Source organism: Rhinolophus ferrumequinum, chromosome 27 (assembly GCF_004115265.2).
Source record: "Rhinolophus ferrumequinum isolate MPI-CBG mRhiFer1 chromosome 27, mRhiFer1_v1.p, whole genome shotgun sequence".
Classification (NCBI taxonomy): domain Eukaryota; kingdom Metazoa; phylum Chordata; class Mammalia; order Chiroptera; family Rhinolophidae; genus Rhinolophus; species Rhinolophus ferrumequinum.
The window spans coordinates 4,877,372-5,001,852 of NC_046310.1; the positions used below are offsets into that span (position 1 = coordinate 4,877,372).

Below are 124,481 nucleotides of genomic sequence, written 5' to 3' on the forward strand. Positions count from 1 at the left end.
AAAGGATGCCCCCTCCTCCCTTCCTCTTGCCTCATTCCCACTAGTGGCTGGAATGTAGACAAAGTGATGAAACCACCTTGGACCTCGCGAGTGAGAACAAAAGCCTACGGGTGGCAGAGCAAGAAGATCAAAGAAGAGTGACCCCCGATGAGTGTTCCATGAGACATAAAATTCACTCTTTCACGGCACTGTTCATTCACGTCTCTGTTGCAAGCAGTCAAAAACAACAACTGAACGAATACAACTGATGGTGATATAATACCAATTTCATGGTACATTCATACAGCGCATTTTAGTTTTTCGGACATTCCTCAGTGTGCTGTTCACAACAAGTCCATCAGGGTCACTAGAACAGATATTGTCGTCCTGATTGTATAGACGGGGAAAGCAAGGCTTAAGGAGTCTTCGAGACCTGTCAAAGGATTGGATGGCTGGAAAGCCACACGCCTGGAAGGGCTGCTGGGTCTTGGGACTTCAACATGCTGTATCCAGTGGCAAGAAGAGGGGGTCCCGCCAACAACAACCGGGCATTGCACATTTGATCCAGCCTCTTACAAATGAAGATAAGAAATGTTTTCCAGAAAATGATTCTGACTTTCTGTACCCAGGATCTTTAACACTGGGGAACATGAGAGCAAAGTTTTCCATAACTCGTGATTTTCTTGGCACCCTGTCATGTGTCATGTCAGGGCATGGTTCAGAGGGATCTCAGGGACAAATTAAGGATGAAAAGTGACGTGTCACAGATAGAAAAAGCAGAAAACGGATGACATAGAATAAAAACAACATGAAATTAAAACACAACCAGCTGCAGGATTTAAAGCTGAGGAAAAAAATTACATTTCTTTTCAATGATATTATACTAAAGGGATATAATCACTGAAACCCAGAACAAAGGTGACAGCTGTCTTCAAATTTAGCTCTTTTCTTTTTCCATACACAAGTGTACTATAATTTAAAAAGAGAATGGAAAGACAAAGAGAGTAACCATAATTAAATGGGACTCTAGGAATCTTTGCAACACATATCATTTCTTATTAACCTGAATTTCAGTGAGGTCCCAGATGTAGTCTGATGCTGTAAAAACAAAATCCTCCTTCCAACAATAGAGGAAGTAGAAGTTCTGCTTAAGTTTCTCCAGCTGGATCCAAACCCATGCTCAGGGGAAAATCAGTGGTTGAGTTTCTATGCATTCACCTCCAGCCCTAATTGCTAACTGCCAGTAAGATAGTTATTGCAGTAGCAATTTAGGGGATGAAGGCTTTGGTCTATAACAAACTGCACTGAGAGCAATTCATTTTACACAATATCCAGCCATCAAGTGACATAATTCAATCTCTATCAAGCCATGACGAAATTGAAATGTGTGAATGCCCATAGGAATAGAAATGTATTCCTTTCTCATGTACTTGTTTTTTAACGTGAACACTTTTTTAAGTGGAATATTATTAATGAGTACACTTAAAACCATGTTAGGGAGGATATATATATATATATATTTTATAAGCTTAAGTTTACAGCAATCAGGTTTTTGTAAAGAGTGTATGCAGATGACTATACCTTGTTTTAGTGACTTTCTAAAATCATTACTTTCTTAAATTCAAAGTTCTGAACTCAAGCTGAGTCTGAACTCAAGACACTTCCACAAACAGTTTCCAAGGGACTAAAACCATAATGGCTTACTGGTGAATTAAATACCACTTTCCACATTAAACAACTCAAAAAATCTGGCAAGATTGACATCTGCCTTCCTTTCATCCCCTATATCCAATCAATAACTAAGTTGTGACAAAGCTCCTAAAAGCTTTAGTCCCCTTTCTCCATTTCTCCCCCACCTACTCCTGCCTCCCTTCCATTTCATTCTACCCAAGAAGCTATAATAGCCTTTTAAAAACATTAACTATAATCAGCCAAAATCTATATACATACTACATTTACCAAAAGACATGGACGAGACTATTCCTTTCAGCTTTATTAGTACCAAACTCTGTACCACCCCAATGTCCCCCAATGCTTCCTCCAGCAGCTGACCTGCCTGTATGGTAAGCGGCTTCCACAATGGCTCCCAATAAACCCTGCCTCCCTCCTGGTACCCACTGTCTTGTGTAGTCCCCCCACCATTTTTGCAGAATTAGTCCATGTGACCAATACCATACGTCACTTCCAAGATTAGGTTATAAAAAAGACTGTGCCGTCTTCATTGGGCCCTCACTCCCCCTTCCCTCTCTCGCATGGGTCACTCGGGGAAAGGAGGCTGCGCTGTTGTGAGCAGCCTATGCGGACCTTACAGGGTGAGGAGCTGAGGCCTCCAGCCAACAGCCACAGAAGAGCGGAGAGAGGCCAGTCGATCTCCACACGAGTCAGCCTGGGAGCAGATTCCCTAGGTAAGCAGTGTTGACTGTCAGATCTAACCCAGCAGCTCTCAGTGATACTATTACCTAATACTTCCTGAGATTATCTTGTATTTCCCAGAAGTCTGAAGCTTCTCGTGAGAGTATCATAGAACTTTTCTGATACCTCTGAAATAGCACAGTGCCACAATGCACGGCAAGCAATCTATAAATACTCTCTGAATTACTTTTTTAAAGTACATTTCAATAGAGCATACTACTGCATGTTTGTTCACCTCGATGCAGTTAGAAAACTACTCAAGTACTTTGAACTAAGTAAAAAAGGATACGATACACAAAGAAAAGACTTCTCTCTGAAGAACTGATTCTAAACACCATTTCTATAATTTGGTACAAGGGACACAGCTATTAAATAAGACCTCTGACAAGGCTCTCTGATCTCTGTAACTTTCTCTTTCTTGTAGCTCAAGTTGACAGAAAAACATGTTAAGAGAAGCATGATCGTGAAATAAAAAGGGACAGATAAAAGAATTTGACAAGTAACATGAATTACTGATGTTGAGTTAGTTATAGAAATGTATCAAGAAATCTCAAATACCTTTCTTCAAGTGTCCTAATAAGACACAAGAATAATAAAGTGTAAACTCTTCTGTGTTGAGACCTAGTACTTAGTACCCCTTTTGAGAGAGGCTATCTCCAAAGTTTTGTTTATTTAATGACATTTCTATGAAGGTTGTTTAAAAATAGGCACACACACACACAAAGTGGGTCTCACACACACACACACAAAGAAAAACTTCTAGCATTACAAAGCAAGGATTTATTAAAATACTTTCTATGATATCTAGCTGATTTTTTTTTAGTCAATTGCTACAAGTTTGATGTGGCGACAATAGATTTTTCAGATGATTGTGCTGGGTGGCTCAGTGTGGGCAGCTCTTGAATAACTGTCATCACTAGATGGGAACAAAATGATTAGCTTTTACACGGGGTTTATGACATTGCATGATTCGGATGATCCAGTCTAAATCTCTAAATCTTGCCAGACTTATCATGCCAGAAACTAAGAAAATGCTCAAAAATATGACTGGGCGGGGCAGGGGGGGAAGGGGGTGTCCCAAGGATACAGGAAATAGCCTGAAGGAACGCCACAGGCCAAATGAAAGAGAGACAAAACAAATGTTAGCATCAAACTGTTAACCATGTTAAACGACATTAAGTAAATCTGGGCAGAGGGCACCTGGGTTTCCATTAGTGCTTTTCTGGCACCTGTTCTGTAAATTTGAAATTACTTCCAGATAAAAATTTTAAAACACTTCATTTAAAATCCAAATATATAGAAAAAAGACAGTAAGGCAGCAAACTTCTAAATCCTTAAAAAAACGCACATTTGGGGCATGCTGACTTCTCTCAGCCTGGGTACCCTAGAGTAAGGCGCGGAGCGCACCAGCGTTCACGTACCACCTCAGCAGAAACTATTCCAGTGTGTGCGCCCCCTCTGCTTCATGATCTGTGGGATCACTCCCACGCTGACACGCGTTGCAGGTTCACCAGCTTCAAAGCTCGGCATGAACCTGAGGATTTCGGCATTACGTGCAGCCTTCGATCCTCTAATACAGCACTTAGCCCCATTTTCTGTATCACTTGTTCCCATCGGACGTATTTATTCATTTACTTATCATCTCCCTCTTCCCACTCCAGGAGGACACGGCCCAACACTTGGATCACTCCGTATTTCCAGCGATTCAAAGAGCGCTGGTCCCTCACAGGAAGTAGGTAACAAATATCTGAATGAAACGTCTGCCTACTTACCCTTTTTCCTCCTTGTGTTCCCATTTTGGAAACTGTTCACGGTGCTCGCCCTCAGTGGGAAGATGGGACACACAACTAGCAGGAGTGGTGGCTTCAGTCAGAAGAGTGCAGAGCTCGGAGATTTCACCCACCCCCAGGGTCACCCACCGGGCTACAGAAGAACCACAGAGCTAGCCTCCCACAGGAGCAAATGGGGGAAGACAAGGAGAAGTTAGGAAGGCCGTCAGGAGGAACGCACGCTCTGTAAGGCAGTGTCCTCATAATCCGTGCAAATGGGACACCCGCATTCATTTGGTTAAAGCAAGTTGGGGGGCGGGGGGGCATTGAAGCGATCTGCACCTTTTTAAAAAAAAAATCTTCAACTATCCAAATGGACAGTCACTGATCTCTTGCTATAAAGCCAAAGCTTTTTGTTTGGAGCATGGATCCTTTCGGTCTCCTGCTTGTTGCCATCAGTCTCTGGCTTGTGGCCGGCTTCCCTGTCACCCCCGTCATTCTCACTTTATTTCAACACTCACATGAAGGGCCGGAGCCTCACAAATCCTTGACTTCTCAGCTAGGACCTCGTCCTCCTATCCCAGCCACTGCCAAGGTCTTAACTTGTTCTCATCACTATCCTAGCACTGAAATCGTGATTTCATACATGCCCCCTCCCCACCTTCTTGTCTTTCAGGTTCATCTTCAGCCTCATTGTTGGAAGCTTTCAGCTCCCGAGTCATCCACTTTCTCACAGTCTAGCACCTCGGTGCTCTCACGCCTTGAACAGCTCAGAGACCGTACTGTGGTATCATAACCATCACCTTGCGATTATCTTCAACTCCCGGCCTGCTTCTGTTTCTACCAAAAGTTAAAAATCTAGCTATTTGCTTTCTCTACAACTGCAACCAATGCAAATGAAGCTGGAGAAAGACCACACCATAGGCCTGCCTAGTGTGTTCAAGGATATATCGCTGCCCAGATCCTACTGTATTTTCCCACCGAGTTGGAGTTCCCATATAATTCCTTCTTCCTCCTCAGAATTCCTACATCAACTCGCTTTCAACTGCATTAATGCTCAAGTTATGTCGTCTCCAGTAACCCTTACACTTCCTTTTTGTACTCCATGGTGCATTATAAAGACACATAACTAAGACACATACATACTTTAAAATTGTTTTACAGTCTAAGCTGCAATAAACGTTAGTGATGCCCAACTACGCAAAAATAACAGAGATGTAAGCAAGCTCATCGGCTCTCCCTTAACCATTGCACACACTGACCTGATAAACTTTCAAACTATTTCAAAGGAAAACACATTGATATTACTTCACAATTTTAAAGAAAAAATAGATGTCATCGCCATATTTACATTTTTAACGCTAAACTCCATGAAGGCAGTCTTGTGTGTTCACATTACCGTATTTTATCACAAGTGAATGTTGTATAACTCAAGTGTTTCCACTTGCAATCTTTTTGGCAAATGAAGCGCAGCCCACCAAAACATCCCAATGTGATAAACAGAATCTCTCAGATGTCTTCTGTTTCATATGGCCTCAGCCCTATTCATATTCGTCATGTAATATGTCAGCATTCTCTGGATGACAGACAGGGAATTGTAAACCGCAAATCCTTCCGTGCCAAAGGACCTGCAAATAATCAGGAGACAGACGACAACAGACCCTTCTCACAATTGAGAGCAAAAGTCTTCCCAGTCACCATAAATGCTGATCATTATACAATTAAATATAAATGCAAAGTGTTTTTCAAAAACGAGAGGAAAACAGCGTAGCTGGCAACGGGCTGTTATTTACATTCTAGCACCTCTGAGCCTTAAAGAAAAATTCAACAGCATTTACCACTCATGCTGTATCTATTTTAGCTAGGCGGTGCTCCCGGGAGAGCAGATGAGCAAAGGAACAGAGCAGAATAAAATACATTTAGTGGGCACTTACGAACTAAATGGAAATTAAGTTCCAATATGGCCCATTAAGCTCTCTTCATTAAAGAAACGCGGTTGCAGAATATTCACACATTATTACTAATATGATGACGCTGTTAATGATTTGATTACATGGGAGTACAGTTTGTTTTCGAACTGTGAAACGTTCAAGTCAGGACGTTCCAACTGTAAAGATAATGGAGCGTACCAAGATGCTCTCTTAATTCTGTTACGAGGAGGACACAGGCAATTCAACCAGAACGGAACCAAGCTCCGCAGAGCACGAAGCTTCTCACCTTCATGGAGAACTAAGATTCTCCACACTGTTTAAGTGACAGACAGGGAGACTAACCGTCCTTCACTCACTGGTTTGCACAGTGAACTTACACTGCATTCAGCTGGCCCCTGAACAACGCGAGTACGAACTGCACTGGTCCAAGTGGATTTTCTTCAGTCACAGCCCTTCGTCTCCCCAGGTTTCACGGGTACCGCATTCGCAGATTCAACCAACCCCAACCCCCCCCCCCCCCCCCCCCCGTGAAAAACTATTTTTGCTTTCTCAACCGCGGCTTTTCCCCTAATCTCCACTCTGTTCAAGGGTCAACTGTATTTCCACAACAGAGAACTACTATGCTTGAAAAATCTTAGAAATCACTTTATGTAAAGACTTTCATCATCCATATCCTACCCCACAATAGTTTGTGTTCTGGGCAAAAAAAAAGTCATTTTTTTTTTTTTTGCTTGGGAGGTTTGCGGGGCAAGGGTACAGGTAGGGATGGGAATTGTCCAAGACTCTTAATATAATGTGCTAAAGAATGTTTTATTTATTTACAATTAAACCTGAAATGTAAAAGTCCACTGAAACGGAATCAGAATGAATAGAACATTTTATCAGGTCACAAGGCCCAAATTTAAGCTCCATTCGAGAATCACTTTTCTTGAGAAACAGTACAAATTGGTGGCTAAACAATCACTTATAGTGCTCGCATCATGTACAGGAACTGCATTCCATATTAAGCACTATAATCAAACTTGGAGGTTAAGTAGCTTTTAGTAAATTTTAAATGGATAAAAATGTAATTCAATGAAAAAAAATTCTCAGACAGATCATTTACTTAAATTTGACATAGAATCCCCACTTTTTAAATTTAGGTAATAAAATTAGTTTATTTCATTAGCTTTATTCACTTAAATGGCACACATTTATAACTCCCAAGATACTCTTATAAACACTACCTAAAATAATACATATAACCCCAAACAGATCAATAACCTGAAAGTATTACCTATTATGCATTTACTAAGTATAATTCTTTATACATCTATTATACATTTTCAATTTTTCCTTAGTTCTTATCCCAACATATTAATATAGATACCATCTGGGGTCAACGTACATCCAAATGTGGTCAGGACATATGTGACAAGGCATTTCAAAACTTCTAATCCAATTCTGAAGTCAAATTTGGTCATTTCTCCCTTTTTATTTCTAAAGTTAATATACTATGGTTAGAGACCAGCTGAATATCAATTCTGAGTGAATAAAAATTCTTTCAAGTAATATTAAGGCTAATGTAATTAAATTTTTTATTTTCTTTCATTTTAAGCAGCTTTTGTAATTGTTGAATTTTACCGTTGGTCACAAAGAATTTTATGAACTAAGTAGCTCAATAAGGAAGACCTAGGTAACAGGCATCTGGCAAAGCTGGCATTATTTCTGGCCACACCCGTATGTCCTATCAGTTTCTATTGTTGACACTGATAAAATGGAATTGTTGTATTATATAGTAAGAAATATAGCAACTAAATACCCCCACCCCATCCTCCAAAAAAGAACAATGTCATCGCTTTAATTTTGTTAGGAGTCACAAAAATTTTTATTTAGGAAAAATATTTCCTTCATTGTTTATTAGATAATGAATTTTATTTAAATGAATAATTTACTTTTACTTTTCTGTGTAGACCAATTAAAAAGTATGCTTCTTTCCTTTCATAAGCAAACTGTCTAATTCTGCATGGCAGATAAGAAATTAATACTTCCTTCTACCTTAAAAATTATGAAATTTTCCTCATGAATTATTTCTGTATGGATTGTTGTCATGCTGCTGTTAAAAAAAAGTCAGTAAAGGATATGGACACATGGGAAACAAATCATAAACTGTATTACTACTTTATAATGAAATATATTAAACATTGTTTAAATATTAAACAGCAAAATAGTCCTATATTAAATAAATAAAACTTGAAATTTGTCACGTGGAACTATAGACCGACACCACCAATAAAGGGGTGGTCTAGTGCAAAGGGTGGCCACAAAAAAAAAAAAAAAAGGAGGAAAAAACACATTTAATACTGGTATTGCCTTCAATAACAAATTAAACCAGTCATTCTCAATCCTTTCTGAACATAAAATTATCTGAAGAACTTTCAAAAAATACTGATGACCAGGTCTCGTCCCAGACAAACTAAATCAGAATCAGGATTCAGGCAATGGTGTTTTTATAAAGTCCCAAATGATTCTAATGTGCAGTCAGGGTCGAGAGCTACTGACTGAAACCTACAAGCTTCTCACTATTACCCGACTCAGACGAGTGTCCTATGAATAAAAAGACGGAGTTTTCTTTTACTGGGGGGACAAGACAAGGAGGTCTCCCGTTACTAGCAACTTAGGGGTAAGACAAGTTTATCAATGTGCACTTCATTTCTATTAAAATATCTGCATATGCCTATTAATTTCCTTTAACTCTGAATTTTCAAAATCCAAGACCATGTAGTCAAAGTACTCTGTAATAAATCAGTTAACATTGAAAATACATCATTCATTCATTCATTCATGTAGATAAATATTTACTGCATGCCTACTATGTGCAAGGCACTGTGACAGGTGCTACTGTAGGACTTGGAGTCATGAGAGAATGAATAGTGATTGCCTGAAAATCTTTTTTTAATTAATGGCTATTAAATTATTTGCATGGACCTAAGGGACTGAACTGCCATAAAAAAAAAAGAGAGAGAATACATACAAAGGATCTGATCTGAAATTACATGGCACAGCATATTTGTACTTTTCCTAATGTTCCTTACAGCATTTCAAGAAGCCTTTGAAAATATATAAGGCAAATTCAAGATAGAAAAATAAACCCTGTTTAAAGTAAATTTTCCCAATTTTAACCACACTTTGTATCAAGTAAGTTTCATACATGACATAAGTATAAATACTAAAAATCTTTATAGAAAGGTAGTTCGTGTCCACTTGTAGTAGTCTTAACAAGTAATCTCACATTAAAATATTACAGATTCTAGTCCTTGACTATTTCATCACGGAGAAAGTTTATACAATACATAATTTATTTTGAGAACTGATTTATATGCTGAGATATTCTAATGTGAACATAATTTGAGTTTTCCTTTATTTTCAAGAGAGGATACAGAGAAGAAAGGGGAGTCAGAATCTGTTCAAACCTTATAAATATCCTAAACTCTAATAACTTTAAATGCTGACTATCTTCTGAAAAACCTAGTGAATTCCATATGAATAAATACTTTTGTTTATTCCCCACTAATATGGACTTTTTGTTTAAAAATAAATAGTAAGTGCTTCTCATTTTTATGATAGCATTAAATTTCAAAATGAGGCTGGGAAATGTTAACATAGAAGAAGCTAAATGTTTACAAAAAAAAAAAAGTTAACCTAAGAGAAATCACTGCAGGGTAAAAATGGGGAAGAAATGACTTAAGGTGAATGATCAGCAACAATCCTAATGGCAAAAACTCTTTAGGGCAGTGAAGGTTCCAAGTTGCTTTTAGGTAATAAAAGGTGAAATTAAGACTCAAGGAAAATGCTCATTCATTGTACCTTGGATGCAACACTTTGTCTAAAGTAGAGAAGTAGTAAAATATTTTACTAAGTTAAAATATAGGTTTTATATTTCATACGATATTGAATATGCACATAAAAATACCAGTGTTTTTATCTTGTTTCTGTTCAGAGAACTAAGCAAATGTGTTCTTTGGTGCCTGGGAGAGTTTAGCAATACTTAAGAGATAATGGAAGATAAGGACTCCCATCAACATGCCTAGAAACAGAAGACTCCAAATCCCATACCTGTGAGCTAAGAATGAAAGGTGGACTTAGGACAAAAGGTAAGGAAGCTCAAGTTACCCTGCAGGAGGACTAATACATTTCCTTCCCACACATCATACTCTAGCTCCCAAAATAAAAAGTACTATACCCTATTCATTTTTTAATCTGAGTTTTGAGATTTTTCAAGTGGAAAGATATCACAGATAGAAATATATCATTCTAAGTTTTAAAATCACCAAAGTCAGTGAGAAGAATGTACATTCATTAAATGTATTCAATATAAGTAAAGAAGTCTTGAAAAGGCTGAACGGTTCAACCAAAGCTGAAGAATTGTTCTTGATTTTTCATTATTCCTTTTTAAATAAAAAGTATAGATATAGTATATTAATACATACAGATTGACATTTTGATTCATTCAAAATAGTCACATCCCTTTGCTTGGTTTTGCAAGTTCCAGAAACCAAAAATTGAATACCATACATAACACAGTATTTTCAATAAAGGAATTATAGAGCAATGAAAAATCAGAAGCAAGATGGCTTAGAGAGCCTTATGACCTCTAAATATACACACATTTATAACCTGTATTTATTTTCTAAAGAAACAAATTTTAAGTAATGCTAGTTTAACCAATGGAGAAAAAACTTCTATCAAAATATACAATTTCCATTACAGACTAGAAGGCAAGTATTAAAAAAATAGTTGTAAGCCAAAAAGTTTGCTCATATGAATGACAGGCATCATCCCTGTGAAGCATAAAGCATCAAATGAGGTCTTTTGATCGATCTGTGACCTTCTTCATTTGTAAGTTTCTGATAAATTCATAAAGCTTGACTCTCAGTCTTTAGATCAAGGCATATCCATGCTTCTTAATCCAGATTTCCAGAAGAAGGGGAAACCAAGTAACTCAGAATCTCAAGTGGGATTTATGTTTTACCATGTACCTGAAAAATAGTATTATAATAGGTTATAATGATTATACAAATTTTAGATACTACACGTAAAAATAAGTGGACTTTTAACTTAAAATCAACAGTGAAACAATGTTTTGTTTTCTAAAAAACTGGAAACCTGCTACTGTAACCTTTGGGAATATAACGTCTTCTAAAGTAAGCTAGAAGAAACATTCCACTTACTAAATTCTATAATCTAAGAGCTTCTCAGTAGAACAATAAATGTTTCTCTTTAATACGTTATCAATTAGAATCACTGGTCATAATCACCTCTGACTTTGAGGAAACCCATAACATTCAGTAAGGGACTTAGACCATGAAAGTTACACATTTTAGAGGGCGCCTCACGAGAAGACCAGATGCAGTGGGATTTACTGCGATCATGTGCTGCTCTGAATGTTTCCAATTACAAAACTGGTGTTGTTTTAAGGACTGCAAGAACTCTCTACTAGGAATTAAAATAAATTCCAAAACTCAGGTCCTTTCATCAGCTACCCGCAACTCAAATCCAGCGTCAGAGAGCTTTTTGTGCTGACCGAAAACACCGGACTCCCGGGGTCCCAGCCCTCCGGTGGGGAGAACACAAGGTTCTGAGAGCTCGCACAGGCCTTGACAGCAGGTCAGAGTCAGAACTGAAACGCCCGTCTTCTGACTCAGAGTTTAGGATGTTTCCTATCAAGAAACCCTTTCTCCTTCTCTTTCTAAAATCAACAGAACACAGATAGTTGGTAAATTATCGACTGTAAATCAGCATCAAATTAGAAAACGTTCAAAAAAGGGAACTGGGGGATACGGTTCACCAGTTTGGGGAACTTAAACCTAACTGAAAAAAGCAGAAGTGCACGCATCTGAGCATGAGCATTACCTGTCCAGCGTCTCCCAGAACCGTAAGAAAACCGGTCTATCCAGGTGGCGTTTGTGATAGCTGAGTTCTAACACTGTCACATCCCATTTCTGAACGTTTGGATCTAGACGAACTTCATCATATTTGAGATGGAAGGCTTTAACTACATGGGGGTGGGGGGGAGGGAGAGAGAATATTTTTTATTCAAACTGCAGTCAAAATTTTAAAAAAATTTTCTAAAAAAATAAAAATACCCAATACAAACATTAGCTAAAATTTTTTTTTTAATTATTTTTCTTCCACCAATTAAAGCTATATTATAACCAAAGTGATCTTTGAGATAGATGCTACAAACTGCAGCATCCTCAGAAACATTTAATTTAACAAACATTTATGGAGGGTTTATACATGCCAGCTACTGGGGACTGACCTGAGGAATAAGGTAGGATAAAATGCACATGGTCTGGTGAAAAAGAATAATAAGGAAAAGACTATTCAAATACAGTATGATAAAGGTTCCTTACCCAGACCATGGAATTCCAAAAAGGCTTGCATAGGCAGTGATGTCTAATCTAAGACCTAAAAGTGGAGTAAGAATTAGGCTGACACAGAACAAAAGTGACCCAGTTAGTCAGAAGAGCACACTCAAAGAGAAAATGGTTTAGTGTAGGAACTAACGAAATTAAATGGAACTACACTGTGCAAAGTAATGGAGGGGCTGCATAGGAGGTAAGACCACAGACGTCTGAGCAACTTTGGCTTCTGGGCCATATGAAGAAGTCTGGGCTTTTATCTGAGAGACATGGAGAATCACTTCAACATGTTCAGCAGAGACAACTGATAGAATTCCGGAATCTAGAGGAGAAAGAGAGAGATTTGATCAACTGGGGAGAAGATATATGTATGGCAAGAAAACCATTCAAGAGATAAGTAGGGAGTGAGAACTAATGGGCCATGGAAAGAAATGATGAAAAGGAAAAAGAAAAAATTGGCACTTCTCTCGAGAAGTTCATAGACGTAGATAACTAAACGCTATAAAAAGTAAGTCCGACAAAGTTCTAGGAGAAAGATCTCAGGCAGAGGGGATAGCTGGTAGAGAGGCTGAGCTGGAAGCGAGCTGGGTGCCCTCCCAACAAGCCTAACTTCTCTTGTGGGTGATGTCCCACACGTAGAACCTTACGGCTATGGCAAAAAAACCCTGAATTTCATTCCAAATGGGACAATAAGCCACCAGAAAATGTAAAGCACAACTACACGATAACTCTAGGTGCTGGGCAAATACAAGACTCCAGGGCAAAACTTCCCCAAGTCCTGTGTGTGCTGCAAACAGTTAGGAGGTGGGCCTTTTAGTTCTCCTCTCTCCCTGACCATCCCAGCTGGCTTGTTATTGTATTTGCAATCAGTTCACCTTCCGTGGAACTTGTTTTATATGTGCACGTGTAAGGTGTGTGGCTTTTCTGCCCATTTTTAACTTTTTTCCCTAAGATTCAAACTATGACAGCTACTGTCACCATTATCATCAAGTATTAAGGTTTTCAAAGAAATGATTAATTTTGTTCATTTTTTGATAGCCACCTTACGAGCAGGTTACCTTGTTCCACTATTACCTGCTGGCTTATTTTTGATGTTAAAAATAAATCAAGGTCTAATTCTTGATGGAAATCCAAAATGAATCAATTGTGCCCACCAAAGAACAAAAGAAAATAAAACAAAACAAAACACTCATAAGCATTATTTCTAAATGATTTCCTTTTTAAAGTACAGGTCCCCTCATCAGACACATTACTCATTTTGAAACTAATTCAATTTAATGAATTTAAGCCAATTTATTAAAGGGCTTAATGTTACACTTTGAGAGAAGACTTTCAAAATATTTGTAAAAATATTTTTTAATTTTTTAAACTTTTAAAATTAAATATATCAACATTTCAACACCTCCTATTCTGCTTACATTTCACACTTCTAATTTTCTCAATATGCCTGCTTTAAATCATTCTTAAAAATACATTATTAGTTATATTTTAAAAAATGATTTATCTAAAGCCATAAAGGCATGTAGTTCCCCTTAACAATTTCAGTAAATTTAGTTTATACAGTATTTTTCCAACACAATAGAGAACGTTTTAAATTAAAAAGGGAATATCAGAATCCAAAAAGTTTAACTTACAAATGAAGAAACATAAGGTTTCTCTCATCATATAAAACATTTCATCATTTAACATGGAACGATGGTGACAAGCAAACCACGACATCACTCTAAAATACCTTTCTTATTCAGAAAAAGACTTCAAGGTTTTAAGCCTCAGCAAAAAGTAAAAGAAACAAAGTTCATTTATAAGAAGCCAGTTATCTGGTGGCACAATGAATACAGAAGCAAAATACTTCAAACAGCTCAGAACTGTTCATTTTCCGCAAACTGCATGAAGCTTGTCAACAATTTTTTGTGGGAACAAAGCAGCAAAAAAATTAAAACGGTGCTCTTGAATAATATTTAGTAGATACAATGATGGCATGTCAAATGATAAAGAAACAACATAATGTAAGGATATTATTAAGTGAAATTTTCTCAATGATACCTAGCAAAATTTTGAAGAAATTTAAAAATCTTGATCACCGACGTATGTAGCCATCTCAAGCATAAAAAATCGTATTTTCTAAAAGCTATATCTAGTCATAAGCTCAAATTTCTCATAATTTTGAAAACTTTATTTGCAATTTTATACAACTCAATATTTACTATCTTCTCTAAAGTTTTGTATTTTATTATGCAATATAAAGAAAACATAATTTTTTTTACCAAGGCCCACAGAGACGCTCCAAACGCCCTCCGTCTTCTCCCCGAATGCTACACAGATACTACTGTTTTCAGTGTGTGTATGGGGGAAAGGTTGGGAAGCTAGAAGAGGCAAGAGGGAAGTCAGCAAAGAGACCAATTAAAAGCAAAGAGATAATATAGTCCTGAACTTCTGGCTTAGATAAATTACTACGAAAAACTAACTGAGGAAAAGAAACAGTTTGGGGATGAGGGAGAATATAAGACCATCGATTTCACGGGGAAGAGGGTGAGCGTGATGCACTGATGGGAACATTAGAGGCCTTCCTGGGGAAGCATGACCCGCGTAGGCCCCGGGTATCGGCTAGAGACGTGACTTTTCAAACAAGAGGGCACAGATGGTAACTGAAGGCTATCAGATCTTCTTCAGAGGGTATTTCTCATTAAAGGAGAAGAGAAACAGGAACAGAAAAACGTAGCTGAAAGCCAGAGGAAAAGTAGCAAGGAAGTCTGAGAAAGTATAACACACCACAGAGAAGAACATTTTTAAAAGGAGGAAGTGGGTCAAAAGAGTCAAAGTCTGATAAAGAGGTCAAAAATATCCTGTATTTGGGTCACTGGTGAGCTTGGTGAGAATAGTTTAGTGGAAAGAAGACGGTCAGACTACAGCAGACTGAGAATTAGGAGAGAGTGAGCAGAGACAATTCTTTCAAAAGCTTATCTGTAAAAGGAAAAGGAAAAGGCGATAGGAGGCAGGGTGAGGTCAAGAGAAAGGGTTTGTTTTATCTGTTTTAAGATGGAAGGGGAAGAGTCCTTTCATCTTAAATGCTAACAGAGGGGCGGTGGGGGAAAAACGAAAAACAAAAAATAAAATAAATAAGTAAATGCTGACCCAAAGGAATCAATAAAGAAGGAAGGCTGAAGAGGAAGAAAATAATCCATGGAAGAAAATCATTACTAATAACTCTTTTTTTTAAAAGCCTCTAAGTTCTTATCGAAATTTCAGAAGACTTAACAATCTGAACAAAATAACAATTAAAATGTCGTTTATAATTAATTCAATTTAGACAGCATTTACATCTTCAAGACATTCTTATCATTTTTTATTACAATACTACCACCAAGGAAAGCAAGCAGGTAGAATACAACATTTGTGTTTAGTGACTGTATTTTCATAAAAATTCCCATTCTCTCTGCATCTTTAACTTTCTACTTACCAACTCTGTGCATCACTCAAGTTTCAGAAATAACATAATATTAGCATTATGAAAACTTTTTAAAAAACGAATGAAGGTAGGACAAGATTACATCTTTCAAGCGCCAGTTTCTAGCCTGGAAGAATAGTAGTACCACTAACAAAAACGGAAGTTGCTAAAAATCAGCTGGATTTCACAGTAGCACAATCTACGTTTATAATAACTAAAGTTGTCATTTGTAATAAACATATTTGTTTCATGAGAATGCTTTTTATAAAGTGATTCCACTAATGTTACTAATTTAACTGGGTACTCAAATTAAATAATAATTGAACTACCCCAAACAGCAAAAAAAGCAGGTTAAATTCCTCTGCTTTTTATTGACTAATATATGGTGGAGAAAGGCTATAACCACATGAAATCCACTCCTTTAACGGGTTATCTACCGAATGCTTCCCCTGCGCCACACACTCTTCTGTGCTGATGAGACAAGAGCGAAGAAGGCAGGTAAACCTCCTCCTATCATGGAACTTGCAGAGAGAGACGACGACGATACAAAAATAAGAAAATATCAAGAACAGTTAAGTGCTATCATAGAAATAAAACAGCGTAGAGAGTAACTGAGAGGAGGGAATGCCTATTTCCAGGGCGGTCAGAGAAGGATACTCTAAAGGGAAGAATACTTGAGCTGAGACCTGAATGAAAAGAAGCCAGTCATGCTACAACCACTCCAGACAAAGGGAACAGCTGGCAAAAGCGACACAGGCACTTTAAGTTACAGCTACACATCACTGTTCATCAAAAGTCAACCCCCTGACAACAATTCTAATAAAAATGTATGGGCATGCAACAATACTAACGATTTTAAAGCAACCTAAAAAAGTAATTATTAATGTTCGGGGATAGGCAATAATTCACTGTTAGATATTAAGTTCATAGAAAACATTAACGGTCACAAAAAAGGCTAAAAAATATTTCACAGGTGCTTAAAAATAACATTATATAGAGGGTACCAAAAAAATGTATACACATTTTAAGAAAGGAAAAAACGATTAAAATTGTAATACTCAATACATACTGACAACAGAAGATAAATACACGTCATGTTTGCCTTCTACAATTACAAGGGGTGCTCAAAGTGGTTACCATCAGCGTAATTTTAATATACTTTTTCTCCTCCCCCCACTTCTCCCACCTCCCCCACGCCCCCACTCCGGTTCAAGCTGTTGTTTCTCAGTCTGGTTGTGTAGGCCACAGCTCGCTGGCCCATGCGGGTATTAGGAGCCTGGCGCTCCCCCGGCTGAGGCAGTCGGTCGCAGGCCGGCTGCTCACAGCAGCTCGCCGCAGCTCTCACCGGCTGCCGGCGGCTCCCGGCCACCCAGCTCCAGGTAGAGCCGTTGTTCACAATCTTAGCTGTACAGGGCGCAGCTCACTGGCCCATGCGGGAATCCAGCATGGCGCTCCCACCACCTCAGCCACCAGGCCAGCCCCCGTTTTTTCCTTTCTTAAATGTGTATACATTTTTTTTGGCACCGTCTGTATATGTTACTTAGTAGGAATCCTCTGATATACACATCATATATGCAGAGACATAGACGACTCTTTCTCTTAAATAAAGTAAGAGTACTTCCATATTAGGCAAGCAGTAAAAAGTAATAAAGAAAATCTTACTTTTAGCAAATATGTCAACTGGTGACCCATCAGGCAAAAGCCATGGCCAACCTTTGAACTGCCACGCGGGACCTTGCACAAAAACTGCTACAACCCGGTCCCTATAAACAGAAAAGGGGGAGGGGGAGAGTGGAGAGAGAAAATACACAAACGTGAGTTTCGGTTATTGTAAATCCTGAAGAAAAGTCTCGTAATTAGTCTTGCAATCTAGTCTCCTGTCAACAGTTCTAGGAGGCAAGCCAAGCACATCACCGTAACTTCTCATCACGACGTTTCCATCAGATTACGACAACGCTTGCTACACTCCCATGTGGCTGTATTTTGTGCCTGAGTCTTTTTAAGCACAAGCGTAATCCTTCTCTGTGATCTCTTTTTAGCCTCTTATGTCTCTGCCCTTTTATTAACTACAGTGAGGGCCCACTTCTCCAATGCAACAGGGAACAGTAGTTGATCTAGTAATTGAAAAAGTTGGTTTCAAAATTCAAACACATCCTAAATATTTTACCTTAATTAAAGGTAAAATATTATAAATTATAATTAAAAACATTATAAATTATAGTAATTCACCAACCATTTTATGAAGCTCTAAGGCTTTATTCTGAGTTCTGATTATTTGGAAAGTAATTTGAATACAGAATCCATCTAGACTTTTTAAAGTTTTTCAACTGTTTTTCAATTTTTCACTCACCCTACATGCTATAAGTATTGCTTAAAGCAGCTTCTTTTTCCAACCATTTAACTTTGTTTTCCTAAAAAGAACAAATCTCTTTCTAGGCCCTCACATTTCACTGGTTTACAAAATATTTAATTGAACTGAGAAATCGCAGTAAGTACAACCGCCATAAACAGTCTACAAGTAAAAATGTGGGAACAAAACCCAACATCAACAACAGTTAACGTCAGTGAGATGGACTCCAGCATTTACGATGTGCCCACGCTGGGCTAAGCACCTTACAACGTGACTCTATGCACACATTTCATCTTCAAAAGAATCCAGGGAGGCGAGTACTATCATTATCCCCATTTTACAGACGAGGAACCAGAAGTGCATGGGCATGCTAGAGAAAAGAGGGAGGGAGGAAGACGACGCGTAAGGAGAGAGAAAGGAGGCGGGGAGAGAGAGGGAAATAAGGGCCTGATCTTGGACACTGGTGGTGCTACTGTCCCGTGTGGGGGCTGAAAAACCACGAGAAGAGCCACTCCACTCAAAACCACGGAAGCAGTTCTGACCTTCCAACTCCCTGACAGGGTCTTAGCAATGCCCGGGAGTCCACGGACAACCAGTACATTAGATGAAGAAGACTCGGTCCATCCAACAAAACATTAAACCAGGGTTGCCTTCTACTCAAGTAAAAAAGACCTACAGTAATAATCGGTTACCGTGACAAACCACAGCTTAAAATTCTTAACTTGTTCAAAAACCTGTTCTAAGGCTAAAATTAAATCTTAAATAAAAGATTTCTTCCTTTCAAGGGGTATATGCCTCATCCCACCAAAACCGTCCTTGGGAATGGAGCACATTATTAAATGGCTTCTTAATTTTATGATGTAACTTGTATCATATTAAAAGCTCAAGGTGCCTGCCTGCCAAGAAAAGGGAATTTGCTGGAGAGAGGTCACCTGCATCCTTCCAGGTCTCAATGGGTTAGCTGGGGAGCAGCAAAATATAAATATGACTCCCGGTGGATTGATGAAAGGACAATTAACACAGAAGAAAAGAAGAAAGAAAGGGAAAACATCCCTAGGTTATGACACCAATGGCTAGGGACCTAGTGAACACACACAAGCCATGTTCTGTGTACAGTGAGGCCACTCGTAATAATGCATGCTGCCTGCATTATCATTTTCTGCCAATAGCTCCAAACATATACAATACAAATGGTACAACACTCCTCCTTCCTACAAGTTTTCAACCTGACATCTGAGATTCTCATTTTATTCACTTCATGTATTACTCAATGTATCTTGGTTAGGTATCAGGGGGGAATTATAATACAAGAACCCTTTATTCTTTAGTGAATTAACATACCAATATCGTCAACGGCTTGACTTCCTAATGTCTGAAGACTAGTGAGTGCTGCAAAGGGAAATGCCATCTCATGCGTCAATGTGTGGCATTCTCTGTATCACAGAGATGCGCTCAGACTGTGTTTTCATTCCAGCTTACATCAGTGAAACAATTTAAGGTAATTCATGTATATGAATTTTATATATATAAGTATTTTATATTACAAAAAGCTTAATATTTTATTAAAGGACATTTTAATGTAGTAACAGCCCTAAAACATGGTGATTATGTTCTTTTTATTAAAGTATTCCCTTACACTTAAAAGTAACAATGCCTTCACTGACCGTTTCTTACCAGAAAATCTGAATTGTCCAAATCAAAACACTAAATAAACTATAAACCCTCAAAACATTAGTCTATTTGAAAGTTTTCCTCTAAAAGCTGATCCAGAACAAATGAAAAAAAATTTTACTAAGGTTTCTAGAAGTTAGTGTTTCTTCTTATAAGTAAAATAAAGTTTAGCTATTCAAAATATAAATTTATTTATGTATTACTAATCTGTATTATTGATGACCAAATTAGACAATAACACAGGTTTCAAAGATAGGTTCTATTTATAACTCATGATAAAATATGATATGTGTTCATTATACTAAAAATTATAGATTATCTTACCAGTCTTGAGGCATAAGTTTAAGGGGCTGGTCTACTACTCTATATGGAACTGTGACACTAATTGCAGTGCCCCCTGGTTGCATCTGGTCTTTTCTTCTCTGTATTAGAGTTTCATTTTCTCGTTGGCAGCCTTGTTTCTTCTTTTCATCTGATGGGACAAATCTTTGAAAACACAGACATGAGAAAACGTCAAATGATTCAATGTGATGCAAACAGTAAAATACATTATATTTTGAAATTACTTTTTTAAATACTGAGTTTTTAAAAACATTTATTTTTAAAATAAACCTGTTTTGCACGTACAGGTCATAATGCTTCAAGAGTATGGGTCTTCCCTTGCATGTCCAACAGAACACAAGCTCACTTGGGCCATAAGGATGTGTGTGGGTGTCTCACACAGACACACACAGTTTATGTTTGTTTATCTAGCACTTAGCATTCTCCAAGGTTACACAAAAGACCACACTAATCCTTGACTTCTCAGATGCTATTAGAGGGAAATTTTATTATAAATCGAAAGGCAACTTGAAATAAAGACGTGGCTGGCTAGGCTTCTTCCTGGACAGGGGACTGAGCCTATCCAGGAACTTCACAACACACCTCTTTTCACATTTTATGCCTCAGCAAAATTAGAAAAATGCCATCAAATTTCAGGGTTGTTTTGCAATTTCTAACGTAAGGAAATTTAACTGGTGTATGCCAACTGTCTGATTCAGTAAATACTGCTAGTAATTTAGTCAACTGCCAAATCTATGTGGCTCAATTCTCTACTGTACCATCAACAGATATTCTCAAAAATAATTCAGCAATCTGCAGAGCTGTTAACCAGGTCTAGATTTGTTAAGTGTTCACAAAGTATTTTAAAAGTCTTTTTTTTTTTTTAAATATACACACCCCTAATACAGCCTATTAGCTATTTTATTAGCGATAGTCTGGGCCCTCCAATTAAATGGGGGCAATGCAATCACTGTGTTGAGTAGCGTTTTGCTTCTAAAATTTAGGAGAGATAAAAGGGGAAGGGGATGCATGAGAGACTGCACTTGGTAGAATCCTTTGAAAATTTTCAATACCACGTGCTGGTATTGAAATATGATACAGTCATATTAACTCTGTAGTCATGAAAGTTGTTAGGATATGGTGATTGTGGTAAGACTGAACTTCACTTTTGAGCTGAATGCTTTCACATCCATATCACATCTAATAGAAAAGACTGTCGTGTCATTTTAAAAGTTCTCCCAGATAATCACTTTACTCCCTATGGATTCCTTTACGAAGTCATCTACAAGAAAAGATGGGTGTGAGGTCATTCCTCCAAGGGGGAACACACGCACAAGCCTCCCAAGTACCACACACATGCCCCACGGCTTCATGTCAGTGTTAAGTCTGCACACGCAAGGCTACTGCCACACAATTTACATACAGTGACGTTCAGAAGGGTATCTTTTCGTGAATGTACACTCAGTGTAAGCAGCACTCCAATCAAAACAAAACATCTGCATCAAACCAGAAACGCACCTAGGGAATATTCCAGTAAATCCCCATCCTCCCTCCCGCCACAGGCAGCCGCTATTCTGCAATCCTTCACCCAAGACTAGCTTTGCCTGTTCTAGGAATGCACACATCTGGAATCGTACAGAAGCACTCTTTTAGGTGCCTGGCTTCTTTCACCCAGGTGAACATTTCCAGCGGTCATCCATGTCGTGGGCATATAGTGGTTCATTCTTCTTGACAGCTGAGTAGAATTCTAGTGTACAAATATGCCACATCTGTTTATACATTCTCCTGTGGTGGACACTTGGGTAGTTCCAAAATTGGGGTTATTACAAATAAAGCTACTATAAACGTTCTTGTGTAACTCTTTTTGTGACACATGCTTTCATTTCTTATGTAAACACCTATGCGTGGAACTATTGGATCACAGGGTATGTTTAACTGTGTAAGAAATTGTTGGGAAGTTTTCCAAAGTAGGACAAGGTTTAAAGAGCATCTTAAAGGTATCTCCGAGCTAGCTAGTAAGAAGGAAAGATTCTGGGCCAAGGACTAAGTGGAGCTGGGAACCAAAAGAAGTCAGAATAACAGTGCAGGCTTCTACCCATGGAAGGCACTGGCAAACTAATTGAACTTAGGCTTTGGTTTTTACAGTATTTCACAAGGCTATTGGAACAGGAAACAAAGCCACAATTCTGCTCCAGGTAGGGAATCTAATAGGAGTTCCTTCTTTCATAAAGCTAGAACTCTCCAGAAATAAGTTCAATGTAATGGCAAACTAGGAATAAACCCACTGTCCATCTTCTTCCCTGCCCCTCACCCCCTACCCTAACCAACACCATGGCAACTGCAAGGAAAATCAAATCTCAGAACTGTAAACTGGACCTCACTGAGACTTGAAGCAAGAATTAACAACCCTGACCACCGTGAGTGGTTCAGGATGAACACGTTATCCAAGACAGGCCAGAGACGTAATCCTGGGGTTTCTGCTGGAATTACTGGGAAGCAGGCACTATCTTAGTACAGTGATTGCTAACCTGGACGTTCTGGTCATCGTCTTTATGGATGATTACGGAGATGGAGACAGCAGCCCCTGATTCCATCATTTTAGCATTGCGTCCGGCTGTGTCGAAAGCCAGAACTTTTAGGTCATATTGAGACAATAAATTATTTTTTATAAAGGTACTATCAGTTGGTTTTTATCACTTAAAAGTATTCTAACAAGTACAACCAGAACTGCACAACTGATACGGTGGGTGGTATGTGATCTGGATAAGTATTTTGATGTCCACTGACTCACCCAACATTTGCAAATTTCTGTATTCCACTTTATACTCCATAGTGTGAAAGGGTGTGGGGGGCACAATTAAAGTCATTACTGTTTCAACACATGTAGTTCTACTGAAATACTTTCACTAGTACTGTCAAAGAATAAAATACAAATGAAATGACAAAGCTAGATACGTTCCGGACTTTTAATTTTGTTATTTTGAAAACTGAACAAGTTTATGGATGTTTTCCACGTTAAAAATATAAATTAAAAAAAAAAAACTGAAATAAAAAACATAGTATCTGGATGTGGAATAATATCTTTAGTGCAATGAGAAAATAACAAGCAGCTCCTATATTGTTTCCCAAGTGGCCGAGTGTCTGCAGTGCACTGGGAGCATGAATGATCCGCAGCACCATCGTGAACCCCAGGAACTGTTCTGCCCGCTTCTTCCCCAGGCTCTACGCAGCGCCTTACACGCTTGTGCTCTGAAAGCTGCCTGCCTGAAGCAAGGGGCCCTCTTTGCAACGCTGCCCATGGAGGCTACTACCCTCATGGCCGGACTCACAAGTGCCATCCAATCAGTTTATTTTCAATAAACTTACAGTCCCACTGAAACATCTCTCCAGATCATGTTCATGAATGCAAAATGTGTTTTTTAACACTGCCATAATGTAACCTCAATTTTGTTTTTCAGGATGTTAAAGGTTATGGTGGGGTTTATTTTTGTTCTGTTTCATTCACTTACTGAAGCGCTAGAAAATGGAAGAATCCCCAGTTTCACGTGAAACCAAGTAAACTCCATGCTACCAGGCATATGGGTCCCAGCCAGTGCTCTCATTGTGAGGAGGAGGTTTCAATTATGCATTAATTACACAGCAAGGCCTCCAGCTGACTCAAACTGTAGGGGATGTGTCAGCTGCAATGAGGTGTTAAACAATGAAGGGAGTGTTTTCAACTTAGAAGAAAAATGAGGTAAGGTCGGTCTTAAGAATGTGGTCTGTAGTAAGGCTAAGGAAAAAGACACTGAAATGTACTTTTTGATTTCTTTGCACATTTGCTATCTTCTGTTATAAAACAATATTTTAGATTTGTAATACATTCGGATGAGCACTGCAAAGGTTTCAATGGAATAAAAAAATTAAAGACAGGATTTCTTTTTTAACATTTCAAAAACTTACTGTGAATTTTCTGCAACCATTCAGACATATTTATGAAACACATAGTTGCCAATTACTAAAAAAAAATGAAAACTGAAAATATCAAATTCACAGATCATAAAAACCCAAGAGCGACAAAAGGCCACAAAGATCACCTGATCCACATACAGTAAGTGCAAAAAACCCAATGCCAAGTACAATGACACTTCGTGGGAACCAGTCACAGGTACAGATATGACTACCATATAGCAAAAAACGAATTGAAAATTAGAGATAAATGCACTAAATGAATTCACAGCTTGCACAAACACACACAAAAGCAAATTCTGAATTTCAGGTATACACGAGTACCACTCTCCAATTTTCTCAATGTATTCCCCTCTCCTTTTCCGTTTCCTTCCTGAACATTGACTTAATACCTATTACTTGGCAAACAATGGAAATACAAACAACAGGAGAATAACAAGTCCTTTTCCTTGAGGAATTCACAATTTAGTTGTAAAGTGTGGTGGACTGCAAGACACAGACAGAGCCATCACAAAACAAAAACCAAAAAATACATGCATGTCATATTTCACAGATTATAAATGATTAAAAAATCTACTTATGTATATTGATTAGAAGATGCAAAGGAGATAAATAAATACTCAAGGAAAAGCACAGCATTTTAAAAAAGTTAATAAAACTTATTTGTGTGTGGGTCTGACAGTCTCAGCTGTAGGAGCGTCCGATCTATTTCAGAAAGTGGGCCAAGTGATTCCATTCCTTTTCACCCCCGACTGTAGGAACTGAGCCAGTAACCCACAACACGATCACAACACTCAACTTCACGACAAAAGCCTGATAAAAGCTACAACCAGAAAACAAACATTTCTTCTCTCCATACTTTGAATGGAAAGAGCTTCACTGAAAATTTCATTCAAAGGTACTAAAAAAAAACATAAGAATAATAAAACACAGATAAACTTGTATGTACCAGGTTACATAAATTTTTATACAGCTATTTAAGTCATAGGTACTTCTTAAAATTCAGTTCTACATTTGGTAAAACCTAAAATCAGCAAGTATTACAACTTATTTTGCTTCTCATTTTTAATTAGTCATAAGTTATTTAGAAGCAGTATGAATTCCTTTTTGGAGGTGAGGGTTTTGGGGTTGTTTTATTCCTTCTTCAAGAACTGTCATTGTTATTTTACTAAGAAGGTAGATCATTCACTCACATTCTTCTTTTAGATACTAATTACGTTATTGAGTGAATGTATTTTCTTAGTTATCACTAAACATATTTAACAAGAATTTTTACTGTCAGACAATTCAAATTATAAAATACTATTCTAACAGTGAATGAAGAGTTTTTGTTCTTGAGTTGTCCCATGACTATCAGGTCCAGAAAAAAAACCCTCATTTCTTAACCTGAATGTTTAAGACTCTCCACTGTCTCAAGGTTAAAACAACTAAACTGGTCACTGGACGATCCTGACCTGCAACTAACGAAATTCCAGGGTCGCCTTTAAAGTTATGTCTCAGCATTTTCACTGAGTGTAAGAATGGGTCAAGCTAAATGCATTCTATAATCCTTTCAGATCTCAAATTCTAGAAAATAATTAATTTCAAGTATTTCTTTAGATTACAAAAAAAATCACTGTGGTTCTGTATGTTCTCACTAATACCACAAAATTTGTCAGAAATGTAGGTTAAGTTTTTATTGACTAATATATTACAGTGGAAGTTTAATTTGATTTTGAACCAATCTTCTAGATGGGATTTCAGTTTATAGCGTATCAAAGGAAATTATGTTTTCGACATACTTTGAACAATGCACATTAAAACTGGGAACACTGGGTTTTACACTAAATGCTGGAACATATTCTATTTCTCATCAACTGCTATTAGTTCCTCCTCATACACTATAACCACTATCCTGGCGTTCCTCAGAGGCTGGACTTGTGGTGTATTTATCTACTTAGCACTGTGCTTTTTAGTTATGGCTCAGTAGACACAGCAATCTCCCTAACTGGGTGTTATGACTAAGTCCATCTGTATTTCTCATAACAGACAAAACAGCATGATGTACAACGTAAAAATGAAAACTCACTTCTAATGTAGGGTGTATTCCAAACCAAAACAAACTTTTTATAGCTAAATGGGCAAATATTTTATTAAATATATTTTTTAAAATTTCTCCTCAGATATAACTCAATCAAGAAATGGGAATTAAAAATTTGCTGGCGTCTTAAGAGATTAACATACATTTAGCAAACTGAGTTACTACTAAGATAGATTAAATATACCTAATAAGCTTTATTAATTTATCATATTAATATAATACAAATAAAAATGCTGTTGGAAAATATGTGAACTACTTAAATTTTAAGTCTAAGTCTGAGGCTGGTTGGGTAGGGGAGACATTTATTTCGTGCCCATTGCCCTGATGCACATTCATTAGAATAAATTGAATACAACTGCAACTATACTCATTTTAAACAGGAAATTAGGAAAGAGACATTAAAAATTTCAGGTACAAAATTCCAGTTATAAAATGAAAATGTATAAATATCCACTTATAAAATAAGTAAGTCACAGGCATAAGGATGTAATCATGTACACCATGGTCAATAATAGTATACTGCATATTTGAAAGTAGCTAGGAAAGTGGATCTTTAAAGTTCTATTCACAAGGAAAAAAATCTGTGTGTAGTGGTGGATGTTCACTAGCCTTACTTTGCGATTATTTTGCAATATATACAAATACCGAATCATTACATTGTACACCTCAAACTAATACAATGTTATGTCAATTATACCTCAATTTTTAAAACTCAGAAAGTTAAGCATCTGGAAAATTTAACATAGAATATAGGGTTCATTTCCATTTTAACTAATTTTTTTTAAAATGTATAGGTTAAAAAACCATGGTTCTACCTTCCTCCCCCTAGGGAACTTCTTATCTAATACCCAGAAGTTCCTATTACTTCTTCCATTCTGAGGGTGAAAGAGGGAGAGAACCTGAATTTGTTTTGGAACATCCTCAAGCTCTTCAGGGGGGGGAAAAAAATCAACAAAACAATTCATATTAAAAATAAATACAATAGTATCCTTTTCATTATGACTTAGCCAAAAGTCTGTGTAATTTTCCCTAAAAAACCCAGACATTAAAAATACATACTCTACTTTGAAAATTGTATTTCAGACTATCTATAAAGCCTATAGCACAGAAACACAAATTTTGTTTTCGCCAGATAAGGAGTACAGATCATTACTGTCAACCCTCTCTCTCTGTGCTTTGAAAAGAACAGGTTAACAAATGACTCACTTCAGGTCCTGTAGAAGGTCCTTAGCATTAAGCATGGTTATTAACGAGGTGGTAGCTGCAGGAATGATGATAATGGGTGTTCGAGATCCTGTACAGACAAAATTTTAAAGGTAGCAAATCTGTTATTACCAAAAGGAATTATAGTTACTCTCCCAATTAAAAGTTAAAAGTTTGTAAATATGTAATTATAACTCTGTGAGCCAAAAACTATTTTAAGTCAACAGTGATACTCAAAATGCTTAATCATCAGTAGGGCCCAGGCACTCACGTATCAGAATAGGTAATACGCACACACGTTTCATATAACCGCACAAGCATAGTACCCGCCCTGGTCTGGAAATCTAGTTTAGTCACAGCTACTTTTTAAAGTACGTTTAGAAGCATATGCACAACCTCACCTTTCTTCTGATTTGGGGGAGGTCTTGCTTGAGAAACTGCAAGAGAGGGGAAAAAAAAAACTCAAACCTTTTAGTATTAAAAAAATCTCATTCTTATTAAAGATAAGAAACTTAAAAAACTTAAAAAGCAAGTAAGGTCTAAAAATTATCTGTATTTACATATGACTAGCTATAAAATTTTAAAATGCATTGCAATCTTCTCAAATAATGAGTTATTTCTCTGCTTCACAAAAACATTAAAATGATTCAGCATTATTCAACAATCTGTAGTTGCATCAGTCCTTACTTACCAAGGAACTATCTACTATATTCTTTTGTAGTTATTTTCCTCTGAACAAGGAAAGTGGACATACTACGGAGTGGGCACTGAGTATCTATGTCCATGGATGTTAAGGTCTACCCAAGGAAGCAAATAAACAATTTCTTAATTCACTGATCACCACAGTAGTAAATGCAGAAACAGAGTATTACAAGAGCATACGTACAACACTGGGGGAAGGACGAGGAGGGGGACGTGTGCTTAACCCTTGTGGAGAAAAATGAAAGGCATTATCGGGAGCCAACACCTAAGATATTTATTACTTTTTTTTCTCTCTCTCTTTTTAAAATTGTTTTTCCTTTTTTATTAGAAGAAGAAGAGAACAGTACAGGCCATGAGTCATGTGAAGGTCTGTATTATCTGGAATTGTCCATATATATTATTAATAATTGTAAACATATGTTATAAAAAACACAGATAGTCATCCTTTCATTATTTGTATACAACAGACTTTATAATGCACAGAGATATTTGTTGGCATGATGGTAATACCAGCCTAGTTCAAAATTAATATATTTTAGGATAAAGTGCTGTATGTTCAATTTTCAGCATTTATTCAACAATTAAAATTTATTGACTGCCCTCTATGTTCCATGTGCTGTGGTACTACAATGTGCTTTTTAGTCATATAAACAAATAAAAATTTAGGAGAGTTAAAATTCTAATTAAACATCAGTTCTTAGAAACAGATACTACTTTTAAAGGAAAGCACACACATTTTCGGAATATGTTCCATTTTAAATGCAGTAAAATTGGACACTGCACAACAGTGTACACTCCTATGTAGAGTAAGTCATCGTGTTAAGTATTATCCAGTCCAGTAGTATGATTCTTCCAGCCACATAAAGCAGAAGAAGACACACACAAATGGAAGTTCTCACACGTATGCATTTGCTATAGTGTTGTCATTTTTATTAATGCTGAGAAAAAATACTAAAACTTTATTAGGTCATTTTTAGAAACAGGACTTCTGGATCCATCTTACTAACTAGACAGCATCACCTGGGCTATAACACAGTCTCCATAACGATTTGGTATTTGGTAGAGGGATAAAGCAGTGACAGGATGGACAGGGATGGGGGTACACAGGAGACAGCAGCTGCTATGAGAATGACTAAGGAGAAAAAAAAAAAAAGACGTCTTTGAATGAAATGCCACTGATGTGGTAGAGAGCCCAAAATGGACTCAGGAATTTAGGAAAAGTGTCACTAAAACTCAAGGCTAAAAGGACCCAATGTAAGAAAATGATAAAATATGAAAGCTCACATATTAAAAATAAAGTTTAGAGGTTTAGTAGAAAACAACTACAAAAGAGCGAGGACGAAGGCAGGGCCCCTGAGGAGCTCGCTAAGGATGAGCCTCCAAGAGGGCGGAACAGGAATCCACTCAGCAGAGTCGAGTGTCCTCAGATCTCCACTCCAACCCCCTTTGGCCACTCCCCATGCGAGGAGAAGGGACTGACTGCTCCATCTCAGGTGGCCCCACCCAGAAAACAGGTAATAGTTTCTATCACTGATGCTGCTGTAAGACTCGAAACAACGACACGCGGTTGGTCCTTCGACACGTGGTCGGTCCTTCGCCAGCTCTGGGCGCCCATCTAGCACTTCCTGCACCGGGGCCACCGCCGACACTGACCGCTACAGCCCCTGGTCCCACCCACCTCCAGTCCAGCAAATGCAGTGACTGATGATTTACAGGCTGAGAATTAGCAAGTTTTGTGGCTATGTCTGATTTCAATTATAATTATATTCATTACTTAAATATTTACTTGGAGCCAATGTACAAGAACTCTGCTAGGCTCTTATTATTGTAATGATAAAGAAAGCAGAAGTAATCCCTGCCCTCCAAGACCTCTCAGTGAAGTAGAGGGGCCACAACCCAACTAAGCAAACGAACACACAGAAGTAAATACATGTGACTACGTAATATTAAGGAATAACAGGAGTGTACACTGAGAGGAAGGTGAGCTTCAGGTAGACTGCTTAGGAAAAGCCTCTCAAAGGAAGTGGCATTTAAGCAGAGATTTGAAGGATGAAAAGGAGCCAACCTGCCAAGAACAAGTCCAGATAAGAAGCAGGAACATGGGCAAATGGGAGAAGCAGGAAGAAACTACTGTGCCTGTGGATCTGCAGATGTGCCGGCCAAGGAGACAGAAGGAAAAGTGGCAGGAGATGACCTTAAAAAATATATGCGGAAACCAATTCACACAGGGCTTTCCAAGCAGCGTGAGTCTGTACTGAGGCATCACTGGAAAAGCCTGCAACTTGTAAGCCAGAGAGTGACATAATGTGGTTTTCACATCACATCTTCGGTAAGGAAAACCCAATGGGTTTCAATAACTGGTTCAAAGGGGGGCGAGCAGGAAAGCAGAAGGCTCAGTCAGGACTACAAACAGCACCGCAGCTCACCCTGCTGCTATACTGAAAGTGTGTGTGCTTGAGCAGGAGGCGTTTTGTTTTCCAGATTCCCAATCCAAGGCCCACTGAACGAAATGCAGTCACAGTGCGCTGCTCGAGAATGGCCAGGCCCTGGGGTGCTGTGACGGTATTGTACTCTCCATCGCTGGGTGTGCCTTGTTGGGGACTGGAAATGAATGGGTCATGGAATAAGATTTTAAGATGCACTGATCTAAAGAAATAATGATGGTTTAGACTTAGTTGGGGTAGTAGAGAAAAAGAGAACATCGATGAATCTCTAACACAAAAAAGGTGAATCTGACAGAACTTGCCAACATTAGATGAGAGGAATAAGCAAATGTGAAGAATGAAAAACAACTCCTAAGCTTGTGGCTTAAGAAACAAAGTGAATGGTGGTGCCTTTTACTCATGAAGAAGCTGAAAAGTGTGAAGACATCTTGGGGAAAATATCAGGGAGCCAAGTTTTTAAATCAGTATTAAGATGCCCATGGCATATCCAAATGTTAGACAATTAATATAAATACCAGAGATAAGGAGGCACATCTAAATTGGAAATAAAAATTTGAGAATCATCAGCACATAGATTTAAAAGTATGGAATGAGGTACTCCAACACGCACCTAGGTTATAAAGTGGATGACTGAATAGAAATCTGTTTAAAATACAGAGGGCTAACTCACTCAATCTTACATGAGTGATAAGCAGATAAACTAGAGCTATGGGCCACCCATCTATTTCAGACGATCTATAAAGTAGAAGATTTAAAGCTGGAGAAGTGAAGTATATGCATTCTGTGTGCACCAGAAAGAGGTGGGAGAGTAGTGGTATGTGTGAGAGGCTGAACCTGGCTCTAAAAAGCAAGTGACACAAAGGGCCAGGGCTGTGGCTTTTCAAAAGCTGTGCTTTTTAATACATTGGAAAATATGTCTGTTAGTTATAATCCCTAAAGGAATGTTTAGAAGTTAGGGATAACTGCAAACACTTTAAAATATTAAATCACCTGGCACAAGTGGTGCTAAATAAATTATTTGATGAATGGATAAAGAAGAAAACAATCAAAAATGGAAGTCCATCTTTGAGTTCCTTCCCTGGAGGAAAAGAGAATAGATGGCTCAGTGCCCCATTTCCAAAAGGTTCGCTCTGCCTAACAAATAATATAGGTCTATAATCTCTCATCTACAACATATTACATTGCCAGATCCTTTGTACATTCGTATTTTTTCCAATTTTAAAAAGATAGTACAAATGAACACATTTCTGCTGCAAAACAGAAATTCATTAATCTGACAAATAAAGATGACAAACTGTTAACACCCACTCAAATCAGGTTTTAGTGACAAATGAGTGCTGAAAACTTATAAAACAATCTTTGCTTTTAGAAAAGTGGGTAGGGATTGTGGGCCTAGGAGAGTAGTTAAGTGGCAGAGGAGGAGACCACACACGAATGGGCATCAGAATATTTGTTATGAGACATTAGCTCAGATTAATTTCAATCAGTTTAATTGTCAGTGCATCCTGGTAGAAGGACTGAACAAGAATGACAGAATATTAAGAGCTGAAAAGACCCAGAGTTCCTTCTGTCATGTGATCTCCGGCAGATCAGCTCCCATAATTTCATTTCATCACAGGGCACAGTGGAACAACCTGGTTTATATCAGTGTTCGTGCCTCCGCCACCCCGTTCCTTTGTGTGACCAATGACTCTGAGAAAATGTGAGACAACACAATTTTACATCACACAACACAAAACTGGGTTAGAATCTTCGGGTGGCGATTTCTCCTTTTTTATACTGTTTCTGAATTTCTCACTCGATCTTCGTTAGACTGGACAACTATTACCTCCTGTCCCTCCCTTCCAAGAATCACATACAACTGGGGGTCCCTGTGCTCCAGCGGCCAGCACTACAGCCCCTCTACTCTGTAGGCTGTGTTCTTTGGGCTCAACTCAGCCCACCCATCCCGACTTCCTTCCTGCAACGAGCTCCTGGAGCTTCTCCGAGTGCCTGGCACTGAGAGCATGGACGCCATTCAAATAATATTTACTGAAGTTAATTGCTCTTCCTTATACTCTCATTATTGCTTTGGCATGATGCTCTCTCCTTAAAATAGTCCACGGTCCTGTCATCCGAAATCAATTATATCCGACGTGCTCCCAATTTAAGATGGCTAATGGAGCACTCCTCCTCAAAAACAGCAATGGCAACGACTTCCAACAAACCCACTGTCATTTTAAAAAAGGTATGTCAAGATCCAGGTGTACGGATCCAGGGCATAGTGAAACAGCCGATTCAAAACCATTCCAATAAAAGCCCTTTATAATCTTAATACCATACTTTTAAAGTGCTTCCAGAAATATTTAATATGCATAATCTGCATAATTTTAGAATTAGCCTGTGTGTGACCATACTATGAATAAAAGAAGCCCAAATATGCACTCCTGATCAAGCCAAGTTGAAGAGGTCACCCAGTTACCTGTGTCTTTCCAATACTTCTTACCTGTGCCCTTCCAATACTTTTCGTTTCCTTCGTAGTTACTTTGAACAACAATGACGTAAAAAAGACACACAGTACAGCCTAGCCCTGAAATTATGCTAAATGCAAAATTAAAACAAACACCAAAATCAAACCTTAAAAAACCTAAAATGAATTTAGCATTGGTATCTACACGCACTAATAAACATCAATCTTTTCAGGTACTAGGAAGAGGGAAGAAAAATATTTCTAAAATAACTTCAATATTACCTTTGCTTAACGCATTTTTAAAAAAAGGATTACAGAACCTTACACACTAAAGAACACAGGCACCTGAAATTCTAAGCATAAAGGCTGCCTATCAGTCTATTAAAATGATGGTTCTCTGATTCTACAGGGGAACAAAAATCACATCCTCACGTACCATCGTGGATTTTATCAAGGAATTGGTGAGGGGGATGGTACACATAACCAGCTTTTTAAAACATTTTTCTAAATATCTGAAAAATATTTTCTTAAAAATTTTCTTCAACTACACCTCCTTTCAAGTAATTGTTCTTATGATATTACTTTAGAAGTACTTTAAGCACTTTAATTCCTTCAAAGCAAAATAAAGTATCAAAAAAAACCTCTCACTGTTGCATCATTTAGAAAGAAAACAAAAAGCCAAAGTTTGTATTTTTACCTGGTCTTGGTACTGGCTGTGCTGCAGGAGTCTGAGTCTTTCGGGCCGATGCACCCTCCTTTTGAGAATAAAAAGTGATACATGGCATGAAAATCCTTTTACATGATGAACACTTTCATTACTGCCAACAAATTCCGTATCTATTTTTTTCTCAGTCACTCCACAAACTTAAGAGTTTAAAAAAAAAAAACTTTCCGTATCTTTTATGCTATTGGTCGTAAGGTAGAAATTGGAATCTTCAGTGGAAAATAAATGTAAATTGTTACCGTACTGTAGTTATTGTAAGCATGTAATATTTTTCAAATATTCAATGATTTGCCTAATTGCTAACAATTTTAACATCTCAGAAATGTCATTACCAGCTTTTAAATCAAGTCAATCTTTCTTCTCTTAAACAGTCTGAAAATAAATAAATAATACAGAACTTCATGTTAGAAAGATGTAAACAATGTTACTTTGGAAGGCATTAAAAAACCACAAACAGTTCATATTAAATGCCTTTAAAATATTCAGGGAAAATAATCCCATTTATAAAGATGAGATTTGTTACAGTTAAGAGTGGTTGAAAATATTTTAAAAACTGAATGACAAATCTCAACTAATTACTAAGCAGGTGAATATATACAAGGAAATATGCTAAGTGTGGAAGTATATCAATTATATACTCAGGATTAGATGCCTCTGAAATGTTTAAGACACTTAAAAGGTTGTCTATTTCTGGTGCAATACTTTCAATCATATTCACACTAAATTTTTTATTAAAACTTTTTTTCTTTATAGAAAGAAATTTATAACAATATGTATTTCAATATGTACGTCTCAGACCTGATTACACCGGGAAGACTCACTGAAGTAATCAGATACTAGTACCTATACCTAAAATCACAGTGAACGTAACAATTACAAATGCCCACAGCCTGTATATTGTACTGGTGATTCAATTACCATAAGCATCACTGCAACAGCAACATGATTTTTCAAAATGGTGTAATACTGGCAAAATTCAGAACAAATATAAGCACAACCTTCCCTTCAGATATACTATAAATTCCTAGGAAAATTCAGTGCATATTTAAAACTTTACAAAACATACTTTGTATTCCAATTATGTTTTAGCTTCATTTAATTATAAAAGAGCGCTTTTACCCATACACAAATATCCAATGGGACAGTCAGAAGTCCCGAAAAACACAGAACTACCCTTCACTGATTTCAAAAGTTGTTCCAAACACTACAGGCTACCTTCCCTGGTCCCACTGACTAAATGACCTTCAGTAATTTTGTCAACCAAAGCTTCCTTCATAAACTTCTAAAACACCTCGTAAAAAGGAGTGTTACCTGCAGCACCACCCCTCTAATTGCTTTGTAGGCAGAAAGAATAGGGCTGCAGGGGGAGAGTGGGGAGAAAAGTAAGGAGGATATGAGGGAGACAAAGGAAAGAAAGGAGATGAGATCACTCTGAAGAAAAGGTGCAGCTACAAGACTGGCCAGAGCTCGACTTTGGTGACTCAGGACGCCACCTTTCTCCTCAAGGTGAACTGTAGCTGTTAACAGATTATAATACTACTAGCATCGTGGGCAGGCTATACTCCCCATCCCTCTGACGCCATGCCAGTTCAGACAAGGGCCAAATAAAGGGAATGCCACCCAACCAGAAGGAATGGTGAGCGAGGACCCACCTGGGAATGCCTGCAACTCCACCCCTAAAACTTGGGTATTTTGCACCCCCATTCTAATAAAATCCTAAACCTAAATTAATTCACTGCTTCCTTGGCTTATTTAGTGTGTCTTTGAATTCTTCATGTGATGACACCAATAACCGGTTCTCCAGCAACATAACCAAGAGTATCTACCCCCTGCATATATACCAAGTAACAACTGAAAGAGTCCAGTTGATTTGTGCTCAACTAAAATAGCTAATGTTGCTGAGAAACCAAAGAATATATCATACTATTAAAGTATTTGTGAAATTACTGCTGATTTTAAATGCTTACATTTTCCTTTAGGATCACTCATAGTTTGTGTGAATTAAAACAGATAAAGATGTCTACCATTAGTTCTGAAAGAGACTTAAATTTAGCTCTGCTTTCAAGTCAAAAGAAATTCTTAAACAATAGCTGTTGCACAGGTTGGTGAAAACTGAAGGAGAAAAAATAAGGCAGGCAAACACTGACACTTGTGGTCGTTCTGAGATTGCTAATTTGTAATCAGGCTAATTCCTAATTCCGGCTTTATGAGTTTAAATAAAAGTACAACTGGTTCATAAATCATCTATTGACTTTATAGGAAATTTCTAAACTCTTAATAAACAATAAATTTTTTTCCTTCAAAAAGGGAAAACCATTCACTAAAATTAAATAGCTAAACATATGCTATTTGTCCAAATCTTTTATGCAATACAAAAGATTTCACCTAATTTTAAGTCCAAATAGTTAAGAGATAAAAACTCCAAGCAAACATTACTATGTAAAATTGTTGATTGAGCTCAATAAAACTAAAATTGGTCTCTAAGTAACTGTGTCCAATGGCATTTTCAGAGTACTGTGGTGGAAATTACATCTGATCCAAAACCTTATTAATATTTTTCTCCAGCATTGCAAAGGAAGCTAGCTCTTCAGGTGAGCACTGGCTGAAATGCCTGCCTGCCATGGGGCCCACTACTCACACCAAAGCCCAGACAGGCATGAAGAGCTGGAGGGAAACCAGCTGACCGGCTCCCTGCTCACAGCCTCAGGGCTTCCCCTCATTCTCAGTGGACAGAAGTCACCCGTCGGCGTGGCTGCAGTGTTCCCCTCACACCCTCTCTCCCTCAATCATTTTTACCAAGGATTTTTAGTTGAATTTATCTAGATAAACAGATTAATGTAAAGTCCATGAAATGACTTATCCTTACTATTAGATAATGAGCAAATCTATACCTGATTCATCATGTAATAATCACTGCAAAACTATTAACTACATGAATAAAATAATTACTTCTGTACCCAGTAGAAACTTAAGAGTTTGGAAGGTGTGAAAAAGAACAAAGGAAACCTCATTTAAAGTGGAGGTCCGAAAGCCCTGAAGGGGGCGGCTCTCACCCCCCCCCCCCGCCCCCCACCCCCTCTGCCAGCAGACCCCACCCAGCAGGAAGACGCCTGCCTTCTATTCCCCAACTGGAGGAAGCTAACTTTACCTCTCAGCAGGAGGAGGGGAGATTTTCTCGCAGACCAGCAACAACCCAGCCAATGAGAAACCGTGGCCACCCTGTGCACTTTTGTTCGAAGCACACCCTCGCCACTTCCTTTTTCTCTATAATGTTCTTCTCCTTCATCTCGGTCTTGCCTATGGTTTCTTATAACTTGCTTGTCTCAAATTGCAATTTCTCTGCCATTTCTCAATAAACTCATTTTTTTTACTGGTAAAATAACTGGCTATTTTTTTTAACTTTTTTTTATTTCAGAGTGTTTTTCTAGGACCCATCAGCTCCAAGTCAAGTAGCTGTTTCGATCTAGTTGTGGAGAGCGCAGCTCACAGTGGCCCATGTAGGGATCGAACTGGCAACCTTATTGTTAAGAGCACCGCGCTCTGACCAACTGAGCTAACCAGCCGCCCCCAGCTATTTTATTTTTAAGGTTGACAGTGGCATTGTACATCCTGTCTTTAAATTCTGACTCCTTGAGGTTTATTCTAGACAGGCCCAGGAAAATCCTGAAACCAATCTGGGCAGTTGTGGTCATAACACACTTAGTAATAACTACCTATTTTCTTTCTTTTTTTTTTTCCAGAGACCACAGCTCACAGTGGCCCATGCAGGGATCAAACTGGCAACCTTGAAGCTACCAGCGCCATGCTCTAACCAACTGAGATAACCAGCCACCCTATGACTCCTATTTTCTGATCAGGGACATGTTATAGATTAAAAAGTAGACCTATGCAAGTAAAAATTACAAGACAGTTATAACACTTAACAAAATAGCTGGCAGTCTGCTGAGTCTGACAAAGAAACTTGTCACATTTACTGAGAAAGTTTAACCATAGAATTCAGATTTTAAAAGAAACCAGACTAAAGGAAGAACTTCTACAAGCTTGCCTGTCATAAGATTTTTACAGTTTCTCTTGGATGGAAACATGAAGGTTGCTAGAAAAAGTCACTACAGGAACTTTTATCTCATGCCTGCTCTGTTTTTCTGCACTTTATGTGAAGTTCTTAACCAGCTTAACTTAAACAGAATGCAGGTGTACCTAAAGGTTTAAAATAAATTCTGATTAAGGACACAGGCCTCTTTTTATTAGTCTTCAGGAATCTCGTTTGCTGCAGAAACACTTGTCCCATAGCAAGTATCTTTGAGACAAGAGTCCACTAGGAATTCAGGGGCTCCAGACAACACTGAAGGTTCGCAACCAGCCAGCAGGTTACCGTGGAGCGCTCTTAATAATCCAGACCCACGCCTACATCCCCTGTGCCACCTGCTTTTTCTGACCAATCCCGATCCATCTTTACCTGCCCAGACCGCCCCTGCAGCAGGGTCTCAGTCCCTTTCCTGTGGGGCGGTGGCAAAGACCACATCTTCGGCAGGTGACCACAACGCATGCTCTCTGGCCCTGTCCCTGGGGCGCTCCACCCTGGGGGAGGGAACCACCTGCCTATGTGACGCCAAGCAGCCTTCTGCACTGGCCACCCTGCAGCAGCAAAGGGTAAGGAGGCGGAGCTCCTTCTCCTCCGGCTCCTGTTCTAGGAACTCAGAGGGCTCTCTTTACCTTCCCATTCAACCTGAGCAAGCACTGAAGAGGGTTCCTAGTCGGCCCCAACCCCAAAGGAGGCTGTTTTAAAGGGACGTCCTCAGGGGCCAACAGCAGCCAGGCCAAAAGGCTGGAGCAGTTCCTGCTACTCCACTTCCACTTCCTCTTCCTCGTCTTCCTCTTCTGCTTCCTCCCTATCCCAAGCTTGACCCTCAGGCCTTGCCCAAACCTGCAAGCCCCAAGAAGCCAGCCCCTGGAGAGTAGAGGTCCCGCAGCCCCAGGAAACCACTAGACTCTTGGCCCCTCAGCGCCAATGCCCCTCCCTCAGCCCTCACATGGGACCAGCAGAGCAGAGGAGCGGGATTCCCAGAGAGGCTAGCGTGGGGACAGCTGTTCCCCAGGACACAAGTGCAGGATGTACACGCCTGGGTCCCACCTCCGCGCGGCACGGTTCATCCAGGTCTCCATGAATGTTTTGGGGAGAATCCCACCGCACCCCAAGTTCTGGAGCCACAAGGAATGCCTCCTTTCTCCCCAACAGCTGCAGGAGGGGTGCTTGTCTGTCCCCCGTCACCCTAAACCCTGACAGCACCTTGCAGGGAGGGCGCCCTTCTTTCCTCCCCACCTATTTTTCTTTGTTCCTATGAAATGTAATCTGTTTTTCCTGGTTCACATGTTTTGGGGGGCTTGGGGTTGGGGGGATGAAAATGGGAGTTGCTGGAGGGGAGGATACAGTTCAAGACTTCCCAGTCTTGAGTCAGAAAGAGACTGGAAGGCACTGTCCCCCCTGTACCCCTGAATTCTGGGGGGATGATGGTTTGGGGCTAGAGAACTTGTGTGAGGTGTTCTGGAAAGATGGGGCAGGAATTAAAATCAGTTGGCTCCTACTGCCTCCCAGTGAGATGTGGTCCCCTACCCCCAACTTTTCTTCACCTTTCTTAAAAGCATTTGGTTTTTTAAAATCTGTACAGCTAGAACAACTTTTTCTGTCAAATAAAAATGAGAAATGAAAAAAAAAAAAGAAAAAAACCAAGATCCATAATAAATCCAGTAGACCATCAAAAAAAGAGTCCACTCAAACGAACTGGTAAAAATAATTCCTTTATCCTTCCTAGACAATGGGCAGGAAGGTGGCTAAACCATCTTTGTACCCCTAACCTTTAATAAGCTGTGCCCAACTGCAAATGTTGGCACACAGTAGTTGATCAATATATATTTGCTGAACAGATGAATAAAGTAAAAATGTGACAGCCATTTATACTTCTGTGAATGATTTCTGGGTATGGTGTGCCAGCACTAGAAAAAAATTCCCACAATTTCCGCAGCAGCGCCATGTAGCATAATGGTTAAGAAAAGAATGTAAGGACAAAAATATCTTGTTTTAATTCCCAGGTGGACTCTTTCTCATCAATAGTTAGCTAATATTTGGGATAATTAGTTTATAACTCTAAGCACTAGTTCCTCATCTTTAAATGAGTATTACAATAATAAAACCATTACAAGGGAAAAAGCCATTTGTATAACAACTCTGGCAGGCGTAGTATCCATTCTGACTTTGGGTTAATAATAAATGGCCACTGCTGCTAGCTTAGCCACACAGTGAAATCCTATGTAAGGGATTATGGGTAAATACTGATCTACTATAATCAACTTCTACTCTTGTAAGATAAGGTATTTTAAGTAGGCACTAAGCATTACTCTGCTACCTAAATTAAACAAACAAACAAAATGACTGGTGAGCATGTATGGTATGGGTGGGCAAGAGGACTAAATACCAAGAAACCTGGGTTTTAGTGTCTTCTTCACACTGAACTACTCAAACTCAAAAGCTCTAGGCTTTAGATTTCACACTTACAAAATTCTTAATGTTCCTTCTAAATTTCTAGGAAAGTCATATACACTGCTAAAAAACAGTCGTAGGATTCCTAAAACTACAAAGCACATTTCATCAGCTACACTAAAAATAAATGAGGACAAAAAAATTTCAGGTACTACAGGAAATGCACATCTATATTCGAAATAAGAGACATCACTGACTGGGGAAGAAAGGTGGGATGAAACATATACAAATATATAGAGCTTAAGTCCCAAAACTATAAATTTCTAGGAGTTAATGTCCCTAAAGCCTCAGAGGAAAAACTGGTAATTCAAGCTAGTAAAAAAAAAAAAAAGAAAAAAAAGAAAAGACAATGCCCCAGTTTAAAAACAAAAAAAAAAGAAAAGGAAGCAAAGAACCCAGGATACTAAATGTACAAATACTGGCGTGAGTATTTAGAGCTTACTAAAAAGTCTGCTTGACAGCAAGTTACTAACCCATCCTGAAATAAATATCAGAACAAGTAAATATGACCAGTGAAACCTCATTACCCACCAAGAGGATCCTGAACACGTGTGCTGTATCTACTAGCTCATTTTGCTGGATTCTATCATAAATGTAATTTTAAACAAAAGGAAAAATTAAAAAATGCTGACATTAAAAAGTGATTAAAAGTTTTGCTGCCTTGTAGAACACTCGAAACCACATAAGAGAAAAAAGATGTAGGCTGTATCACATCACATGTCAGTAAAGCAAAGCATGGCACTGATTTACATAAACCCCAGAAAGTGGGGGGGAAGGCAAGGGGCGGGGGTTTAAGTTCCAGATAAAAGAAAAGGGTCTGTGAGTCTTAAATAGATACTAGTAAAATCGCGACAATGTGAGGAAGAAACAAAAACTTCAAGGGAAGGAGTGCACTGCAAGGGTTAAATTTCACCAAGTTACACATAAAAGCTAATATTGCTTATGCCCAGTGAAACCATGGAAGAAACATGAAAACCAACATCGAACACTGACAACAGTAAGAAAGCATGTTCTTCACCATCGTTTTTTTTAAAAAAGGAAATAAAATGGAAAAAAATAAAATTATAACCATTTCATAATCATCCATTTTCATATTAAACACTCATCACTACACTTGTACTGAATATATATAATTTATCACATAGAAGCAAAATCCCCAAGCCTTTCCCTACCTTAGGTTTTTAGTCCAAATTAATGCAAACAATCACGTGGGATTCAGCCAAGCAGTGACGTTCAATTCTGCTCTGTCAGAGAGAGCATCTGTCAAGCCCACATTTAAACTGCTGCCTGCCTGTGCAGCAGCTGAGGAAACGTGGGTTTCATATTATAGACTAAAACCCCAGGAAAACTGATCAAAATCCTTCCTGCAGCTGCCAGGCAACAACGAGAGAGAGTTAAAGCCTGGTCTTTTCCAACACAAGCGAAGAACTCCATTCTAGCTCTGGCTGCTTTACACTGCAGCTCCGTGGTATTACTAGAAATATGGATACTGAGAAGAGAATACAGCACTGCATTGTCCGGCCAGCAAAACAGCAGATGTAAAAAGCTTCAATGTATCGACTGTCGGGAAGGGTCCACAGTGTTCCAAACAGAACGGACAACTACAGCTCTTTTGTTTAAAGAAAGAGAAAATGAAAGACAGGAAAAGCCGCAGAAGAGCAGGACCCCTATGAAGAAGGAGGGTGCCTGGAGGCCAGGCAGACAGACGGACACTTTGCAGGCTGTGAAAAGCAATCGCAGGCGGCAGACTGCTGGGGGATGTACGCATGTTCCATAGCATCTTTCTGCTGAAGTGATGGCGTGCCCAAAGTACGTTCAGTGGGTTTAGTCCTCTCCACACAAATGGCCTGACCAAGGAAGGTATGTCAGTATCTTATGTGTGCTATTCATGTAAATGTCTGCTGCCTTTTTTTTAGCCCTGCAGGCAATAATATCTGATTAAAGAGTTCGGACAGTTCACTGCCCTTGAAACTATGAAAGGGTTTCTAAATATATGATTTCTAAAACGTGTCATTATTTGGAAGACAAGCTGTCACTGCTTTATTCAAGTCACTATGTAGCTTGGAGTAAATACGGATTATAGGCATATAAGAGAGAAAAAGCAAATAATAATAAGATGTGCGTGAAGGATTCTCTGAGAAATTAAACTTAAAAAAAAAAAAATCTGTAGCCCTCTAAAGAAAACAGCAATCCTCTACCAAATTAGGTCAAATTGAATCCTTATCTAGTAAATTACAGTGCTCCCTTAAAAATGGCTATCAGGAGAGACAATGAAATTACATTAAATAGTACCAAAGAGGATCTTAACATGAAGAGCTGTTTTCAAAGTCCTTTTACAACAGGATCTCAATATATAGCAGCTTTTGGCAACACAATCTTCCCTCCAATATTCACCTCCCCAAATAGAGATAAGGAACACCACCTAAGAGAGTATCAACAAATTTTAAGTGTTACCGGGCAGTGAGACACTACACAGAAAGCATTTGCAGAGGGTCACAGGCAGGGGGTTCACGCACAGAACACCACCACGGTGGATTTCATGTTATTACGGTGTCCGTGAATACAACTTTAAACAAAGAAATATCAATAGTTGCTAAAAATTCCCCTACCTGAAACAGTGAGCTTTAATTTTAAGCAACAGACTGATTCTAAATGATTACATATAAGGTTGTTGGTGATCATTTTTAACGTGAAATTCCAAAACATAGTATGAAAATACTATGATATAAAAACATCCACGGGTAGCAATATAAGGCCAAAAAATTAAATATAAATGTAGCTACTGTGCTTTCAGGCTATACGAATATGTAGTAACGAACTAACTGTCACGGTTATGTGTGTGCAGGGCAGAAATTAATAAACTATCTTAGCAACAATCATAGAATAGCAGCTCATGGTTCAGGAACTCAAAGATATTTCTACAATTTTTTACATATCTATCAAAGATCCCAATTTTTGCTCCATGTCACAAGACAACTCAGTAACCTATTATTCACTATTCATAAAAGACAAACATTTGCAAGACATATGTCAGCATTCCATTCTAAAATTAAGATTAAACAAGTTTTAGCAGGCCCTACTATTATTACATCTCAACACCAACTCTCATTCAAACCATGAATTTTTTATTCCACGTAAGAATAAAATCAGATGGTATTAAAAAAATATGGTTGTAAAAACCTCAAGTCTCTTTTAGAGCCTGTATCTCTTAATGTTAAAGTCACCAATTAAACATTTTTATAGGCTCCGTATTTCCAAACAAAAGTGTAGCATTTTTTTCATTTAAGCACCACTTAAATTTACAACTGTTCCAATACACTAAAGATATCAACACTTTTAAAAGCCAAATGATAAAGACGGTGAATGGCTATGTGTGTGTGTAACTGACTGAACATTTTACAGTAATATTCCATAAACTTCAATCCATAAGACGTAAACACACATCATAACTTGAAAATACTATCATAAAAACCCGTAAGAGATAAATCAAAGCTATTTCTGTGCCAAAAATGTAAAAGTACAAAAATATTTAGAATGCCACAATATTTTTAACTTTCTTGTCTTGTTCCTACTTTTTGAGAATTAAAATACAACAGGCAGTAACTGGAGAATGATTTTTATCGTGTAATAAAAGGTTGTAATTTTACTTTAGTTTCTTTTTAACAGAAAAATTATAATACCTGATAAACTTATAATAAAAAGTTTTAAGGCTGGACACATGCATTTTTATCAATGGGAGGTTAACATATGAGTATATATGATTTCAAGCCTCAGCAGCTGAATATTTACAAACATACAAATACATGAATTTAAATTAAGATGTATTTCCATCACCCATTGCTACAAAATCATATGGAACCATAAACTATGTATTTATGCTGGATTAGGAAGAAATATCATTTCAGGTGTATTGTTTTAATAAAAATACCAACATTTATTACCATGATAATTACCTTCATTCACTTCTTCAGTCCTTTATTTAAACATTCATTCAAAAATCTGACCTTGTATTTACTGCTTTTTAATCAGTCAAAATTTACACTTTTAAAAAATCTAAATAATTGGGACTTCAACCAGATTGCAAGCAGCATTATTTTATGAACAGAAAGCTGATACATTTAATTTAGCTTTGGAATGTTTAAATCAGATGATGAAATTAAATTTTAAAAGCCACTTTTGTATTTTTAAAGTATATACACATAACCCGAACATCTACTGGCTTCTTTATGTGGTGGAGAAAGTATCATTACTATTTATTAAATGTTTCATTTGAAAATAAAAGCTTAAAAAAAGTTTCCCAGTCTAAACAGACTGGCCAACTATTTACATGTACAAAAGGGGAAAAGTGAGTTTCTAAATCATAATACTCATCTCAACTATTTTCAGCTTAGTTCACTGCAGAACTGTGTTTTACTGGTACAGTGAATAGCCTTGGTCTTCATTATAGTAATGTAACATTAAAATTCATGTAAATGAACTTCAATAAATAGCAAATTAGATCCTACATGTTTAAAACCACAAACTTAAAAATAAATCACTGTTCCTATCTCACAAAATGATTAATTTTCTACACGCGAGAAATGCCATAACTTCTTAAAGTACTACAAAATTTCAGATACTAGAAATTATAAAAAGCCGGCGCCTGTACTATGACAGTTTAGAAATTTGTTCAAATTCCCACCTACTTGCTCCCCCTAGTGGTTATTACTAGAAGTACTTTCATTCATATGTCTCAACACTTTCAGTCAATAGTTTCAAAGTTCTTCACATTATATATGGATTTTACTCTATAATTATTCAGTTACATGAGGACTGGCATTATTTCCCAAAAATAATAAAATTTCACGTCAAGGTTAAACAAATCTGGTATTAACCATGAATCTCTCAATATCACAGGCTAAGTGAACACATACGTATGGATGTATAGATTATAATTTCAAATAAATGTTCCCACATTAAATTTTTTATTGACTAGTTTTCTTTTGCTTAAAGAAATAGTTTTCATAATAGAAAGTTGGAAAATTAAAATTGCACATTTATTAGTCCCCTTCCCAAAGTTTTTTCTTTTACTAGAATTCAAGCTACAGCTCCTTTATCCAACTCCACCCCCATGGCTTGATCCAGAGAAACAAACCAGAAACCGTGAACAAATCTGTGCTATGCTCTGAAAAACCTGCTTCAAAGATAACAGCCAATTCTTAATATGCGGTACCATGAACTTCTCATACTGGTATCTCATAATCTTTTTTAAAATCTAGGGCTCTAAATGCCATGCTAGCAAAAGTCCTAAAAATGTAACAAATTTTCTACATACGTACAAATTTAGAACACAGCATAACTTAAGACTCTTTAAAAATGCATTTTGTGAAATTTAAAATGTTATACAGTTGGCTATGACAGTAATTAGTGCCCATATTTTGTACGAAATCTGAAAAGACTGTTCAAAGTAGTTCTTTGTTTAATTCTAACACGCAGAGTCTACTGGGATATGTGACAGTGCTCTGCCAAGGCCACAGACAATTAAAGATAATTAGCTGCTATATATTTTTTTAAAAATCAATCTTCAGTCTGCGTGAAGATAATGACCTCCTGAATCCCTCGTACTTGGAGTGGAAGGTTAGGATTAGCAAAGAATGCCTGGAAATGCTCGTCATTTATTACTGTCTGAAAATCTGCACTGAAGTTACTGGACCCTGAAAATTAATTTTGACAGGTGCATCTTCTCACTCACTTTCTCAGCACAGCAGGGGCCAATGGAAACATGCCAAGCAGTGTACTGTGACTAACAGAACTCTGCCATAATCAACCTTGCGCCGTCTGTCCCACAACTGATACATGGCCACTGTACAAAAAGGGCCGCTGACTGAGCGCCACCCCACCAATGGCATGTCAAATCAATTTTAATTAATGCCAATAAATTTCCCATCTGCTCTCAGGCCTTCTTGCGTGGCCTCTGTCAGGAAACCACTGGCGTTTTCCACACAACTTGTACATGTTTAACTTAGGTCCAGGGTACAAATGACCAGACCTATGGAGACAACAAAGTAAGTGGAAGAAACGAAATCCATCCCCCTCACTAAAGTGCTCACTGTGCTACAAAAAGGTATATTTTTAAAGAAACTAATCCTGCTTGGTGATGTTATGTTTCCAAAGGAAAAGGAGTTATAAACTTTGTTCCTGGGTTACCATATGTTCACAGCTTCAAAATTCCTATTTGCCCTAATTTCCTGAGCGCTCCAAGTCTCTTTCAGACAGTTCTGTAATAGTTAGCATCGTGTAAACTTTCGTGCTTTCTCTTTACAGAATGACTGCAAGGGAGACAATGTGACCGAATGAGAAAATGATCACCAAAGAACAGTACTGATTCAGCAGAAGAAAACCTTCTCAGCCACCAGTGTCTCACCCCCCGTTCCTGGATACTTACAACATGCTGCAGTGGAGGAGAAGGCACTGCTGCTTTGCCAAGATGAGCTGGAATGCCAAGAGGTCGCTATTCCGCACCCACCTCATCGGCGTACTTTCCCTAGTGTTCCTTTTTGCCATGTTCTTGTTTTTCAATCATCACGACTGGCTGCCAGGCAGAGGTGGATTCAAAGAAAACCCTGTGACCTACACTTTCCGAGGATTTCGTTCCACAAAAAGTGAGACAAACCACAGCTCTCTTCGGAACATTTGGAAAGAAACGGTCCCTCAAACTCTGAGGCCTCAAACAGCAACCAACTCCAATAACACCGACCTTTCACCCCAAGGAGTTACAGGGCTAGAGAATACACTCAGTGCCAACGGAAGTATTTACAACGAAAAAGGTACCGGACATCCCAATGCTTACCATTTCAAATATATTATCAATGAACCTGGAAAATGCCAAGAGAAAAGCCCGTTTTTAATACTACTAATAGCTGCAGAACCTGGACAAATAGAAGCTAGAAGAGCTATCCGGCAAACTTGGGGCAATGAAAGTCTAGCAGCTGGTATCCAAATCACGCGAATTTTTTTGTTGGGTGTCAGTATTAAGTTAAACGGCTACCTGCAACGTGCCATACTGGAAGAAAGCAGACAGTATCATGATATCATTCAACAAGAATATTTAGATACATACTATAATCTGACCATTAAAACACTAATGGGCATGAACTGGGTTGCAACATACTGTCCACATATCCCTTATGTTATGAAAACGGACAGTGACATGTTTGTCAACACTGAGTATCTGCTACACAAATTACTGAAGCCAGACTTGCCTCCCAGACGGAACTATTTCACTGGTTACCTAATGAGAGGATACGCACCCAACCGAAACAAAGACAGCAAATGGTACATGCCACCAGACCTTTACCCAAGCGAGCGCTACCCGGTCTTCTGCTCTGGGACCGGGTATGTTTTCTCGGGAGACCTGGCCGAGAAGATATTTAAGGTTTCTTTAAGTATCCGCCGTCTGCACTTGGAAGATGTATATGTAGGGATCTGTCTCGCCAAGCTGAGAATTGACCCTGTGCCTCCGCCCAATGAGTTTGTGTTCAATCACTGGCGAGTTTCTTACTCAAGCTGTAAATACAGCCACCTAATTACCTCTCATCAGTTCCAGCCTAGTGAACTGATAAAATACTGGAACCATTTACAACAAAATAAGCACAACGCTTGTGCCAACGCAGCAAAAGAAAAGGCAGGCAGGTATCGCCACCGTAAACTACACTAGAAGACAACTTTTCTTTTCCCACGTGCAATCTGTAAAATATTGCTAAAAGCATGTATAGTTAAAACTGAGTACACCCATAGGACAGGTTTTAGTTAAAATTCACCACATGAAAGAATTCCAAAAATATTTCTTTTAATTTCTGAAGAAGGTAATTCTTAAAAATACATTATATAACAGAAAGGTATCCTGAAAGAATCTATACAAAAACTGTTTAAGGGGATTCTGTGTATTAACATGCAATAACAAGCATGCAGACATCAATGGTTCAAGTCTTATGTTAGGGGCCATTAAGATGTATTTGCATATATTTCCCACATCAATTTTAATTTAAGAAATGGGGGCAGTCAAAAGACCCCTCATTTTAGATTCAGTTTTTCATTTCAGTATATAATCACATGTAAATAAAACATTACTGTCAATTTTAAGGAAACTTTGTAATTGTGCAAAGGACAAATTTTCTGACCTGACTATTTTGGGGTTCTAAAAACCGTATTCCATGCAATAAGAGTTAGCTGAGTTATTCCAGAAACGCATTTACAAAGTTCAGATGTTTCATCAATGCAGTTCTCATCTTAAGTATTTACTTTTTAAAAGCGACTGAGAGATTCATTTCCTTTTATTAATACATATAATTGGGGGAAATTATTTTGACGTGATAAAATGTGAAAAATCGATGTGTCTCAGGCTCAAGTTTTTATAAAAGCAAAAAATTAAATGTTTCAAAGTAGACAAATGTGTTTCCTCGTTGGTGTTAAAGGGCCAAGCTAGTATTTCAACGCATTATTCAACTTGATCAGTTATTGCAGTCTTAAGGAACACCACCACTTAACTTCAAGACGCTCTGTAAAAATACACCTTGTTTCTCTAACTGAAGCAGAAGTGACGACTTACAGGCACAAAGAGAATGTGCTGTTGAAAAATGATAAAGGATAAAGAGTACAGCAGCAGTTTCATTCAATCCATTTTTAAGATGCATGGCTGCCAAATGCAACATACGGGAAGTTTATTTCCTGACAGCAGGTGTACACATGCCAATACTTAATCATCTTATGGCACCTACTTCTTTCTCTGAGTGCCAAGTTTACAAACCTGCAGTTTTTAATTTGGTAGGTGACAAATATTCTGCATCACCAATTAAAAACCTTTTTGGGGGGACTGGGGGGAAACTACAAATGCTGATGAACACTAAATTCTAGGATGAACAATGTATACAATGCACTTTTATCAAATTTTTAATAAAAAAGGTAAAGAAAAATATCACTGAGTGTTATGGTACAAATATTTCACAGTAACTTTGTTTGGCTCCATTACAAATTTAAAAATCAGGAAATACTATATCCACTAACTTTAAAATAACGTTTTTATTTCATACAAGTATGTAAATTTATCAATCTTAATTTAATCAGGATGTTACTTATTCTAATTCTAATACAATTATTTTTATCCTTAATTGCGAAGAGATGTTGCATCAAAACAGACCTGTCGCATTTGATAAAGTTCAGAATCACAGGGATTGCTCAAGTACTTATTATTTCATACACTGAATTCTATTTATACTCAGTTTATCTCCCATTTTCAATTTCTTAGTCTAAGTGTCCTATTCTACATAGAGTAATTCTGAGAGCTGAGCTATACAACACCTCCAGCTCTTGTTAGGTCTGGTTTTCACTTAATTTATTCCATGATTACAAAAAGACTAAAATTAGACACCAAAATTACTAAACAAGTCACACATAACAGGACAATACCAAATTACGTAAGTTTGAGGATAGACAAAAAGAATCCGCCCCTCGGTGTAATTCTCTCATTTATACCTCTAAAGTCGAGGGGGAAAGGTGTGTATGTTGATCCCTGCGTATGTGCACAGCTATGTGCACAGCTATGCACACAGAACCACGCCCAGCACTGTTTGTCCAGGATGTTCTATGGGAGTACTTTCCTTCTGGAAAAATTCAAGTGTAAAAAGTTGACTTATGAAAGCACCAATTTAAAATCACTTTTATATCCCTGATAATATTATCTTGAAAACCAATGGTAATCTAATGATAGACTCTGATGCGTTCTCAAAGAGCACTGGACCAAACGATAGTTTCTTAGCACAGCTGAAAATTCTTATTTTAAAATAAATATTCTACTATTAATTGATATTTGACTTTCTAGTAGTCAACAATATGCAAGCTGATTTCTTCAGCAAAATATGAATTTTTATATTGCATTTTAAAATATGGTATGTAAACATTTCACCAAGTATTAATTGTGCCTTATTCATGCCTATGGTATTTTTATCATACATGAAAATATAATTTTAAATGACAGCACTGCTTTCATCAAAGAAAATATTACAGAATAATCTTTATACTTAAAGTGTTAATAGATATTTCAGAAGATAAAAATAACTGTCAATACTTATACGATTTTGATCAAGATTATAAGTGATGAAATTCTAACTCCGTAAGTAATTAAAATTTTCACCTCCTAATATACAGCATAATCATATATAATCTCAACTGGAGTATTAATATCCATTACCAAAAACCCCTATAAAAATACTAACAACGGCAACAGGAATTGTTCACTGATGGCGCACACACCGTGTGCCTGGCACTGTGTTAAATTTAAAGCACCTTACATGCGTCTCACATAATCCTTATAAATAACCTGAAGAGATAGGAAAGCCTCATTCCTGCGAGAGGCTGAGTGAGGACGTAGGACCACACAGCTGGCGAAGCAACAGGGTTCCCTTGTGAAAACCACGTACTATTCTGCTGTGTATTTCACATAATGACACCTGGTACAAGGTATAAAAAGCTAAGCAAAAAAGACCTGTCTTCTATTCTCCGCTTGCCCTTCACCTTTTGCCAGGGCCTCCAGGCTTTTCAACATTTTCTTGTACTGGAGGGGTACCTCATGTTAAGTGCAACTAAAGAGAAGGGAAACATGAGGAATCCTGAGCCCTCGGTTCCTTTTTCTTCTCCTTTTCAGTAGTTGATGTCTGGTGGCCAGAACCTTAGAAAACCATTAAGCACCCAGACACATCTGTAAACAATCGGCAGGTGACACTTAAAAATTACAAACGGTGCTTCTTTTGAAGCACAACTGATCATCTTTATTAGACAAAAGTATTTATTTACCCACGCTACTAGTTAGTCACTACTGTTTTGTGACAAGGTGGTAAAATCCTCTGATCCGGCTGATTTCGGTATTTTTTCCCCAAGATTTTACCGCTTAACTACAAAATTTGACTATTAAATTAGCACAGATTTAAGAATAATAATATCCCTACTATACATTTAACAATACACCAAATAATACATCAAATAATATCCCTACTATACATTTCTAATATGCCTCACAGAATATCAATGTATTACTTAAACATGACTCTAAGAAGGCAGGTTAATATATCCAATACTGAAAAGGGGACATTTTGAGTTTCAGGAAGAAACCTATCACTGAACTCCATCAACACAGATGCACACACCCTCGTCCCAGCATAATGTAATTATAAACCTCACAATTAGCCAGAGGCGGAAGAAAACCTTCCTATATGTGTAGGAATTGTTTCCTCTCCCTTCATACAGCACGGCTACGCTACACAGAGCTAAAGCAACTGCCTCAGTCTGTTATTAATCTAATTATTTCAATTTTCAACTGAATCCTACAGATTCTAAATTTGAATCTCACTTTAGTGTCCTAAACACTGCAAAAAAATGAAAACAGATCAACAGCATCATAAAAAATATCATATGATTCAAGTTCAATGATTCCTGAACTGAAATATAACTACGAAAAAAGGGAAAAGTACGTATTTACTTATATAACATCCAACCAATCAACTGTCTCAAAGAATAAAAAGAACTCACAAAATCAGTCAAAAGCAAGACTATAATACAAAAACAAGAGTCTTTCTAAATTTTTTTTAAAAGTTTTTAGTGTGTGTGGAAAGCACAACGCGATTATAAAGTTAATATGGAAAAAAGGCATCAGTTGCTAAGAAAATACTATTGAAAATGATGATAAAGAATTTACTATGAAGCAACAACAATTTTGGTTTGTAGCAACACAAAAACTAGGTTGGCACTTATATCAAGGAAAAAAAAGTCAGACCTGAAAGAGACCCTAAAATTTATGATAACCTGGTATCATGAACAAATTAAAATGTAATATTCCATTATTCAATATAAAAGCTGGCTAATCTCTAGGATGTAATGTTTAGGATTCAGGTTAAGTCCTCACACTACGAAACTCATACTATTACAAAAATAAATTCCAGTAGAGCAAACTAAGTACAATACTGTACTAATAATTATCAAACCTATTATATGCCAGGTACTGTGAAGCCTGTTAATGAAGGGGTAGGAGGACTATTTTATTGATCACAGAGAGGGAAAAAAAAATCAAACAGAAATAAATCAAGCAGAAAAAGATAAACAAAATACTAACTTCTACATAAAATTAACTACCATAAACAAAATTAAAAGGCAAAATAGAAATTGAGAAAATATTTACAATAATTGACAGTAGGTGACAGTCTTGATATATAAAAAAACTGTTACAAGTCAGTAAGAAAACAAATATTCCAAAAGAAATTTGACCATAAGCCATAAATAAATCAAACAATGAAATCATCCAATAAATAAAAACATTCAGCCTCACTCGCAGTCAATAAATGCACTTAGAAACTAGGTCCCATCTTTTATCTAGCCACCTGGAAGATATTAAAATAATGGTAAGGGTATGAGAAAGTCCTCCACAGGCAGTGTAAGCTGGCAGAGCCTTTCTGAAAAACAACTTTAAAATATTTAACAAAAGCCTTTGAACCATTAGCTCACAATTAAAAATCTATAAGAAAGTAAACCAGAAAAAAATTTAAAAGTCCAAAACAGAGATTAAATAAACTATGGTAGTTATATAATAGAATATTATAGTCCTTTAAAACTTGGATTCAAAGACAATTTAGTAACACAGAAAACCACTCACTCTATTAAGCCAAAACAACAAAAAAATCAGGATATAAAACAATGTAGTATGGTTCATATTCCACTAACATATGTATTTTTTTAATGAAAATGAATATGTAAAAAAAAAAATGGTGGTGATTTCTGGAAAATGGAATAATGACTGTTTTCTTCTTATTTTTCTGTATTTTTTCAATTTTTCCAGGTTTAAAATCAGTGAAAAATAAAGTCATGAACAAGCAAAAGAGTATCATATCAAGGTTTGTACTATATCTTGTATGATTAGCACATATTCACTGTGTTCACTAAATCTACTCTAATAAATTTCAAACATTTTTAAAGAACTTCCTAGAGTTATAGATGATAATCAAAATTTGAATAAAGTGACCGGATTTAGCTCTTTAAGGGATAAATGACCAAACATTTTCACATTTTCAGAGCACCTACAATTTGCCAGGTACTGACACTATGATAACTAGACAAGATACGGTATATTTTTTCATAAATGTCTGGGTAACTGGACAGCCATAAGGAAAAAGAATTAGAGCTGTTAGTCAACCCTATATGAGAATAATTTTCAAAGAGATCAAATATCTTAATGTAAATAACAAAACAAACCAGTTCTAGAGGTGAAGAAAACGTGAATTCCTTTATAAATTAGGCGAAGTAGTAACTTTCCTAAATATGGCAAAACCCAGAAGCAATGAGATTTGTAACTGTGATTACGTAAAATTTAGGGGGAAAAAACTCTTGCATGCCAATAAAAACATCAACAAAATCAGAAGGAAAATGACAAACTGGGAAAGGATATTTGCAACCGATCAAGGTTTATATCCCCAATTTACCAGAGAGAGAGACAGAGGAGGACGAGGAGACCAATATTCTGATAGAAAAATGGAGAAAAATATTAATAGTTTGCAGAGAAAGAACTGATGTGAGCCTAAACATGGTCAACCTTGAACTGAAGAGGAATCAAATAAAAACTTCATTGAGAAACCGTTCTCCACCTATTAGAGTAACAAAAGATTAAGAGATACACATCAGACTCTTTGGACAGACCTGTGAGAAAACAGGCAAACTCATACATACTAGTGGAAATGCAAATGGCACAATGCTGAATGCAGGGAAACTGATAACATCCTGCAAAATTACACGAGCATTTACCCTTTACTTATCAATTCTGCATGTAGGAAGCTCTTCGCAAAATACATTAACAATATGAAATAAAGTTGGCACAACACTATCATGAGGCATGATTTGTAACAGCACAGTAAACAGAAAGCAACCTAAACGTCCACCCAGAAGGGACTGGTTAAATAGACCAAGACTATATCCCAGTAGGAAAAATAATTGCATTCACCTATGTTGTAATAAACAGCAGTATTATTAATGTTATTTTGAAGTTACTATTGAAATATCAGATAGAACAAACAAGAAATCATGTTAATATGGTTAGGAAATGCTATGAACTAAATTGTTTAAGAAAATACTTTCTTTCTACTGATTATCCACTAGAACCAGTATGGAAAAGCAAAGGTAATGAAAAAGAACAGGTATTATTACTTATTCTCAAGGATACCACCATGTAACCATTAAAGGGATAAAGAAAAGAATGAATGCAGGCTGACTGGTTACTTATACACACATATTTGGCAGGGAGAGAGGGAAAATAGGAGGATGAGTGAAAGAATTATGGGGAACTTTGAGTATCAGAAAAGGAAAAACAACAGATCAAATCGGAAAATCACTATGCCTCAACAAGGAGAAAGTAGAAGACCATATTCAAGAGCAGCAAGCTTACAAAGCTTAGGATGGGTGGAAGCTTAGGATGGGTGGAAAAAACACAAGGCACAGAATTACTACAGAGCTACTTATTAGGCCATTAAAAAGAAAAAGGTTGAAACTGAGAATACCAGGTCTGTTACAACCATGTATAGTGAGTCTCAAACTTTTGTGCTACAGAAAACTGTGGAGTTCCGTCAACTGGAGATGGCATACTCCCAAAAAATGAACCATGATCTTTTAAATATTCTAGACAGTACCCAGCATGGGCAGACTCCCTTTGGGAAGCTGTTCCATCCTCAATGAACTGGGCAAAAAAGACAAACTTAATTTTTACAAAAATAAAGTTCTTAATCAAAGTTCAGAAACATAACCCCAAATGTAACCTATTTGTACGTCTATGTGAATGTCTATGAGTACACACACATTTAACAGTACATTTAAACCCAGGTTATCTTCTCTCATCTCCAAAGACAACACCTTCTCATCATTTCATGTCTCAGTGAATGGCTATCTCCAGTCAGTGGCCACGTATGAATGAATGAATGAATGAATGAATGAATGAATGAATCTATCTAATCTATCTATCTATCTACCTAATCTATCTAGTCTATCTTTCTATCCGTCCACCCACCTACCCACCCAAAAACCTGGCTTCCCAGTGGAATCCATGTACTTAAAGATCTTACCCTCTACGAATTCCAACGAACATCTCTCACTTGAACTTCTGCAACACCTTTACAACTGGTTTCCTCATCTTCATTAAATCTATTTTCCAGACTACAGCCACAATGGTACTTTCAAAACACAAAGCTATTCACGTCATCCCACTGCTTTAATGGCTTCCCAATGTTCTTAGGATAAACACCAAAATCCCTAAAATCCTTGGCTAGCTAGAAGGCCCACGAATGATTCCCTTCCTTGCTAAGGCTAATCTCCCCATCCAATCTTTTGATCCCACCCCTGCCTTCCTCTTCATTCTATAAATTACCCTCACTTCCTCAAGACTGATTTTAAAATCAATAAACAAAAAATCCTAGGTTAGAAACAGAAAATTGAAATTTCACTCAATAAAATAGTCTCACATTTCTGGGTTAAAGCATTTTCGTTGTATCTGAAAGGAAATTTTTTAAGGTACTTAAATCACTTTTTCTCTACAGGGACAAGACTCATCCACTAATTTGGGACAAGACTCATCCACTAATTTAGACATGGGTTCATTCACACTGAAAATAAAGCAACATTAAAGTAAATACATGTTGACAAAAAGTACAGGTATTCTGGAAATAATAACTATAATCAGTTACACAAACTAAATCCCTCTCAGTCATCTTGGACAACACAAAATGGATTTACAGACAGCCTATCAGAATTGAATCGTGAATAGGGAAGTAACCGTGAAGTGCTGATTATCAAACTTAACGAAGCCACACATGTCCAGGGCCTCCAAACCACAGCGCATTTCTAAGCAGGATTATAATGCTTAAGACCAAAATGTGAAGGGTTCGCTGTCCTCAGTATGACCTCAATACAGATGAAACAGCTCGGCATCGTTTTTCAAAAAGACCAGTCTTACCATGCTAAATTCTAAAACCTAACATTAGACCGGAATGCGTGGAAAGTAACTAAAAACATAATGTGTAATACGAGCTTAAGAACCATCCATTTGAGAAATACTTTTCAAGCAACACCTATTTGCCAAGTACTTACTCTGTTCTCAGCACTGGAGACACAGAGGAGGGCATGAGGTGGTTCCTACCTTCAGGTCCTCATATTCAAAGCAGACTGTCACAGTAAACAAATAAACAACGAGATTACTAGAAGAAAAAACTGGGAAGTCTTCCTGAGAACATGACCTTTGCACTGAGATATGAATTAAGAGGAGGCACCAGTCTTACTTAGAGCAAAAGGAAGAATGATCCAGGCAAAAGAAAAGAACAGCTAAGACAACGGCTAGGAAGTGGAGAACTGCTTGACAAGCTGGTGGGAAACAGCCAAAGGCAGTGAAACAGAAGCGCAGCCAGGACCTTTCTTAGTACATTTACTCCAGAGCAGGAGGTTTGGAGTAGGATTCAGAGGGTTCCAAATCTGGATGGGAAAAATACTGAACAATTTTACTGTCACCAACCTCTAACAGAAGTTAACATTTCCTACCTGCGTGAACAGGCAAGAAGCCACAGCACTATTAACAATGGCTGTGACTTTGTCACCAACAGAAGTCAGACATTGTCATGTCATATTAAAACTTAACTGCCTTAAACTATTATATATACTCATACTCTAAATTCTGGTATTTATTAATTTTGTCACTGAATTTTGTTATAAAATACATAAGTACAAACTACTATTTCATAAATTCGCACTTTTAAAATATGGTAATTTCATTTCATCACAATTGGTTTTGTCATCATTTGTACTTTATTGTATGCATTAAAAACATTATTCAGGGTCCGGCGCAGTGGCTCAGGTGGTTGGAGCACCGTGCTCCTAACGCCGAGATCACCGGTTCGATTCCCACGTGGGCCAGTGAGTTGCGCCCTCTACAGCGAAGATTGTGAACAAGGGCTCTCTCCCTGGAGCTGGGCAGCGTGAGCTGCCGTGAGCTCCTGTGAGCGGCCGCCCAGCGACTGACTGCCTCAGCCGGGGGAGCGCAAGGCTCCTAATGCCCACATGGGCCAGCGAGCTGTGGCCTACACAACCAGACTGAGAAACAACAGCTTGAACCGGAGTGCAGGGAGAGGAGAGAGGAAGAAGGTGGGGAAAAAAAACAAAAATAAAAAACATCATTCAGAGGACTCACTAGGCCACCAAATGGGTCAATGGCACAAAAAAAAGATTATGAACCTTTAACCTACAATAAAAGAAACTTAAGATTTCCAATAACTAAATGCAACTTCTGGTGCTTGTTTGGATCCTATTTCCAAGAAATGAACTACAAAAAGACGCTGTTCAGAAAAATCAAAGAAACTAGAAAATGAACTGGGTATTAGCTGACACCACCAAATTATTACTTATTTTATTATGTGCGATAACGTTAGCCTCTGTGGCTGGGTAAAAAATAAAAACAAAAAAAGTCCATATTGTTTGGAAGTGCAAAGTACATGTATACACAAAGCGTCCGTGTCAGATTCTGCGTTACAATACTTCAGAAAACCAGAGAGACGTGGAGCAGGTGGAGGAAGAGCAGTCAAGAAGGATAATTACAGAATCCGTGTGATGGGCATAGGAGATCATATGCTACTTTCTCTAATTATGTTTGAAATTTTTCAAAATTAAGAAAAAGGGGGATGGTAAAGGCATTCAGCAGTCACTTTTGCAAAAAGGAGCCCCTTAGATGGAAAAAAAAAAAAAAGATATCACAAAGAGGCACTGTCAGCTGGAGCACAAATGAGAGGAAGACGCCCCTTCCTCCAGGCTGACGTCCTGGGCCAGGCTGCCTGACTTGCCGAGGTGCAGGCTAACCAGGATTTTCCTCTTTCTTCTCCCATTCCACTCAGAGAAGACAGGAGGCATCATTAAAGCCTGCTCTGCTATTATTCATACCTTGCTGAGTACGCAACCCCTGTCTAACAGCACTCAGTGCAAAGACAAAAGAAACTACTTCTCATTATTCAGCTGTCTGGGCCTAGGAAATTAGTCTCTGATCAAACTAGCACCTCTCGGCGTTAGAAACAGCGATGGTTCAGGAGAAATAAGTTACAGTCATAAGCTAATGAGCACTGACTGAATTTAGGCTTTATATGTAGGAGACCCTGACACCTGTGGGGTGGGGGGCGAGGGACACTAGGTAGTTGCAGATACACGTAAACGATGCAGGACCGGGTCACTTAGTCTTCACACCTGGCAGAACACACACACACAAAAAACAAATGAGGGGGTGAGGGAATGCCATATTTAGACAACTGGACCATATAAGACGGTTCCCAGCTTGTCAAAAAATGACTGTCACTGGAGAGGAAGCCTTTCCCCTGGCGTAAGTGGAGCGGACTGCCAGGTGGGAACACTGCCATGGCTCCGCAAACTGCGGGAAGGTGGGCTCGCTAATCCCCTCTTCTTTCCAGGCCCTGTACACTGGCCTGCTCGCCTCATCTGCTCACCTGTCCGCTAACTCAACAGACTCTCAACTGCTCCTGTCTCCGCGTAAGTGTTTTCTCAGCTTGGCTGACAGACAGAAAGTCTTAGAACTTTCTTCCCTAAATATCTTATGTTACCACAAATCAGGAGGATGTCTTAGCAAAAATTGGCACATTCTTTCATTCATTATGAGAAATTTTCTTTTAAAAAAAAAAAAGGCACCAAAATCCATTTCCCCCATTTGGCTTTAAGCAATTAGAAATTCCTGATTAGGGGCCGGCCCAGTGGCTCAGGCGGTTAGAGCTCCATGCTCCTAACTCCGAAGGCTGCCGGTTCGATTCCCACATGGGCCAGTGGGCTCTCAACCACAAGAGAAGAGTGCGGTTCCACTCCTCCAGTCCCGCAAGGGAATGGTGGGCTCTGCCCCCTGCAACTAAAATTGAACACGACACCTTGAGCTGAGCTGCCACTGAGCTCCCGGATGACCCAGTTGGTTGGAGTGTGTCCTCTCAACCACAAAGTTGCCAGTTCGCCCCCTGCCCCTAGCAATGGCACCAACGGCAACTGGATCTGGAGATGAGCTGCGCCCTCCACAACTAAGATTGAAAGGACAACAACTTGACTTGGAAAAAAGGCATGGAAGTACACACTGTTCCCCAATAAAGTCCTGTTCCCCTTCCCCAATAAAATCTTTAAAAAAAAAAAAATTCCTGATTAAAAAAAAAAGTGATGAAATTTTAATTCTTTCAGTACTGAGAAATACATCTTCTAACATAGTATTTCCCTGCTCTTAGTCTGAAATCCAAATCCATCATTAACAATTTTTATTTATTTTTGCATTTCCTAAGATAAATAAAGTTGCAACTCCAGTACACAAGCAATAGCCATTATGCAAATGCCTCCACTCGTACAAATTTAACGTTAAGTTGGTATTTTTATTTAATGAGCATTCCAGGTGCATTTAAATAGCATCCTTCCTAAATTCATCTAAATATCAATTCCTTAGGATAGTAAATTCTACTCAATTATGGATTGTTTGGCTTAGTAGATAAATTATTGCCTTCTATATCAGTTGGTAAAATTTAAGTCAAGCGTTAGCAAACTTAGAGTTGTTGGGACAAATCCAGGCTACTGCCTGTACTGATGTATGCCATGGGCCAAGAGACTGGTTAGTACATTTTTAAGGTTGGGGAAAAAAATCAACATGATCTTAGTTATAAATGCCCCAATGGAAACCTCAAGCACATTTTTATTAGTATTCTTTATGCACGTGTGAGAGGGAAAGGAGTACTGCATTTACGTGTGAGACAGAAACACTTTCCTTCTCCTATTACTGAAAATGTTTCTGGTAATTTCACTAACTGAATTTTACATAAGTACAACCAACTGAGTAAAATGTGAACTAAAATCAGGAAAACTTTCCATATAATAATCCATTAATTACCCTTATTTAAAAATCCTTCATACTTTGCATTGTACTACATATATATTCACACCTTCCAAGTAAACACGCCAAGGTAGCATTAAGTTGTGTACAATGTTCACCCCAAGACAGAATGATTACATTCCTCATTACACATAAAGTGTTCAACAATGGTACTCACTCATACTAGGACTTCTCCATTTGTACTTTATATTTGTTTTTGTACTCATTCTGACAGCATTCTAAATCTTAAATTCTTTCCTACAATGCCAAGAAAACACTTAAATTTTAATGTTTTTGTAGCAATTAAATTATTGCATTAATCGGAAGGATGGAGTTTAAGTAATTTCCTTAATCTGATTATAGACCTGTGAGAATACATGAAAGATAGAAATAAGTGGTTTCCAGAATCCAGTGAGAAATCCTTGCCCCTCGTCTCCCCACCCGAAACACTGAGGCTACGTGAGACTAATGCTGGCCCTGCAGCTCAGAGTTCTAGCCAGGTTGTCAACCACTCTACTCTCTCGAGGGGCAAAGGAGATCCTTTGGACATTTACGTAATGAATTTTAAATGCAAAAGAGGTTAATTCCCTCACCAACACTTTCTAGTCAATCAAATGGAATCAGATGGTAGTCCTAAAGCTAAATCAGTAACCAATACAACTAAAGAAATACATCATATCCACTTGGAGAGAGATTAGTTAGAACACAAATGAGGAACACAAGTCACAAATGGCAAATGATGACAAAGCCTATCCAAGCAGTGACCAAGGCAGGAGGGTGCCTGGCCTTGCAATAGGTCTGTTTTTATTGAAGAGATGGAAATACCAAGCCATCTTACTCTCGGTCCACTCTACGTTTGAAGGATCTCATTAAATATGTGCTCCCTGTACCATCATATCATTACACCATGATTTCCCACGTAGCTTTTTTACACAGACAGCATGTTTGTGCTACACAGGACTGGAGTCCAGTGGCCCGGGTAATCCTATTTCTCACTGTAATTAATGCATTGACATTTAGCACTTGCAACACTACTCTCAGAAGCTTCCACAAGGAACCAGTATCTCATAGTATTTCCTCAGCCTTTCTTTAGGACATTGCAAATTACTAAGGAAATGCTACCCTGTGAAGCGACTTGGGGTCCATGCAGGTGATCTTCCCCGGGCACACAACCTCCTCACCTGCGGTTATTTATGCTCTGACCTGTGCTGGAACAAAGATGGTGATGAAAATTCTCTAGGCAGTCAGAACCAGACTGTATGACTATGAATTAGTCCTCGGTGATCTACAAGAGGGTCACAATATAAAATGTAAATGCCCTGTTACCAGCGTGCCATACTGAGGCCAGCTTTTGTAACATCTGTTGTACTGTAATCTACGCAAACTTGCCAAAAATACTCATGACTACAAGTTAAGAAATAAACCAAATGTATCAGAGGTCTCTCAAAAATTGATGTCTATCAATTTATTAGAAGGTATTCGATCAATTACATCTACTACGTTTAATCCAGATAAAGAAAAAAAATGGTCCCTAACTCAATTTATTTGAATAGTTAAATTTTTAATGTTTATTTTTTCCTGTTCTAGTGACTTTTTTTAAAACTAACTTTTGTAGGGAAAAAATGTGATGATATAGTCCAAAGTTCTTGATAAATTATAACGTACCCACAAATTTAGTATCAGAATGGTTGGTTATTATGATGTAGCTCTTTCTATGTTAAAACTCAACATTTCCTAAGGACGCTATGAAGTATTTTTTATAGCCTTTTATGACCAACTATAATATTCTAATCATATCAGAAACTGAATTTGGGGGGTTTTTAATAATAAAAAACTATAAGCCTTCTGAATAATAGAAGTTAAAATTCTTGGAAAGATCCCTTAAAGACCTGCTTAATTTTAGTTCTCAAGTTTGGTATATTAAAATACACAAGCAATTTAATTACAGAATGTTTATGGCAACAATGTAAGATAGGAATGACAAAAATACACTGTAAGACGACTGAATGAAGCATATATCTAAAAATACCGAATGTAGGGAGGTAAGTAATTAGATTGATAGTGTCCAAAATTCACTGTTTGTAGATGATGATAAAATACTGAAACCAATTCTTTCTGACTTAAATTGTAATTTGTAAAAATGTCCAATTGACTTGATTTCAAAATAGTTCTGTTTGATCATTTACTACTGCAAAAATCTAAATGTAAAGAACAAATGCCATTTCAATGACAACCTAACATTGACAACCACGACAGTGAGAGAATTACGTGAGTTTTGTGGTACAACCTTTGTCTCCAATTAAAACAAAAATAAAAAAAATTGTAAAGCTTTAATTCCTCAGCGTTACAAATGAATGCCTTCAACTTATTCACAGTAAAGTACCATTCTAAAATTTCAAATAAGAACTTAAGTTTCGTCCAGACCAGAAGCAATAAGAGTTTAAATACAGATATTTAAAATAAAAGTGGGAACAGTCACTCACAGAGGAACATGAGAAGCAGGAAAGACAAGAAGAACAACACTAAAAGAAACATCCATCAAGAAAAAGACCTGGAAAAGAAACCAAAACTTAGAATTAAAGATCAAATGAAGCTTGGCACAGTAGGGGAAGGGGCAGGGGACGGAATGAACTAACTAGACAATCCAACGAATAAGACAGAAATACTAAGAAAAGTAAGAAAATAAAACCTGAACGCAGAATTTATATAAAAGATAGGAAATCCATTGAAGATTTTAAATCAGTTTATGAAGACCTACAAATTGATACAGCAAACTGAAACTCTGCCAACCACAGCCAACAGAAAAGTACCTATCAAAGAAATAGTTATTTCTAACACTAATTATGGCATGTTATTAAATATATTAGGTTTTCTTCTTATGAATGGATTCAAATCATGTCATGAAATTAAAGGAAATATTAATCCTTTTCCTCAAAATAATGGAGAGACATATATAAAGTAAAATTCAAGTCTATATTAAAGAACAGCAAGCAGTTAGTCTAAAAACACGCTGAGAAAAAAATAAAATAAAGTAAAAAATTTAAAAATAGTAAAAAAATTAATAGAAATAAAAATAAAAATACAGTGAGCAATTCGAATTTAAAATGATGAAATACATTCATTAATAATAGTTCTGTTAAAATGGAATGGATTCAAGTTGTATTGATGAAAGCAAATAGAAATTATAATAAAAAGTTATATTGTATGTACTATGTCCGAGAGAATATTAAACTTAAAGAAAATTAAGTTTGCTTTATCTTAGTTAAATGTAACTGTAACATTACACATGGAATGACAACTGAAAGTGTATATACAGTAAAACTGAAATTGTGTAATAAATTTTTGTGTAATAAAAATTGTGTATAAATTTTTATCAAGCTGCTAACAAAAAACATATTTGCGAACTATTTTCTCCCATTCTTAAAATGATCAATATGAAAACACTATGAAACAAGATGTTAACATTATCACTAAAAATTACACAAATACAGGCATTTCTGAATTTCAGATACTTCTGTCATATGCACTGACAGTAGCTCTGCCTATGTTTCTTTCGAAAATAAGTCTCAGCAGTTTCGTAATCATACCATTGGCTATATGGTCACTGGCAGATTAATTTTAAAGATTATGTTATAGATATTAAAATTGCTAAGATATTTTAGATAAACTCTTTAATGAAATACAAAGATAAATTAATGGAGTTTAATTTATAGGCTTACATCAAAAGTACCATCCATTGTACAATCGATTTTCAATAAATCTCAGTAGGATACATAAACTTTTACTTAATATACATTAAAATATCAGTATGTTCCGCTGCCATAATACATTTTTCTTGAAGTATATTAGCATCAAAATGCTGATTATGGTGACAAAATATTCAGATACAATGAGATTTTAATATCTTTCACCCCAAAGAAAGTTATCAATGTAAGACCAATACACACTCATCTAAGTACATGTTCACACTCAGTACTGCCCAACTTTAAAAAAAAAAGTGTTTTCTGTACTATTCAGCATTAAAAGTTTACAAAATATTACGTGTTTAATATAAAAATTTCTGTAATAACTACAATTAATTCAGTGCTACAATTCAACAGTACTGAACGGAACAATGCTAAACAAGGTAAGCCTGTATACATTTAAACCTCTAAACAAATCCCAGAAGAAGTTATTATAATACATTTTTTCAGATGTGAACATTGTCTTTACTATAAAGTAAGAACAAGCCCACTGACAGAAAGGTTAAATAACCTGCTCAACTTCATTAGCTGCAGAATGAGTGGAAGAGCCGAGATTCAAAGCCAGGACTGACTTCCAAGCCTGAAATCCGTAGTGCTTCCAACTGTTTAACTTCTAACAAGGTCGCACTCTCTGTTTTAGAGCAGGAATTTCAAACCCGAAGGCCACTAGCGTCTAAGAAGGGAGAATAAAGAGGTGAAGAAAGCCAGCTAAAAGGGACAGAAACATGAGGCCTGTGGCGACCTAGAGAAACCCCCGATCTCAAGAAGGCAGCTGCGGCTCAGATGGAAGTGGCTGCTGAGAAGCTAGAACAAGGACCCAATTCTGCCCGAGAGCCCCGGGAGCAGGGAAAACCCAGACTGTTTATGAGACACACTCTTGTTTTTAAATGTTGGTGAGTAAAATAAAATTTTAAATTACAGTGGTGCCTAGTAAGACATGCCTGGGGCCCCACTGACATGGGCCGAGTGAATGACTGCAGACGTAACAAATGCCGAGGGGGGCAGAGCATGGCCGCGCACGGGCATCTGGGAGCAGGCGGGCCGCGTCTGACTCTGGGCAGAGACTGTCTCGCAGGCACCTTACCAACCACACAATAACCAGCCTTCTTTCAAATCTTTCTGCCGCCAGGGCCCTGACGCCTGCTTCTTCACTCCTCCCAAAATGTGCTGCCCTGCGATCTTCAAGGTAACTGCCGCTCAAACCACGACCCCACTCCAAGCCGGATTACCTCCTCCCTGAACGACTCTGACTGTCCCCAAACAAGCCCCATGTAAGGCGCCTCTCCTGCGACAAGGGAAAGACAGCCCTTGAGAACCGTCTGGGTTTGCTCACCTAGCACAGCACACGCACATCCCCAGCCCTGAAGGAGTATTTGCTGAGGAGGAGGAGGAAGAGGAGGAGGAGGAGGGCGGGGAGTCTTCACCTCCCCTGGCCTGGTCCACACCCGACTCCGGCCTTCGGGTCCCAGAGCACCCCGTACGCGTCAGGCAGAGGCGAACATGCTCATCCACACTGAATGGGGATGAAAAAGGCTCCACAAAACAGGGAGCGGGGAGGTTACGAACGTACGCATTCCTGCTTAAGAGAAGTTCCTGAAGAGGCTGAGATTCCAGATCCTTCCAAAACATGACAGTTGAGGGTGATATCATTATACCTTTAATGCAGATACTGAAAATCCACGCAAGTTTCCTTACTATCCGAAAAATGGTTCCCCAAACACTTGTTCTAAGAACTACGGCTGTCAGAGTCAATTCAAATAACGATCTTAAAGGAAAGCTTTTGATCTGTACAATTTCAGAGTGCAAACTGTTTCCTCAAACATGTTAAGACAGCAAGTAACCCAGAGTCAGCGCCACTCAGTGAGAACAGAGAGGACTGAGGAGGGGCTACCGTACGTGACCCTTCACCTGAACACGAACAAACTCGATGGGGACGTGAAAATGAAGCAGTGCTAAATTCATTCACCAAATCCTTATACGTAACAAGAGGGAATTCTGATCCTGTTTTCTTATTCCCTCTCCAGCGGGAGCATACGTTCTTTGCTAGTACCTAACTAACAAAGAAAGGTCATCATCTTATTTACTACAGAATGAAAGGCATTGTCGAGTGGCATTTTCTTAGTCTAAGATGACCCTTTTCACAAAAGGAATCCCTGAAAATATATCCTGGTGTTCTCCATGCTAAATGGTTTCTAGTCCCCCCCACCCCGTAACTCCCAAGATGCTTCACCTAAACCGAGTCTGTGCAGCTCTAGCTCTCCCCAGAGCTCTCAACAGCAGGGAGCAAAGGGGCAAAGTGGAGACACACGAGCTTGGGAGAGAGTTGGGCTCTTGATTCACACACTAAACATGAAGAGATTCCTTCCTGGACCACGAAACACTTCATCTAGTATTTCTGAAACACTACAGAACCCAAGTAACACATTTTGGCGAAAGGCTTCCAACTCAGAAAAGCCCTCTAACAACTCTTCAATATTCATGTCTATGTCTTGTGTCCCTGGAACCTTTACCATGAAGTGTATTTCTTAGCCTAAGTCAAAATTTAACCAGCAAGCCAACAACACAAACTTAGTAACTTTAAAGATACCTGGACTTCTGCTCCTGTACTAAATTTCAATAAATTATTACTTTTACGAAATATTACCAACTATTACCAAAATATCCTGGTTAGGCATTAATTCCCATACGTCTCAATAACTTATGACTCTTACAAAATATTATCAAAGCACATCCCTCTTTTCTGTAACACATATAGGAAAAAATTCATTTGTATAAAAATTTTCTAACCATCTGCAGAAGCTGATTTACCAACACATTCTTACATCTAACAGAAGTCTGGTGTCTTGAACTTCAAAGTTATGTAGATCAACTGTAAAGTGAACTGATCCTATTTCAGTAAGTGTATCAACGAGGCCTAGCTAAACCCTGAGGACCATGGCGGCGAGGAGCTCTCAGCAGCGAGAGGAAGTCACCCCTGGGCCTCTGTTACAGGCAGCACTCACTCAAGTGCTCTGTACGTCCGGCGGGTATCGGATAGCGTAGGAGAAACGGTCTTAATCGAACAAGGTAGAAAGTTGGTGAAACTCATAAGCTCACAAATTGGGATTAACTCCAAAAGGGGCGGGGGGAATACAAGTAAAAGCATAAGTTTGAGATTCAACTTTTAAAAAGAAACAATTATCAAAGTAATTTCAAAGCTTTCAAGTGTCAAACGTCTGTCTATATTCTTTCTAAACACTGCTAGAATGAATCAGGTCATAAGCAGCAGAAATTCAAACTGGGAATTAACATATTAAAGGTACTAGAAATCTGGGCACTGTTAGTCTTTCTGTTGCATTCCTACACATAGTCTTCTTGAGATTCTTTCTTTCTGTAAAATCAGAAAGATTAAATTCAGCATAAATTCATTTAAAATGACCTCTATTACTAGTATATTCAGGAACAAAGTCTCTGATGAGGACGCAGAGCCATTATCATTCTCACAGTGCCTAATTAAGACGCTGTCCTTGGATTTTAGCAAAACTGTTTTGTAAAAAAAGAATCACTATAAAAACTATCACTGATTTTACTATTTGCATAGAAGCTCAGTAATGAAACCAACTGAATGGCATTTCAGATGAGACAAAAGTAAAAAGGACAACAATAATCACAAAAAAGTTACTTTGACAACTACCAAAGGGTAACTTCAGTTGCCCAGTTAATTCACCTGGGGAATGGCTAGTGGGCAAGCTCTGTCCCCAAGAAAACATCAATAAATGAATCTTGTAAGAAGTTAAGTTAAATCTTACAACCACGAGTTTCCTTTTGAAGTCAGGAAGAAGTAGGCAGATGCTAGAATGCTCCACTGCCAGGTCTCCGCTCGACTGTCACCTCCGCAGAGGCCTCTGTCACTGCTCACTCGTAAGAAGCCCTCCCTGTCTTACTCACGGCTGCAGACCCCGCACCCAGTACCGGTTCTGATCCAAGCCCTCAGGAAGTACTCGCAGAATGAATGAACGAGTCCACATACAATTTCAAAACTACAAAAATAAATCTGATGACAATTTAAAAACATGTATACTATTAGCAAAATGTCTAATCCTCCATTCCAATTTGAAGTCCCGAAAAAGAAAAAAAGTCAACTTTTAATATCAGACCCTCCACATTTATTTGCTGTCTGTTTCTGGAAATGAGTGAAGCATGGCGAGACGTATCTTAATTCTGAGAAATCACAGCAAATGCAGAATGACTCCTATGCTGAGTCCTCAAAGCCATGATGACTCACGAAGACACAGTAAGCGCGGCAGTGGTGTTTTAAACATATAGGCACTCCAATTGATGCATATACAAAGTATTTTAAAGTGTTCAAGGTACAATGAGCTATAATATAAATACGCAAATGAGGTTAATACAATTCCTGCTCCACGTCACCCTGTCCTATCACTGAGTAAAAATGAAAAGTGTTAACTTTGGCTTAGTCAGAACATCGAGAAATAACCATCTTTAGGGGGTTGAAGAGTAAGTTTGCTACAAGTGAGCCAAAGGCTTATAGTCGTGTATACCCAAGTATTTGGTTCTGTCAAGTGTGCACTTCGTAAGCATTACATCAACCACTGTTGTCGGTCATTTTAAAGAGTGTAAAAGATTAAAGAACCAAGCCATTATGGCAGAAAACTCTCCAAACTGGACCTTGCTACTCCTCACTGGCTTTAAATACTCTAACCAGGTAGCATCCACCCTATTTGCAGTTAATCAAAACAGATTTTATTTACACAAACTCAACTCACATAAATAAATAAATAAATAAATAAATAAATAAATAAATAAATAAAAATAACTAAAGGACACCCATGAATCAAATAATCATGACAAAGATCTATGGACACAATCGGTCATTAAAGATAAATGTTTGAAATAGAAAATACTGGAGCATAATAAAGATTTTCTTCAACATCTGCTACTCACATAAAATGCCTGGAACAAAAGACCCTGTGCAGTCAAAGGAACTTACCGTTACAGATTTCAGTGTCATACCGTGGTAGGTGCCCATTGTGTCGATTTTGAAGCCTTCCGTTTCTATAAAGAAAAAGGGTTCACTATTAGCATTTATGTATTTCATGATCAATTAACAAATCTAAATTGGTAATCTACATAGTCTCTTAACAGTTCAACAGTATAACAAAACCTTGAATTCTACTATACATACAAAGTTTAAGTTAAATGACGTATTTGTGAAGATAAAAAGTTCAATAGGGACACTAGTCTCAAAAATATATTCAACACGCACCAACGAGCCCATTGGGTAGATGCTGGTTAAGACTACCTCTGTACTTTTGTTCAACAGTCATGTATGTAGTTGTTTGGGAATATCAAAAATTTGAGTGAATAACATTTTTTATAACCCCCCAATTATCTATTACAGTACCACTAAACGCATCTATTATCATGAGAAGTCCTTAACTTATAAAAAGTTGTGTTCCATGATAGGCATGTAATATAACCTGTATAAAGGCCACATTGTAAGGAGGAATAAGGTTCCAGGACAAAGTCCCAATATGCCTTTCTGTAGAGCGTCACATGAAAAACATTTTACACCCTGCAAACTACACAGTCTCTGTCACAACTACTGAACTACGCACTAGTGGTGCAAAAGCAGGATAAACAATATATGTAAACAAATGGCATAGCCTGATGCTGCCCGGGAAGGGTGGGATTTGGTCTGTGGGCTGTGACTGTCCAAGTCCTACTTTCCACAATTCATTCCACAGGAAACAGTGCAGTGAATAAAGAATGGACCACTCTCTTCTATGGCATGAATTCAGTACATGCTTTTGTCCAGTGAATGAAGTCAACACACAGAATTCATTGCACCAAGGCAATATAGCCTTAATGAAAGTGAAATGGAGATTTCATATTACACAGGAAAAGAATCACAAATGTTAGACTTGCATTTGCTTCTTTCTCATTTTTTCACGAATCAAGTCAAGATACATAAAGATCTCAAGAGAAGTTACAATGACAGCAGTCCCACCTCACTAAGCGCCTCACTGACATGGAACCAATTCATGACTGCGTTAGCCAGTCTACCACGTGGGCATTCACAGCGTGCCACCTGATGACCCTGAGACTAAAACGTGTACTCCCCACATTCTCATGGACACCGTTATAATTTGGGAGACATAACTGGATAGAGTCTCCACTCTTGAAATTTGAGACACAGAATATTAATAATAGCAAATATATATATAAATATAGTACACATATATACATATACGTACACACTATATATAAAAATATATGTAATAGCTTAGTATATACCACCCACTATTCCAGGGCCTTTACATTTACTAACTAGTTTAATCCCCACAATACTGTACTATTTATTACGTTGGTGCAAAAGTAATTGCAGTTTAAAAGGTTAAAAACAATTGCAAACACCTCAATTCCTTTTGCTCCAACCGAATACTGCTATTATTAGTACTATAATGTTAGAAAGGAGGAAACTGAGACAGAATGCAGTTAAAGTAACTTATCAAAGTTCACGGAAAAAGTAACTGTGACACAGGCAATCTGGGTTCAGAATCCATGCAGTTAACCAAGGGCAGGCAAATTTGTTCTGTAAAAGACCAGATAGAATTTTAAGGCTTTGCAGACCATACAGTCTGGTCACAACTCCGTAAGGCTGTCACAGCACCAAAGGAGCCACAGATAACATGAATGAATGAGTGTGGCCGTGTTCCAACACTGTACTACAGTAACACGTGGAGGGCCAGATCTGGCCTGCGGATGTTGGTTTGTCAACCTCTGCTCTTAAGCATCAGGCTCTACTGCCTCTCAGGTTGAGCACAACCACAGTAAAAGGAAAATAAAAACTAAGTAACTTGCCTTCTTTTCCTTTGAATCGTTCCTGGTCATATCTGTTGTACGCAGCTGGGATGGGCTGTTTGGTACGCAATGTGGGATCCTGTAGAAAAATTAATTATGAGTCACATTTTAATATTTTAAATTGTTACTTAACACTCATAATAAAAACCTAATAAGGGTATTGTTTTCTAAACTTTTTGCTTACTGTAGCCAATAAGACAAAAGTGGGGAGTCATCACATGCTTATTTCCAAGATACTGTGGAACCATATGAAACTAAATAACTAGATTTCAACCAAATTGGAAGGCACGTTTGAGTTAAAATACAGGCAATATGTCATACATGGAATTTACTTTAGGGGTTCTGTGTGGGACCTCAAAGAGTGAGGAACCTTCCAAACAGCTAAAGCTAAGGCCCAATGAAAGGACCAAATGACCTATGAGGAGGAGAAACACAACACATTCACTCAGAAGTCATAGATACCGATGATTTAAAAGAGCCCCAAAGTGGACTCTAGTAGGATTTCTATTTCTAACAGTGGTCAGAGATTGTCCCAAGCCACCACAAGAAGGCCAGCTCCAGTTTACCCAACTCCTCAGAGGGTGTTTCCTAATTAACCCCTTTCAGATTTAAGACCCAGGAATGTCTCCAGGTAAGAACTGCTGCTGAAGCAACTTTTAATGATGAGGAGGGTTTTCACATCCTTCAGCTATACTGAAGCACCAAAAGGTTTAGAATATACTGATTGAAGAACTGATTCAGATGAGATGTCTTCAAAATTACAACACTGAAAAACAAGTGTCATTTTCCATAAAATTACTATGTAAGTAGTAAAACATCCTTACCACGGGCGGTGCGTTTGGGGCCGGCCGCTGCTCAGGTGCACGCCCTTCTTCTCTGGCTTTTACAGACTGAAGAATTGCGAATATATTCTTGGAAAAATTCTGAAATATAAATGGATTTTCATTAAGCCTGGTTAAACATTCAAAGACAGTAACTTTACTTAATAGACAATTTCAGATTTTTTCTTCCTCTCAATTCTTCCCTACTATATCATGAGGTATTATGGTTACACACATTAAGTAAAAAATCAACTAACTGCAGGGAAATGGATCCAAAGACCAATGATTCTAAATCCAGTCTTATTCATTTATTTCATTTTACTTAAATTGTATAATTGGCTACAAATTTATTCATATGCTGCATCTATTCAAATTGGAACCAGGAAATAAGTTGCATTTAAATAAAATATGACAAATTTGTTGCCAAGAGAGGATTCCTAATTCTGAATCAACTACTCCAGTCGTGGCCCCGTTATTCATAGGGGACAGGTTCCAAGATCCCAGTGGATTCCTAAAACCTCAAATAGTACCACCAAACCATAATCACTCCTTCAAAATCTGCCACAAATGTGGTGGCAGCTGCTTCATCAACAGATGCAGCTTCTCCAGTAATTCTTGTATTTTTCAGTGTAAACCTATTCCTGAATCTATGGGACCACCCCTTACTTGTAGTAAATAGCTTGGCGTCACTCATTTCAGGGGGGTCCCTTGCTGAAGTCTTCCTATAAGCTCAATGATTTCAGGCACTAATACGTTTTTTAAAACTAGTTTCCAAAATGCACAAAAAGTGATGACAAGAAAGAATGGCAGTATTTTAAGTTTTTGCAAATCTCCTTAATGTCTGGCTTAATATAAAATAGCTGTATTCTCAAATCTACTTCTACACTCAATATTTCTTGTGACATCTTGTTTTGTTCTGATCAGAGCGTATAAAAGAAAACCTAGTCTCACACAGATACTTGAAAAGGAGAAGTATTATAATCACTTTCAGATGACTGGATATTCTTCTCTGATATCATACCAAAACTCAGTAAGTGATAGTTTCCTAAAGGTTTACTGCAATATGGAAACCACACCCATAAACATTTTGTATTATTCCTTTAAAATCCACTGGTCTCTTTTGTACATTAAATGGACTTTTTTGTTTACTCACACAATAGTTTGCACTGGTCATCTGGAAAATATTGATCACTGCAGATTTATCAAATATTAACAAGTTGTATAATATTACACACTAGCAATAAATTACATTTGTTAGTATCATCATGGACCTCATCAGAAGAGTCTAGAATTAGGAAGCTGTTAAGGTCACAGTAGCAAAAAGAAACTTCCCAAAACATTGTCTTATGAAAGCTCACATTTCAATTATTGACAACAAATATTATCGATTGCGTCCCTTGAAGGAAAAGATTTCCTTCATTTTCAAAAAAAAAAAGTGTGCCAAACATGAGTCTAAGTAGCATAATTAAGCAAATAAAAAATGGTTTTCTTGAAAAAGCAGCTGGGTCGGCACACAAACAATGGCACAAGTGTTTTTCATGGAGACAGCCCTTGTATTTCGGCGTACAAAAGTGCTGTAGATATTCAGATTTCATCACCCAAAATCCTGGAAAGGTGTTATTCAAAAGTCAAGAGTTAATAAAATTAGTCTATTTTAAAATTTCACCGAGGACATTATGAGTGAAGAATCCAATGGATTCTAGTACAGTTGGGTGTCAACGCCCTGATTCATGCCAAGATGCCAGTGGTGAACCAACCACTGCTTTTGTACCAGGAGTACTAAGATCAAAGCAGTGACAGAGGCAAACAAAGTCTTAATCCTATTAAGAGAATTGATAAAAATCAAGTCTCATTACTTTAAAAATAATACAGTATTGTGTGAGAGATACAAACTCTAGAAAAATCAATCAAAATGCCATCACTATTTTTTTGTGGTAGAATTACAGGTGATTTTTGTTGTCCTTTTAGCAATGTCTTTTTATCAACTTTTCAACACTAGACAATACTAATATATGTTTAAAAATGTGTTCTTAATGGCTTTACAAAATCAGATTGCTTTATGTGGGAATCTTCAACCTGTCTTTTATTCCAGAAATCCATAAAATAAGGCCCTGATTCCTGATAATAATGAAGATCTGTCTAAAATCTTGGGGCCTTTGGAGTTACGAGTACCTACGAAGTTTTTAGAGTTGAGCAGATAAAACAGTATACAGAGAGAATACCAAAGTAACATTTTTATTTTTAAAAATGTTAAGACTCACAGAAGCAAACCTAGCTGCGAAACAATTCTTAAATTAACCTATTTTTAAATTATACAGTGGGGCCAACAACACTAAATTAAATTAGAACACTAAATTTTGAAATGATGGTACAATCCTGCCACCTAGAGCTCAATAAAAATTGTTCATCTCAGTTATTTGAAAGCTTGTCAGTCTACAAGTTGGAGCATATCAGCTATGCTTTATTTCACTACTATGAAATTCAGATTTTTCAACAATTATAATAAACACTAGTAGAACAATGTAAGTCACAATATTCAACTATGAGCCCCATATTAGGCTGTAAAAATGTGTATGAACAGATCGCTGTATTGCAAATACAAAAATGGAAGTTAATTCGTTTTCTCAGATATCTCTAGAATTCTGAACTCTAGAGAATGATTCTTAATCTTGAGCTCAAGTACTTTGTAAAACAAGTCAAAGTACCCAAGAAAAATAATTCCTTCCTTCACATACTCTTTTCTAGTAGTTTTGTTCCTACTAAAATGGCACAGTCAATTTGAGGTCCGAATCCAAACTGTGCAAACGAAGCCTGCCTGCCAAGACCGATGCTGAAGCTCCCTCACATCAGTAATTCACACACTTGTACAAACCTCTGACCAAATCCTCACTAGGAACAACTGGGCATCAGTGCAGAATTAACAGGAGAAAACTGGGAGGCGCGAGAGGGAAAGACAGATGAAAATATGTAAGTGAAACAAATCCATGTAACCTTTTTGGAGATCCAGTGAGATACTGACATTCAGTATCTTTCCAGTATTTAAAGTACACACCTCCTTTAGTAGCAAGTTGCTTCTAGGAATTAATCCTTTTGCTATATACAAATAAATGCACAAAGGTGGATGTACAAGGATGCTTTCTAATGCATTATGTGTAATACTGAATTAGGAAGGCAGAAAGGAGGAGAAAGGGAAGGGGAAAAAAATCCCTGAATCCTATAGCCCCCCCCCAAAAAAAAAAACTGACTCCTTTAATAAGGAATAAGTAAATATTGCTACATCTACATAACAGAATATATACATACAGTAAATGTTTGCTAATTTTCGTTCAAGTTCTCTACTTTGTGGAGATAAAATATTAATAATATTAACAACCAGAGAGCTTGCCATCAATAATCCCTATTCATTAGGTTTAAGCAAAACTCTACTCCACAAGAACACTGGGCCACTCCTTAGATTTACGAATGAGGTGTGAAGCAAGGGGCTTGCACTTGGATTCAGACGTTTCCATCAGCTTCTTTGGGGACCAACACCAGCCACATGGTAGAACAGAATGGCAAACATGGCCACTTGGAAATGGACATTATTACCAATCTTTCAGGAATAAACTTGAAACCTCCTCCTACTAGCCAATGTTAGCCAATTCTATAAGCAGTCACAGGCTCAGCTCATACGCTACCGAGTGGGTGAAACACGCAGGTTACCTTCCCCGTGCTCTGTAAGATAGTCGTCCGCGTCCTCCACACTCGCTCTCTGCTGACAATATCTCGGGTCACATCTACCTCTGCGTCCACAAAACTCCTCTGCTTCAGAGCAGTTATATCGTCGTCTAAGTCAGTCTTGATAGTAGATCTTTTCTTAGCCATAATTTTGGCTTTGATTGCAGCAATTTTTTCCACTGACATAGCTTCAGACAAGGACCTGAAAGCAATTTCCTTTTTAAATTTTCACAAGCAAGGATCTCAAAATATAAATACATTTTGTTACACTCGTTAAGTTCCTGGTAAAAATACTTTAAGTGGCAATAATTAAGATTTTCTTCTTACATGTAAAAATGACATACTTGACATTTTGTGATCATATAGAGCCCATGCAGAAATATTACTCTACGAGCAAATTAGTAATGTCTTAGACGAATCAATGCAACAAAAATCTTCACATTTTTTCCACGTCTCCCATCACCCAACAGTAAAACTCATTAATATGGGTGCTTTTTCTTTATATTTTCTGATTCTTTTATTTGCTAATGGCCCCATCCATGTAAATTCTGCACGCACACACCACCTTGAAGAGGGGAGTGAGAATTCATTCTGTAAAGAATTCAAAGCTTACGTTGTCCTTGAAATTTATTTCAAGATTTCAAACCTATGTCATAATGTACAACATACCAAATTTACAGTTGATGCAGGCTTTTATATGCCACATAAACATATACTCCTTTATATGTCTGGAAGAGAAAACCATGTTTTGAAGTTTCCTTTTCTTTACTTGATTTCCAAATAATAGGCAAAATAGCAAGGAGAGGCTATGCTTTCAGAATAAAAAAAGACAACACTGAAAGTATAGATTTCATTAAGATAACAATCTTAAACTTAAGTGTCATTTTTCACAATGTAAAATGAGAAAGAGTTAGAAAGTGTTCGGGTACCTTAACAGTTGACAAAATTATTACTCTAATCACAAGAAGACAATCTTGAAATAGGTTTAAACAACATCTGGAAAAAGGACAGGAGTTCCTGCAGGTTTAAATATGGTAACATTATACAGTATACTAGCTTATATTAGGCATAAAGGTGCTTTATAGCAGACGCTCAGTATGTACCTAGTATTTGACTCATTTTATACAATACTGTGCAATTTTCCCTCAAAATCGAAAGCATACAAGCATACCTTGAGCCAAATTCAAATACTTTTCTAAATTATAATGAAATGTGCATTAGGCTTTTACCTCCAGCCGAGGAGAGTAACGGAGACTGGATTAACCCTCCTTCTTTGCAACGACCAGTCAAATGACATGAAACGGTAGTCTACTAGATACTTTGATATCAAACAATGAAAGACAGTGACCTCTAACAAATGAAAACCAAGTGAGGCGAGCCCTGGGGATGCTGCTGTCTCCTGCCCTGAAAGTTTTCAACATGGCGTAAGGAGGAGAACCCATGCAGAACATCACAGGGACTCCCTGGACCAGTAAAACCAAGGGGGCTGGAATTCACAAGGCCAGAGGACCTGAGAAGAGAGAGCTGCACAGAAGGTCCCCCTTGCATATTCCAGCAGGGTGCTGATGAGCACATGACTGTGAGAAAACTAAGCAAAGCTGGGTCTAGAATCATCCACGAGGACAGAGAGATCAATGCCCAGTGCTCACCAGGGAGAAGAACACACCTGTGCCCGCCAGCCAGACCGAGAACCTCGCATTCATGGGACATTAGGTACTCAGAATGGTTTTGTTCCACTAATGGGTGGGGCATAGAATAATTACCCTAACTGAACACTGTTCAAATAACAGATCTTAAAATCAAGACCCAAAGAAACAAACTTTCCAAGCAATTTAACTAAGTCCCAAAATAAAACTAAAAAAAGGTAGAGAAATACAAAAATATCTAGTACTCAGAAAGGTAAAGTGCAAAATGTCTAGTATCCAAAGATTACAAAGCATGTTAAAGGTGCAGAAAAACAGAAGCCAAAATGAGGACAAATATAATGAAAACCAACTGTAAACTGACATAGATGTAGGATTAGCAAACAAAGGCATTAAAATAATGATAACTCTATTCCGCATGTTCAACAAGTGCAGTAGAGACATGGAGTATATATTTAACCAATTTATAGAGATTTACACACAACTTTGGAGACAACAAATGTATTGCAAATATTAAGTAGAGAAGAAAATATTAACGAACTACAGAAACTATCTGAAACGAATAGAAAAAAGAATCCAAAAAATAGAGTCCAAAAATAAAAAAAAAGATAAAGAAAGAGTATTAAATAAGCTGTTGGACAACTTCAAGGGGAGTTTGAGGAATTGGGAGTCCAGAAAGAGGAAAAACAAACAAAATAATTGAAGAAACAACACCAAAAATTTTCCAAACTCAATAAAAATTAAGACACCCAAAATTCCCTCAAGAAGCTCAATGGACCTCAAGCACAAGAACCATGAAGAAAACACCCCCAAATCGAGTGATAATTAAATGGCTCAAAATCAACAATTGGAAAAAAATCTTAAAGTAGCCAGAGGGAAAAAAAGACACATTTCATAAAAAGAAACAAAAATAAATACAACAGACTTCTCATAAACAATGCAATTGAGGCTGTGGTATAACACAAGATTTTTAAAGTACTTTTTAAAAGAGGTTAGAAAGCTATATACAGTGAAAAAAATTTTTCAAAAAAAAAAACAAAATAAAGACTTTTTCAGAAATAAAAAGAGCTGAAAGAATTAATCACCAGCAGACCTGAACAAAAATAAATGTTAAGAGAAGTCTTTCAGACACAAGGAAAAAAATGGATAGGCGGAGCTACACAAAGGAATGATGAGCCGTGCAAATGGTACCTGTAAATATATAGGACTTTTTCTTATTTAAATGTCTTTAAAAGATAACTGTTTAAACAAGAACGAGAACAACGCATATTGGTGTTTACAATGTATGTGTAGAGAAACATGACAATAGTTTCCCAATGACCAGAAGGAGAGAAATGCAGGTCTCCTATTGTAAGGTCCCTATACTATATGTGAGGGGGTGCGATACTTGAAGAAGACAGGCTGTGAGGCTATAAACCACGCAAACTAGAAACCCTAAAGCAAACACATGTACAAAACAGTTGTAACTAATAGGCCAACAAAAAGACCAAATGGAGTTACAACAAATATTCATTCAATCTAAAAGAAGTCCAAAAAAAGGAGCAATGAACAGAAGAGACAAATATAAAACAACAGCAAAATGACCAACTGAAACTAACCCCAGGAATAATCACCAGTGTAAAGGTCTAAATATATAAGAAAAGCACTTACGCTACAAAGGTGCACAGGTTAAAAGTACCAGGACGTGTTTAAAGGTGAATGAAATTCTGGAGATGGTTGCACGACGATGTCAAAGTACTTACCACTATTAAATTGTACACTTAAAAATGGTTAAGATAGCAAATTTTATTTTATGTGTCTTTTACCACAATTTTTTAAAGTAAACGTGTAAAAAAGATATACTACTAAACTAACATACGCCAAAAGAAAGCTGAAAGAATGACTACGTTAGCATTAGAAAAAGCAGATTTTTTTTAACAAACAATATTGCCAGGGATAAATAAGGTCATTCCATAATGAGAAAAAGATTCATTCATCAAAAGAACATAGTCCCAAACATTTACAACTAACAAGAGCTTCAAAGTAGGTAGAACAAAATCTGATAAACCACAAGAAGGCAAAAATTCATAGTCGGGGATTTCAATAATCTTATCTCAATAATTAATAAAACAAGTAAGGCAGAAGAAAACTAATATGGGGAAAAAAGACTTGACTGACACGATAGACCAACTTGACCTTACTGACCTTTATAAAACCTCCAAAATAATAGCAAAATACACATCTTCAAGTGCACATGCACATAGAACATTTATCAAGACAGACCATATCTGAGGCCAAAAAACGAATTTCAATACATTTCAAAGGATTCAAGTCATACAGAATATAACCATACTTTAGAATAAATTGGATCATCAGTAACAAAAAGATCTCCAGAAAATCCCAAAATATTTGGAAACAAAGTAACTCACTTGCAAACTACAAAGTAATATTGAACTGAACGAAAATGAAAACACAATCCATCAAATGAGATATTAAAGCAGTACTTAGAAACTGATGACTTCAGCTTCAACTGTAAGAAACTATAAAGAAGAGTGTATCAAACACAGGATGAGTAGAAGAGATCATGACGATCAGAGCAGAAATCAAAGAATCAAAAGAGGGGAAAAAAAGACAAAAACCCCAATCTGGTTTTTAGAAGATCAAGAAAATCAATCAATTTTGGCCAAACTAATAAAGAAACTAGCAGAGAAGACACAAATTATGAACATCAAGAACGAAAGAGGAAATTTGGGGGATTATTTTGTAGTTTTTTTGTACATTTGCAACAGTGAGCCCCATTTTAAATAAATGAGCCCCCTTTTAAAATATTCAAGAATGAAAAGAGGGGACATCACTACTGATTCTAGACATAATAAAAGGATATTATGAACAACATTATGACAATAAATTTTGACAACTTACATGAAATGGACAAATTCTTTCAAAGAAACACTCCATAAATAGAGACTAGCCTTATAACTGTTAAAAGAAATTAAATTTGTAATTAAAAACTTTAGGGGCGGCCAGATGGCTCAGTTGGTTAGAGCATGAGCTCTTAACAAGGTTGCCAGTTCAATTCCCAACTGGGATGGTGGGCTGCGCCCCCTGCAACTAAGATTGAAAACGGCGACTGGACTTGGAGCGGAGCTGTGCCCTCCACAAATAGACTGAAGGACAACGACTTGGAGCTGATGAGCCCTGGAGAAACACACTGTTCCCCAATATTTCCCAATTAAAAACAAAAAAATCAGTCTTAAAAAAAAAACAACTTTATTTGAAATAAATATATAAAAACAACTAAAATAAAACTATAGAACAGATGGCTTCATTAGTAAATTCTCCCAAATGTTGGAGGAAATAATATCAATTCTAAATAAACTCTTCCAGAAAACTGAAGGAAATATTTTCCAACTCATTCTGAGACCACAATTATCTTGATATGAATGAAACAAGACAAAGACATGACAAGAAAACTACAGACCTCATAAACTTAGGTATAAAAATTCTATATAAAGTTTTAAAAATCTAATTCAATAATATGTAAGAAGGATAATATATGAGAGCTGTGGTACGCGGCTTCTGAAATTACTATTACTGATATCCAACTCCTGGCATTCACACCCACTTTTAATCCCCTCACTGTGGGGGTGTGTAGAATGCTGTACAAGAGACAGGGGGTCACTAAAGGTTTGGCTATAAAAAAACCACAATTTCTATCTTGTCTTGCCCTCTTGTTTGCTCACTCTGACGAAGCAAGCTGCTATACTGTGAAACATTCTATGGATAGATCACACATGGCAAAGAACCAAGAGAGTCGTCTAAAGAACAGCTGAGGAACTGAAGAGTGTCTAAGAACCTACAAGGAACTAAACTCTGTTAACACAATAGTCACATGAGCCCGGAAGCAGGTCCTCCCCCAATCAGGCCGCCATGAGACCCCGGTGCTGCCAACACCTAACGCCACATTCGCTGTGAGAGACTCCGAAGTCGGGAAGCCTCCAAAGTCACCCCAAGACTCGACCACAGAAATTGTGAGGTAACAAATGTGTGCTATGTATTTAAGCCACTAAGTTTTGGGTTAACTTGTTATGCATCAATAGATAACAACTAAAATAACCAAGGAGAGTTTATCCATGGAACATAAACATTCAAAGAAATAACTTAATTCACCATATTAACAAAAAAGAAAAACTATGTGATTATTTCAACAGAATCAGAAAAAGCATTTGAGCATAGCCAGCATTCCTTTCTGATAAAATCTCAGCAAACTAGGGAATAAAAAGGATATTTCCTCAACTTGTTAAAAGATTACCTACAAAAAAAACCTAAGCTAACTTGCTTATATGGTGAAAGACTGTTTTCCCCTAAAATGAGGAACAAGACAAGTTCTAATCTCAGTGTTCCTATTCAACATCGGGTTAGCAAGTCTAGCCAGTGCAATAAGGCAAGAAACAAAAGGCATCCAATTCGGAAAGAAAGAAGTGAAGGTGGACTTTGTGTAGACAACAGGATTGTCTACAGAAAAGACAATAAAATCTACAAGAAAAAGTTACAAAGGCATGATGTAAGGATGCAAAGTCCATACCCTAAACGCAACTGTATTTCTAAAGCAGCAATGAACAATCAAGAATTGAAAATAAATTTTAAAAAAAACACAATAGCATCAAAAAGTATGAACTACTTATGAAAAATATGACAAAAAGACATATAAGCCCAGTACACTGAAAATTATAAACTGTTAAAAGACACTAAAGAATACCTAAATATTTCTCCATTAATAAAGAAATACACTATATTCATGAGTCAGAAGGTTCAGTGTTTTTAAGATGTCAATTCTCCCCAAAACTGGTCTACAGATTCAATGCAATCCTAATCAAAATCCCAGCCAGCTTTTCTGTAGAAACTGACACATTAATTCCAAAACTCATATGGAAATGCAAAGGACCAAAAAATAACAAAACATCCTTGAAACAGAAGAACACAGTTGGAAAGCTAACACTACCCGATTTCAACTTATTATAGAGTCATGTAAACAGTGTGGCACCAGCAAAAAGACAAACAAACCAATGGTATAGAATAGGTCCAGAAACAGACCTACACGTGAAGGAACAACTGGTTTTTCACCCAAGTACAAAGACAATTTATTGGAGAGCAACAGTGCTGAAACAACTGGCTCTCCACATGCACAGTATTGAACTTCAATCCTTATCTCATTAAAAAAAGTGCATTTTTATCCATACCACATATCATATACTAAAAGTTTAACTGAAAGTAAATGAGACTTAAATGTAAAACCATCTATAAAACTTCTACAAGAAAATATAAGAGACAATGTTCGTTGGCCTTGCCCAAAGATTTTGTATATACACCGAAACACAATTCACGCAAAAACACACTGATAAATTAGACTCCATAAAAATTAATACATTCAGCTCTTCAAAAAGCAGCTAGGAGAACGAAAAGGTAAGTCGGATTGGGGAAAATATTTGCAAAGCATGTGTCTGAAAAAGGACTTGTATCTAGAACTTGTATCCAGAGAAGAACTTGTAACAAACTTTCATTAACTCAGTAATAAGAAAACAATCCAGTAAAAAAATGGATAAAAAATGACACTTCACCAGATACACGATGGCAAATAAGCACATGAAAGGAAGCTTGTAACATTTTCATTTTAGAATGGCTAAAATTAAAAAGCCTGGCTATACCAAGTGTTGACAAGGATGTGAAGAAACTAGAACTCTTATACACTGCTGGTAGAAATGTAAAACAGCGCGACCACTTTGAAAAAGTTTAACAATTTTTCAAAAACTTAAATTTACAATAGTTTTTGATCTAATCATTGCTCACCTAGGTATTTACTCAAGAGAAATAAAAACATACAGCCATGCAAAAAGTTGTACACAGATATTCATAGCTTTAGTTGTAATAGTCAAAAACAGCAACCAACGAAATGTCCATCAACAGCTGACTGGGACCACAAACTGTTACATCCATACAATGGAATAGTCCTCAGCAATAAAAAGGAATGATGTGTTGATACATCCAACAACATGAGTCAATCTCAGAAATATGCTAAATCAAAGAAACCAGACCAAAAATATAGTACATACTACATAATTCCATTTATCTAACTCTAGGAGAAAAAAAAAACTATAGTAACAAGCATGTCACTGTTTGCCAGGGAGGGAAAGGTGTCGGGATAGGTAGAGCATGGAATTATAAAGGTACACACAGGAAATTTATGGGGGTGACAGTAATGTCTTATTGTCTTGATTATGATGATGGTTTCACAGATGCATACATACGTGAAAATTTATCAACTTATACACTTTAAATACATGCAATTTATTGTATGTCAATTATCTTTTTAAATCTGCATTAATTTTTTAAGTTAAACTTCCAAAAACATTATATTGTGCCAAGGAAAACTTATGAAGTGCTTCTAATTATAGTAAAAATCAGGGCTCAACAAAATAAGACCACAGGCCGAAACCTGCCTGTGTCCATTCATTTACGAATGTCCATTCACTTACGAACAAAAGCAGTATACAAGTATGGCTGTTTCACTACCACAAAGAGTCGACTAGTTGCAAAAAGACCTATGACCTGCACAAAGTCAAAATATTGAATAAGTGGCACTTTACAGAACAAATTTGCTGACCTCTACTATAAATCAACAAGAGATTAACTTCCCTTACATAAATGAGTGGCTTGGACTATAGAGTAATTTTAAAAAAGATCAACATGGCAACAGAATACAGAAGGTGGCTTTCCAGAAAGCATCATTAGCACCATGGCTTCCACACACACACATTGTCTTTGCAACTTAGGGCACAGAGGCACATCATGAATGCAAGAGGTAAATGCGGAGAACATACTAATATCCCCTTTTCTGTATGTGCTTACATACGCCTAAACCACCTGCTGTCTACTAAGCAGAGTCTTACCTAATCTGTTCAGTTTGTACAATCCCTTCTTTGTGGCCCTCCAAGCGAGCAGCCAATCTCTCTTTATCCAGGCGCACACACTCTTCATCCTGAAAACAATCACAGATTAGCAAACACCTTAAATTTTTATCTAACTTTTAGAACAACAAAAAAAACACTACGTGTAACTTTTCCTTACATAAATTCCTGCCTCTAAAGTTCCCGGCACCACTGGCCTTACGTCAACTTTAAGATTACTTAAGTTACATGAAGACAATAATATGTTGGATAACATAAGAATGGAACTGACCCAAAAACTTCAGTAACTTTATGATTAAGTGGTCTTCCTGTAACATATCATAGCTACCTCTATTCAAAAAGATATCATGCAACAAAGAAATTCCTACTCTTCAGGAAAGCTTTTATGAAAAAGCTTCACCACAGTCAAAAATTTCATTTGGACCTAGATTTTTTTCATCTGTTGCCCAGGCCTTGAATCCACCAGTACAGATCCAAACACTAGAAGTGACACTTAAAACGTTTTTCAAAGCATGCTCCTCCAAACATCAGGAGTTCCCTACAAAGGGCCCCACGGGCCACTTTTGTCTGAATTCAACCTTGGTAGCTCAGCTTTTTACCTAATTGGTAAATTAAAATTTCAAGTAAAATTTAGTCTCAAAAGTGTTTGGTTAATAACAAAACTTAGTAACTCTGATCTAGGTTAATCGCCACATTTACAAATGAGAACACTGAGGACCAGAGTTAGTGTCTGACTAACGGAGTATGAACCTGTATAAAAAGCATCATCAGTATATTCGAGAACTAAAAGGATGCTGTGTTTCCAGTCATGCTCTAACGTTAATCTATCACGGAAAACTCTCAAAGCACAACATACTGCTGACATGAATGAATACAAGGATAACAGTTTAGGAAATGCGATACATGTTTGCCATTTGTAATAAAGGTGTAATACATATTACTCAAGTTCCTTAAGAGGCTGCTGATTTTAAAAACTGCAGCCTAGATTTTAATCAGATCAGAATCCCTACCCTCAAGGTTTCTTTCTCCCTCCTAACGTAGTGTCTTGCAGGTTCTCAATACGTATCTGCTGAACTGGAAATGGTTTATGTACCATGGCTGTTTAAATAACTCTAACTCTAAATGCTCTGGAAAGAATTTTATTATTTATGCTGTTTCCTGCTGATTTTTCAAATTACTGGAATCCTAGCAAATTAACATTTCTGACATGTTCAATGTTTTTCAATAATTAAACTGTGTTCAATAAATAAACTGTGAATTTTGTTTTTCAAAATAAATGGTATCTTTCAATTCACTTATTTTGTACAGTGAGTTACAATCTCCTTTCACAAAGACAGAGTTGGGGGAAATTTCAGGTTTACTGCCCCAAAAAGTGTAGCCGGTATAGAGGAATGACGGGCAGCCAGACCGCCTGGGCTGTACTCCCGGTGAGCCTCACACGCCACTTATTCTCTCTGAGCGCGTTTGCTGGTGGATGACACGCCCAGTACTGCCAACTTCAGGAGCTTATGATGAGGGTTCCAAGACTTCATAGACACAAAGTACACGGAATAGCACCTAACACCGAGCAATAACAATGAGCTGTCACTGTCACTACCTGAAATACATCAGGCCCGTGTCTCAAAGCACGCTAAACACCCTTTTAGCATCAAATTCTGTCCATGATTCTAGTGTATGTACTTACCAACCAACCCTGTCCCTGTAACAGCTCCCTTTATCTTTAATTGTGGATGCTTTACTGTTTATGTAGCAGGCAAATGGTACAACTGTTTGATTTTTATACAAGTGTGAAATGCACAGATTGATGTTTTCTAGCCATGTTAACACTAGTGATGACTACAAGTGTTATTCCTACATTGGGAATTGATATATGACAATTTTGGTCATTTCTCAGGTCTTAAGTGTGCCTCTAGTACGTAATTCTCCATTTTCAGGGGCTTTTATATGTAACTAATCTGGGGCTTGTTACAAATTTCAATAAATAGTATCATCAAATTCCTAAGGTTTAATCGTCTCATGCAGTATACCAGCTAATCAACAAATTTTATCTCCAAAGGTAACTCTCTCTTTTTGGCTTCTATGTCAGATGAACTATCCTTATTCACCAATATTAATATTCCACTTGCTGGCTATAAAATGCTACAAGAAACATGTACCCTGATGAGTCAGTATTTTAAGAAGTAACTGTAATAAGCACTTCATGTTCACAGCACTTCGGGTGAAGCAAATTTCCACACTACCTTATTCCAGGATTAGGCAAACTACAACCCAAAGGCCGAATCTGGCGCGCCATCTGTTTTGTAAAATTTGCCTGGAACACAGCCCCACCTGCTCATTTACGTATCGTCTATCCCGCACTATTGTCTGTATCCCGTATTGTCTGTCTGCACTACAACAGCAGAAGAGTGGACAGAAACTAAATGGCCCAAAAAGCCTAAAATACTTACTGTCCGGCTCTTTATAGAAAGTTTTCCAATCCCTGATCTAGTCCAACACTTTCATCAATAAGGAAAATAAAGTGCTTTGTCCATCATATAGCTTATATATGACAGATCTTAAACTACAAGAGCTCAGGCTACTTACTAATCATCTATTTACTCTACAACAATTCTTCCAGAAAAAAAGTTCCTAGGACAACTATGAGCAAAGAATTCTTATTGCTACACAATTCCAATTTCTGCAACAATATGATTCACCTTTAAACTAGAGTTCCATTACCTCAATTCGTGGTTTCTTTGCTTCTGCTAAAACTTCATCTGCAGCTCGCTTGACTAAAAAAAACAGAAGTAAATAAATGTATAGTTTTGGGACAGGTTTTTGAAAGTTCAATATAAACATTAAAGAAGACATACCTTGAGTAGATCGCTGAAGACCTATTTCTAGAGGAGCACTTCTGTCTATACTTCCAGACGTTGCTGAAGATTTAAAAAGATTTATGTGAGATCTTTTTTGAACATATATATTGGATATTATTACAGGTGAAATGCTCAAGATTTGATATATTACTTTATATACAGTGATTTCCCTAGGTGAAAAGTAAGTTTTAAAGCAGCTTTGTAAATACATTTTATCATAAAAGATTAATGTGCATTTAAAGTCTACTAGGAGGACAGACTATTTTCAACAATTTAGACTACAAATTATTGAGATAATCTTACTGAAATCAATTGGTTACTTCAAAGAACATACTCCAATACACATGCACATGGAAAGGTATCAAAACATAAATACATAGACATACGCGCGTGTACATGCATGTGAAGGAAAGGTTATTTTTCAAGTTAGCATTCACTTTACAATACAATTTTTATCCATAACTGGTTTTAAAATTGTAATTATTTTTTAAAGAATGGTTCAAAATAATGGAAAGATAAGAACAGGCTATATCTATCCCATCCACCGAGTTGCCACCACCTTATGTAACTACTGTTAGTCTCTTACATATCTTTCTAGTTTCTTTCTGTAGATACAAGAACTACAAAACTATACTTTTATTTTTCCTCCTTTTTTACGCAAAGGATAGTATACTATACACACTGTTCTGAACCTTCCTTTTTTTCCTAACAATTTATCTCCAACATCCCTCCATATCGGTACATGAAGTCTTTTCTAACTCTTTTTTTATAGCTACACGGGCTTCTATTAATAACTAGGCACTGATTCTGGTAAGCACCTCGTAACCACTGTTCTAAATGATGGGTATTTACAACTGTCTGCCCCCTTAGTTTATCCTCCAGTCAGGGAGACAATCTATAAGTAAACAAATACAGAATTCAGGTCAACATAAGGGACTTGATCAAAGTAAATCAAACGGTGCTATACACGGACAGGCCCATGAAGGAAAGCCATGCTGTCAGCTAAAGAAAGGTGGTCAGCTAAGTTCTCTGAGAGACCACCACGTGGGCACAGAGCTGAGTGAGGTGGTAAGAAGTGAGCCACGTACCACTGTAGAGAAACAGAACTGGACACAGGGAGGGAAGCCACTGCAAAGGCTCTGAGGGTAAGAACCGTTAAAAGGACTAGTTGTACTGGCGTGCTGTGAGCAAAGGAAGGCTGGGAGAGGACGCGGTCAGAGGGTGAGAAGCAAGATCATGCAGGTCAGGATAAGGTGTATGAACATCATTCTAAATGTGACGGAAGCCACAGGGGGGCCCTGGGCAGGTGAGCGACACAATATAGTTGACATGCTTTCAAAAGCAGGTCACTAATGGTAGGGGGACACTAAGCTGCAGAAAATAAAGGCTGCAGTGGGGACCTGTGAGAGGGTTACACGGTAGAGGAAGCCTGGAGCAGGGTGGGCATAGAATGGTAAGTTGTCAGAATTTTAAAGATGGAAGATGGAATAGATGGGAGACGTGAGAGGAGAGAAATCAAAGGTTTCTCCAGGGTTTTTGGCCTAAGTAGCTACGTGAAGGGGAGTCCATTCACTGAGATGGGAACGCTGATGAATAGATTTGCTGTTTTACTTTTGTTTCCAGGAGAACGGAAGGAGGGTCGGCATTGTTTTTCGATATGTTAAATTCCAGATGCCTGTAAAATATCCAAGGGAAGATGCTGAGAGTGAATTCTTAAACCTGGAGCTCAGGAATAGGTCAGCATTGGAGGTAAGGAAGTATGCAAAATAAAATGAAAGGTGGACAAGGTGTAGAAAGACAATCAAAAGTGCCTGATGGCCCAAATGCCGAATGAAGAAAAGGCTCTCCAAGAGGGAGCAGTCAATAGAACCAAGTGCTGCTAAAAGGTCAAATAGGCCGTGGATAAGAGACGCAAGGGCACGCAATCCTCAAGCCACCTCACCGGGGTGATTTTTGTGAGATGTGAGGAAGAAAGCAAGACTGGAGGAGTCAAGAGAGAAGCAGAGGTAAAGAAGAAGCAGTGATACCATGCAATCCTTGCAAAGAACTCTGCAATAAAAAGAAGACAAATGGAGCAGTAGATAGTAGGAATGTGGGGTCAAAATATTTTCTTTAATAAGAGGTCTTACTGTGTGTATTCTAAAGGGAATGATGCAGAAGAAACAAGATGATGCAAGAGGAAATCAACAATTTTCCCAGGCAAAGTCTTTGAAAGTGTGAAAGGAGATGGAACCCACACACAAGGAAGGGGTGACTGGCCTTAGGAGCAAAAGCTGTGCATTCACTCTAACAGGAAAGAAAGAAGAGGACTGGACACAGCTGCACGTACGTCCATTTTTCAGTGGGGATACAGATTCTCTTCCCACTGCTTATTTCATAGAAAACACACACGCAGACACACACACTTTCCACTTAAGAGTGAGAGCAATTTCAAGATTCAAAGCAAGAGAAAATTCTCCATGGCTGGTTCTGAAGATGGAGAAAGACACATAACAAGGAATGTCGGCAACTTTTAGTTGCTGAGGGCAACCCCCATTCCACAGCCAGCAAGAAAATGGAGCCAATACTACAACTCCAAGCAGCTGAGCTCTGCCAAGAACGGGAAGGAACTTCGAAGAGGACTCCAACATATTGATTTCAACCTGTGACGCTCTGAACAGAGAACCCGGTTATGCCATGGTGGACTTCTGACCTACCAAAACTATGAGATAATAAATTCTATTGTTTTAAGCCTTAAAAAAAAAAAAAAAAAAGAGCGAGGGCAATTTAAAATTGACTCACATGCTTCGCCATTGAGATATCCAAGTAGATCTTTTCGGTCAGGTCTTCTAACCACAGGAATATTTTCTGTCTGAAATAAAAATTTTAAATTAGATACCAAATCAAAAACAATTATAGACAATTGGTAAAGATAAAAATCATGTAATGTCTGAATTTTAGTCCAACATATCTTCATAACATTATTTAGAACTGTATTTTTAGGAAATTACTAGGTTAAAAGAACCTAATAAAAATCTTTAAAAGTACTAAGCATGTTAATTTTTGGTAACAGAAATGAAACAATGACCCTTTCCCTCTTCAAAATGTCAATTTGAGTCTGTTTTGTTCCCTTCGCTTACTCTACGTACTTAGTTTTTAATTTTACTCATGATGGTTTGCGTTATTTAGGGCAAGTATCTTTTTAGTCTCATTGCTTGCTAATTTTATGCAATGTTTCCAAAGTGCTTTCTTTTATCACATCTAAACCAGACTTCCTCAAAATATACTTGCACTCTTTCAAATAAACCAGCTTAGCCACTAAAACTAAATTTTTATAATTAATACTAGGTATGTGGGAAATTTTAGATTATACAGGGAAATGTTAATGGTGGTTGTATACTTTCTACATTGCATATTTCTTTTTTATCCTCAAGTGTGTATACATTCTGTAAGATTAAAGAATTAAATCTGGAGAAATGTATATACTTTGGTAAAACAGGTAATTTTCCTTTAAGTTCCTACATGAGCAATTTGTAGAGGTGAGCAAAACAAATAGAACGGTATACTTTAGGCAAAAAGTTATCTCTGGGCTATGAATGCAATGAATCCTGCAATTACAATTGTCCGTATCATTTTTATAATGCAAACAAAAAACAGAGTACAGGAAAAACTAGTGGCTGCAGGATGACATAGTGCAAATCCTTTCAGGCAGTCTCCATAAGCCAACAGTGAAGTAAGCAGAACCCTTAGCACCCTAGCTGATGACTTTATGTTGACGACTTGATTTCACTGCACCAAACATTCTGCATGCAGTCCTCCATCGTAGAGATACACTGTATTTAATCACTTAAGATTAATGTATGTTTTCAAAAGAGTACGCTAAACTTTCATTGCTGCTTACAAATACAGACATTTAAGGGCCCACAGGTTTTTCTGTGATCTCGCCTACAAGGAATATCATAAACAGTTAAAAAAGATTTGGATGAATTTTCCTTACACTACTGTTTTTAAGTCTGAGAACACACTTCAGGGTTTGGTCACTAGTGAATGATACACACGTTACAGGCAACTTGAAAAGATGGGAGTCCACTCAACGGAACTAGGAGCTACAACTCAGGCAAACCGATTTCAGAAATGGTCTGTTCCAAGGGGCGAGAAGGTAACACAGAGTGAGGAGAATAAAACTGTAGAACCTAGAATTTTAGAATCCTGCCCTTTCAATCTTTCAAGCAGTTAAGAAAAACGAAGCGTTAAATGCTGTGTGACCTGGGTCCTCAGGGCCACAGTAACGACCAGTGCTAGTTTGTGCTACACCCATCCCCAAGAAGAGACTCTCTAAATCTCAATCAAGTGTCGGGACCACCCATATTACCCCAAAAGGAATGCATACAACCAGCAAAACATTCTAATTACTGCCTAATACAGTTTTTAAGATCTGAGTTAACATGGCTTTACAGAGATGCTGCTGTGTTATCCCACTAGTTCCCTAGATTCCAAGTCGTTTCACCTTACGCATTATTTCTTTCAATACATATCTGACGCTAAACATGTATTTCCTGTTCACAAAAGCAGTGTTCAAACACTGAGGTGCAGAAAGCAGGCAAAACTGAAAACAGATGAATTTATCAATAAAATCTGAAAAAAGTTTATTGCTTAAAAATTAATTTTAAAAAGTTGTTAATCTTGATTCTTTCTGATGTCAAAAAACTTTTGAGATTAAACTAAAGTTCTGAATTTTAGGGTCCTTGCACAGACTCATAAATTATTTAAAACATCCCTATAAACGTCTTTAAAACTTCTGTCGTTGTAAACATTACCCACATTTTACATGCAAAATAATCCGCATAAACCACAATAATCTAATCACAACCCTCCAGGAAACTTTCATACAAATCTTTCATGCTTTTCATCGGAAATCCATGAGGGACATCATCCATGTCAAATGCTACCTACCATCAATTAAATCAATAAAGTTTTAAAATAAATTCTACTTACGGCTGCACGTCGGACATAAACAGGATGAGAAAGATGCACATTATTAAGTAAAAATAAAATAGAATCCAATGTGTAGTACTCTCTGGGCTGGCCTTCTTTTCCAGTCCTGAAAGAATCATGGCAAGAGTTTTACTCACAATTCTATTTCAACTCGTAGGGCTTACTTATGTGTCTTAATTTACCTACACCCACTTTGCTATCCAACAATAGAATGGAATTAAGATGGCTAACAAAAATACAAAGTATGAAATCTAGAAAGTGGAATCGTCGTTAGGTTAGGTAGGGCAAAAGGAACACAAAGGTAGACAATGGCAAAAAGCAAGAAGGAAAGCACACACATTCCTACTCTAAGACATTATATATACTTTTTAATATTTGGCCCAAATTAGGTTCTGGACTTTGTCAATAGAGAAACCTAATCGGTAACACACTAGAGAGGATTCATAGAAAAATAGACTGAAAAGAAGAAAAGAAGCACAACTGTTACTGGTGCTAAACTTACAAGAAATTTATCCTATGTCTACGTCTCCTAAGTAATGAACACAACAATTAATTTCTGAGGTATAAGTCTTAATCACATGCTTCAAATTAAACCAATGACCCAAAACCAAAATGAATTCTACCTGCGATAAAACAACGTAGTCTAGGGGTGCAAGATACTTACCACAGGAACGTACTACTACTTGCTCAACAAACATTAGTGTCCAACCCCACCCCTCCTACAACCTTCTCCCCGTCTAGAAATGTCCAAGCATTTGAATTCACTTGAACATGGCCCAGTGTAATCAGCCCCAAACCTCATTGTCCAGCCTCTATTTCCACTTGTCCTCTAAATCTATGTATTTCAAACCACACACCACTGTCAATTATTGCACTATGAAATCTAAAATATGGGTAACAACCAGGGGTTTTTTATGATATAGAAAAGCAAAATAACAAACAGAATGTACTGTATGCGATAAAGTATTGTTCAATGTCATGAACGTGTACAGATTTACATACGCACCCAAACATTAATAATGAAAGAAGACATATTTATTGGTGTGATTCACTGCTGTAAAAGTTTGAAATCTACTGTTCTAAGCACTCCTTTTTCACTAAATTGCTCTCAAAACATTTCCTTTCCAGCATGCGTGCCTTTTAATACAGTTCTCTTGTCTTTAAAGACCTAATCCACCATTTCACCTCAGAATTCCTACCCATTCTTTAAAGCTTATTTACCTGTTCATTCATTTATGCAAGAAAAATCGGTCGCATGTCTACATGCCAAATATACGTCCATGAAAACTTTCCCGATACCCCAAGCTAGAAGGGGTATTGGGGGTCTTGTCCTAAGACCTAGAGCAGGTTTCATCTCCTCTTTTCTGATTAGCTGACCCTCCTTTGAGGCAGGGACCAGCGTCCTAAGAAGTTTCCATTTCTCAGGTTGGACTGCCCAACACCCTGAGTACTCCTGAACCACTGAAGGAAAAAAAAAATACACAGTTAAAACTCCAGTTTAAAAGTGTAATCCAGTCTGCAAATCCTTCTGAATGGACAAAACAGGAAAATCGGAATGATGTCATTTTTAACATTCCATAAAGCTAATTAAATCCCAAGCCCTCAAGCCAGAAAAACAAAAAACAAAGAACAACCAACCACCTGAATTTCCCCTAGTTTTTCTTCAACCCTTCATAAAGCGCACTACTTCCATGCAATCAAACAAAAAGAGTATGGACGTTCTGGCCCAAGGTCCTATGTATCCCCACAAAACACCACCAATGAGAGACCCATCACTAAAAAGGCCCAAACGATGATCAGACCTCTGGCTCGATGTTTTCTTAATGACTTAAATTCAGGGCACCGCACGTGGATCAAGGTCCCCAAACATTTCTCTTGAAAACACATTTCCCCAAATCACAGACCCCATCCATTTCTAACTCAGACCTGCAAACCTCACTCTATCTCCCCAGCGGCTTCGTCCCTGAGGAAACTCCTGCCTTCACTTCCAACGTATTTGGATCACTCGTCCAAAGGGACCAAACCTCTTTCCCGTCCTAACTCCACAGAGTTGGTGCCCTTCTATCTTCTCGAGGGAATCGCAAAAGGAGAAGAAACAGACCAGGAGCTGCAAGGGTCAGCGGAGCTAGTTAGCAACACAGGGCAGCCTTGGCCAGAGAAAGAGACAAAACAAAAAACAAAACAAAACAAACAACAAAAAAAACCCTCAAGAACAAAAAGACACGTCTCCGGGGACGGACGGGACGCTCCTCCTTCACGCACCTATACGCGGTGCTAGCCCTCCGTCCACATCGCGACAAACGAACCGGGCGACTCACAAACTGCCCCAGGACCTTTCCCTTCAGCTCCCCCAAGACTTCATGGGATGGACCACTCCAGACGCAGCTCCCACCTCTCCCTCCTCACCTACAAGTGTAACTTCCACTCCAGAGAGAAACTTTTCCCCGAGCCCCCGTTTTCCCCATCCCCGAAGGGACCGGGGGGAGGGGCCGGGAAAGAGGTCGCCTGGGGGCGCCCGACTCTGCCCGGCCACAGCCCTGCCGGACTCACCCCCAAACTACATAGTTGGTCTTCACATTCTTGGGCCAGGAGAACTCGCCGAAGATCACTTCGTCTCCCTTCACCACAATCTCCTTCTTCTGGATGTTGTACTGTCGCAGGACACTGAGCACGTCCGCCATCTTCACCCCCCTCTCCGCCGCCGGCCCCGGACGCCGCCGCCGCCGCCGCCGCGCCTGCCTCCTTCTTCCCCTGTCGCCTGGTTCTCCTCCTCCTCCGCTGCCGCCGTCGCCGCCGCCGCGAACCAACTGCAGCCGCACTCGCAGCCGTCCTCGCCTACGCCAGCAGCAGGGGCAGTAGCCACCCAGGCCGCCGAGGACCCCGCGCTAGGAAGCAAGGCCCCACCGCAGGCTGCCCGCGGAGATCGCCTGACTGCGTGCCTCCCGCGCTGCGCGGCCGCCGCCAGGGGGCGTCGCCACCGCCCAGGAAAACGCCCCTCCCAGACTCCCAGCCGGCCCGGGCCCGACTCCCGGCCCGCACCTCGGAGCGCAGGGACGCGGCCACCACGTACGACGCACGTACGGGAAACATCGCCGGGCGCAGGCGCGCGGAGCAAGTGCTTCATCCCCCGCCCCGCCGCCCCTCCCACCGCTGCCTGGGGCTCCGCGAGCGACAGGTGCGCGCGCACCTGCGTAGAGGTTCCGCGCTTCCTTTCCTGGAGCGCGCGCGGAGGGACCCGTCGCCCGTTTTGAGTGCGGCCGAAAGCTCGCCGTCCCTGCTTTGGGGATGGAACTTGGCAAAAGGTTTGCAGGACGCTAGGATTACCTTCCCACCTAGGTCGAACCAGGCCTAGCGAATGGCCTCTGGAAGAGCGAGGTTTCGGGTTGTTTTTGGTGTGAGGCTGATTAGCATCTTGGAAAAGACCGAGTCCAGCGGAGAGCAATCCCGGACTTGGTCAAGCTATGTACCTTCTCACAGCATCAATTGGGTCTTGGAGAACATGGAGTTCGTATGAGAATTAGGTGAAAGGGTCCAGCAAATCATCAAAATGTCATAAATGTGGGCCCTTCCCCTTCAATTCCTTACATGGTGACTTTTTCCGTCCTGCGTCCTGTTTCTCCCCCACAGGCACCAAAGGGCTACATTTAAATGGTTCTGTTCCAATATGCCAATAGGAAATTTAGAGAACTCGAACCCCAAACTGTCTGAATCAGAACACTTTTGGATTACTTTTTTTTTTTTTTTTTGGCATCCATAAGGCTCCAGGGTATCCTTGCTGTCCTGGAAACAGTGCTATAAATTCAATATACAACAGGTGTAATGCAGGGACCCTGGTCCCGCTCCCTGCACGAGAACGCAGGACATGGTGAGGCCAAAATGGAACACCAATGGAGCCATAGAGAGGGGAGTCATCCCACTATATTCTTGCTGGCGGCTGGGTTGGAGACACAGGAAGCAGGAGCCACACGATCTGCAACCTGCCGTCCGCTTCTCTGCCAACCAGCCCACCCGCTTGCCAGCGTAGCCATGGCAGTTATATCGGTGGCTAATGGCTAACTGGTTACAGCCAATGGCCAACCAGTCACAGCTGATGACCATCTACTACCCGAGCCACCACCTTTCCACGCGAGGCTGAGAGCCTGGAAACTGCTCTCTGGGACTCTGTCCCCACAGCAGGTCCTCAACTTTTTTTTTCAACGTTGTTTTCTTACAATGTTGATGAGAGGAAAAATAAAAAATTGGAGTCCAATCAGGCCATTGTGATATTTGCAGCTCATCCCCATGTCTGCATGAGTTTTCCCCAGGGAATCTGTCGACTCTTGTTTCCTCCCATGTCCCAAAGGTATGCTGGTGGAGTTCACTGATGAGTATACACTGTACCAGTGTGAGTGTGGGTAGATGCAAGTATGGGCCCTCTGACAGAAGACTGCCCTACCCACCGGGTCCTCAGAGTTAGCTGCAGGGATGGCTTCCACCACACACGCCCTGAACTGATATCAAGGAGTGGGGAAATGTTTGCCATACTTTTGTTCATGTTTCTTAACACAGGTATATCTCACATTTGTTACTCAGACTGGGGCAATGAAGACAAGCCAGCTATACTCTCCTGCATGTCTTTGGGCTGTGGGAGGAAGTACACACTCCGCCCGGACAGTGGCCCTCACCGAAATACATTTTTTTTCTCATCAACGTTATAACCAAAAGGCCCTGAAGGAAACGATGTCATTTGAGGACCTGCTGTATTATGGGTAGTTTCCTAAGGAGGTAATCAGAGATGGGGTTATCCTTCTATTTGGTAAGGGAATGAGAGTGACTGGGTTTAATGTTGTGGTAATGGACAGTAGTGTGCAAGGGAAATAACCGTATTTTATAGGAGGTTAGGCGGCCAGCTGAGAAGTGTGGAGTCTTTCTTGTCAATAAAAACCTCTGCGTGGTTTGGGGAACAATTAGTTTCAGCGGAGACTCTAGAACAGTCAGTGGAAGCTTTCAAATGTTTTGCCACTGTTTGTTACAGCTCTTAGATGAGATGGGTGCACTTTGGCTATTGGATCTAATGAAAGACTTAACTAAGTAATAAACCTCTGAAGAATCAGTACATGTCTTCAGACCTTTCATGAACAAAAACAAAACAGGATTTTTGAATCTAGAATCCTGGAAACAAAATATTTTGATAGACTGGCTTCTTTTTAACTTGAAAAGTATACTACAATCATTGAAAGATTTATATTAACACATTTTGTTTATGTATAATTTACCTGTCTTTTTGCATTGTTAGTTTTTTCCTACATCTTGTAAATAATGATTTCTCATAATAATTTTTTTAAAATTTGAGGAATTATGAAAAAAATCTAATTATGTTTCTTGACCTTTCATGTGTAAAGGAGCAATTCTTTTTTTCCTCAATGGCCATTTTGGGAGAGCTGATGAGCATTTAGGCATTATTCTGAATCTGGGTCCTAAACTGAGAAAAAACAAAATTAAGAGTAGTTGTTAGAGTAAACGAATATTAAGTTATAAGTATCCAAAGACAAGAAATATTTTTAGGCAATACTGTAAAAGCATAGCGAGATACAGCAATGGTATTAGAAAATAAATCTTTTCAAAAGTAGGAAGGAATTTTTTCAAAGTCATTTAAGAATATGTTAGCACTGACAATTACCAAATATTTTGGTGACATAAAGGAACCTCTACTAATTTGGGCACATAATAATTGAATTCTTCTACAGAAAACAAGACTCAAATTCTAATTTTACTCTTTTGTACATTATTCACATAACTACCTACTATATAAAATTTATGAGTATACCTTTATATGCATGTGTATTTAGGCATGAATGAATACATAAATATACAAATAATATATTTAAAGTATTTAAACTATAGCCTTAACATATACACATTAAATAAAACAATGTAGATATCATATTAAATTTAACATCTTCATAAATAATAACAACTCTTAATAAACAGAAAATTATATCGATTGTCTTCCATACAATCTTGTATTTCTCTGTAATTATTGTCACCTAATATAGTCAACCAGTCATATAAATAATCATATTAACCAAGTAACCATCTTCTTCTCCAAACAAAAGAGAATATCAGAAGACAGAAAACTATAATTGCTTAGCGATTTTGTTCTATTAATGTGCGTTTTATATTATTTTAACAATTTTGAGGTTGTAAAAATAAGCACACATATAAGGTTTGATTAAAAAATACAGTGAATGCTGCTGCCGAGTGCCATTCAACAGAAAGGCAGGGATCTCCAATAAGGGAAGCGGTGCGTGGAACCTTAGTAACAGTGTGTGACAAGTTTCAACTTGTTCGGTGCAGTCAATCAGGTGTGAGCTACGGTTGAGAGAAGGTGTGTTTTAAAGTGTGCTATAAATCATGGATCACAAACAATGTATTAACATGAAGTGGACAAACGGTTTCATCCTCCATTATGACAACGCTCCATGTCACACATTGCTGTTGGCACGGCAATTTCTGTCAAAAACATTACAGTGTGTCCTCATCCACCTTATTCACCAGATCTGGCACTATGTGACTTCTGGCTCTTCCCCAGAGTCAAAATGACCAAGAAAGGTAAACTTTTTGAATCGATTCAGGACATCGAGGCAGCCACGACTGCCAGAGGACTTCTAGCACAGCTTGAGAAAGTGGCAAGAATGATGGCATAAGTGTGTTCGAAGCAAGAGGGAGTGTTTTGAAGGGGATTAATGGCAATGTGTCTTTTACTTTAATCATTTTTTTATGTAAACATTCACCATGTTTTTGATCATACCTCATATATATATATGTGTATATATATATATATATATATCATATAACCAAGAGACATTTGTATATTTTGTTAATCCATTGCCATTGTAATAAATAACAAATTATATTTAGTAACCAATGTGGTTTTCTTATCTGCTTTTTACTTAGAAATTGTCCAAGCATCAAAAGATTAGTTATTTGTTAACTTATTCGTTTGCCTAGTCTTAAAGTTAATTAAGGATCGGTAATTTACAATTTTAGCAAGCACATTAAATTGTTATTTGTAGCACTGTAAGAATTTCAGAAAGTTGTCCCTTCAAAAAGATATCTGTTGGGCCGGCCCGGTGGCTCAGGCGGTTAGAGCTCCATGCTCCTATTGTTGGTTGGAGCACATCCTCTCAACCACAAAGGTTGCCAGTTCAATTCCTCGACTCCCGCAAGGGATGGTAGGCAGCGCCCCCTGCAACTAAAATTGAACAGGGCATCTTGAGCTGAATTGCCGCTGAGCTCCTGGATGGCTCAGTTGGTTGGAGCGTGTCCTCTCAACCACAAGGTTGCTGGTTCGACTCCGGAAAGGGATGGTGGGCTTCACCCCTTGCATCTAGCAATGGCAACTGGACCTGGAGCTGAGCTGCACCTTCTACAACTAAGACTGAAAAGACAACTTGAAGCTGAATGGCACCCTCCACAACTAAGATTGAAAGGACAACAACTTGACTTCGAAAAAAGGCCTGTTCCCCTTCCCCAATAAAATCTTTAAAAAAAAGTGAGTGACTGTGTGAAGGGTGCAGCCATTTAAAAAAAAAAAGATATCTGTTATTACCATTTCATTTTGTTGAATACAATTCATATATTTTACTTATAGATATATATATATCATGTTATACAAACAATGATAATTTATTTAATTCAAAAACCAAACATAGGAAATTTTGGAAGTACAAATCATGAGAAACTAAACACTAGTTTAGTTATGTACAAAATATTATGTTGACATTGTTTTTACATGGTAAATTAAAATTTACAAACTCTGAATCATGCCCAAAGTTCTTCTTTTCTTGTATTGTGCCTATGTGACCAGGGCTATTCAGTAAGTATAATTTTCAGAGTTCACAAAATAAACACTAAGTTTGACAACTGTCTTTTAGAATGAGCACCTAACTGAATGTTTTTGTTTGTTTGATCCATTGGTTAATGTTTAGATTTTTTAAGAGAGAGAAAATGAAAAGCAGGCAGCTTCAGACAAATATGAAATGACCACTGTAAAAGGATAATTATATTTTCTATGTGAAGAGAGAAGAGAAAATTTAGACATAGAAATACCCATTTTAAACATGTACACAGACAAAAGAGTATTATTATAGCTGATTTAAAGAATAACTCGGACCCTTGACAAGTTTATCTAGTAATACAATTAAAAAGCAGCCCTTATCAATCTTCAAAGTACGAACATGAAAGAGGGGGTGTCTCCTACCTTAAATTTAAAAAATTATCTTTCCTTTACACTAACAAGACAATTTCATCATATGACTTTCTTTTTTGTTGTTGTTCTAAAGCACCTCCTAAATGACTGATCTTGTTCTTCTCAAAAGTAACCAAAGTGGCTTGTGTAGTTCCAAATTGTCTCTCGTATAATTCTGCCAGTTAGAGAGTTCAGCGTACCAGTTAAAATAGTTTTTGATCAAGAAGCCCCTGTGAAAACTGCAGTGTTCCCTAAAGATGCTACTGTGTTTCCCCAAAAATAAGACCGGGTCTTATATTAATGTTTGCATCAAAAGACGTATTAGGGCTTATGTTCAGGGGATGTCATCCTGAAAAATCACGCTAGGGCTTATTTTCCAGTTAGGTCTTATTTTAGAGGAAATACACAATACTTGTGAAACCTCATGTCTCCGGAAGTTAGCCAAAAGCTAATCATCCCCAAACATGGGTGGGACAAGCTTCCTGCTTTTAAAGCAGATAAAATTAAACAGAGCAGGAACACAAAGACAAGACTAAGGAGGGAGTCTTTGTATCATTTGTAAATGGAAACGAGGCAAAGTTGGTTCACAGACAATGGTCTGAGGAGACCTGTGGCGCCAGCTCAAGGATAGACTTATAGGGCCTCTGCCTCTCCTCTTCCGATGGACTTTTCCTCTCATAGACAACCTCACAGCAGACAGGAGAAAAAGACAACCACAGGAGAAAAAGTCAGAAGGCTAGAAAACAGTTTCGCTAAGGAATAATACAAATCTGGTCAGATCGCAGTACGTTCTCAGGAGACTTTTTCCCAGGGAAGAAAATAAAACCCAGTGTAAAGTACTTCAACACAATGTCGGAGCTCAATTCAGCCTAAATTTACCTCCTCACTCCAGGTATGGTGGCCTTGGCCAGGAGACACAAGAGATTTCCGATGTCCAAACCAGAGGGTCAAGGGGCCCAGTCTGTGGCGGTGAGGGTCTCAGCTGAATCTTTAATGAAAATTTCATTTTTGTCAATGACCTTCAAGCATAGACCACCAGGAACACACTGTAGAGAGGGGCGTACCAATAATCACATCATAAAGAGTTAGAGATTCAGGGGAATACGACCACCATTGTCCCTTTTTTTTGAAATGCCACTGAAATTTCTCAGTATGCAATAGATAATTTACTAAATTATGAACATGAATTTACTTACACTCACTATATGCCTCTATAAAATTTTGCAAGACACATGTTTCACTGTGGACGAAAAAGGGACCCCATACTAAACCTGACAAGCTCAGGGGAGGCCTGCCAACAGGTCCTGCAAACTCAAGAGACCGAAATTAACCACACAGGATGGTCTGAACATAAAAATTCCCAACTAAACTCAGGTCATGGCAGGTAGTCACATCCTTGGCCTGCAGGTTCCTTAACAAAGGTATATCTTTACCTTAAGTGAGCCTATTGTCTCTTTGCATCTAAGATAACATACCCTTGGAATGTCAGAGTAATCCCTTTTTCCAGACCCCTCCAGTCATAACCTGCCAGAGCAGGAGACCACAGAACCCTCATTGTTATCTCGTTCCCTGAATACCATCTCTAAGTGCCCTAAATGTTTACCCACCAATGTAAAAAGGTACCCACTCGTGTAAAAGAAGTGTCTCTCCATTTTGCTTTTTACCCAATCCCAGAGATTTCCCCACTTTGCTTTCTCCCACCCCCTTAATCTACCACCAATGGATTTCATGTAACCCTCCTTATGTCTCCTCCTTTGATTCTAATGTATAAAATAAGCTGCAAAACAGCCATTTTCCAGAGCATTTTCTTTTTCTTTTCTTTTTTTAAGGTTTTATTGGGGAAGGGGAACAGGACTTTATTGGGGAACAGTGTGTACTTCCAGGATTTTTTCCAAGTCAAGTTGTTGTCCTTTCAATTTTAGTTGTGGAGGGTGCCGTTCAGCTTCAAGTTGTTGTCTTTTCAGTCTTAGTTGTGGAGGGCGCAGGTCAGCTCCAGGTCCAGTTGCCCATTTTTTTTAGTTGCAGGGGCCGGAGCCCACCATCCCTTGCAGGAGTTGAGGAATTGAACTGGCAACCTGTGGTTGAGAGCCCACTGGCCCATGTGAGAATCGAACCGGCAGCCTTCGTCGTTAGGAGCATGGAGCTCCAACTGCCTGAGTCACCGAGCGGGCCCCTCCAGAGCATTTTCTTTTTTTTTTCTTTTTTTTTCCCCCATCAATATTTTAATATGAAAAATTTCAAACATATGGAAGACTTGAATGATTTATACATAAAGTCTAAAATTAACATGCTGCCATATTTACTTTGTCACATGTCCATCCCTCCATCCACCCATCAATCCATTTTGTTTTTCTTTTGCAGAATTTCAAAATAAATTGCAAATATTGCTGCACTTTGTCCCTAAATGCTTTAGCATGGATATCATTACCTTGAGTTCAATGTTTGTTTATGGTTCTTTCAAATGTTTGAAGTAAAATTGTCATACAGGGAAATGCACGAATCTTAAGTGTGACATTGGATAAATTTTGACAAATGTATATGTCGGTGTAATCTAAATTTCTATCAAGATACACAACATTATCTTCACTCTAGAAATTTCTCTCCTGTTCCTTTCTAGTTAAGCCCTGTCCACGTGCCTTCCCACCCAGAGGTAGCCACTGGATTCATTTTGCCTGTTGTAGAACTTCAAAAGACAAAGTAGACTTCAGAGCAAGGACAGTGTCTCTGAAAAACATACCCATTCGCGTACCTAATGGTATTTTAGAGTCACCTGCTTTTGTTCTGGTGGGTGCAAATAAGGTCACCTGTATTTCCTTCTCAACTACTATTAATTATGCTTCCCTCTTTCCAGAAGCTTGGGCAACTACAAGGTGTCCTGTGGAATTCACAAGGATGTCTTGTTGCAGTCCAGTATCAATTAATTCACACACCCTGCTCACGGTTGGTGTCCCTGACACTAATAGTTGGACTGTGGCCCATGTCCCTGATTTCACATGCCACTGGCCTACCTCATGTTCTTTCTACTATCCTGCTCTGAAAACTTGGCCAGTTGCCTCAGGCAGTCACCAACAGAATCTTGCTTGCCGTGCTCTCTAGCTCATGTCAAGTACTCACCTGAATATGGAGAGACCAGGAAATGACTTCTCTTCAGAGTCAGGTTCAAGTGGAGGGGGTCTCATAGCAAGGTAGCTTCGTGCCACAGTTCTGGAGTTACACACCTTCTCCAGTGTAGGGTGCTGAGTAGAGGTGGGTTCAAGTGACAGCTGCCCTGCTGTACCTGAAACCATTTCTCCCCTCTCACCTCAGGCAGAGCATTTTCTTAATCCATTGAGGTTTTGCTTGTTGGCAATTGTCGTCAGTTTGGCTCAAATAAACTCACTAAATTTCTCTACAGGTTTGGATGTTTCTTACCCGACATTCACTCTTCTGCAACAATACTTAAAACTTCTTATACTATTAAGTGAATTTTTAGCCTTATTTTGGATGATATTCACCAGTAAAGTTGAATTCATTCTCCATTCATTCTCTTTGAATTCATAAGGAAAGAAAGTTAGAATGAAAATGCAAGGTTAATCTCCTCTTGGCCAATGAAAACGACAGGGCAAAGCAACATTGACCTCTACAAAGATACAGAGAAAAGACAAAACTCCAGAACACAATGGTTAGGAAACATCTATCACAGAGTGCCGTTTGTTCAACACAACAGTTGACAGTTGGAGTTATTAGTTTGTCTGGTGCAAGGCTTGTAGACCCCTGCGATCTTTAAAAAAAGAAATTTGCTCACACTTCAAAAGAAAACTTATGTTCTTGTCTTGTCACCAAAGTCTATTGACCCAGAGACTTAAGAAAACACATTTTATGGATATCGAAAAGACACAGAAGTGTTTGGCAGAAAATACAAGCAAATATTTTCATTAGAACATACCAGATGCTAATTCTTCAGTGAGCTGAAGTGGTAAAGTTGCCACATTCTTTAACAGAAGTTCTCCCAATCAATGACATATCTTTTATCTCCTTCATAAATATATCCTGGGCATACTTGGTTCAAGAATATCACTCCCAATTCTTCCATGTAGGTGTGAAGTAGTCACTGTCTGGTTTTCTTTCCCTGTTCTCAGGGCACAGAGCATTTAACTGTCTTCCAGTTTGACACTTAAAATTTCTCAATAAATCTTTAATTCTTTCCGTTTTTACTATGCAGCTGGATATTCTAATCCACCTAACAAAAGTATTTTCTTAATCATTTCAGTCTTAAATTAGGAATCTGGACTATACGCCTTCTGAGTATAAAAAGCTCAAATAGTATCTGACACCTCCATTTGTTATAGCCTTTTACCCTTGGGTTTCTATAAAAAGACTAGATAGGTCCTTGTGATATAATTTAACAAATATGTATTTGGTTTTTGCTCCTCGTTTGGTTCCTGGCACAGAGATCCTAAAACCCTTGGAATTAACCGAGTGGTTGTAGTGTCTTTTGTTATTCATAACAAGCCCTTTTTCCCTGTACCTGAGTTCACATTAATGAGGTGATTCCTGGTGGGTCCTCCTTAGTTTCAAGGGAGAGGCTGGCTGTGCTTAAGGGATGGACTTTCAAAACCCCCTCCCACTGCACTCCCCTAACACCTGCCCCTGTGCAACTCAGGGGAGAAGACGGAGCTGGAGATTGAGTTCTAGCACCGATGGGTGATGATTTAATCAACCTTGCCTATGCAATGAACCTTTGATGAAAACGCTTGAACAACAAAGTTTCAGGGGACCTTCTGGGTTGGTGAACACACTGATTTGCTGGGAGGGTGGTGGTGTACCTGGAGAGCGAAAGGAAGCTCTGCGCTTAACCTCCCCCCAGCCCTGTCCCCAGCGTCTCTGCCGTTTGGCTGTTTCTGAGTTGTATCCTTCATAATACAAGTGTAAGTACAGCACTTTTGTGAGTTTTTCTAGCAAATGATTGAACCTGAGTGGAGGTCATAGTAACACATGAATTTATAGGTGGCCAGGCAAAAGTGCGGGCAACCTGGACACCCCGTCTGTGGCTGGTGTTTGGAGTGGAGGCAGTCTTGCAGCCCTGAGCCTGGAACCTGTGGGGTGGTGCGTGTCAGCACTGAATTGAATCCTAGAACACCCAGGTGATGGCAGAGCATCGGGAAACTGGTCGTTGTTTAGAAAAGCAACAGTCCTTCAGCAGCTTTCCTGTGAAATAATAATGTGTTGTAATTCTTGTGCTTATAGAATGAGAAACCCTCTAATGCCAAAAAGCTTACAATGACTTTCAGTAATGGTTTTGTTGACATAAGAAATGTCCAAACCTGTAGAGAATTTTTATGAGGTTATTTGAGCCAAACTGACAACAATTGCCAGGAAGCAAAATCTCAAAGGATTGAGAAAATGCTCTGGAAAATGGCAGTTTTGCAGCTTATTTTACACATTAGAATCAAAGGAGGAGATGTAAAGAGAGTTACATGTAATCCTTTGGTGGTAGATTAAAGGAGTGGGAGAAAGCTAGTGGAGAAATCTCTGGAATTGGGTATAAGTCAAAATGGAGAGACACATACTTCTTTTGCACGGGTGGGTACATTTTTACATTGATGGGTAAACATTTACAGCACTTAGAAATGGTATGTAGGTAATAAGGTAACAACAAAGGGTTCTGCGGTCTCTCGCTCTAGTGCTGGGGTGTGTCCCGGAGGGGTCTGGAATAGAAGATTACTCTGACATTTCAAAGGTATTTTATCTTAGATGCAAAAAGGCAACAGACAGGGCTCACTTAAGGTAAAGACTAACCTTTGTCAAGGAAGCTCCGGGTCAAGGATGTGACTACCCACCATGACCCACTTTCAGTTGGGAATTTTTATGTTCAGACCGTCCTGTGTGGTTACTTTCAGTCTCTGAGTTTGTAGGGCCTGCCATGCATGCTTCCCCTCAGCTTGTCAGGTGTAGTATGGGGCCCCTTTATTGTCCACAGTTTTAAACTGATGTGATTTTCATTAGAGCTGCAATTTATTTTGGGGAAAAAAACACAAGGGGAAGACATTGTTCAGTCTAACATAACACATGGGCTCACAAATTTGTACCGTTTCATACAGGGGTATGTAACAGAAAATGAGTACATTGCAAAATTCACAGAATTTTAACAAAATACACAAGACTTTAATGAAATATCAGGCTTTCTCTAAGCTGTTTTATTTGGTTATGTAGGCTGAAAACTGTGGTAGCCTGAAAAAAAATGGTCCTTCCCCCAAAATGTCCAGGTCAAATCCCTGGAACTTGTAAGTATTACCTTACTTGGAAAACTGAGCCTTTGCAGATGGAATTTTGTTAAGGACCTGGAAGAGAGCTGCCTGGATTATCCAGGTGGGGCCAATCTAATCACTGCAGTCCTGATCAGGGACAAACAGGAGAAGGCCCGTGAAGATGGAAGCAGAGATGGAAGAGATGTGCCCACAAGTCCAGGAAGCCAGGGAACACCTGGAGCCACCAGGAGGAGGAAGAGGAAGGAAATGATTTCTCCTTTACAGCAGACGCTAGAAGGAACACCGCCCCCGGCCACGTTTGGTACTTCCCACATCCAGACTGTGAGAGAATACATTTTTGGTGATTAGTTAGAGCAGCCCTAGGAAACTGATACAGTAGTTGACCCTGGAGGGCTCACAATCAAGCTTTTAAGAAAAGTTCCTTGGAGGAAGAATTTGCAGCGCTTCCCAGAGGGCCAAGGTACACAGGTTGGATCCGCTACAGATGACCTCACTTAAGCAGAAGATCTCAGAATTGACTGAACTTAGTGGCTTTCAACCTTAGGCAGGGGGTTAACCCGCTCTTGATGTCAAAGAAAATGTGTGAGCTTTAATTGACAATTCAAACAATAATACACAAGTTCAAAAAAGGTGTAAAGATCTCAGTTCTTTGAAATGATACCACATTGAGTCGTGAAAAAAATTATAGAACTCATAGGGCTATCTATTTACCAATGCATTCTATACATTTGCCAAGAAGCATCCCGAGCAATGCAGTGCACTAGGTGTGGTCCATGGACTCGAAGGGCGCCCCACCGCGGTGCCGCTCCCTTCCGCTCCCCGAGCCGCAGGGGTCTCCCCCAGGGGAACCAGTGCGGCGTTAAAGGCCTGGAGGAGTTCTGCCGGAAGCTCTAGGGTCTCCACGTCGCAGCGCCGCTTCTCCTCCTACGATCCTGCAGTCGGGGAGGGCTGGGGTCGGGGTGCAGGGGGTGAGGTCTCTGCGGTCTCCGGCCACCACGCTCTCCCTGCAGGCTCTGCTCCCCATCTCCACGCTCAGGTACTGCCTGGCGCCGGCCACCCGTGGTCTCTGCGCCTTGAGGCTGTTGGTGTCGCCTTGAGGCTGTTGGTGTCGCCTTGAGGCTGTTGGTGTCGCGGGAGTAGTAGAGTCGGCTGCCGCACAGTCCGTAACCGCCGCTGGCGGCTCCACCTTCAGCATCTGCGAGTGGCTGAGCGACAGGTTCAGCGGATCTCCCCCGAGGAGTTTCCATTGCTTTATCCCGGCTTCACGGAGCAGCGCCAGGAGGAAGAATGCGAGCAGGTACCGCCCCAGAGCCAGGAGGAGGTTCAGTCCTCGCATGATGGTCTGTGCCCGCCCAGTGGGCCCTTGTTTTTATAGGCTCCTACGAGACGGGTCCAGGGAGGATGCCGGCCGGTTTAGTGAGGCAATGACTGGCGGGGCAGGAGGCAAAGAATTGCCCGATTGAGCAATGATGACCTTCCCAGGCCACCTAGAGAGCAGCCGGCTAGGAATACCGGAACCGCCCCAAAATTGTATGCACGACTTGTGTTCATCCTTTGTTATGGGTACATACTGAGTATTACAAGTTTAATACAATTTTTTCCTTTCTGAAAAGGTATTTGCATGTTTTGGGCACCCTCTGTATATTCCTGATGTAGCTGTACGGGCCAGTCCCCATTCTGTTCACAGCACACATGTCGGTGACCAGCCCACATACTTCTTACTATGCTGTTGTAGACGTCACAGTTATGACCCCAACCCATCACTTCTGTAGCTACCCAACTAAGCACGAAGAGGTAGTATGTAGTATGTAGTATGTAGTACGTAGTATGTAGTATGCTTCATGTAGTATGCTTCATTCACGCACACCATTTTGGTCTGAAGTCCTTTCATTGTGGGATCTCGTTTTAAAAATCTGTGGGCCATCTCTACTACATTAAAATTACGTTGTGACATGATTGTTTCACCTCATAATGGTCTTTATTTTGTAAAATTATTTGAGGCAATAAGGTAAAATTCTACTTCAAAACAAAAATAACACAGTAAATTTCCTAAACAGCTATCTTTTGATTAAACAAACAAAACAATACCCCACAGCACTGTAGATGACAGATCCTAATTTCTCAAGTTATTTTGGATTTATGAAGAATGACTGCACACCTTTTAGGGTGTTTGTGTTGGCAATTAACTTTCATCCTTTCATGAACTCGTGAAGCACAGCCCACGTGAAAGTAGAAAAAGAACTGTCAGAAACAGAAGTTGTAACCTGGTACCATGAATCTTAAACTTAGCTGGTTGAGCATGAAGGATCAAAAAAGGGCTGGATTGTTGTAATAATTGTTTAGAGTGTAGACATCTCATTTGACCTTTGACCCTCCTTAACATAGCGGTCAGCGACTTCAGTGAATAAAAACAGTGGTCCACTCACTTCCTCTTCTGTAGCCGCTGCACAGAGGGCTCTTATCACCACGACCGAGTGGTCCAGCTTGTTATTAGCATCACCGGCCTGTTTTCAAAGCCATGGCGAGACAGCTCTGGGCCTTTGAGTTTTATTTCCTAATTTCGAAAACACAATCTTTGTTTTCTTTAGAATGAGCGTTCTACATCGGATTACTTTTTTCTTCTAACTGTGAACGTAAAAGTCCAATATTCCCAGGTTGCTATGGGTTCTCGATCAATACCCTTCGATGACTTATGAAGGCTTTTCCTTCACCAACACAGAGACCTGGCCAACAGAAGCCGTGATGACACTGTCATCCTTAGGCAAACATCCCAAGGACTTGGATTGTTTTGGACAGTCTTTCCTTTTTTTTTTTTCTTTCTTTGGTCCGTTTTGCCAGAATATTGGCCACCGTTCCACCCCCTGTGAGCCTTTATAAGCATCCCTAACCCGGGAAGAAAGTTAAATGCCCGAGGCTTGAGTGTGAGTGGAGACACCCCAGGGAGTTGTCTGGCGGAGAACGCATCTTGAGTTGCAAACGATGACATTCGGAGCTTTGTAAACACTGGGTGCTCCTGACAGAACTCGCCAGGAATCTGGCTTTGCATGAACACACCAAGTGGGCAGTTGCGGGGTTGGGCGGGCCGGCATGTGGAGGCGTGGTCGGGCGTGCGGGGGCGTGGTCGGGCGACAGTGGGCGGGGCCTGCCGGCCGGGGCGGGCCTTCCGGGACGACGGGCCACATCACCCCAGTTGGCTGCAGCCGGCGGCTCACACCATGTACTGGCGCCGCGCGGCGCTGGCGGGGACGCGTCTCGCCCGGGGCGGGAACCGGAGCGGCGGGGCGGCCTTCAGGTACCGGCGAGGGTGGGCTCGGCGGGGCGCGGAGGCCTCGGGCCTCTTCCTCCGGCGCGGCGGGGCGCGGCGCCGCGTGGGTCCTGAGCCCCATCAAGCGGAGGCCCCGAAAGGGCGGAGGGGACGGTGCCCAGGGCGGTTGTGCGACTGAAGGATCCTGTGACTCTGGCTGAAAATACTTGGGTCGCGTCGCAATCCCCATGATTGCCAGATAAAATACAAGATGCCTCAATAAATTGGGATTTCAGATTCACAGCGAAGAATTGTTTAGTCTAAGTATATCCCCAATATTGCAGGGGACACACTCAGACTGAACAGTCTCTGTGTAACTGAAATTCTAATGCAATCGAAGAGTTCTGCAGTTTTATTGGCTACTCTGGCAACCCCAGGCTGAAGGGAAGGGGGCGCTTCCTCCCGAGTGGCCACGTCTTTGAGGACAGGTACTGTGGCTTTTGCATGTTGAGGTCGCCTCTGGCGACACCGAGGACAGTCCTTTCCCTGCGCTGCTCCGGTTCCAATACCCCGCGGTTACCGGGCCCGCACGGAAGATCGCCGCCCGGGCTGATGCTGTGCCCGCCCCCACGGTCCGGGCTGTCCCGCCGACTCGCACATGTGTGCGGGCCGCCGTGCATCTCGCCCTGCCTGCGAGACTCTCCCGACCCACTCGATCTGGTAACTCCTACCAATTTTGCAAGATGCTAGAAACTCTTGAACTTTCTAGGCTAAGCTAGGGAACCCATCCGGAAGGTGCTAATCTAATGGTCTAACTATGTGGCTAACAGGTCACAAAGCCCCTATGGTGTGTTTTTCCAACAATGTGTCTCCCTGGGGCATTTAGCATTTTGCCGACTTAGCACGTAGTAGGTGCTTCATTCATGTGGCTTTGACTAGTGGGTGCTTCATCACTGTTGAAGTGAAAGCTTTATTGTGCGCACTGACTTCTCCATTGAGGTTCTGTTCCTTAATAGGTGATAGCTTTTGCAAAGCACAACTAGAATTAAGGAGAAAGGTCCCTTCCAGAAACATTCTCTTTTATTTGTCTGGGAAGGGGGTGACATTTCAGAATGCACCACCCACCTGCTCTCACTACCCAGGAAAACATTCTGTTACCAAAGTTCGACTGGAACTCCTGCTTCAACACTGAACATTGTAGTGGATGGTTTAGGGATGACAAATAAATGCTGGACTTGGGATGAAAAGGGCTCATTTTCTTGGTTGACAACCAAATACATTGCTGGTTTATTCACAGGCATCTTCTAAAGTCCAGGCCAGCACAGATTAACCTCCTTTCTTTTCTGGTTTAGGCGTCAGGAACTCATCCTGCTTTTTATTTGAAGCCGAATGTCTGCTAAGTTGGCTAGCTTGCTTCTCCCAACCCCTTTCTGAGTAAAGCACACAGGCCCTTTTTGTTTTAAAGGTTTCCTTGCTCAACTATTGGGAAGCAAGAAATAATTGATTGTAAACATTGGGGAGTTACAATGTTCCCTTGCAGTAGTTTGTGTCTAACTCTTCTTCCTTATTACCAAAGGTAATGTTTGTTACAGCTTCTTTATTGTAAGCAGGCAGGCATGTCCACCTCAGGTCAGGCTTCCCTTAGCCAGGGATACTGTTTGATTTTGGCCTTGGAAGCTGTGTAACAACAGCTTTGTTCCCTTTGTTCATCATCCAAGGATAACATGTAAAAAGCCATTTAAAGTGGATTCTTAAACCAGTACTAAAGTTTCATGCTATACAGTAAAAAAGAAAAGTTTTGGTGGGTACCTTTTTAAAAAGGAATCTAAACATTATAAAAAGTAGATTACTTTTATATTTAACAACATTGCAACATTTAAATTTTAAGTGCTTTCAGTGTTTGGAGGGAGAAAGTTTTCTATCAAAACTTGAGTTTGCAACATAATCATAAGGAGACTATTTTCTGAAATATTTGAAGCTTCAATTCTTTATCTTACTCTCTTAATCCCTAGATGTTTGAGTAATTCTTTTTGAACCCTCTTTTATCTGACAATCTGTTTGCAAGGATTGTAACTCCACCTTGCAATTAGTTTGCACCTTGCAATTAGTCTGTCCTGATGTTTGATTCTGTTCCAAACATGCTGTAGGACTCCACTGATCAAGAAAGGAAGTCAGTGAGGAAAGGTTTAATGGATAGGCAGGGAGATTTTATGATATTAAACTGGTCGATTTTTTTAGTGGACCTTTTCCTGTTACAATACCTCCTTGTACAAGCTACCAGTGGCTTGATTTTGAATAATAAATACTGGGATAATGAGGGTCTCTGTAATCAGGATATAATAGTAATAATGTCAAATGTTATTGAACATTTGCTGTGTTCAAGGCACTGTTCTTTATGTATATCAATTCATTTAATCTTCACAGAACTCTTTGAGATGGGAATGACTATTGTTCCCACTTTACTGATTGGGAAACTTGGAGCTATGGATCATTGTGACTGAGATACTTTAGTTTCCTTAAAATCCTTTTTAACCACTTTTAAAACCTTAAATTTTTTTAATTTAAAAATTAATGAAATTTATTAATAAGATTATATAATGTTATTAATAAGTTTCAGGTGTACAACCTTATAATTTAATATCTGTAAAATCTTTGACTCTTGTAGGTTTTCTGTTTCATCACGTGTTCGTGGAGTTTTGGCATGTTTTTACAAGAAAATGGTCATGGGGGCCAATCATTAGGACAGTGTGTTTGAAATTGGTGCCAGGGTTTAAACATAGTAAATGTGTTTTTATCAAATAATTAAGGCCATTGGGAGGTTAGTTAGAAAAGCACAAAGGCCCTTTTGGTTTTAGTAAACCAAGTGTTTAGTAAAATACTTTGTAAACTGATATTTTGTACTGATAAGAAGAACACTTTTTTTCTTCTACATATGTTTGAATATATATTTGCATATAAGGTTTTCTTCAAATGGATCGCATTTGGTATATTATTTTTAATATTTAATAAACTGGCTTACCTTTACAAATTCCTTTTAGGATGGGGAACAGCATGTCGTCATCTTTGGGGAAGCCAGCAGCTCCTCCTGTGAATCAGATCCAAGTGAGTGATAAAACGTAGGAAAAAAAGAAACTCTCCTGTGTGGAAAAAGAAATGTCTTATGCATTGAATATACTTATTCAATATCCAATCTGACATAGTTCAGCAAATGAATTACTAAAACTCTATTTTAATATTTACTATCAAAATAATCCATGTGACAAAACAGTGCATTTTGGTAGTCAAAATTTATGTTATTTACTCCTTTTTTTTTCTTTAGATTTTATTTGGGAAGGGGAACAGGACTTTATTGGGGAACAGTGTGTACTTCCGGGACTTTTTCCAAGTCAAAGTTGTTGTCCTTTCAATCTTAGTTGTGGAGGGCACAGCTCAGCTCCAGGTCCAGTTGCTGTTGTTAGTTGCAGGGGGTGCAGCCCACCATCCCTTGAGGGAGTCGAGGAGCCGAACCAGCAGCCTTGTGGTTGAGAGCCCGCGCTCCAACCAACTGAGCCACCTGGCCACCGGGAGCTGAGCGGCAGCGCATTGACTTCATTCTAGTTGCGGAGGGCGCAGCTCGCTGGCCCATGTGGGATTCGAACCTGCAGCCCCGTTGCCCAGAGCTCACGCTCTAACCAACTGAGCCACCCGTCCACCCCTGAGATTTACTCTTAATGGAGTCTTCACTCCCTCTCAGCAGGGTCTGTGATGTTGGCTGTTTCTTCCCATCATCCTCAGGTCAGGCTTCCCTTAGCCAGGGGTACTATTTGATTTTGGCCTCGGAAGCTGTATAACAACAGCTTTGCTCCCTAACACAGAACCAAGGACGCGATAGTTAATCTATAAACTATCTTCTCAGGGATTCTGTGCACTGCTGTGTTCTACTGTTTTACTCTTGTTTCCGCGCAACCCCCCACAAAGCCCAGTTAATTCTGCCTCAGGAAATTTCTCTTGTTCCCTCACAGCCTACAAGACACCGTCATGTTTTTCTTTCTGTGTTCCTCACCTCCAACCCTACCAGACACACAGAACATTTCTGCCTTTATTTGGTGCAAAAACTATTTACTCACAGCTGTTGAGTGTAACAGCAATGCTAGAAACCCAGTATGAGGGAATTGAATTTTTTAAGACAAGAATACAAAATCATGAACTGTATAGCAAGGATGAGCTTGAGAAAAGGTGAGAAGGAAGGTTCCAGAAACTTTGGCACTGTCATCTTGAGTTTCAGCGCACTTTGGAATCTCTTCATCAGTGTTTGTACTCCCTGTCAGCACCCAGGATGCTCACGTCCCTCTCAGTGAGCCTCTGTGTGCCTATATCCTGAGGTAGCACGGTGGAGGAAAGAGCACTGGCTTTGGTGTTGGCACAGGTGGGATCAAATCCCAGTATTGTGAACTACTTGGCCTCAGTTTTCTCATCTATAAAATGGGTTTGTTAATACGTCTCTTATATGGCTGGCTCTCCGAGATAGACTTCTATACTCAATATTATGAGTAAGCAGAAGAGGAAGCATAACAACAGACCAACTTGCAGACTGCTGGACTGGAACTGAGAAGGCTTCTGACACCCCAGATGGACGTAGCAGCTGAATCACTTTGCCTGGGGACCCTGCTTTCTGATTTTTGGCCTTCATCTTGAAGGTGCTGGTTACGACCCACATAAGAACAACCTAAATGGATGCCTGGGTCCTAGACCTACACATTCAGAATCTCTTGAAGGACCTGGATATTCATATACTTAGAAACGAAAAAAAACAAAACAGAACAGATTCCATAGGCAATGCAGACGCCTGACAAAGTCTCATGGTTTTTGTGATCCAAGGCCTGGGGAGTAGTTTCCAAACCAGGCTGATCCCATTAGAGTCATCTGGGAAGGTTTTAAAAAATACAGTTTCTGACCTCTGCCTCCAACCCATTCATTGAATAAGGGTTTCTGGAAGTAGGTTTTCCAGGAGCAACAATATTCGCATACCTTATCCATACAGTAATGACAAGTTTTTGTTTTTTTACTATAAAGATATACAGTAAGCTGTGGTTTCTACCTGGATCAGTGAAAGCCTTACATTTTAAAGAGAAATCACACATCAGTCCTCACCACTGAACGTCAAGGAAGGTGAGGAGATAAGCCCTGGACACCTCCGGACTCTCTGAGAAGCAATGTAACAGAGAAGTACGTGCCTGGACGGTAGAACCAGACTTGCCCGGGTTCAAATCCCAGGTCTGCCACTTATTAACTAGAGGACTGTGAATAAGTTATTTACCTTTCTCTGCCTCACTTTGCTCATCTGTGAGGTGGAGGTCAAAGTAGGACCTGTCTCAGGACTGTAGTGAGGTTGAAATGAGCTCGTGAAAGTACAATGTTGAGCTTTGTGTCTGGCGCACGGCAGTGTTTGCTGTATATGAACTGGCTACAATCATTATTACTCCATGCCCACACCTTCCAGCTGTTACATCCTTTTTTCCTAATAGTATTCCTTTGAAATGAATAACATTACCCTCAACCTACCGATGAGAAAATGGATGATGGAGACTTAGTTTGAGCCCTGAATCATGAGAACCCCCCAAATCCATAGCCTTTCTCCACTGTATCATGATTTCTTTCCAAAAGGTAATGTCTGGACTTATAGTGATTTTTTGTTGTTTGTTTGTTTGACTTCAGGAAACAATTTCTGATAATTGTGTGGTGATTTTCTCGAAAACATCTTGTTCTTACTGTACAATGGCAAAGAAGCTTTTCCATGACATCAATGTTACCTGCAAAGTGGTGGAACTGGACACGCTTGAATACGGAAGCCAGTTCCAAGATGCTCTTTACAGAATGACCGGTGAAAGAACCGTGAGTGTATTCTCTGTGGGGCTTTCCCCCACATAGCTGGTGACCTGGGCCACTACAGTCCAGACCCTCGTGTTAGCAAAAGGGAGCCAGACATTCTGTTGAGAAGCTTGTGTTGGTAAAGAAATGGCAGATCCGGTGTTGCCACGCAGCAGCCTACCCGTCTGTCCCCTCATACCTGCCCCTCAAGAAAGGAGAGTCTGTGAGACGGATCCTTTCATGGACTTTGCTTCACCTTTGTGCTTACACCTTATGTCTCCCTGTTTGGCCCCAAAGGGTGGCTGGTTAGTCAATGACGGGTAAGATTCCTCAGGGAAGGACCAACCTAAGCCAGGCACAGTCACGTGGGGGCCATCTGGAGAGCTCATGGGGTTGATAGAGGTGGGCACAGACCCCCATTTATCCCCGGCTGAGGAGAGCTGCTGCCTCTGGCGACATTCCTTCTCACGTCCTGCTTGGGGAGAGATTCAATGATGTGATAACACCAGCTCTCCAGTCTATTCATATGCATAAAGGTTTTGTCCCTTGGGGACGTACATACATCCTGAGACTTGCGGTTCTGCTGCCTGCAGGCAAGGCTGATTGGCTTGAATCAGTTCCCTAGAATAATGTGTGAGATTCACAGATCTTGAGATTAACAAGCTTTACTTCCTCATTTGTTAATCAATAAAAGCTATGCGTTGGCCTGATTCAGGGCTCAGTCCTTGGAGGCTCGAGTCCCTTGGCCCCGCTTGCACTCTGTTCTTGACTACAGTATTTCTTAACCCTGCACCGCCCTCCTCGCTTCCCACAATTTTTGTAATGCAGGACACGACAATCCGGGAACCGGATTTATAGAATAGGAAACAGTAGAGTTCATTCCTTTGATTTTTATTCTTGCTGTGCGTGTGTGCACATGCGTGTGTGTGTGTGTGTGTGTGTGTGTGTGTGTGTGTGACTGGGACCGGTGGGGCACTGGTGTTGGCATGACTGCTTGTCTACGAGTCTCCTGTACCTCCCCTCACCTGGACGGTACAGATCAGGGCTCAGTCTTCAGTTACTGTGCCGACGGGACCACTTTAGTGCCCCGTGGTTTTAGATTCTTGACATTTGTGGATTTTTCCATAATATTCATTCTCAGAAAAATACACCATGGGGCCATTTTCCTTCTTGTTTCTATGTGCACAGAAGAAGTTCAGAGTGTTCTCTTCCCTTTTAGTAAACAACCATGAGACACTTAAACATTATTGATAATTACAGACTGTTTTATTTTCCCTTTTATATGCCATCGTGATTTGGAGGAAGGACTTGAGGGTCAGATTGTTCTGGATTTAAATCCCAGCTCTGTCATTTACTATCACTCTGATTTTGGGCAAGTGCCTGTGCTTCATTGCCCTCCACAATAAGGCTCAAAACTGTACCTAACTCAAGGGATGTGAAGATTCAAATAGGTAATTTGTGAGGGAGTTTAGTATGGTGCTTGGCCCATAAACGTACCCCGAGTGTGAGCATTGGATAGTATGTCACATGGTCGTCTACTTCTGACACAAGGGTGACATTTAATCTTTGTTTATCCCACAGGTGCCAAGAATATTTGTCAATGGAACTTTTATTGGAGGTGCAACTGACACTCATAGGCTTCACGAAGAAGGGAAATTGCTGCCATTGGTTCGTCAGTGTTATTTAAAGAAAAGTAATGCAAATTTTAGTGATAGTAAAATGCCAGTTATTCAAAGTGATAATGCCTGATGATGCCTTTTGACTGTTTGAGGATATTTAAGTATGTGAATGATCTTCATGAAAACATCGTAAAAACAATGAACAATAAATCGCTATGGAAACCTCATCTTCCTGCCTGCTCATTCTTGAGAAAAAGGGATATTTAAAACTGAAGGGGTGGAGTTATAGCAAAAGATTAGGGAAGAATGTGTCTTATTAGGAATTTATATATACATTTTACAACCAAGAGCTTGAAGGTAAACATCTGGGATTCTTTATTACGTATACTATTCAGAAGTCAACCCCTTACCTTTTGCAGCTTTTAGTGGTTTGGACTGTGTGATTTCTCTTTGAAACGTGAGGCTTTCACTGATACAACTGTGAACTTGGTAGGGATATGTCCTGGTGTTATATTGTGACAACACTTCACACTTTGAGAAGTAGACTGAGAGAAGTGTATTAAATTTGTACGATGGAATGAAACTTACTTCAGAGAAACCAAATCAGTCATTTAATTGACTTAGTTGTTCCAAAGAACAGAAACTGCACCTATGAGCAGTGTGAAAAAAAGAGACCTCAGGCCCAAAATGGAGTCACTTATGCTATGGCCACGTCACCAAACATCACCAGACCGAGACCTAATATTTAACCTAAATGCAGGTTCAGCCTCTCTCAGGAATGGAATTTTAACCAGTCGGTCTGGGATTTCCTGGTCGAGTGAGGAGATCCACCTGATAGGCCCTCTGCTTCCACCAAAGAAAGGTGAGCCCCGCCTGAAACCACCCCTTCTACCTATAAAAGCCTTTCATTTTGTGTAGTTCTTCAACAGAAATTAAAAGGAGGAATATTTCAGTTTTTTATGAGGATGAACTTTTGAAACAATTCAGAAATGTACTTGAGTTAATATTAAGTGACTAAGAAGCATTTTACTAGATGACCCCACACTCATATAGGCAGATTACCAGATGCTGGAAAAGAACAACTTTAGAGGGAGGAATATGTACTTTTTAAGAGAAGAGGAGGGCTTCTGCTTTGTGGTCAAAATGAACCAAGGAATCTTGGGATAGTCCTGTAGGTGACGACTGTGGCTTTTTTGGCTACTTGCCATCAATGATGCTTTCTACATGGACTTAAACCGTCATCAGGAGACCTTGATCAAACAAGAATTTGGGCTATTTCATTCTCGTGATAAGTTATAACACGAATAGAACAGAGAAAGGAATGTCCTTTATTTTGCATTATGTCCTGAGAAATTTTACATGCTTGCTGTGTTGTAAAATCTTTGTTAGAGAGTAAAGGAAGTCTATTACCTTGTGTGATATTGTGATTTATAAGAAATACATATTTCGCCTTCATCCCTTTCCTGGCACCCAGATACTAAAACCTCTCGAATTTTCTGTGAGCAGAGCCAGAAAGGTGTCTTTTGTTGTGTTAATGAGGTGGCTTGTCCAATGCCCACTAAGGATGGGAGGTGGTTGCCAGTAGAACCAAGCAAGTGATGAGACAGTTGGAACTTTGAGCCCCACCGCCAAGGTCTAGGGAGGGGAAAGGAACTGGAGATTGAAGGCAACCAGTAATGCCCCGTGATTTAATCTAATACGCCGATGTAATGGAGCCTACAAAACCCAAAAGGACAAGGTTCTCAGAGCTTCCTGGTTGGTGAACACGTGAAGATTCAGGGAGAGTGGTGCCTGGAGAGGCCATGGAAGCTCTGTGCCCTTTCCCCACTCCTCACCCTGCATCTCTTCCCGAGATATGTCCTTTTCTAATAAATCGGTAATCTAGTAAGTAAAATATTTGTCTGAGTTCTGTGAACTGCTCTAGCTAATTAATTGAACCCAGGGAGTGTCGTGTCCAGCGCAACACGGGCAGTGAGAGAACGAGAAGGGGCGGCGAAGGGTTAGAAACAGAAATCAAGAAAGTTATGAAACGGGGCCAAGGGTCTCCCAGCCTCAGAGGACTGAGAGCCCCGAATCAGGCTGCCTTCTGGCTTTTATTGATGAACACACAAGGAAGTAGCATTGTTTTCTCCACGGTCTGTGAGTCTCATACCTCATACCAGAAAACATTCACATCAATCACACTTGCCTGCAAACAGCCGGAATCGAAAGTCCCGTGATGTCTTAACAATTATGACATGTGCCTCCCCAGGAACAAATCCTTTATGCTGAAACTTATTGTTAAGAATGGAAGGAGAACTGACGTTAGTACATCATTGGCTCACTTCCCAAGCAGGTTGTGGGAAGGAACATAGCCATGTGGGCAGAAGCTCTCCTTAGCCTGGGGAAGGTGGGCTTTGTGCCCACCTCTATCAACCCTGTGAGTTCTCCTGGTGGTCCCCACACAGTACCTCCTGGCTTGGGTTTTTCCTCCCGTGAGGAATCTTATCCGTCATTGGCTGACCAACCATCTTTTGGGGGCCAAACAGAGAGACATGAAGTGTAAGCAGAAAGGTGAAGCAAAGTCCCTGAAAGAAACAGTCTCACAGACTCTTCTTTCTTTAGCGCTAGGCACGAGGGGACAGATGGTTAGGTAGCTGCGTGACAACAAGGGAGGAGTTCCTGGGAGCCTCTCATCTATAGCCAGTCAGTCAGAAGCACAGGTGACAAACTGGACTTCCAGTGGGTGTCTGAAGGGCCGGAACAATCTGGGACTGAGTGGGTGCCCTGCTGACATACCATTCCACGAAGAACTTGTTTTAACTGGTTATGCGGAGCTATTACAAAGTCGGGTTCAAGGGGAGGGATTTGGGGAGGTAGACACAAGGAATTCCATCCTCAGTGAAAACAAATTGTAACTGGTACTTACAGTGATACACCTATTAGATGACATAAATCAGAGCATGGTGCTCAGTGGAGAGTAGACACGTCGTATATAATGACTATTATAATTACAATGGCTCAGAAATACGTACCGTAGTCCCCACTTGTCCTCAGGGATATGTTCCAAGACCCCCAGGTAACACCTGAGACCGCAGGTAATATCGAGCCCTGTATAGTCTGTGCTTTTGTTTAATTTATAAATGAGGCACAGGAAGAGACGCGCAACAGGACAGTTATAACAACAGACTTGTACCGAGCATTCGTTATGGACACAAAATGGACTCTGGTCATCCTATGTCAGTCACTCAGTGGCAGTCCTGCCAGGGCACCCGGTGCCAGGCGTGCCAATGATCGCCCTACCCAGGTACCTCCAGACGCAGGGGCGATGGAGAGTGACCACCTGGACGCTTGATCGGGCTGCAGATGGGGGCACCGGCCTCAGCCGACCAGCCGCGCCTGCCCCGGTCCCCGACGGGGCGCTAGGAGCCTGGCCTCCTGGACGGCTCCCCAGCCCGGCCTGACCCCGGCGCTCCGCACCCAGCACCGCAGCGACTCATCGGACCCCCGCCTCGCTCTTCCTTCCTTCCTAGGCTCCGCGCGCCTTGCCCACCCCAGCGCTCGCAAACCTGCGTGACCCTGCGCGAAACAGCTCCCCCTGGGCTGTGGGCGGCCGTCCTCCCAGCGGAGCCTCGGTTAGTGCCCGTGGGAGCCCGAGGCCGCAGCACCGGGCCACGGCTTTATTCTAATACGTCTGACAGGGTGGACAGACACACACGCGTGACACCGCCCCTCGGACCAGTCCGTCGTGTCATGTGAACGAGGCCCGGCTCACGAGCCGCACATACCGGACTCACCTTGGCCCTTGGAGGCGCCTGTGCGGCGGCGAGCCCGGAAGGCCAGCACCGCTGCTCCGTGCTTTGGGGCCTCTAGGAAGTAAAACGGGGTGCGGAGCACAGGCCTGAGGCGCCACCCCTCCATCCGACACCCGAGGGGGCCACTATGGGAGCAGCGGCGGGAGCGCAGAGCAAGACCACGCGAGACTTCATCACGCGACTCACAACGGCCCGCCACTGGCCATGTAGTGTTTTCCGACCAGTCGACCATCGGTAACTGAAACCGCGGATAAGGGGGGGCTACTGTGTTGTTTCCTCGTGGACCCATCGGGGCTTGTCAAGGTCCTCGCTACAACAATATTGGGGGAGTTCCATTTCTCCTCCCTTCCGGTAAGTCTTAGCTCGAGCTGCTGTGCCATCGACTGGATGGTGTAGACAGCAAACGCTTGTCTCTCACATTTCTGCAGCCTGAGAAGTCTGAGATGGAGGTGTTGGCTGATTGGGTTCCTGGTGAGGACCCTCTTCCCGGTTTGCAGGCGGCCGTCTCCTTGCTGTCTTCACAAGACGGGCAGAAGCGAGCTCTCACAGCTCTTCCTATAAAGGCATAATCCATCACGTTGCCTAAAATCTAATTTCTTGCAAAGGCTGTATCTTCAAATGCTATCATATTGGAGGTTAGGGTTTCAACAAATTTTAGGGAGACAGTCAGTCCCCAACAACATACCTTACAGGAGGATAAAAATATAAAATCTAAGAAAAGCTAGGTGTGCCGTTGTTTCAACAGCTTTTTCCAGAATCGTAGGCTAGAAAGAATGGTGAGGAACCAGTTTAAAAGGGTTTTTTCCAGTCCTCTTTTATTTATTTGTATTGCTCACAAGCCTTTTTTTTTTTTTTTTTTTAAGATTTTATTGGGGAAGGGGAACAGGACTTTATTGGGGAACAGTGTGTACTTCCAGGACTTTTTTCCAAGTCAAGTTGTTGTCCTTTCAATCTTAGTTGTGGAGGGCGGCGCAGCTCAGCTCCAGGTTCAGTTGCCATTTTCTAGTTGCAGGGGGTCACAGCCCACCATCCCTTACGGGAGTCGAACTGGCAATCTTGTGGTTGAGAGCCCACTGGCCCATGTGGGAATCGAACCAGCAGCCTTCGGAGTTAGGAACACGGAGCTCTAACCACCTGAGCCACCGGACCCGCCCTGTCCTCTTTTATTTTTAATGTTAAGATCTGAAAGATAAACTGTTTACTGGAGCCCATTAAGTGGGCCATTTGTTTTCTCATTTTATCACTAATCAGTTTATACTCAAATTGTCAAAATATCTAATTGGAAAGCTTAAAAGTCAAGGGGGAAAAAGGGTGTTTTGTTTAAATGTATCTGGTTTCTATTGTTTACTAATGTATATGATTAAAAAATGTCATATAAACAACATATTTTAGTCAAAGTTTTCTTCATCTATGAAGAAAAGTACAGTTTGCAGTCTTCCTTTTTCCACAACTGTTGACTGTCATGTTTAAACAAAGAACTATAAAATCAACCAAATGTTCCAAGTTTTGGTGGGTATATGCTCATGTAACATGCTCTTAACTCTTCTGCATAACTTCCAGCTCTGATCTTGGAACTTTTCAGAAAAATTTTATGGGAATTCAGATAGAAATGTCTGCAAACTGGCACTGAAACAAAATGTTTTTATTTGCATAGTGGACTTTTGCTGTAAACTTTTCCCAAAGGCAAATTTGAGGTTTTCCCCCACAAAATCCTGTTTTTAAAACTCTTAATAATGTGCACTTCGATTAAATCCAGTTGTTTTGATCCTATAATTGAAATCCATTGGAAAAATATCCCAACCATATATATTTAAAATAAATAATAGTTACATACAGTAGTATATAGAGGCATTGTAAGGCCAATTTAATTTCCAAAACCTTATTTTCATCGTATTCAAATACAATAGATTACTAAGAGTCTTAGATTTTATAAAGCACATTAGAGCCTTAAAATTCTTATCACTTTAAAGAAATAAAGACAATTGTTTGATGTGCATAGTTTATTTGGTACTTCTATCAATTTCTACAATAATACAATTGACCAGAAACAGTTCAGAGTGCCCACCTGCGTTTCATGTCTAAAATGATTTATTCCGTATGGCATTTTGCAAGGATAGAAAGGAGAGGAAGTCAAGATTTCATAGTATCGGTGAAAACTGTTTTATCATGTAATAAATTTCATACATTACTATTTCTTCCATTTTCTATCAGAAAACAGCAAAATTACATTGTTAGGTATTTTATTTACAGTGAAAACTTGGAAGACTAAACAAAGCATCAATGAGTTTATCAACAGACCTAGGACCCCTCCGCCCTCATGAGGGTCCTTTCTTTTGAAACTTTTTATCAAACTTTATATACTTTTAAGCACCAGCTTTACAATTTAAAGTTCTCTGTTCAGTTTTATAAAAGATTCCTGCTTTGAAAGGCAAATTGAATGTACAAAATGTGAATGTAATTAAACAAATCACTGGTCTGGATACTTTATATTGATTGCAATAGTTGCAATCTTTCACAGTTACAGTCACTTTTTTGAATGAATTTGCTTGTAGGCTTCAAACAAAATATTTGCCTTTTGTCTTGAAAAATTCCCTTAAAAATTAACAGTTTTTTGGAACTGTGTAACTGTATTTTTCATTCATAGTGTTTCAAGATACAACTTGGTCCTTGGAGTTAGTTACATCAAGTCCAGTTTCTTGGATAATTTGTTATACAAAACAATAAAAAAACCCTCAAACTTCCACAAATATTACTGATGTTAACAGTCGTGTTTATCCTGTTAGTGGGTGCTTCAAATAGTAATGTACAGTAAGGTTTTAAAACTTAATAGTTAAATTCCCATTCTCTATGTAAAAGTGAAAGCTCTAAAAGACCCTTTTAGTTCTCACTCGAGAAACTAACACTATTAAGGCATTACTTAATGAACAGACCCCATGGAAAGGAACTTTATGCCGGGGTTGGAGAACTAGTCATATTTTAAGGCAGTCAGAAAGATCATGTTTTTCACTTTAAGGCTCTTGCATACTTAAATCTTATTTTATGCAGGCATTATTAGTGTGTAATTCAAATATCCAGCAAGTGGTCAATTATGGGAATCAAAGTCTTCATACATAGCAAATGGACATTTAGAACTAGATAACACCTCTCCCCCAACTAATTAAAAAAAAATGATTTCATATATCTCATCCCTTTGGAGAATTTCTTCATTATCAGTAGCTGGCAATAAAAGTATCACTCAAATGCACTATAAGGTTATGTCTAGTTATACCATACCAAATTACATATAGTCCATATTTAGAATAGTGCAAAATATTTTTTCTTGGCTACTACTCATTAAATGTATAATTTGTCTGTATATGGATTCTAAACAGTTTACATTGCAAATAAAGCCTAACAAGTAATTGAAACAGAAGTTTCAAGTGTTTGTATCAATACAATATCCATCAATTGTAAGTGATAATGATATATAAAATAGCAAGGCTTTCATCCCATTTACTACCCTTAATAATCTAAGTGTTCATTAAGTGAAACCAGCAGAAACGTAGCTAACTTACTATTTCTTTTGTGCAAGCATAGATTAACTTCTAAAAGTACAGAAATTTAAATACATTTTAAAATTAAATACTTGTGTTCAT

General features: G+C 39.1%; 3 protein-coding genes across 4 annotated transcripts; 2 read left to right on the forward strand and 1 right to left on the reverse strand.

The window, feature by feature from the left end:
* Window positions 1-10,323: 10,323 nt before the first annotated feature.
* Window positions 10,324-94,793, reverse strand: CDC73 (cell division cycle 73). Its single transcript, XM_033099607.1, has 17 exons — window positions 94,415-94,793; window positions 91,865-91,970; window positions 89,672-89,741; window positions 86,888-86,950; window positions 86,754-86,806; window positions 84,018-84,106; window positions 75,434-75,650; window positions 71,735-71,833; window positions 70,911-70,989; window positions 69,037-69,101; window positions 33,806-33,863; window positions 27,915-27,950; window positions 27,517-27,604; window positions 20,286-20,447; window positions 17,603-17,703; window positions 11,984-12,125; window positions 10,324-11,109 (listed from the first exon to the last, which is right to left on the reverse strand). Exons 1-17 carry the CDS (start codon window positions 94,543-94,545, stop codon window positions 11,073-11,075), a joined length of 1,596 nt encoding a protein of 531 aa, XP_032955498.1. The 5' UTR covers window positions 94,546-94,793; the 3' UTR covers window positions 10,324-11,072.
* B3GALT2 (beta-1,3-galactosyltransferase 2) lies at window positions 41,611-49,318 on the forward strand. Its single transcript, XM_033099608.1, has 2 exons — window positions 41,611-42,227; window positions 46,671-49,318. Exon 2 carries the CDS (start codon window positions 46,795-46,797, stop codon window positions 48,061-48,063), a length of 1,269 nt encoding a protein of 422 aa, XP_032955499.1. The 5' UTR covers window positions 41,611-42,227; window positions 46,671-46,794; the 3' UTR covers window positions 48,064-49,318.
* A 12,715-nt stretch (window positions 94,794-107,508) lies between the features above and the next one.
* On the forward strand, window positions 107,509-117,279 carry GLRX2 (glutaredoxin 2). 2 transcript variants are annotated; one of them, XM_033099351.1, is made up of 4 exons: window positions 107,509-107,639; window positions 112,625-112,688; window positions 115,281-115,457; window positions 117,015-117,279. In XM_033099351.1, the coding sequence occupies exons 2-4, from the start codon at window positions 112,626-112,628 to the stop codon at window positions 117,180-117,182; spliced, it is 408 nt and encodes a 135-aa protein (XP_032955242.1). In that variant the 5' UTR covers window positions 107,509-107,639; window position 112,625; the 3' UTR covers window positions 117,183-117,279. The 2 variants fall into 2 exon arrangements, with proteins under 2 accessions (XP_032955242.1, XP_032955241.1); XM_033099350.1 differs by lacking the exon at window positions 107,509-107,639 and adding an exon at window positions 109,496-109,634.
* The last annotated feature ends 7,202 nt before the right edge of the window (window positions 117,280-124,481 follow it).

Excerpts from the sequence above, each read along its gene's own strand:
- GLRX2 (XM_033099350.1), top strand. The coding sequence starts at position 109,558 with ATGTACTGGCGCCGCGCGGCGCTGGCGGGGACGCGTCTCGCCCGGGGC. Across the intron at positions 109,635-112,624 it reads AGCGGCGGGGCGGCCTTCAG|GATGGGGAACAGCATGTCGT; the intron begins GTACCGGCGAGG and ends AATTCCTTTTAG. Across the intron at positions 115,458-117,014 it reads GAATGACCGGTGAAAGAACC|GTGCCAAGAATATTTGTCAA; the intron begins GTGAGTGTATTC and ends TTTATCCCACAG.
- CDC73 (XM_033099607.1), bottom strand. The coding sequence starts at position 94,545 with ATGGCGGACGTGCTCAGTGTCCTGCGACAGTACAACATCCAGAAGAAG. Across the intron at positions 69,102-70,910 it reads ACGATTCAAAGGAAAAGAAG|AAACGGAAGGCTTCAAAATC; the intron begins GCAAGTTACTTA and ends TTTTCTTTATAG. Across the intron at positions 17,704-20,285 it reads AAACTTATGCCTCAAGACTG|GGACCGGGTTGTAGCAGTTT; the intron begins GTAAGATAATCT and ends TTCTGTTTATAG.
- B3GALT2 (XM_033099608.1), top strand. The coding sequence starts at position 46,795 with ATGCTGCAGTGGAGGAGAAGGCACTGCTGCTTTGCCAAGATGAGCTGG.